The sequence below is a fragment of the Mus musculus genome, chromosome 1 (assembly GCF_000001635.26).
Source record: "Mus musculus strain C57BL/6J chromosome 1, GRCm38.p6 C57BL/6J".
Lineage (NCBI taxonomy): Eukaryota > Metazoa > Chordata > Mammalia > Rodentia > Muridae > Mus > Mus musculus.
The window spans coordinates 173,894,588-174,010,159 of record NC_000067.6 but is presented as its reverse complement, the minus strand read 5'-3'; the positions used below and the strand labels follow the sequence as shown (position 1 = coordinate 174,010,159).

Below are 115,572 nucleotides of genomic sequence, written 5' to 3'. Positions count from 1 at the left end.
AAGAAGAAGAAGAAGAACAAGAAGAAGAACAAGAACAAGAAGAAGAAGAAGAACAAGAACAAGAACAAGAACAACAAGAAGAAGAAGAACAAGAACAAGAAGAAGAACAAGAACAACAAGAAGAACAAGGAGAAGAAGAAGAACAAGAACAAGAAGAAGAACAAGAACAAGAAGAACAAGAATAAGAAGAAGAACAAGAACAAGAAGAAAAACAAGAACAAGAAGGGAAAAGAAAAAAGAAAAAAGAAAGTCCTTCTAAACAGAACATCATTAGCACAGGCACCAAGACCACCAAACAATTAATGAATGGGACCATGGGAAGTTGGAAAGCTTCTTCATGGCAAAGATGGCATCACTCAAACAAAGCAACAGTCTACACACTGCTGGGACAAGATCTTTACAAACTGCACTTCTCATAGAGGGCTACTATCCAAAATGCATAAAGAACTCAAAAAACTAGATAATCAAGAAACAAATAACTCAATTGAAAAGTAGGGTACAGATCTGAAAATAGAATTCTCAAAAGAGGAAACACAAATGACCGAGAAGCACTTAACTATTCAAAATCCTTAGCCATCAGGGAAATGCAATTCAAAACTATTGCCATATTTTATCTTTTCTCTTGATTCTATTTTTAAATTTAATCCATTGTTTTACACTCCGTATTTTATTCTCACCCCCATCAACCCTTGACTATTCCACATACCATACCTCTTCCCCATTCCCCTGTCTCCATATGGATGTCCCCCCACCCCCCACCATACCTGACCTCTAAACTCCCTGGGGCTTCAAGTCTCTTGAGGGTTAGGTGCATCATCTCTGAATGAACACAGACCTGGAATTCCTCTATTGAATGTGTGTTGGTTGCCTCATATCAGCTGGTGTATGCTGCCTGTTTGGTGGTCCAGTGTTTGAGAAATCTTGGGGGTCCATATTAATTGAGACTGCTGGTTCTCCTACAGGACTGCCCTTCTCCCCAGCTTCTTTCAGCCTTCCATAATACAACAATGGGGACCAGCTGCTTCTGTCCATTAGTTGGGTGCAAATATCTGAATCTGACTCATTCAGGTGCTTGTTGGGACTTCTGGAATGCTATTCTGCTAGGTCCATTTTTGTGAGTGCTCTATAACCTCATTAATAGTGTCAGGTTTCAGGCCTCCCCTTGAGCTGGATCCCACTTTGGACCTGTTGATGGACCTTCTTGTCATCAGGCTCCTCTCCATTTCCATCCCTGCAGTTCTTTCAAACAGGAACAATTATGGGTCAGAGTTGTGACTGTGGGATGGCAATCCCATTCCTCACTTGATGTACTGTCTCCCTGCTGGAGGTACACTCTATATGTTCCCTCCTCCTACTGTCTGGCATTTCATCTAAGGTCCCTCCCTTTGCATCCTGAGAGTGTCTCACCTCCCAGAACTCTGGTGCATTCTGGAGGGTACCCCAACCTCCTATTTCCTGAAGTTGCCTGTTTCCATTCTTTCTGCTGACCCTCGCAGCTTAAGTCCTTCTCCCTCATCCAATACCAGATCAGTTCCCCCCACACTCCCCCCACAACAATCCTCCTTCCCTGTCCACCTTCCCTCCCAGGTCCCCAATCCATATTTCATCTCATACCTGTCATAATGACTAAGTCCAATGAAACAAGTGACAGCTTATGCTATGATGGTGTAGAGGAGGGGAAACAATTATCCATTGCTGGTAGTAGCACAATTTTTTTTCCAATTTTTTATTAGGTATTTACTTCATTCACATTTCAAATGCTATCCCGAAAGTCCTCTATACCATCCCCCTACCTGTTCCCCTACCCAACCACTCCCACTTCTTGGCCCTGGTGTTTTCCCTGTACTGGGCCATATAAAGTTTGCAAGACCAAGGGGCCTCTCTTTCCAATGATGGTCAACTATATAGCTTATTTCGGGCTAATTTAAACATTTTTAGTACAATTCATATGTTTTTGCTGTTATATCTGAGAACTCAAGACCATAAAACTGGATCCTTTGCTTTCGCATCAAATCATTTAGTATGCAGCACACAAATCTCTCTCACTGGACTAGGTAGGTCAGACCTCCTAAATCCACTTTATGCAGAAGATGAAGCAAGAGAATGCTAAACAGGCATTTTTCTTGATTTTTATGGATTAGCTAAATATTTGGAAATTTGTCCTCTCATACAGATTTCTCAGGCCAAAACTAAGCAGACAAGGATAGGTTAGGAATTAAAGACTTAGTCATGGGAAACTTACATACAAGGTGATGTTGGTATTCATCATAGGATGCAGATCACAACCATTATAAGCTTGGCAAGATATGCCCAGGGGTATAGTAGTGGCATTAATATCATGGGAGAAATCAGCCATTGAATTTTTGGATTTAAGGCAAAATATGTATATATGTACATACATACACCCACACATATATGTATGCATATATTATATTATATTTTATTTAACTTGTTCTTTATTCAACTGTCTTTAGATGGTTCCAATATTAGTCTTTAAACCTTTTCATATATAGCACATATCAAGAGAACTAAGATTCCTAGGTTTATACAAGATCTAGGAGTCTTTATATTCAGACCCTGAGGAAGAGCTGTGACCTTGAATGTATACTTGATGCTGCCCCTTACTACTGGCTCCTGTCACCCACTGCTGTCATACACAAAAGAGCTCAAAACCTGCCAAGAACCAGATCTTAAAACACATCTCATATATTCTGGCTCCATGTCACATGATTGTAGTAGTTTAAAAATATTATTCCAGAAACCATCCACTAGTAAACTTGAAAAAACACAATTAGAGAAGTGCTTTTAAGCCCTGATGCTTCTAGAAGCTAAGAGATCTTACATGCTTTTCAGGGAATTGAAACCTTTATTAAATAGGCCTCAAGCTGACCTACCTATCCACAAATAATGCAGAAACACTAAGGCACTATTTTCACTTCTGCCATCCAGAAGACAGCCAATGACAGACTGCTGTATTTTTACTTGAGATTGGACTTGTATATTATAGCAACCTCATACTCTGAAATCCACAGCTTGCAGCAGTGAATAAATAAGTCCATCAGAAAGTGCTTTAAAGAAAAGCAATTCCAACTCAGACCATCCTCTTTCTAGTAGATGCATTCAAATACTAGTGGTAATAGATATCTTACTAATTGTATTTCTGTCACCTCTCAGGTTCCATGTCATAAGAGGGAGGAGGGGATGAAAATCTTACCTCTTTTAAATGAGATGTTATGCAACTTGAATGGTATGTTGACTCCTAGACATCTACCTATAAGTGTGTTCGATAAGAACCTGTCCATGTCTGAACTTGTACCTGTTATGATTTGTCAGAATAACTACTGAGTATAGATGAGTGTCCTTGTGACTGTTTTCCTGTGCAATAAGTCAAAATCTGTGAATATTAGGGGGATGTTTCTCACTGATTAGTCACTGCCAACTCAAGGAGATCACTCAGAGACACCCAGAAGAGCTCATACAGAGAAGAGTATTTAACCAGTGTCATTTCCCTTACATTTTTATAAATACTTAATTTGCTGTCCATCTGATAGCAAATTCATTTATCTTCCTACTCAAAGAAGACAAGCTCAGTTTCTTGCCTTGTTGAACAACTAGGATCAAGATAAAGAATCACGGGAGAAATTTCCAGCATGGTGAGTCCTGCCCCTGTTCTAAAGAGAGCAGGTGGCTGTGTGGAAGCCAAGATCAGTGTTGGTTCTTCCATGTATGTGTGTTGTTTGTATGTATCCATGATTAGGGATGGCCGCTAGGGATTAGATATAACCTGGCAGGAGGCTTGGCTCAACACGGAAAAGATTGATTCTACCTATCTTAATAGCCTTTAATTCCTGTAGATCTTCATCTAGAGACAAGGTATTTGAGATTTCATCAATTCAGGTTGGCATGTGTACTCCTGTTGTCATTGTGAATGTCTTATTAAGGCAGTCATATTATTAAATTTTCATGGATGCTGCTTCTGCCATATATAGAATACATTCTCTCTCTTGCAATAAACAACCTGGTCATCTAGTTTTTTTTTACCTTCTTTTATCTCTTCCCTGAGCCTTGGGCATAGAATATTATAGATGTGTCAACTAGGGATGGGATCATAGCCTGTTACTCTGTTGATTTTTATCAGTTGAGGATTCATGTGATATTTTCACTTGCTTCAAAAAGTAGCTTCTTTGAAGAATGGTGAGAGCTATTCTTATCTGTAGGTTTAAGGATGAATTTTTAGAATGAAATGCAGCTGGCAATTTTACTGGTTTAGGAAATCAAATTGGCCGTTCTCCTTTTCTCTAGGGACCATGACCTCACCAGCCAGTATCTGTCTAGGTTTTCAGGATTATGTATAAAGTCCTTGCAGTCGAGGGTTTCATAGGTCCAATTGGAGAGTCGTTGGTTACCTCCAAAATACAAGGGCCACTATGTCCCATTGGATATATCTTTCTGTGATGGCCATTGTTGTTGTTCATAGGCTTACAACTAGAAAGGAGTATTAATTGAATTTCCTGTTTGGCAGCTTGCATTCCACTTTTCAATACATTTTAAAGCAAATCCACAACCTCTTCAAATATTGTAACTCCTTGGATATAGATTCCAGAACAAAAATACAAATAAGAGCAACCAGGAGAATATGACTCTTCCTGCAAACAGCAATCTGTAACAGGCTCAGAGAAAAGAAATTTATCTGAATCATGAGGCAAAGACTTTGAAATAGCAATTTTACATACGCTTGAAGATATGACAAGGCTTTATAAAGGTTTTGAAAATACATAGAATTGAATGACATGATTATAACAATTCAAACATGAAAATAGCATTTTATGAAGATAAGGAATCACTAAGGAAACCCAAACTTAAATATAACTGGAAATGAAAAAAAAAACTTAGGAAGTCAAACATCTCAGATATAGGCTCCTCCAACAGATTATAGACGAGAGGATTTCAGATCTTGAAGACAAGTAGAAAAATTAATATCTTAATTAGAGAGAATGTGGAATGCAAAGAAAAACACAAGTAAAAGTTGTAATTGACCAATCTATCTGTGGTCAGTGTCCAATACAATTATGCCACACATTCCATCACAGAAGAGCACTTGTAATGTGAAATATTGTACTTACACATTATGTGTGTGGGGTGGGGGACACGGATGTGAAGTTGTGAGTAAGCCACAAAGGTAGAAAAGAGATCATGAGCAGGAAGGAAGAAGTCATCAGAGAGGGTAGAAATGGAAAGGGTGGGTGAATAGATGCAATTAGAAAGCAGAAGTTGGGACAATCTTGCATAGAAAAGGGGAACCCAGCAAGAACCGGCAAGCAGGCACAAAGAAGAAGTCATGGAGTGGAGGGCAGAAAAACTGAGAGCAAACTAATATTTAAAACATATTTGCACACTGTCGTTTGTAATCTTTGTTAAGGTATCTGGAATGTAAAGTTATCTAAAGATGTGCTGTCATTCCAGGGAAAAAATTAGAGAGCAAAGATATTCTGTGAACAGAACTAAAGGAAAAAAGTGCCAATAATGTCTGTGACTTTGAAAGTAACTATCAAGGTATAAAGGAGAACAACCTTTTTTTTTTCATTTTAAATAGGAGAACTCAAACAATAAGTCTACACAAACAGACATGCTGTCCCAGGCAATGTCCAACCTTGACCTTGCAGAGGATCAACCTCAGGCCTCTCCAGGATCTGTAAGTCAACTCAGACCCCTGACAGGAATTCACTACAGTCTCCCAGCCATTTCTCATCAGCTATAATAATTTTCTGTTTCCTTTATGAAATCTTCATAATATAACAACAATGGTCATAATCTTGAAAACTTCCCACTAATTTTTTTCTTTAATGTGTTCCTTCGTTCGCAAGGTGTATATTTGGAAACACTCACTGCATTGGTACCTTATGTTGCATTGTACCATGACATCAGAACTCTGCATCTAGCATATCAGAGTGGAATTTGGAACATGAGATCTTTAGGCATGTCTACTTATTCGTAGTCATAAGGAATGATAGCAATAAAATTTAAAACATGCATCAGCACAAGAAAGTGTAACGTGATTCAATCATTATTTTGCTGAGTGTTGCAAATCCCTAAGTGTGTGCTTCATCCTGTCAGTTTTGTCAGTTTTCTCTGAAGTACTTACTTAAGCTCATGAGAAAACTGACAGGATAAAGGTCTGCTTTTCAGAAGGGAAAATGAAAAGATGTTTTTGTTCTGACTCTTCTTTGTAAATATTTTATATTAGATATTTTCTTCATTTACATTTCAAATGTTATCCCCAAGCCCCCTATACCCTCCCCCGCCCTGATCCCCAACCCACCCACTCCCACTTCTTGGCCTTGCTTTCCCCTGTACTGGGACATATGATCTTCATAAGACCAAGGGCCTCTCCTCCCATTGATGGCCAACTAGGCCATCCTCTGCTACATATACAACTAGAGACACAGCTCTGGGGGATACTGGTTAGTTCATATTGTTGTTCCACCTATAGGGTTGCAGACCCCTTTAGCTCCTTGGGTACTTCTCTAGCTCCTCCATTGGGGTCCCTGTGTTCCATCCAATAGATGATTGTGAGCATCCACATCTGTATTTGCCAGGCACTGGTATAGCCTAACAAGAGAGAGCTGTATCAGGGTCCTGTCAGCAAAATCTTTCTGGTATTCTCAAAAGCCACTATGCAGGATTAATCAAAAATATCATTCTACTTTCCTTTAAAAACAGAAAAACACAATCATCCAAAAACAGTCTCATAAAGACAGAGGGTCCCAAGGAAAAGTACCAGCTTGTAGAATTTTTAATAACCAGCAACTTCCCAGCTGTAAGTGAAATGTTAACTTTTGAAGGACTTGTAGCAATTGCTTCTAGCAGCCTTCAGTCTTCTCAGAAGTGTCTAGAAGCACATTGGGATTTGAAGATATCTCTAGGATATTCAACATCTCCTTGCCAGAATTTTCCAGCATCTCTAGCCTCAGACTCCAACATTCATTTGAACTCTATTGTACCTTCCACCCTGTTCAGTGGTGCCCAGATTCCTCGTGTACCATTAGCAAGAGCATTCAGTAATGTCAAGGTCCCTCTTATGCCTTCAGACACAGTGTTCCATTCTTCCAGTGCTCCTCAGATGTCTCCAATAATGGTACCCAGAAGTATCCAGGACCTGCATCTTCCTACACCGGCGTCATTCAATAGCACAAAGACCCCTCACACTCAAGCAATAGCATTCAGAAATGTCCAAACTACTACGGTACCTTCAGCAACATTGAATAGGGAAGCCCAGCTCCTAAAGATGTCTCCTCCAGCAACAGCATCTAACTATGCTCAGGTTCTTCATACTCTAGCAGCTATGTCCAGAAGCATTACTGTCGCACAGGTACCTCAAACAACAAAATCCAGTAGCATAAAGCATCCATAACTTTCTGGACCCTCCAGTATCTTTACCAATAGTACCAAATTATTTCCAGGCTTCTCAGGCACCTTTTTCAGTAACACCCAGCAGTCTTACAACTCCTCAGTTACCTATGTCAGTAGCCACACGCAGAGCCCAGACTACTCAAATTCATCCAGGAACAGGATCCAATTGTGTCCAGGCTCTTCATGCTCCTCCAAAAACAGTGTCCAGAAGTATGTTCATCACTCAGTTGATGCAAGGATCAGTATTCGTTATCGGAAATGCCCTTCCACTGCCTAAAGTAAAAGCATTCATAAAAGTCCAAGCACCTCATGTGTCTTCAGCAACAACACCCTGCAGTCTTCTGGCTCCAAATGCATCTTCACCAACAGCCTGAATCACTTAACAGTGCTTAACAGAGATTGAGATGATCTTCCTGTGCCTGCCTACATAACCCTTTTGGAAAGGAACTCAATTTTTTTATTTTTTAGAAAACTTTTTTAATTGAAATCTTCAAAATGTTCCTAGATAGAAAACTTGACTAGAGCATTGAAGGCTTTGAATTCATTCCCCACAAGTATAATACCTTTATGTACCAGGTATAATTTCTATTAACTGGAATCACTAGATTGTGATATAGGTAAATTTTAAGTAAATATTTAAGTAAATATACATTTCTTCCTTTAGGTAGCTTTTAGTATGCCAACCATTGTTTATATGTTCTCCATTCTATTCAGTGGGATTGTTCCTTATGATCTGTCTGAACTATATTGTCTTATCCCAATGTGTGTTTTATGTAGACACCAAGGAGAGGAACTGTACCAAAGGAGCCTTCTAGGGAAGAAGGTCACCATCAAGGTCCCAAACAAGTGATGGTGCTGAAAGTAACAGAACCATTTACATATGACCTGGAAGAAAACAAAATGATGTTTCATGCTACAGTGGCTACTGAAACTGAGTTCTTCAGAGTGAAGGTTTTTGACACAGCTCTAAAGAGCAAGTTCATCCCAGAAAATATCATTGCCATATCAGATTATTTTGGGCTCAATGGGTTTCTGGAGATACACAGCGATTCCTCTGTGTCTGATGTGAACGAAAACCCACCAATGGTTGTCTCAGATACACTGAAGCAAAAAGCTAAAGCAACTCCCAAAATTTCTTATCTTTTCTCACAAACAATGGGGAGATTTGTGAATGGAATATTTTTAGTAATTGAGGTAAGCCATTGCATTATTTGTAAAATTTCTTCTGCAATCTGAGATTTTAAGGTTTATTTAGCTCAAGAGGGATTTGCTCAACTTACTTAATATAGGAAATCATTGCCTTCCAAAACAGAAAATGACCAGGCAAGGCTTCCTCACTTTTGGGATTTCTGTAGTCTCTTACCATTCTTCTCGTGGCTCCACTAGGATATTCTTTAGAAAGAGATTCATCAATAACCTTTGGCATTTTCCTGACTAGGACATTCATTAATAGCCACTCTAATCCCAGACATTGTTCAGTTTACAGCACATTCATGTTTTAGATTTTATCTCTTTGATATCTTCCTTACTTGCATTAGGGGCAACTCAGTTGTGAATAAAGAGCCAAACTCCTAGCATTGATACAGTTTGAAATGAGGAGTAGAAGATACCAAATAGATTATTCTGCCCTAGAATGAAGCCATGTCTAACAAGCCTGGATTATATCTCTAATGCGTTCTCGTTCTCATATGCTTTCTTCTTTTATCAATATCTTTTGATAAAGAGAATATTGTCTTAAATAGTGAAAGAGGAGTTTAACAGAAAAGCTTAATTTCAGAGTTTATACTTGGACACAGTGAAAGTGGGGAAATTTAAAGAATTCTATAACTTTGGAGTGTTTCTTTAAGTGCCAATACACCAATTCATTTGTTTACCTGTTCAATGTATAATTTTAGAATTTCATGTACATGGATACAGTCACGGCTTTTTACTTGTTATCTCTTCTGTCTTTGGCTGTGCTGGTGTACTAGGTTACACAACAAGTAAACTCAGTGGGATACAAACTAGCACACCAGAACTAAATGCTGTAGTGGCTTAACCTTTGTGAAATTTGGAGTAGAGTGAATCGAGGTGTGCACTGAGCCAATGTGAGCCATTTTTAAATGAGTTGTGTTTGTATGCATGTAGGTGTGCACATGTGTGTACATGGGTGTATATATGTGTGCATTATATACATGTATGTGTGCGTGCATGTGTGTGTATGTGTGTGGGCATGTGTTTATATATTTGTGCACATGTGTGTGTATTATATACATGTATGTGTGCATGTGTGTATGCATGTGTGTATATGTCTATGTACATGTGTGTGCATTTTTGTGCAGGTGTGTACACATGTGTCTATATATCTGTGTATCTATTTCTTCTGCTATTTCTTTGTTTCTTTTTTGACTGTTAGTTTATTTTGTTTTATTCTTGTTGCTTTGTCTTTTTAAATTGCCTGGTTTTTGTTTTGTTTTGTTTTGTTTTGTTTTTGTTTTTTGTTTTTTGGTTTTTTTTGATCAAGTGAAAGATGTAGAGATATCAGGGTGGGTAGGTTAGAATTATCTGAGAGGAGATAGGTGAAGATATACTTTCATCAGAATATATTGTATGAAAATAACTTTATTTTTCAATACAAGTTAAATTAAGTGAAATAGAGTGGGCTTATAATAATGTTCCCCAATGTCACAGTGAAGCACAGGTAACCTTTTGTCTCAGGCCTCTTGGATGTACCTACATAACCTGCAATGGAATTCAGACTGTTCTGTTTACTTTTGTTGTGTTTTTTTTTCCTTTTTGATACTTTGTATGAGAACCTTAAGAAATCTCAGCTATTCTGCTATCTTACTACTAGTGCTTAGGAAGATACTGATTTTTCCTAGAGATACCCTGCAGATAAAGACCACATGCAGGTAAAGATTCAGAGGGGTTTCCAAGGCTGGAGAGATGGTTCAGTCATTAAAGGCTAGGCTCACTATAAAATCCCAGGATGATTTCCAAGAAAAGACTTGTTCACTGGAACAGCCTAAACTATTTAGTTTCAGTAATTTTACTTTTTCAGTATTTATTTTATTTTGTCTGTGAGTGTCGAGAAGAATCACAAAGGTCAGGAAACTAGTACTGAGGTTGGAAGGCAAGTTTCAGGAATGAGTTCTCGTCTTCTATTATGAATCCTGATAATTAAGCCAGGTCATCAGGCTTGACCACAAGCACCCTCACCCACTGAGCCATCTCACTGACATTGTACCACCAATTCTAAAACTAAGAACCATAGATGCCTTGTCGGGGACAAGTTGATGTTGACATATTTTTTTTATCATAGATGTGACAAGCTTTCATGTATTTCGTAGAAGGTTCAATTTTAAATTATTTTTTCAGAAAACTGAGAGGAATAAAGTCATTTACTATGGAATTGAAGATGATACAGGGAAAATGGAAGTGGTGGTTTATGGACGACTCACCAATATCAAGTGTGAACCAGGCAGTAAACTTAGACTTGTCTGTTTTAAATTGACTTCCACTGAAGATGGGTGGCAGCTGAGGTCTGTAAGGCACAGTTACATGGAGGTATGTGCTCTAGAAGACACCATTCATCCTGAGAATCATCTACTTTTTAATACACTGGTAAAGCGTGGCTGTTGGCTTTACATAGAAAATCCAATAGGTGGAGGAAAATTTAAGGTCTGCTCATTTAACATATAACCTTCATTCTATCATTTTATAGGGGTTTTTATATAATAATAAGGAGAACAAATTTGGAAAGACGCAAATACTGTTATGTGCTTAGTTCGTTGATTAAAAAAATATCCCATTTATTAAAGCAGAGAGAATAGTTGACAGGACATGGGAAAATTAAGATGTTCGTTTCTAATTCTGATTATCTGATTTTTCAAATTGGCCAAAGACAAACCAAAAAGAACATCAGGGTCTTCATTTACAACATGCGAATACTTTCTGTTGCAGAGGATCATGGACAGAAATCATAAGTTCCCAAGCATGGCCCGAGCAAATCAGATGACAAGGTTTTGTAGTAAATCTCCAAACCAATGAGCCTGTGAAAAGAATGCACCACACCACTTAGTTATAATATTTATAAGCTGCACAATGAGGTTGGGCAGATGGACCATTACACTACTCTATTCCCAGTTATGAGATCCCTTGCTACTTGCTGCTTCTTCAGACCATGTGGTTCTGCTCCATCTTCCTTCAACCTGCTTTTCCTTTGTCTCTTCCTTTTCCTCATCTGCCTCTCTCCTTCTTCTCTCCTCTATCTCTAAAACCTCCAGCTCCACCTTTTCCTTCCACTGCCCAACCACAGCCTCTAGCCTTTGTTTGATCAGTTAAAATAGGGAGAAGTTTCATATGAAATCGCCCAAGTGAAACCATCCACTCCTTGTCAGGCAGTCTATTTTGAGGACGGAGAATTAAACTACATCAAACTACAAATAGCACCAGGGCAATCCACAACAAGGTGCTAAAATCCCTCTCCTTGTAGTACTTACACAGATCTGTGTGGGATTAATTTTATAATATAGAAACACATACACAAACAAACATGTACACACACACACACACCACTATTATAATGTAATCAAAAGAAACATAAGTGATGACTTCTTCAGTGACATAGAAATGCTCTTGCACTACAATTATTCTCCAAGCCATCAGCCATTAGACAAAATGCCAAACCTTCCCACATGGCAGCTGCACCAGCAAAGCCTTTTCTCCCTCTTCCCACCCTCCCTGTTCAATGAAACTCAGTCCTCACCTCAGGCCTTACAACACTTTCCTTTCCCCTGTACCTCTGTAACACACCCTCCTCTTCCATCTATGCTGAAGCTGTAGGGGTGACTTGCTAATTTTACAATCCCAAGCAAGGGAACAATGCTGACTCCAAGATCAGAGATGTATTTAAGGTCAGAGTGAGAAAAGGGCACATGGCACTCATGGTGAGTAGTCAGCAAGAAAGGTGTGGACCCCAATGCATTCCAAGTGATCTGACTTCATTGTTTTCTTCTTTAAGGTCATCAATCCTAGAAAGTGAAGGAAAGCCACTCAATCCAGACTCAGCCAGGAGATCCTCTCTGGTACCTGGGTGATACTCCTGAAAACCTGGATGCCAATGATACTGTTTCAGAAGACAAGATTCAAGTAGAGAAAATAAATGTGCATATGGCCTGTTGAAATACCATCCCTATTAAAACCAGCTCTTAATTCTAGGAAATGGTGCTTTCTTATGTTTTTAATACATTTTTCTATTATCTAAATTTCATATGTTGTCTCTATAAGTTATATAATTGTTGATTTATAAGCTTTATACTTAAAAAACAGACACATTTTCTGTAAAGCAGTGTGCTTTGGGGGAAATATTTTAACCATTTGAGGGGTGTTTTAAAATAAAAAGTTAGTGACCCTCACATAAAGCTGGAGAATACAGGCTCCAAGTGTGATGTGTAAGGACAAAGCATGTTCAAGAACAAATAAGCTGTCTTTTCTGCCCATGAAAGTGTATGTATTGATAAGATGCAGGAGAAGGTTGAACTCAGCCTTGAGCATAGTTCCAAAACTAATATGCTGAGGACAGGATTAAGTCTTCAACCCTGCTGTGCCGTGTAATGTGACTACATTACAGAATTTAGGTATTGGAAAAATTTATTTGAAAAAATCCCCCAAAATGAGGTGTTTAGGGTGGGACATACTATATTCAACACTAAGGAATCCCATCTTCAATTCCAGAATCAAATAAAGTCGTATGAAACCTTTAGAGAAAAATGCAGGTTTTTGATAAAGGAAAGGAAAGGAATTAAGAAATTGGTATTCCCAGAGAGGCCTTTCTATAGGATTGCTTACTTCTTTCACTGCTGTGAAAACTTACTTGATAAAGTAACTTAAGGAACAATGGGTTTATTTTTGCCCATGGTTGAATGGTAGAGAAGAGTGAGATGGTTGGCCATATATCTGCAGGAGGAAGCAGAGATAAGCAAGTTCTACAGTTGATCTCTCTCTCTCTCTCTCTCTCTCTCTCTCTCTCTCTCTCTCCACTTTCTTCAGTTAAGGACCTGTACCTATTCAACGATATCACCTACACTTAAGATGAGTGTTTGAAAATTCCTTAATGCAGTCTAGAAACCCCATCTTACACATAATAAAAGGATTCTCACAAGTGATTCCAGATCCTATCTTGTTTACCATCAATATTCCCAGTCTCCCAGGGTAATGGTGTGAAATGGAGGTAAGGAGGATTGATAGGGTTTCAACAGAGGAAATACAGGCAGGAAGAGGCAGGAACTAAGGATGAGTGCCTCTCTCATCTTGTAAATCCATGTCTTATTCCCCATTCTAATGATCCTAGAAATTTGAGCTTAATGGAATGTTTTTAATTCATGGTCTCTTTTCATCAAAAAATTAACACTAGAAAACATTTGTGGAATGAACTTCTCTTTGTTTGGTTTTATTTTATAATTTGTTTTGCTTTAGCTTTGCTCTTCCTGCATGCCAGGGTGGGACAGACTATTGTTTGGCACCTAGAAACTCCACTTTTCTTCTTCTATAATTACAATGCACTTTTTAGTCAGAGATCATTATCCACATCTACTGTGTACACACAACATTCTACAAGGAATACACCTGAAACCTGTTGCCAACATGGCACCCACATACATCAGATTGCAAATATACATGCTGTGAACCTTGACGATGATTACAGTCCTTAGAAATACCTTCATTAGAACTTTATTAATATTCAAATATATCACAGAACCATCTCGATACCATGAAATGTAGGACTGAGAAAGGCAGCCTGGTTCCTGCTTGAGCAAAGGTTAGAAACCCTGGTTACCCTGAAGGGACAGAAGGCTTTTTGACACACTCCTGGACACTAGGCTCCTGGCATGAGGCCACAGCCTTCCATAGATTTGTGGCCATCATTTAACTAAGGGCAGCACCACACACCCCTTCACAACTAGAGGACATGACCATAGGTCATGTTGCCTCAAGACAGATCTCCACTTTAAAGACATACCTAAAGGCCTGGAAGCTTAGACAATTAAGCTTTCCTGCCCAGACACTCCTCCCTGAAAAAGGTATTTAACCTCAGGCCCACCCTGAGAAGTGGGGTATGATTTTATTCATCCACTTTCTACCATGACAATAAATGCCTTAAAACCATGGGATGCCTATTTTCATTAGCATCTGCTGTGGGGAATCAATGGAGAAGGCCTTTGCTTAAAGACCTGCTGTCTAACTTCCCAGGAAATGGCCTTCTACACTCCCAGTCATGACCACCTACCTAAGCCTGCTGCTGCTGAGCCAAGGACTCTATCCCTGCAGGATCCAGCTGGAGCTCTCCCTACTTTTTCCCCTCAGCCCAGGGCTAGATCCAGCCTGTGGGCTACAACTCCATTCTCAGCTTTTCCACAGCTCTCAGCATTGCCTGGGTGCCCAAGAGCCTGAGAACTTGAGGACCCCAGCCGCCTTGCAGGCCCACCCCTCTCCCTACTCCCCCACTCTCATCCATCTCTGCCTTTCCCTAGGACAGCAGACTGCACTTCCCCACTCCCAGAGTGGTGTCCATTGATTCCCTGCCAAGAGATGGCATATGGTAAGCACAGTCAAAACTTCCCAAGTCTCACGCCCCTCCTCCCTCTCAGTGGCCTGAACCCTGTGAAGGACTGGACATGGGACCATTGACCGTATGTGAAAGACGGCCTGATCCATCTGAGACTAGTTTGAGTAACTACATCCAGACAAATTGTGTCTTTAAAGTGAACTTTTATGATGGATATCCTGTTTACCACCTCCTTCCTATGTACACTTGTGTGTGTGTGTAATCAACGTAAAGTGCTCTGTGGAAAGGGACATGCAGGAGGAAGAAATGCCTACCTAATCTAAGCCCATACGTTTAAATAAAGACTCATCTGTGTTATATCCCTACAACAAGACAACTTGAACTCCATGAAAGAAAATCCAATCAAAAGCTGAAGCCCGTGAATACCTTTACTTATATGACCCACAATTGTTCCTCACAATATTGCTTTCTGATCTGAACTGTCATTTTGCTTTGAATAAAATTTTACTGCTTCTATAAAAATCTACGTGAGTCTTCATTGGAAATCTTTGAATAAAAGGGCAAGATTTAGGAAACCCCTGGCTTAGCCACTGACCACCCCATATTCACAAAAAAGATACAGAAAGAAAGAATAAACATCATTGAATAACAAAGATTGGGTCTTCGATTTCTAGGCTTCCAGAACTGTGAGTAATGCATTTATTCTCCTTATATAATATTCTATCTGTAGTGTTATGATAGAACACAAAACAAAGACAGAATGAAAGTGTCTTTTCCATGGTAGTCTGACAGAGAGATTTGAATCTTTTTTTTAATTAGGTATTTTCTTCATTTACATTTTCAATGCTATCCCAAAGGTCCCCCATACCCACTCCCCCAATACCCTACCCACCCACTCCCCCTTTTTGGTCCTGACGTCCCCCTGTACTGGGGCATATAAAGTTTGCAAGTCCAATGGGCCTCTCTTTGCAGTGATGGCCGACTAGGCCATCTTTTGATACATATGCCGCTAGAGTCAAGAGCTCCGGGGTACTGGTTAGTTCATATTGTTGTTCTACCTATAGGGTTGCAGTTCCCTTTAGCTCCTTGGGTACTTTCTCTAGCTCCTCCATTGGAAGCCGTGTGACCCATCCAATAGCTGACTGTGAGCATCCACTTCTGTGTTTGCTAGACCCTGGCATAGTCTCAAAAGAGACAGCTATATCTGGGTCCTTTCAGCAAAATCTTGCTAGTGTATGCAATGGTGTCAGCGTTTGGAAGCTGATTATAGGGTAGATCCCTGCATGTGGCAATAACTAGATGGTCCATCCTTTCGACACAGCTCCAAATTTTGTCTCTGTAACTCCTTCCATGGGTGTTTTGTTCCCATTTCTAAGAAGCAAGAAAGTGTCCACACTTTGGTCTTCGTTCTTCTTGAATTTTATGCGTTTGGCAAGTTGTATCTTATATCTTAGGTATCCTAAGTTTCTGGGCTAATATCCACTTATCAGTGAGTACATATTGTGCGAGTTCCTTTGTGATTGGGTTACCTCACTCAGGATGATACCCTCCAGGTCCATCCATTTGCCTAGGAATTTCATAAATTCATTTTTTTAATAGCTGAGTAGTATTCCATTGTGTAATGTGCCACATTTTCTGTATCCATTCCTCTGTTGAGGGGCATCTGGGTTCTTTCCAGCTTCTGGCTATTATAAACAAGGCTGCTATGAACATAGTGGAGCATGTGTCCTTCTTACCAGTTGGGGCATCTTCTGGATATATGCCCAGGAGAGGTATTGCGGGATCCTCCAGTAGTACTATGTCCAAATTTCTGAGGAACCGCCAGACTGATTTCCAGAGTGGTTGTACAAGCTGGCAATCCCACCAACAATGGAGAAGTGTTTCCCTTTCTCCACATCCTCGCCAGCATCTGCAGTCACCTGAGTTTTTGATCTTAGCCATTCTGACTGGAGTGAAGTGGAATCGCAGGGTTGTTTTGATTTGCATTTCCCTGATGATTAAAGATGTTGAACATTTTTTCAGGTGTTTCTCTGCCATTCGGTATTCCTCAGGTGAGAATTCTTTGTTCAGTTCTGAGCCCCATTTTTTAATGGGGTTATTTGATTTTCTGGAGTCCACCTTCTTGAGTTCTTTATATATATTGGATATTAGTCCCCTATCTGATTTGGGATAGGTAAAGATCCTTTCCCAATCTGTTGGTGGCCTTTTTCTCTTATTGACGGTGTCTTTTGCTTTGCAGAAGCTTTGCAATTTTATTAGGTCCCATTTATCGATTCTTCATCTTACAGCACAGGCTATTGCTGTTCTATTCATGGATTTTCCCCCTTTACCCATATCTTCGAGGCTTTTACCTACTTTCTCCTCTATAAGTTTCAGTGTCACTGGTTTTATGTGGAGTTCCTTAATCCACTTAGATTTGACCTTAGTACAAGGAGATAAGAATGGATCAATTCGAAATCTTCTACATGATAACAGCCAGTTGTGCCAGCACCATTTGTTGAAAATGCTGTCTTTTTTCCACTGGATGGTTTTAGCTCCTTTGTCAAAGATCAAGTGACCATAGGTGTGTGGGTTCATCTCTGGGTCTTCAATTCTGTTCCATTGGTCTACTTGTCTGTCACTATACCAATACCATGCAGTTTTGATCACAATTGCTCTGTAGTACAGTTGTAGGTCCGGCATGGTGATTCCAACAGAGGTTCTTTTATCCTTGAGAAGAGTTTTTGCTATCCTCGGTTTTTTGTTATTCCAGATGAATCTGCCGATTGCCTTTTCTAATTTGTTGAAGAATTGAGTTGGAATTTTGATGGGGATTGCATTGAATCTGTAGATTGCTTTTGGCAAGATAGCCATTTTTACAATGTTGATCCTGCCAATCCATGAGCATGGGAGATCTTTCCATCTTCTGAGATCTTTTTAAATTTCTTTCTTTAGAGACTTGAAGTTCTTATCATACAGATCTTTCACTTTCTTAGTTAGAGTCATCCCAAGGTATTTTATATTATTTGTGACTATTGAGAAGGGTGTTGTTTCCCTAATTTCTTCCTCAGCCTGTTTATCCTTTGTGTACAAAAAGGCCATTGACTTGTTTGAGTTAATTTTATATCCAGCTACTTCATTGAAGCTGTTTATCAGGCTTAGGAGTTCTCTGGTGGAATTTTTAGGGTCACGTATATATACTATCATATCATCTGCAAAAAGTGATATTTTGACTTCTTCCTTTCCAATTTGTATCGCCTTGATCTCCTTTTGTTGTCTAATTGCTCTGGCTAGGACTTCAAGTATAATGTTGAATAGGTAGGGTGAGAGTGGACAGGCTTGTCTAGTCCCTTATTTTAGTGGGATTGCTTCCAGCTTCTCACCATTTACTTTGATGTTGGCCATTGGTTTGCTGTAGATTGCTTTTTTCATATTTAGGTATGGGCCTTGAATTCCTGATCTTTTCAAGACTTTTATCATGAATGGGTGTTGGATTTTGTCAAATGCTTTCTCAGCATCTAGCGAGATGATCATGTGGTTTTTGTCTTTGAGTTTGTTTATATCCTAGATTACATTGATGGATTTCTGTATATTGAACCATCCCTGCATCCCTGGGATGAAACCTACTTGGTCAGGATGGATGATTGTTTTGATGTGTTCTTGGATTCGGTTAGCAAGAATTTTATTGAGGATTTTTCCATCGATATTCATAAGGGAAATTGGTCTGAAGTTCTCTATCTTTGTTGGGTCTTTTTGTGGTTTAGGTATCAGAGTAATTGTGGCTTCATAAAATGAGTTAGGTAGAGTACCTTCCGTTTCTATTTTGTGGAATAGTTTGTGAAAAACTGGAATTAGGTCTTCTTTGAAAGTCTGATAGAACTCTGCACTAAACCCGTCTGGTCCTGGGCTTTTTTTGGCTGGGAGACTATTAATGACTGCTTCTATTTTTTTAGCGGATATAGGACTGTTGAGATCATTAACCTGATCTTGATTTAGCTTTGGTACCTGGTATCCGTCTAGAAACTTGTCCATTTCATCCAGGTTTTCTAGTTTTGTTGAGTATAGCCTTTTGTAGAAGGATCTGATGGTGTTTTGGATTTCTTCAGGATCTGGTCTTATGTCTCCCTTTTCATTTCTGATTTTGTTATTAGGATGCTTTCCCTGTGCCCTCTAGTGAGTCTGGCTAAGGGTTTAACAATCTTGTTGATTTTCCCAAAGAACCAGCTCCTTTATTGGTTGATTCTTTGAATAGTTCTTCTTGTTTCCACTTGGTTGATTTCACCCCTGAGTTTGATTATTTCCTGCCTTCTACTCCTCTTGGGTGAATTTGCTTCCTTTTTTTCTAGAGCTTTTAGGTGTGTTGTCAAGCTGCTTATGTGTGCTTTCTCTAGTTTCTTTTTGGAGGCACTCAGAACTATGAGTTTCCCTCTTAGGAATGCTTTTATTGTGTCCCATAAGTTTGGGTATGTTGTGGCTTCATTTTCATTAAACTCCAAAAAGTCCTTAATTTCTTTCTTTATTCCTTACTTGACCAAGGTATCATTGAGAAGAGTGTTGTTCAGTTTCCACGTGAATGTTGGCTTTCTATTATTTATTTTGTTATTGAAGATCAGCCTTAGTCCATGGTGATGTGATAGGATGCATGGGACAATTTCAATATTTTTGTATATGGTAAGGCTTGTTTTGTGACCAATTATGTGGTCAATTTTGGAGAAGGTACCATGAGGTGCTGAGAAGAAGGTATATCCTTTTGTTTTAGGATAAAATGTTCTGTAGATATTTGTTAAGTCCATTTGTTTCATCACTTCTGTTAGTTTCACTGTGTCCCTGTTTAGTTTCTGTTTCCATGATCTGTCCATTGGTGAAAGTGGTGTGTTGAAGTCTCCCACTATTATTGTGTGAGGTGCAATGTGTGCTTTGAGCTTTACTAAAGTTTCTTTAATGAATGTGGCTGCCCTTGTATTTGGAGTATAGATATTCAGAATTGAGAATTCCTCTTGGAAGATTTTACCTTTGATGAGTATGAAGTGCCCCTCCTTGTCTTTTTTGATTATTTTGGGTTGGAAGTCAATTTTGTTAGATATTAGAATTGCTACTCCAGCCTGTTTCTTCATACCATTTGCTTGGAAAATTGTTTTCCAGCCTTTCATTCTGAGGTAGTGTCTATCTTTTTCTCTGAGATGAGTTTCCTGTAAGCAGCAAAATGTTGGGTCTTGTTTGTGTAGCCAGTTTGCTAGTCTATGTCTTTTTATTGGGGAGTTGAGTCCATTGATATTAAGAAATATTAAGGAAAAGTAATTGTTGCTTCCTGTTATTTTTGTTGTTAAAGTTGGCGTTCTGTTCTTGTGGCTGTCTTCTTTTAGTTTTGTTGAGGGATTACCTTCTTGTTTTTTCTAGGGCGTGGTTCCCGTCCTTGTATTGTTTTTTTTGTTTTTGTTTTTTTTTTCTGTTATTATCCTTTGCAGGGCTGGATTCATGGAGAGATAATGGGTGAATTTGGTTTTGTCGTGGAATACTTTGGTTTCTCCATCTATGGTAATTGAGAGTTTGGCTGGGTATAGTAACCTGGGCTGGAATTTGTGATCTCTTAGTGTCTGTATAACATCTGTCCAGGATCTTCTGGCTTTCATAGTCTCTGGTGAAAAATCTGGTGTAATTCTGATAGGCTTGCCTTTATATGTTACTTGACCTTTTTCCCTTACTGCTTTTAGTATTCTATCTTTATTTAGTGCATTTTTTGTTCTGATTATTATGTGTCAGGAGGATTTCTTTTCTGGTCCAGTCTATTTGGAGTTAGGTAGGCTTCTTGTATGTTCATGGGCATCTCTTTCTTTAGATTTGGGAAGTTTTCTTCAATAATTTTGTTGAAGATGTTTGCTGGTCCTTTGAGTTGAAAATCTTCATTCTCATCCACTCCTATTATCCGTAGGTTTAATCTTCTCATTGTGTCCTGGATTTTCTGGATGTTATGAGTTAGGATATTTTTGCATTTTTTATTTTCTTTGATTGTTGTGCCGATGTTCTCTATGGAATCTTCTGCACCTGAGATTCTCTCTTCCATCTCTTGTATTCTGTTGCTGATGCTGGCATCTATGGTTCCAGATCTCTTTCCTAGGGTTTCTATCTCCAGTGTTGCCTCACTTTGGGTTTTATTTTTTGTGTTTACTTCCCTTTTTAGGTCTAGTATGGTTTTGCTCATTTCCATCATCTATTTGGATGTGTTTTCCTGTTTTTCTATAAGGACTTCTACCTGTTTGGTTGTGTTTTCCTGTTTTTCTTTAAGGACTTGTAACTCTTTAGCAGTGTTCTCCTGTATTTCTTTAAGTGAATTATTAAAGTCCTTCTTTATGCCCTCTACCATCATCATGAGATATGCTTTTAAATCCAGGTCTACCTTTTCAGGTGTGTTAGGGTGTCCTGGACTGGGCAAAGTGGGCGTTCTGGGTTCTGATGATGGTGAGTGGTCCTGGTTTCTGTTAGTAGGATTCTTACGTTTACCTTTAGCCATTTGACAATCTCTGGAGTTAGTTGTTATAGTTGTCTTTGTTTAGAGATTGTTCCTCTGGTGATTTTGTTACCCTCTATCAGCAGACGTGGGAGACTAGCTCTCTCCTCTGAGTTTCAGTGGTCAGAGCAGTCTCTGCAGGCAAGCTCTCCTCTTTCACGGAAGGTGCACAGTTATCTGGTGTTTGGACCTCCTCCTGGCTGAAGATGAAAGCCCAAAACAGAATCTTTCCCAGAAGCTGTGTTGCTTTGGCCAGGAAGGTGGCTGGTTGTCTGGAGCCGAAAATGGGGCCACCTCAGAAGCTCTGTGGCTCTCGCCTGTCCCAGAAACTGCTGGCCTCTGTATTCCACACCCTCACCCGTGCAGCCTGCCCTCCGCGGAGTCCCGGAACTAAGGTGGCTCCCACGGAGCCTGAGGCAGAAACCTCTCGGGCCGGGCGGACCCCTGTGCTCTCACCAGGAAGGTGGCCGATTGTCTCGAGACTTGAATCTTACATAATCCATATATATATTACAAATGCTATGCAATGAAGACAAGAATGGCAGTGCCAAATCTAGCTATATACATATATACATTGTGGGACAATATTCCTGGGGAGATATGAATACATGTCTACTTATCCCAGACCAAAGTTTAGATACAATCAAAGTTCAATTTGATGAAACATTGGGATGCATTTTTATTGTAGTTCTTAGAAGAATATTGATGAGGCATTAATTATGAAGCAGAAATGAGCCAAAGTCAGCAATGTCACTAGTCTACCACAAAATGAGTGACAGCTCACAACAGCTAGAAACCTGGAGTACCCTTCACAGCCTGCAGACAGTCCAAAGCATTAGAGAGTAACCTCCTTGGGAAGTGCACTGGCTCTGAGCCTTTTCCAGACAGCTTGGTTCATCTGTACATTTCCAGGTGTATTTAGCTGATTCCTATGAACACTCCTGACAGCCTATACACTATACATTTCTGTGGGAGAGAGGACACTATTACATCTTGTTTCAGGGACTCTTTGAAGTCTCTATGTATTCACTTCTTACTTTAATGATCTTCCAGGCAGTATGGGAGGTTTCACCCATTCTTAGAATACCCCGCTATTCTGCATACTTTTTAACATCCTGTGTCTTAACAAGCTTTCCTCTAAGGTGAAAGATTTTGATCTGGGCAGAAACGTATACAACAGTCCCTCTGATGTTTACATAAGGATTCAACTTCTCTACTGCCTGAAGTTTTGCCATTAAATTTACAGAGAAAGTCCAGTGACATTGTTATCAGTTTCTTCCATGACTTTTGGGCAAAAGAAAAAGTAGAATGCCCGGCACAATGATGGCATGATTGTTAGGTTGGGAACAGTGGGAACCAACTGTTTTCAGTTAGGACTCGAGGCTTGCTACACAGGAGAAGATTCATATGTAGCATTATACACCTTGTCAATACCTAAAACCTATAGGTCAGTAGGTCCTAGAGAGAAACCATATAATGTATTGTCAGGTTTCCTTTAAAATATTCATATTTCTATCCACAGATTAGTGCTACTCTCAGCATTGATCAGAGAAGCTGCTTTTTACGGTGAGATCCTTTTAATTTCAATGACTCAGAACTAGGAATAGGCTTTGTGACTACAGTTTGGCTTTTGGAATTTGGGATGATACAGGAGCAATGAAAGTGGTGGTAACTGGACACACGATCAGTGTCAACTGTGAGATTGGTAATACAATTAGACTTGTTTGCTTTGAATTGACCTCAAATGCAGATGAGAGGTTTCTGAGAGCTACGAGGTACAGTTACATGGAGGTATGTCCTTCAGGGAAACAATAGTCTTCCTAAAATTAGTTTCATTTAATACTCTACCAAACGTTGAGTGATGGAGTTGTGTAAAAAATTCAATAGGTGGCATGAAAATTCAGTTTTGCCCCATTAAAGAGAACACCCTCCAAATATTTACTATGATCTGGGACGTTAACCAGCAATAGAGAGATAGGAATTATTTCCATTTCATAGATGTAGCTACAAATGTGCAGGAATAGTCACTGACAAAGACAGTGAGCAGTGGAACTGAGATCCACCTAGGCTTCCTGTCACTGCATGCAGATTGTTAGACAAGATGAATACACAGATCAGTGATGGAGGTTATAGATCACATGATTGTGGAGCAATAAATAGAGGTAAAATATAATACAAATTAAGATAAACAAATGGAGAGGTCAAGATAAATTGGACGCGACATGAAACACAGATGTAGAACATTTAAAAGAGGAGGAGAGTCAGTGTCAACATATTTCATGACATACATAATTATCAAGGGACTCTTGTAAAATAACTATGTTAAAATATGAGATGGCTTTAGCAGGATGTATACCCCGGATACAGCAGTCCAAATACAAGTGCTGCTGCATTTTGACACAGGTACATACACATTAATTGTTCTGTTTTCAAGATCTTTCAATGCAAGAATCCCTGAGTTTCCAATCAACCTAATAACTTAGTGCAGTAGAGAACCAAGGTTTCATGTAGTTTTGCTTAGGTTTTTGTTTGTTTGTTTTGCTTTAAAGATTTATTTATTTATTTATTTATTTATTTATTTATTTATTTAATGTATATTAGTTCACTGTTACTGTCTTCAGATATACCAGAAAAGGGCATCAGATCACATTACAGATGGTTGTGACCACCATGTGGTTGCTGAGAATTGATCTTAGGACCTCTGGAAGAGCAGTCAGTGCTCATAACCACTGAGCCAACTCTCTAGCCATGTTTTGTTGTTGGTGTTCCAGTTTCTTAGTTTGTTTGCTTTTAGTTGTTTTGTGGATCTTTTTGTATTCTAAACAATGTTTCAAAGAAAATAAATCAATTCTTTTAATTTTTTTTTGTTATAATACACCTCACCATATCTGGGAATTAGTTAATCTACCCAAGTAAACTCAAGTTGATCAAGAATATCCATCTCTTCAAGGACCATATAGACAGAAAGAGGTGGCTCAAAATAAGGCAATACAATTAAGGAGATGAAGCAGAGATGATCGGCAGCCTTTGAGAAGGCAATAGGTCATATATGGCTCTTGAGTGGAATAGGCAAGGATGGGTGACTGGAGAAATGTAAGCAGTGCTTTATCTCAATTGCTTGGATCTTATTGATTCCCTCCCTGTTTCTTTCAAGGTCACCAAGGCCAAGGAAAAAAAGAACCATTGCCCATTCAAGCACAAAATATGAAGAAGAAAGTGACTACCCAAAAGATCAGTTCAATGCTTTTAATGTAGAGATGCCAAACTATCACTTCGAAATGACAGCTTTAGTAGTACATCCAATCATTTAATAGTTTTCATACCTAATTTCTGATTTTATATTCTCATTTGCAAGATTACTTATTATTCTGGTTTTCTATGAAATTAACACTTGATTTAATTTCACTGTTTTGAATTAATAAACATGTTTCTTTAATGGGACATCCTTATAAATTGCTGTGTGTCATTTATTTAATTCATGAGTGAAATGCAAATTCATCAGGGGAATGCAAATCAAAACGACCCTGAGATTCCACCTCTCACCAATTAGAATGTCTAAGTTCAAAAATTCAGATGACAACAGATGCTGCTGAGAATGTGGAGAAAGAGGAACACCCATCCGTTGCTGGTAGGATTGCAAGCTCTGGAAATCAATCAGGTGGTTCCCCAGAAAATTGGACCTGAGGAGCCAGCTATACCTCTACTGGGTATGGACCCAGAAGATGCTCCAACTTTTAATAAGGGTTGCAGAGATGGCTCAGTGTTTAAGAGCACTGACTGCTCTTCCAGAGATCTTTAGTTCAAATCTCATCTATCACATGGTGGTTCACAACCATCTGTAATGGGGATCCGATGCCTTCTTCTGGTGTGTCTGAAGACAGAGACAATGTGCCCACATATATGAAATAAATAAATAAATCTAATAAAAAACTCCTATAAAAAGCAGAAAGCTCTTTGTTTAAAAAAAAATAAGGACACATGCTCCACTATGTTCATGGCAGTCATATTTATAATAACCATAGGCTGGAAAAAACACAGTTGTCCCTCAACAGAGGAATGGATACAGAAAATGTGGTTCATTTACACAATGGAGTACTACTCAGCTATTAAAATATAAATTGTGAAATTCTTAGACAAATGGATGGAACTTGAAATTATCATCCTGAGTGAAGTAACACAAGCACAAAAGAACACACGGCATGCACTCACTGATAAGTGGATATTAGCCCCAAACCTTGGAATACCCAAGATAATATTCACAGACCACATGAAGCTCAAGAAGAAGGAAGACCAAAGTGTGGATGCTTTGGTCCCTCTTAGAATGGTGAACAAAATACTCAGGAGGAAATATGGCGACCAAGTGTGGAGCAGAGACTGAAGAGAAGGCCATCCAGAGACTGTCCCACCTCGGGATCCAACCCACATACAGTCACCAAACCTAGACACTATTGAGGATGCTGGGAAGTTCTTGCTGACAGGAGCCTGATATGGTGTATTCTGAAATGTTCTAGCAGAGCCTGACAAATACAGGGACAGATGCCCAGATGCTCTCAGCCAACCATTGGACTGAGCACAGGGCCTCCAGGGGATGAGTTGGAGAAGGGAATGAAGGAGCTGGGGGACCCACAGCCCCATGGGTGGGGGGAGCAACAGTGTCAACTATCCAGACCCCTGAAGCTCGCGGGGACTGGACCACCCACCAAAGAGTACACATAGAACGACTCATGGCTCTTGCAGTGTATGTGGCAGAGGATGTGTATGTTGGACATCAGTGGGAGGAGCAGTGCTTGATCCTGTGGGGGTTTGATGCCTCAGTGTAAGTGAATGCCAGGTAGGAGTGAGTGTGTGGGTGGGGATGCACCCTCATAGAGGTAGAGTGAGGGAACGGAATGGGGCTTTCTGGAGGGGAGGTTGAAAGAATATATCTAATAAAAGAAAAAAAAAGGAGGAAATTACAGAGGGTGGCAGCGATCAGGATGTCGTGAATAAATAAACAAATTAATGAGGAGAAAAGGAGGAAAATATTTTTGCCAACTATCATGGGAAAAAAAGTTGGCTGAAGATCTGACAAAGAATGCTAAAAAGAGGAATTTCAAAAGGCAGAGAAGCACTTAAATATTCAAAGTCCTTAGCCATCTGGAAATGAGAATCAACCCCATTTCCTTATTTTACCTTGTACCTGTCTAAATGAGTAATTTCCGTAAAACAAGAGACAGCTCATTCTAGGAGGGTGTGGAGTGAGCGAAACAGTTAACCATTGCTCGTGGGAGTGCAAACTTGTATAGCTTGTTACAGGCTTCTTTAAACATTCTCAAAGCAATTCGCTTATTTAATTGTTTGTTTATTTATTTATTTTTGCTGTTATATCTGAGAAATCTTTTCCAGACTCAAGACTATAAAACTGTATCCTTTCTCTAGAAAGTTTGTTGATTACTCCTTTTCCTTTTCCTTGTGTTATTTGGTTTTCCCTTTTTCTTGGATTTTGTTTGGTTTTCTTTGTTTTGTTTTCTTTGTTTTGGTTTTGTTTTCTTGAGACAGGATCTCACTGTGTAACTCTGTATGCACTGGAACTCACTATGTGTAACATGAGAAGGAGGTGGGGATGAGTGACTTACCTTGCTTCAATGAGATGTTATGTAACTTTAATGGAATGTAGACTTCTAGTCATCTACCTATAAGTCTGTTAGGTAATAAGATGTCCATGTCTGAACTTGTACCTGTCATGATTTCTCAGAATAACTACTGAGTATCGCTAAGCGTCCTTGTGACTATTTTTCTGGCTAATAAGACAAAACAACTGTGAATAATAGGGGGATAGTTCTCACGGATTAGTCACTGCCAACTCAAGGAGATCACTCAGAGATACTCTGAGCTCATACCGAGAAGAGTATTTAACCGGTGTCATTTTCTTACCATTTTTATAAATTCTTAATTTGCTGTACATCTGATAACACCTTCATTTATTTTCCTTCTTAAAGCTGACACACTCTGCCTTGTTGGAGATCTAGGACCCGGAACAGGAGTCACTGAAGAAGTTCCCGGCTTGGTGAGTCCTGCCCCTGTTCTATAGAGAGCAGGCTGCTCTGTGAAAGCCACAAGAATGCCAGGATCAGTGTTGGCTCTTCTATGTAGAGTAGAAGAGCAGGGATCGTTCCAGTAGTTCTCACTGCAGTGAACTCTTCACTCAAAATGATAGGCTTTTTATTGTATTACTCTATTGTTGAGTCCTGAGCAAAGAGAAATTAATTTTGACTCTCGCAGATTGTAAAAATAAACATTCTCGATATAATTCTAAACAGTTAGAAAAATAGAAGCCTGATCATTCTGTTTGAAGAGTGTATAGGAAACCTGGTGGTTGTGCCGAGTGACTGGCTGAAAGAAAAGGAAGAGACAAGAGCTCTCGTGAAATGATATTGAGAGAATAGCATGGTGGGTTTAAAACCGTGTTATCTAGTATTACTTCCATGTCAATGTGCAGTGATGAACATGTGCTGGAGATAATTTCTCAGATTCATTAGCATGTGCTGTCTAAATGATTTTATGTGGATAGTTTACGTTCCCTTTCACTCTCGTCTACATCACATAATCGATCAGTGTTTGACCCACCATGAGGCATTACAACATTTTGAAAATTTATTGCTTTGATAGTCTTTGCTTGTTTACATTTTGTGATGTTAAAATGGAAGAGACAAAAGGAAGATTTAATCAGAAATTCATTTTTTAGAGTATTTTAAAGGCTCTAGATAAAAACCCCAGTATAAGACTTCAGTATAGTTGAACTTCATAATTTAAATGTTGATTTGAGAATTCTACTCCTATTAGATCAATCTTACTAAATTTATTAGTTAGGTTTACAAAATTTCTAAATATACTTAAATGTACCATAATGTAAGGAGTCTGTGGTTTATTTTTCATAATCAGAGATATGTGTGCTCACACATGCATATGGAACGTATTCTATATTTGTACATGAGGAAGTGCATGTGAATATGAATGAAACATAGTCCGTAATATTGTTTATAGAGTCATGAGGGACAAAAGGCTCTAGGAAAATATGATGTAAAACTACTATTCAAAACATTCATTACTAATTCTGTTATGAGAACATGTTATTTTGTGTTATTTAATAATAGTTTTTACTCTTAAGTAATTGAACACACACACATTTATTTCCTTTAGGTATTGTACAAAGTAGCTTGTTTTTAATTTTTCCACAGACTAAGGAATGTTTTGTTGTAGCCACCCACAGCTACAGGAACAGGGTTCCTGAGTGGGAGGCTGGAGCTGTATGGGAGGAAACAGCAGAAAAAATAACGAGACCAAGACAATATACTGATCAAGGCCCAAAGTTTACTCGAGAGTCTGAACTTATAAAGGGGAAGGCCCATCCAAAGCCATGCAAGGCACTTCATGCTTTTTAGCCAGGCTGTCAGCACTTGGTCGGCCAGAGTGTTAGCACTTGGTCACCAGGCTGTTAGCTTATCTCAGGAATGTCTCAGGAAGACAGGTTCAGCCTCTCAGCTTATAGCCATGTCTTGGAGAAGAGTGCAGTGGCAGAACAATAGACCTATCTAGGTCAGAAGACTCCACCCTAGGTGGTCTCTTTCACAGTGGCAGAACAGGTCTGAGCCAGCCTGCTCAAGGATGGGGGAGGCTACATTTTGTTAAAACTGTCTTAAATAAAAATTGACAGTAGTTGTTACTTGACTGGCTGGGTTATTCATGAACAAGCTGATAACATTTTTCTTGCTTTTGTTCATCTCACTTCACTTTATGATATGTTTTTCTTACATATATATGTATTATATTATATATATTAGTTATTTTCATGTCCTCTTTCATTTGTCCATGAATAATGTCAAAATATTTTCTTTTTCATTCCTCTGTTATCAGGGCTTTAAATTTTGGCGTAAACAAATAATTTAATTAATACATTAAAACTTTAATGCAATGTACTTTATAGTTTTTTGAGGATGATATACATGAGTTCTGTATTTCCATTATTTCTACCCCTTAACTGCTCTTGTGTCCCCCTCATTCCCTCTATAATTCATGACTTCTTTAAATATTAATGTATATATATATATTAAATATTAATGTATGTGTGTTTTTTGTATGTATCTATGATTAGGGATAACCACTTGGGATTTGATATAACCTGGCAGGGGGCTTGGCTCAACACTTAAAGATTGATTCTACCTTTCTTAATAACTATTAATTCCTGGAGCTCTTTATCTGGAGACAAGATGTTTGAGATTTCCTCCAACCAGGTTGTCATGTGAACTCCTGTTGTCATTATGAATGTCTTATTAAGGCAGCCATATTATTCAGTTTTCATGTATACTACTGTCTGCCATATAGAAGACACTCTCTTGCAAGAAACAACCTGGCCATCTGGCTTTCACATTCTTTCCTCTACCATTTCCTTTATGTCCCGAGCCTTGGGTGCAGAATTTATATTATAGATGTATCGATTAGGAACGGGCACATAGTGAGTTGTCCTATTGAATATTATCAGTTGTGGATTTATGTGATATTTTCATCTGCTGCCAAAGTAAAAGGATGAAAGTCACTCTTATCTCTAAGCGTAAGGATGGGTATTTAGAATGAAATGGAGGTGACAATTATACTAGTTTAGCACATCAAATTAGTCGTTCTCCTTTTCTTTCAGGAGCATGACCTCATGAGGCAGTAGCTGTCTAGGTTTTCATTACTATGCATAAATTCCTTCCAATTGAAGGTTTCATAGGTCCAATAGAACAGTTGTTGGTAACCTCTAAAATACAAGGGCCACTATTGCCCCACTGGGGATATCTTTCTGTGATGGCCATTGTTGTTGCTGATAGGCTGGGAACGAATATTATTTGTCTTTCTTCTTTGGCAGCTTGCATACCACTTTTCCATACATTATAGAGATAATCCACAAACTCTTCAAATATTGTAACTCCAGGTATATGGATTGCAACATATAAATACCAATAAGAACAACAAGAAGAATTTTACTCTTCCTGCACAGCAATCTATAACAGGCCCAGAAAAAAAGAAACAACAATTTTAAATATGATTGAAGATATGAAAAATATCTTTATAAGGGTCTTGAAAATACATAGAATTGAATGACATAATGAAAACAATTCAAATAGGAAAGTAGAATTTAACAAAGATACAAAATCACTAAGAAAACCCAAACTTAAATTAAACTGGAAATGAAAAACTTAGGGAGTCAAACATCTCATATGTAGGCTCTTCCAACAGATTAAAAGACAGAAGAGAGGATTTCAGATCTTATTGACAACTTGAAAAATAATATCTTTTTTAAATTTAATTTTATTTGCAATTCATTTTTTTACACTCCATATTCCAATCCCTGCTTTTCCCCATCCACCCTCTGACTGCTCCACATCCCACACCTCCTCCTCACCACACCCTGTCTCCAGACAGATGCCTCCACCCTCCACCCCATCTGACCTCTAAACTCCCTAGGGCCTCCAGTTCCTTGAGGGTTAGGTGCATCGTCTCTGAATGAACTTAGACATGGAAGTCCTCGACTCTATGTGTGTTGGGGGCCTCATATCAGCTGGTATATGCTGTCTGTTTGGTGGTCCAGTGTTTGAAAGATATAGGGGATCCAGATTAATTAAGACTGCTGGTCCTCCTATAGGATCGCCCTTTTTCTTTCAGCCTTCCCTAATTCAACAACAGGGAACAGCTGCTTCAGTCCATTGGTTGGGTGCAAATATCTGCATCTGACTCTTTCAGCTGCTTGTTGGATCTTTTGGAGGGTAGTCATAATAGTTCCCTTTTTGTGAGCACTTCATGGCCTCAGTAATAGTGTCAGGCCTTGGGACCTACCCTTGACCTGGATCCCATTTTGGGCCTGTTGCTGGACCTTCTTTTCCTCAGGCTCCTCTCCATTTCCATCCCAGTAATTCTTTCAGAGAGAAACAATTATAGGTCAGGGGAGTGACTGAAGGATAGCAATCCCATCCCTCACTTGATGTCCTGTCTTTCTGCTGGAGCTGGGCTCTATAAGTTTCCTCTCCCTACTGTTGGGCATTTCATCAAGGGTCCCTCCCAGTGAGTCCTGAAAGTCTCTCACCTCCCTGGTCTCTGGTGTACTCTGAGTGATTCCCTCCACCCCCCTCCAACCTCCTAGTTCTTGAGGATGCCTATTTACATTCTTTCTGCAGGCCCTCAGGGCTTCAGTCCTTTTTCCTCACCCAATAACAGATCAGCCCCTCCCCCATCCACTTTCCCTCCCAAGTCCCTCCCTCCCTCCCTATTTATGATTGCTTTCTTCTCTGTCCCAAGTGGGACTGAGGTGTCCTCAGATGGGCACTTCAGCTTATTGAACCTTTGGAATTTTGTAGACTGTATCTTGTGTATTCTGTATGTTTTTTGTTTTAGTTTTGGTGTGTTTTTTGGCTAACATCCACTTATTAGTGACATACCATGTATGTCCTTTTCCATCTGAGTTACCTCACTCAGGATATTTTTAAGTTCCATCCATTTGCCCGCAAAAGTCAGGATGTCCTCGTTCTCACTAGCTCAATAGTATTACACAATGGAATGCTACTCAGCTATTAAAAATAATATCTTAATCAGAGAGAATGTTAAATGCAAAGACAAACACAACTAAAAGTTGTAATTGAAAAAGCTATCTGTAGTAAATGTCCAATACAATTATAACACACATTTCATCCCAGAAGAGCACTTACTCTCTGAACTAATGTAGTTACAGAGCAGTGTATTATATGTGTAGGGTGGAGAACATGGATTTGCAGGTGTGAGTAAGCCATGAAGGTGGAAAAGAGATCATGAATTGGATGGAAGAAGTCATAAGAGAGGGTAGAAATGGTAGGGGTGGGTGAATACATGTGATTAGAAAGCAGAAGTGGGGACAATCTTGTATAGAAAAGAGGAACCTAGCAAGTACTGGCAGTAGGGCATAAAGATGATATCAAAGAGTGAAATAATGAGAGCAAATTATTTAAAACATATATGCAAGCTGAGGTTTGGGATCTTTGTTAGGGTATACAGAATGTAGATGGTAAAGTTATCTGAAAATATGCCATCATTTCAGTGAAATATTAGAGAGCAAAGATCTGTGAAAAAAACTAAAGGAAAAACTGCCAGTAATCTCATGACTTTAAAATTAACTATCAAGGTATAAAGGAGAGCAATCTTTTTTTTTTCTTTTCTTTTCTTTTCTTTTCTTTTCTTTTCTTTTCTTTTCTTTTCTTTTCTTTTCTTTTCTTTTCTTTTCTTGTCTTTTTAAACAGAAGAACTCAATCAAAAAGTCTGTATCTACAGAAAGAGACATCTGTCCCAGGCAATGTCCAACCGTAACTTAAGGTCATCTACCAACTCAGAATTTTCTGAGGGTCAACATCAGACCCCTTCCAGTGATTCATCTGGCCATGGGGAGGATCAACCTCAAGCCTCTCCTGGACCTGTAAGTCAACTCAGATGCTTGCCAGGAATTCACTAAAGTCTCCCAGCCATTCCTCATCAACTATAATAATTTGCTGTTTCCATTATGAAGTCTTCAGAATGTAATCACAATGGTCATAATCTTGAAAGAGTGTCTCTAGCCTCCCTCTAATTTATTTCTTTAATGATTTCTTCATTCACCAGGTGTGTATTTTGAAACACTGATTGCATCGGTACCTTTTGTTGCATTATACCATGACATCAGAACTCTGCATGTAGCATATCAGAGTGGAAGTTAGAACATGAGGGCCTTAGGCACATCTACTTATTTGTAGTCATAGTAATGACAGTGATATAATTAGAAACATGTATAAGCCCATGAGAGTGTAACTTGATCTAATATTTATTTTGCTTTGGATGACGTCAGCTTTGTAAAGAAAATTTCTAAGAGGATTTGCATTTAGAAGATTGTTCCTTGATTGATCATCAATATAAAAAAACAACTAGAGATAATGAATATCACAGTTATAAGAAAGTGTTTATATACCAACATACCTTTAATTTTAAAATAAAATTTAGGATATTTTAAAGATTTATGTCTTATAAATTTATAAAAGAGTATTGAGGCAATAGATAGTATTTCAGATGTTGCAGTAGGTGGGAATGAACACAAAGACCCATAATTCAGACTTCAATAAGATGACTTCATCAAATCATTCTCCTCAAGAATCAGGGATGTGTATGGGAGACAAGGATGAAAGATTATAAGAGCCAGCGATGGTGGATGACTCCAAAGAAACATTGTCTTTCAGATAAACAAGACTAATTCACATATAAAATAAGAGACTGTGGCAACACACATAAAACAGCACAGATTCCATGCAGATGGGAACCTGGAACTATCCAAATCCCTCAATTAAAATTCATATAATGTTTAGGGGCTACATCAGTATTTGTGATTCTTTATTAAATAATTCATTATTGATTTAATGTCTAATTACAACAAACTCAGTTCCTCTTTCATTGAATATGCTTGATATGTGTGCATTAAGGTTCATTTTGTAGTCTTCACCAGAGTCCACAAATTTATTTTCTGCAAATCATAATATTATGAAATTCGAATCTAGTCATTACTACATGTTCAATTTTATATAATTGGCACTAATAACTCAGTTGCTTTTTTTCTAATGTTATACTTCTGGTGACTGATCAAAAATTAAGTTCCAGTTGAACACTACTCATTCATAGGTGATGACTTTGTATGGCAAGCTTGACCAGACCATTAACATCCACTTGGGTCTGTGGAGACAGCAACACTATCTCCATATATTCAAAATCTATGAATATCATAGGTTTTCATTGCTTTGCATACTGTCTCATAGTTAGGTAATCTTCTCTACATTAAAATTCTCCATTGAAATCTAGTGAACTCAGACCACTATACAGAAAAGTGATTAGATCCTATCAATATCTTTCTGGCTTTTACAAATCATTGCTTTTGAGGAAAACTCTCTATCCATGTGTAAGGACATGGCTCTAACCAAAGTTACTCTACTTGGACCTATTTAAAAAAAAACACCTAATGGATTTTGTCATCATTTAATTATAGAAGATTGGTAGCTTTTGTGGAGATATCTTGTGATTTGCACCTTCAGAATAATTCCCAGAGAGTACAGTGGTAACTAAAGGTCTTTAACAGTTTTATGCTATATGATAATTTTTCTTAATTTTCAACTTTTATATTCTTTGGCCATAGAGTAAAGGTTATATTTGCATTCATTTTATTTTTTTAAGTACTTCATTAAATTGTCCTCAAAAGGGTATGCTGTTTTTATGCTCAACATTTGTGTTTGTGTGTGTGTGTGTCTGTGTATGAGTGATTGAGTGTGTTTGTGTGTGTTAGAAGATAACTCAGATTTTCACTGAAAATGTTCAAATATCAGTGGGTGAAGCCCATTCCTTTAATTCATTGGCCTTTTGTCCAACTTAAAAAAAAAATCCTGTTTAGCTTATCTTTAGTTTTACAAATACATAAAAATTGTTGGAAACAATGTTGAGATTGAGATTTGTCTTATGTAAAGGTTAATTTGTATTTGCTGCTAAACTTATATGTTTATATCCCTGTATTTTTTCAATGCAGAACAAAAAGTCACACACCCCAAAAAAGAACATTAGCAAAGGTGCTGTTCTTCATGAGAAACCCATGACAGTGATGGTACTCACTGCAACAGAACCATTTAATTATAAAGAGGGAAAAGAGAACATGTTTCATGCTACAGTGGCTACAGAGAGCCAATATTACCGTGTGAAAGTTTTCAACATGGACTTGAAAGAGAAGTTCACAGAAAATAAATTTATTACCATTTCCAAATACTTCAACAGCAGTGGCATCCTAGAGATCAATGAAACTGCCACTGTGTCAGAGGCTGCTCCTAACCAAATTATTGAAGTGCCCAAAAATATTATCAGAAGTGCAAAAGAAACTCTTAAGATCTCTAAAATTAAAGAACTTGATTCTGGAACACTGATTTATGGTGTGTTTGCAGTAGAGAAGGTAATGTGTGAAAACTTTTTAAACTTTTTTTCCACTGACGTCTGAAATCAAATACGGTAAATTTCCACTTAGTGCTTAATGATAGTATTGTAACAAAACATTCTATCTTGGCTGGGGATAAAATTTGAAATAATCAAATGGATTAGGTAATAAGAGTGGGCCAGCTTTTAACAGTCTACTTCCTAAGATATCGCTGAGAGTTCTTTAAAAATGTTTTACCAAGATACACTATTTTACTCATTACAAATATCTATTGTACTTGTAATACAATACAAGCTACAGTGAACAAGAAAGTCACAGGGCACAGGTTGGTAATGCTAACAGATTCTATTTTAGCCTCTACTGCAACTATACAACACCCATTTCTTTCTCTAGACTATGTTTCAAAAGATTACCTGAAAGAGGGTGAATTTTTATTGTAACATTTTTGTTTTGGAATCATAAGTAGATTAGATGGCATCCCCCATTAACTTAAAACCATTCAATAGAATGAATCAAATATCTCTACACATAGTAGGTTTAATCATTTAGTGTTGATTCATATCTTTTTCTATTAACTAAGTATTTCTGAATAGCTTAGCAAATGATAAGTATTATAGGAAATGAAGTTTTAAAGGTAATTAAATCAGGTATTCTAGATTCCCTAGTTTTCTACATTTAATAGATATATACAGACATCTCAGTGATGTATCTATGGCTAAATGCCGAGTATTAGAATTCAGATAAAAAATTGACAATGTTGGTGAGGTCAACAAATGTTTTATAAACTTGGCAGGTTTAAGCCTCTTTAGTCTGTCTTTTTTTTTTTTAAACCCCTGTTTTACAAAATCCATTGCCTTATAGAATACCCTTTACAGACTATGCATATGAACATAGATGAAAAGTTTATGAGCAATAGCTTGAGTAATGTCCAATAAAGTATAAATCGGGGACATTGGCTTTCCTGGACATGATACTGTAGAGAGGTAGGAAGAGGGTCTAAGTGAGTAAGTTACTGTAATCTTAACCTGTTTTGAAGATTCCCTGTAACCTACTGAATGAATGAACATAAGGAACAAATGCTCATTCATCTCTTTACAAGCAGAAGATAGGAAGATAGCTGCCAAAGTTCTGATTCCAGTGATCTCAGGCAATTTACTGAGAACCCAGGCTGTTAAAGAATAGGAAGCAGTAGAAAACAGGAATAACATTTATTGTCCGAGCACTTCCAGGAAGAAATGTCCAAATCAAGGAAGCAAATCATTATAGTTGTAGAGAAATGGCAGGAGGAGACTGCTCCCAGCTTGCTAGCTGGTAGGAGAATTAGAATCATTGTCATTCTTAGCAGACTAAGACCCAGTGGCATACTTTCTCAAGCAGAGAATCCTGCTGTTCTGCCAAGTGAGCTGTAATCCTGAGGAAGTGACCTAGATGTTCCTTCTCTCATGAGAAAGTAACTTTGTTCCTGGTTTAATTAGACATCACATCTCAGAGTTGGAATGCAGACAGATTTCCCAGACTGCAGGGAGGTCTGAGTCACTTGGAACCAAGATAAGCTATTGCTAGGGAAAGTGCACCTGTTAGAAAACTGGAAATTGGGAAAATCTTTCTTCTGCTTGGCCTTTAAAAGAAGTTGAATAAACTTTGAATAAACTGTGTATTGGTTGATTTGACTGCATACCAGTTATGTCTTCATTAATGATGCTCTACCCTTGGGACCAAAACACACTAGACATGGACAACACACTAGACATGGACAACACACTAGACATGGACAACACACTAGACATGGACAACACACTAGACATGGACAACACACTAGACATGGACAACACACTAGACATGGACAACACACTAGACATGGACAACACACTAGACATGGACAACACACTAGACATGGACAACACACTAGACATGGACAACACACTAGACATGGACAACACACTAGACATGGACAACACACTAGACATGGACAACACACTAGACATGGACAACACACTAGACATGGACAACACACTAGACATGGACAACACACTAGACATGGACAACACACTAGACATGGACAACACACTAGACATGGACAACACACTAGACATGGACAACACACTAGACATGGACAACACACTAGACATGGACAACACACTAGACATGGACAACACACTAGACATGGACAACACACTAGACATGGACAACACACTAGACATGGACAACAGCGATAGAAAATCCCTTGGGAAGGTTTCACTGATTGCCTATGTCTATAACAGGCTTCATATTTTACTATGATTTTTTTCTAATAAATGATCTTTTTGAATGTATGATGTTGAATGTGGATGACATAACTTTCAGAGAATGCATGTTAATTTTACTTTTGCAGAAAAAAGTGAATGATAAAAGTATAACCTTCAAAATAAAAGATAATGAAGATAATATAAAAGTGGTGTGGGATAAAAAACAGCACAATATCAACTATGAGAAAGGAGATAAACTCCAACTCTTCTCCTTTCACCTGAGAAAAGGAAATGGGAAACCAATATTACACTCTGGAAATCACAGTTTCATCAAGGTAGGAAGTAGACAGAGAAGGGATTTGCCAAAGAGGAAATTGACTTTTGCTTTAAGACTCTGAACTTGAGGTTTTCAATATTTTTCATAGACAATTCTGTACCTGGAGGAAGGAATTCAGATGATGCCCTTAGGAAAAAGTTTTGTGATTCCAGTCTTTAAAATGCCCTGACTGGGTTAATGAAGTAGTTCATTGTAACAGTACCTGATCATAAGATATCATACAGTTATCTGTACCCACAAAAATATCAATACAAACTCGTCGTCTACTATGTGAGATTCGTACCAGCTAAATTACTGCCTACATGTCTATTTCTTCCATTGCCTAGGTGATAGCACATCAGTCACTGTTTACACTTTCTCCATTTTATTCAATATAAGTTTTCCTTACCTGACTTAACTCTGGCTGGTTTTTCTGTATATATTCTTTGTAGGGAGAAAAGCTACTAAAAGAATCTTTTGAAGGGGATGGTTACCACAAAGGTCCCAAACAAGTGGTGGCATTGAAAGCAACAAAACTATTTACTTATGATAGTATAAAAAGTAAAAAGATGTTCCATGCCACAGTGGCTACTGATACAGAATTCTTCAGAGTGATGGTCTTCGAGGAAAACCTAGAGAAAAAGTTTATCCCGGGAAACACCATTGCTTTATCAGATTATTTTGGTATGTATGGGTCTCTGGCAATACATGAATATTCCAGCGTGTCTGAGGTGAAGAGCCAAAATAAGGAAGACTCAAGTTCATCAGATGAAAGACTCATAGAACATCTTAAAATTTGTGATCTTCACTTGCAAACAAAAGAAAGGCTGGTTGATGGAGAGTTTAAAGTATACAGGGTAAGCTATTTTGTAAATTTATTTTGTACCTATTCTTCTTGAAACTCATTATACATCTAAACTTTGGCAACAGCAATATTGTTGAGTTATGAAATAAAGTAAACATAGGCCTTCTATACAAGAGAGAGATGAGTACAGTTTCCAACTCTGGGGTGTGACAGCATATCTTTTAATATTTTTCCCTCCACTTAACACCATGATAATTCTTTTTTTTAATATCTTTATTACGTATTTTCCTCAATTACATTTCCAATGCTATCCCAAAAGTCCTCCATGCCCCCTCCCACTCACCTACCCACTCATTTCCACTTTTTGGCCCTGGCATTCCCCTGTACTGGGGCATATAAAGTTTGCATGTCCAATGGGCCTCTCTTTCCAGTGATGGCCGACTAGGCCATCTTTTGATACATATGCAGCTAGAGTCAAGAGCTCCGGGGAACTGGTTAGTTCATAATGTTGTTGTACCTACAGGGTTGCAGATCTCTTTAGTTCCTTGGATACTTTCTCTAGCTCCTCTATTGGGGGCCCTGTGCTCCATCCAATAGCTGACTGTGAGCATCCACTTCTGTGTTTGCTAGGCCCCTGCCTAGTCTCACAAGAGACAGCTATATCAGGGTCCTTTCAGCCAATGCTTGCTAGTGTATGCAATGGTGACATCGTTTGGAGGCTAATTATGGAATGGATCTCTGGATATGGCAGTCACTAGATGGTCCATCCTTTTGTTTCAGCTCCAAACTTTGTCTCTATAACTCCTTCCATGGGTGATTGATTCCAATTCTAAGAAGGGGCAAAGTGTCCACATTTTGGTCTTCGTTCTTCAGTTTCATGTGTTTTGCAAATTGTATCTTATATATTGGGTACCCTAAATTTCCGGGCTAATATCCACTTATCAGTGAGTACATATCATTTGAGTTCTTTTGTGATTGTGTTACCTCACTCAGGATGATGCCCTCTAGGTCCATCCATTTGCCTAGGAATTTCATAAATTCATTCTTTTAAATAGCTGAGTAGTACTCTATTGTGTAAATGTACCACATTTTTTGTATCCATTCCTCTGTTGATGGGCATCTGGGTTCTTTCCAGCTTCTGGCTATTATTTTATTATATAAAATAAGGCTGCTATGAACACAGTGAAGCGTGTGTCCTTCTTACCGGTTGGATCTTCTGGATATATGCCAGGAGAGGTATTGCGGGGTCCTCCGGTAGTACTATGTCCAATTTTCTGAGGAACCACCAGACTGATTTCCAGAGTGGTTGTACAAGCTTGCAATCCCACCAACAATGAAGGAGTGTTCCTCTTTCTCCACATCGTCGCCAGCATCTGCTGTCACCTCAATTTTTGATCTTAGCCATTCTGACTGGTGTGAGATGGAATCTCAGATTTGTTTTCATTTGCATTTCTCTGATGATTAAGGATGCTGAACATTTTTTCAGGTGCTTCTAAGCCATTCGGTATTTCTCAGGTGAGAATTCTTTGTTTAGCTCTGAGCCCCATTTTTTAATGGGGTTATTTGATTTTCTGGAGTCCACCTTCTTGAGTTCTTTATATATATTGGAAATTAGTCCTATATCTGATTTAGGATAGGAAAAGATCCTTTCCCAATCTGTTGGTGGTCTTTTTGTCTTATTGATGATGTCTTTTGCCTTGCAGAAGCTTTGCAATTTTATGAGGTCCCATTTGTCAATCCTCAATCTTACAGCACAAGCCATTGCTGTTCTATTCAGGAATTTTTCCCCTGTACCCATATCTTTGAGGCTTTTCCCCACTTTCTCCTCTATAAGTTTCAATGTCTCTGGTTTTATGTGGAGTTGCTTGATCCACTTAGATTTGACCTTAGTACAAGGAGATAGGAATGGATCAATTCGCAGTGTTCTCCATGATAACCATCAGTTGTGCCAGCACCATTTGTTGAAAATGCTGTCTTTCTTCCACTGGATGGTTTTAGCTCCCTTGTTGAAGATCAAGTGACCATAGGTGTGTGGGTTCATTTCTGGGTCTTCAATTCTATTCCATTGGTCTACTTGTCTGTCTCTATACCATTACCATGCAGTTTTTATAACAATTGCTCTGTAGTAAAGCTTTAGGTCAGGCATGGTGATTCCACCAGAGGTTCTTTTATCCTTGAGAAGAGTTTTTGCTATCCTAGGTTTTTTGTTATTCCAGATGAATTTGCAAATTGCTCCTTCTAATTCATTGAAGAATTGAGTTGGAATTTTGATGGGGATTGAATTGAATCTGTAGATTGCTTTTGGCAAGATAGCCATTTTTACAATGTTGATCCTGCCAATCCATGAGCATGGGAGATCTTTCCATCTTCTGGGATCTTCTTTAATTTCTTTCTTCAGAGACTTGAAGTTCTTATCATACAGATCTTTCACTTCCTTAGTTAGAGTCACACCAAGATATTTTATATTATTTATGACTATTGAGAAGGGTATTGTTTCCCTAACTTCTTTCTCAGCCTGTTTATTCTTTGTGTAGAGAAAGGCCATTGACTTGTTTGAGTTAATTTTATATCCAGCTACTTCTCCGAAGCCCTTTATCAGGTTTAGGAGTTCTCTGGTGGAATTTTTAGGGTCACTTATATATACTATCATATCATCTGCAAAAAGTGATACTTTGACTTCATCTTTTCCGATTTGTATCGCCTTTATCTCCTTTTGTTTCAAATTGCTATGGCTAGGCCTTCAAGCACTATGTTGAATAGGTAGGGAGAAAGTGGGCAGCCTTTTCTAGTCCCTGATTTTAGTGTGATTGCTTCAAGCTTCTCACCATTTACTTTGATGTTGGCTACTGGTTTGCTGTAGATTACTTTTATCATGTTTAGGTATGGGCCTTGAATTCCTAATCTTTCCAAGACTTTTATCATGAATGGGTGTTGGATCTTGTCGAATGCTTTTTCTGCATCTAAAGACATGATCATGTGGTTTTTTTTGGTCTTTGAGTTTGTTTATATAATGGATTACGTTGATGGATTTCCGTATATTAAATCATCCCTGCATCCCTGGAATAAAACCTACTTGCTCAGGATGGATGATTGCTTTAATTTGTCCTTGGATTCGGTTCGTGAGAATTTTATTGAGTATTTTTGCATCGATATTCATAAGGGAAATTGGTCTGAAGTTCTCTATCTTTGTTGGATCCTTCTGTGGTTTAGGTATCATTCTGTGGCTTCATAGAATGAGTTGGGTAGAGTTCCTTCTACTTCTATTTTGTGGAATAGTTCATGCAGAACTGGAATTAGATCTTCTTTGATGGTCTTGTAGAACTCTTCACTAAAACCATCTGGTCCTGGGCTTTTTTTGGCTGGGAGACTATTAATGACTGCTTCTATTTCTTTAGGGGATATGGGACTGTTTAGATCATTAACTTGATCCTGATTTAACTTTGGTACCTGGTATCTGTCTAGAAATTTGTCCATTTCGTCCAGGTTTTCCAGTTTGTTGATTATAGCCTTTTGTAGAAGGATCTGATGGTGTTTTGGATTTCTTCAGGATCTGTTGTTATGTCTCCCTTTTCATTTCTGATTTTGTTAATTAGAATGTTGTCCCTGTGCCCTCTAGTGAGTCTAGCTAAGGGTTTATCTATCTTGTTGATTTTATAAAAGAACCAGCTCCTCGTTTGGTTAATTCTTTGAACAGTTGTTCTTGTTTCCACTTGGTTGAATTTACCCCTGAGTTTGATTATTTCCTGCCGTCTACTCCTCTTGGGTGAATTTTCTTCCTTTTTTTCTAGAGCTTGTAGATGTGTTGTCAAGCTGCTAGTGTGTGCCCTCTCCAGTTTGTTTTTGGAGGCACTCAGAGCTATGAGTTTCCCTCTTAGAAATGCTTTCATTGTGTCCCATAGGTTTGGGTATGTTGTGGCTTCATTTTCATTAAACTCTAAAAAGTCTTTAATTTCTTTCTTTATTCCTTCCTTGACCAAGGTATCATTGAGAAGAGTGTTGTTCAGTTTCCATGTGAATGTTGGCTTTCCATTATTGAAATATGTTGTTATTGAAGATCAGCCTTAGTCCATGGTGGTCTGATAGGATGCATGGGACAATTTCAATATTTTTGTATCTGTTGAGGCCTGTTTTGTGACCAATTATATGATCAGTTTTGGAGAAGGTCCCGTGAGGTGCCCAGAAGAAGGTATATCCTTTTGTTTTAGGATAAAATGTTCTGTAGATATCTGTCAGGTCCATTTGCTTCATCACTTCTGTTAGTTTCACTGTGTCCCTGTTTAGTTTCTGTTTCCACGATCTCTCCATTGATAAAAGCTGCATGTTAAAGTCTCCCACTATTATTGTGTGAGGTGCAATGTGTGCTTTGAGCTTTACTAAAGTGTCTGTAATGAATGTGGCTGCCCTTGCATTTGGGGCAGAGATATTCAGAATTGAGAGTTCGTCTTGGAGGAGTTTACCTGTGATGAGTATGAAGTGTCCCTCCTTGTCTTTTTTGATAACTTTGGGTTGGAAGTCGATTTTATCCGATATTAGAATGGCTACTCCAGCTTGTTTTTCAGACCATTTGCTTGGAAAATAGTTTTCCAGCCTTTCACTCTGAGGTAGTGTCTGTCTTTTTCCCTGAGGTGGGTTTCTTGTAAGCAGCAGAATGTTGGGTCCTGTTTGTGTAGCCAGTCTGTTAGTCTATGTCTTTTTATTGGGGAATTGAGTCCATTGATATTAAGGAAAAGTAATTGTTGCTTCCTTTTATTTTTGTTGTTAGAGTTGGCATTCTGTTCTTGTGGCTGTCTTCTTTTTGGTTTGTTGAGGGATTACTTTCTTGCTTTTTCTAGGGCGTGATTTCCGTCCTTATATTGGTTTTTTTCTGATATTATCCTTCGAAGGGCTGGATTCATGGAAAGATAATGTGTGAATTTCGTTTTGTCGTGGAATACTTTGGTTTCTCCATCTATGGTAATTGAGAGTTTGGCCAGGTATAGTAGCCTGGGCTGGCATTTGTGTTCTCTTAGTGTCTGTATAACATCTGTCCAGGCTCTTCTGGCTTTCATAGTCCCTGGTGAAAAGTCTGGTGTAATTCTGATAGGCCTGCCTTTATATGTTACTTGACCTTTCTCCCTTACTGCTTTTAATATCCTCTTTTTATTTAGTGCATTTGTTGTTCTGATTATTATGTGTCAGGAGGAATTTCTTTTCTGGTCCAGTCTATTTGGAGTTCTGTAGGCTTCTTGTATGTTCATATAGGTTTGGGAAATTTTCTTCTATAATTTTGTTGAAGATATTTGCTGGCCCTTTAAGTTGAAAATCTTCATTCTCTTCAATTCCTTTTATCCCTAGATTTGGTCTTCTCATTGTGTCCTGGATTTCCTGGATGTTTTGAGTTAGGATCTTTTTGCATTTTGTATTATCTTTGATTGTTGTGCCGTTTTTCTTCATGGAATCTTCTGCACCTGAGATTCTCTCTTCCATCTCTTGTATTCTGTTGCTGATGCTTGCATCTATGATTCCAGATTTCTTTCCTAGGGTTTCTATCTCAAGCGTTGCCTCACTTTGGGTTTTCTTTATTGTGTCTACTTCCCTTTTTAGGTCTAGTATGGTTTTGTTCATTTCTATCACCTGTTTGGATGTGTTTTCCTGTTTTTCTATAAAGACTTCTACCTGTTTGGTTGTGTTTTCCTGTTTTTCTTTAAGGACTTGTAACTCTTTAGCAGTGTTCTCCTGTATTTCTTTAAGTGAGTTATTAAATTCCTTCTTTACTTTTGTGACTTAGAATACAGCCATGTCCAATATGTTGGTATTCTGGACTCTGGGTCTTTAAAATATTCTCACTACTTTTCTCTACTTTACATCAAGATCTGTTGAGGGAGTGACTTTTGCTTTCAAGAATAACACAACAGAGTGGCTGGAGAAATACAGTCTAGTTTCTCAATGTATAACTGAGGACAATGAAAGCAAGTGCTTTGAGGAATCAAGATACAGGGAGTGTCATTCAGTTCCAACACCCCACAACAAAGCATGCTTAGTTGACAACCACATATTTATTATATTCTTTCATATTTTTTATACATGTATTCAAATGTAGCTTTTTAATCAATTTTATCTGTACTATGTAAATGACTGTGAACATACATGAGTCTACAGACCAACATGGAGCTAGATGGTATGGATTTAACCTTTGAGAGACTTAGGATAGAGTCAATGATTGATTAAATGTGATTTACTCACTCATTGATTAAATGTGATCCATTTAAATGGGAACTCCTTTCTTAGAAGTTTACTGTCTTTGTCTTTCTTAGGTTCAGAAGAAGCAACAATGGTGTTTCTTATCAGATCTCTTGAATGCACTTAGGAAACTTGAAAAGATAACTACTTCAGTTTTGTTTTTGTTATTGCTTACTTGCATGTTTTTTGTTATGGCTTTTGTTTTTGTTCTCTTCCTCTTGCTTATTAGAAAATTTTGGCTATCCTGATATGTTAGCCTTGATAATTAGGAAGGAATTCAGTATATCTAGAGAATATTTCTTTATTATTATTATTTTAATTAATCATTTCATTTATTTACATCTCAAATGACATCCCACTAACCCCTCCACAAGTCCTTCATCCCAGAACCTCCCTTCCTCCTTCCCCTTTGCCTCTACGAGGCTACTCCTCCACCCACCCACCCTACTTCTCCAGCATTCCCCTATACTGGGGCATCAAACCTCCACAGGACCAAGGGTCTCCACTCCCATTGATGTCAGGCCAGGCCATCCTTTGTTACCTATGTATGGGGAGCCATGGATCCCTCCCTGTACACTCCTTGGTTGGTGGTCTAGTCCCTGGGAGCACTGGGTAGTCCAGTCAGATGATATTGTTCTTCTTATGGTGTTGTAATCCCCCCCTCAGCTCCTCTAGTCCTTCCACCAGCTCCCCTACCTGGGTCCCTGAGCTCAGTCTCATGGTTGGCTCCAAGCATCCACAACTGCATTGGTCAGTTTTTAGAGAATGCTTCAAAGAAGGAATTTGCCATCAAGAATATCTTAAGCTATATTGTACCTGTCATTCTATTTTTTTAAAATTGTGTACTTATTTAAATCTATTTATTCATTCACCCATTAAGTTTTAAACTGTGAGGTTTGAGGAGACTCACACATATTCTGATGCTCCTGTTGTGGTCAAAGAAAAATACTGAGAGTGGGTTGTTATGAATCCTGGGATTGAACTCAGGTTATCAGGCTTGGCTAGATAACTCAGGTTATCAGACTTATCTATTGAGACATCTCATTTCCCCTTGTCCCTGTGATTTTAATGCTAATACATATATCTACATATATCTAATACATATATATAACAGAGACTGCTCCTGTTAAACCACTTTATTTCTCATCAACGTGATAAATTTTGCCACTTTTCTCAGAAGATGAATGTTAATTTCTTTTGCAGAAAAGTACCGGAAATAATTGTATATGCTATGGAATTTGGGATGATACAGGAGCAATGAAAGTGGTGGTATCTGGACAACTGACCAGTGTCAACTGTGAGATTGGTAATACAATTAGACTTGTCTGCTTTGAATTGACCTCAAATGCAGATGAGTGGTTTCTGAGATCTACGAGGTACAGTTACATGGAGGTATGTGCTTTATGGAAATAATAGTTTTCTGAAAAATAGTTTCATTTAATACTCTACCAAAACTTGGCTGATGGAGTTGTGTAAAAAATTCAACAGGTGGCATGAAAATTCAGTTTTGCCCCATTAATGCAGGTAATTTTTTCTTATCATCAGTTTGTAGTAAGGGTATCTTAGTAAAGATAGGAAATATGGAGAAACTCCCAAACTGTAATGCCCTAAGATAAATAGTAAAATAATTATATTTATTTAGAAAGAGATGTTTAGTGGAAATTTGCATTAGTTATTTCAAACCCTGGCTCAGTAGTTTTTCAAATTGACTAAAGACTTAAAAGAGAATCAGCGTTCTCACCTACAACATGGAAATAATGTCTATCAAAGAAGATCATAAGGAGGACTCACAGCACTCAGGATTTCATAAGGATAATCAGAGCACATCAGGCCACATGGCACTAGAATACTCACTCTTTGTCAAGCTGATACACATATCCATGTAGAATGCTTACTACACCAAAATAAACTCATATAAAATTCAACCTGAAAAATTCCAAGATATGACCTCTTCAGTCACATAGAAATGCTATCCAATCTCTATTGCTACAAGAATCTTCACCAAGTCTCTAAAGCTCATCTCACAGCACCTGCTCTAGGCATGCTGCTTGTGCTCTTTCCAAATTTCTGCCAAGGGAGACTTTCCACACATTTTACCTTAAATACTGGAGCTCCTTTCTCCCATTGTATCATGATACCCCCCCACCCTTCTATCTTGCTGATGACTGCTAGGAATGAATAACACATGTCATGGTCTCATGAGAGGGAGGAAAGCTGACTCCCAAGAAAGAAATCTGTTAGAGAAGGTAGTCAAGAGTGAACAAAGAAAGGTGGTTCATAGACACAAGATACTGTGCTCAAGAGAGAAGGGTGTGACCAGCTGTATAGCAACTGATCTGGCTTCATTATTTTCTTATCCTAGGTCATCATGCCTGAAAAATGAAGAACAGTGAGTGATGTAACCCCAATTCAATGGTGAAAATTTCCTTATGAAACATGTACACTGAAAATGGAAAAGAAATGTATACCTGCTCAAATATAATACATACAACATCCAGCTCTTAGTTGTGGGAACAATACTTTAGCTTATTCTTTATAAAAAAATTTTATGAACTTTCATAGTCTGCATGCTTAAGTTCCATAATATGAAAAAAATAAATGCTGTACATTAAGCAATACTTCCAGTTATTTATTTCTTTAATCTGTGAGTTACTTTAAAAGTATTTGGTGACCTGATGAAGATCATATTTAAGGAAGATTGTTGTCAAGAAATATGCAAATTTATGTTTTAGATGTGATATTTAAGGGAAAGACCTTCTGTAGGAACAAACAGGCTATGTTATCTTCAGGAAAATCAAGATTCATAAAATGGTAAGGTAGGTAGGGACTGAAATTTAGCCTAAAATGCAGTTGAGGGGAGCAATTCCTTCTATGGTTTTCCATGAGTACATTTCAGTACGCTACACATTTTAGTCTTTTGAGACAAGATCTTTACAAAATGAAGATGTTAGGCTGTAATCTTCTATTAGCCACTATAAGGAATCTCATCTCCAATTTTAGGTAAAATACTATCAAAGGAGTCTTGAAAGCACAAAGAACAAGTCTTAGAATTAAGGGACACAAAAATAAATAGAAAATGGATAAATGAAAACAAACATAAATGCATAAACAAATGAATAAACAAGTATTGAGGATCCCCAGCAAAGGTTTTCCACAGGCATTACTTTTCTCACTACTGTGATATCAGGCCTGGAAAACAATTAAAATTAAGTAAGTTTGCTTTTAATCACTGTCTAATAGTAGAAGAGTGTGAAATACCTGGTCCTGCTGTCCTCTAATCAAGAGAATGGTAAATGCTGGAACTACCCAAGACTTACCAAGTTGGGTAACAATCAGGACTTACCCTTTTCTCTTCAAAAACCACTCCTGCAAAAACACCTGCTGATGTCTTTGCTGGTCCAGAGGCAGCCCCCACCTTCATCCCTCCTCCAGGGTGATAAATCTCCTTTGTACTGACAATTTGTCTGTGTGTGTTCTGTGCTGACTCTGGGATCTTCGCTTCCCTTTTCCACACACTTGATTGTCAAAGTCTGTGCTACTTGTTCACCAAACTATGTTATTTTTTCTTTAGTCATCAGAAAAAAGTATTTTTTTTCCTTTGCATCAGCTTTAGTCATGTGGTTGCTTCTAATCAACAAAAAATGTGACATTGATGTGGCAGTCAGGGAAACAGAATGACATAATGCAAGGAACAGGTTGGTTGGAGAGCACCTACCTCATCTACACCGCAAATACAAGCAAGAAAACTTGGACTTTGTTTGGTACCAGAAGTTGGCATATACTGCTCAAGATACCTGCTCTCTCCCCCTCAGCCCAGCCCACAGTTCCTCCCAACCTCAGATCTCAGCAGACTGACTTTTTCAATTGGATTATCCCAGCCTCCTTAAGGCAGCAGATGGCCTCCTTCAATTGGGCTATCTCAGCCTCCTGTCTAGATGTAGCACCATTTTCTCACCCCCAGTTTTCCTGGTGGGAGAGGAGGAATGGAATGACAAGGCACACTTTGGGAAAATGGTAATGAGAATAGAAGTGCCTTTTTATATCACAAATGAGCATGTGCCTCAGATGCTGATGCAGGCATACCTCTCTAAGAACTACATCTCTACCCATTCTAATATCTTGGAAATCTGAGGTAGATTTGTGCCTTAGATGGTCCAGGTCACAAGCATCAGCCCTTGCCTGCCCTCTCATGGTCTCATCCTATACAGGATTTCTGATCCTCAATACAAAATAAGAATGTGAGCCTCTTGTTTAAAATGCAGGGAAAAGGTACCATTTAAAGTCTAAATTACAAAATGTTCCTTTTATTCTTCAGTTTATACTTGAGATATTTTTACATTCCCTACTTAATATAGGTATCAATAAAACATTAAATTTTAAATCTATCATAAATTTTACTGTGTATATCATAATGCTGGTTTTAAATGTAAACAGAAGAACATCTAGTTTATTCATGAAATCATTTAAATTACCTGGTTCATATTTTCTAGTTTATATATACATTTGTGTTTTACAATAAAATTGTAAATGTTAACCAAAACCAAAACAAAACGCCCCTCAAATTGCTACCTCCCAAAGCCCACTACACTTTATACATAATAATCAATAAAGGCACGTGGTTTCTAGAATGGGGTTGATTTAACCTCACTTGATCATAAATGTACTTACTCCCTTATACTGTGAACCCACTAGAATGCTGTGTACAGGGGATGGATACTGTATAATGTGAATGAGACAACACCTTTCATATATTTTTTCCTCTAAAATGCATGCTCTACTATCCTAATGAATGAATTTGTGTTAACACACACACACACACACACACACACACACACACACACACACACACACACACGTAAGTTGAAATGAAATGATTGGGAACTTACAGGGGACAGCAACAGAGCATTAACTCAAGTGCAGCATTCCTCTGAACATGAGGTCGGATCTGACATGCTCATTATAGGCTCTCATGCATATCAACAATGCAGGATATACCTCATGGACACAGGGGTATTGCCCTCATTAGCAACTGTCAAATTGACATGGGGGGGCAGCCCAGGGGTGAGGTTCTTCTTTCTTTTCAGTTGTTCTTGAGGCAGCGGAGGGGGAAGAGCATAGGAGGAGGTTAAGATGGAGGGTAAGACTGTCTTACAAGAAACTTAGGGTTGCTATGTAATAAAAGCTTTACTTTTCTAAGTCTAAGTTACTATGCTGTTGTAGCTGACCTGCCTTCTGTCTTCCTCTGAGGCCAGAGACTGCAGCCGCAGGCACTTAGCACCCCATCATAAAACAGCAGGAGATTAAGTAAAGGATTCATTGCTAGAGACTTTTCCCTATTGCCCAGATGCCTCTTATTTGTCAGGTTAGGGGGAAGTTTGGAGGAATACACTTTTTTTAAAAAATTTTTTAAAAAATTTTTTCCCATTATTTATTAGGTATTTAGCTCATTTACATTTCCAATGCTATACCAAAAGTCCCCCATATCCCTGCCCCCACTCCCCTACACACCCACTCCCCCTTTTGGCCCTGGCTTTCCCCTGTACTGGGCATATAAAGTTTGCAAGTCCAATGGATCTCTCTTTCAAGTAATGGCCTATTAGGCCATCTTTTGATACATATGCAGCTAGAGACAAGAGCTCCGGGGTACTGCTTAGTTCATATTGTTGTTCCACCTATAGGGTTGCAGTTCCCTTTAGTTCCTTGGGTGTTTTATCTAGTTCCTACATTGGGGGCCCTGTGGTCCATTCAATAGCTGACTGTGAGCATCCACTTCTGTGTTTGCTAGGCCCTGGCATAGTCTCACAAGAGACAGCTATATCTGGGTCTTTTCAGCAAAATCTTGCTAGTGTATGCAATGGTGTCAGCATTTGGAAGCTGATCATGGGATGGATCTCTGGATATGGCAATCACTAGATGGTCCATCCTTTCATCACACTTCCAAATTTTGTCTCTGTAATCCTTCCATGGGTGTTTTGTTTTCTATTTTAAGAAGGGGGAAAGTGTCCACACTTTGGTCTTCGTTCTCTTGAGTTTAATGTGTTTAGCAAATTGTATCTTATATCTTGGGTATCCTAAGTTTCTGGGCTAATATCCACTTATCAGTGAGTACATATTGTGTGAGTTCCTTTGTGATTGGATGATGCCTCCAGGTCCATCCATTTGCCAAGTAATTTCATAAATTCATTCTTTTTAATAGCTGAGTAGTACTCCATTATGTAAATGTACCACATTTTCTGTATCCATTCCTCTGTTGAGGGGCATCTGGGTTCTTTCCAGCTTCTGCCTATTATAAATAAGGCTGCTATGAACATAGTGGAGCATGTGTCCTTCTTACTGGTTGGGACATCTTCTGGATATATGCCCAGGAGAGGTATTGCTGGATCCTCTGGTAGTACTATGTCCAATTTTCAGAGGAACTGATTTCCAGAGTGGTTGTACAAGCTTGCAATCCTCTTTCACCACATCCTCGCCAGCATCTGCTGTCACCTGAATGTTTGATCTTAGCCATTCTGACTGGTGTGAGGTGGAATCTCAGGGTTGTTTTGATTTCATTTCCCTGATGATTAAGGATGTTGAACATTTTTTCAGGTGCTTCTCTGCCATTCGGTATTCCTCAAGTGAGAATTCCTTGTTCAGTTCTGAGCCCCATTTTTTAATGGGGTTGTTTGTTTTTATGGAGTCCATCTTCTTGAGTTATTTATATGTATTGGATATTAGTCCTCTATCTGATTTAGGATAGGAAAAGAACCTTTCCCAATCTGTTGGTGGCCTTTTTGTCTTATTGACGGTGTCTTTTAGCTTGCAGAAGCTTTGCAATTTTATGAGGTCCCATTTATCGATTCTCGATCTTACAGCAAAAGCCATTGCTGTTCTATTCAGGAATTTTTCCCCTGTACCCATATCTTCGAGGCTTTTCCCTACTTTCTCCTCTATAAGTTTCAGTGTCTCTGGGGTTATGTGGAGTTCCTTAATCCACTTAGATTTGACCTTAGTACAAGGAGATAGAACTGGATCAATTCGCAATCTTCTACATGATAACAGCCAGTTGTGCCAGCACCATTTGTTGAAAATGCTTTCTTTTTTCCACTGGATGGTTTTAGCTCCCTTGTCAAAGATCAAGTGACCATAGGTGTGTGGGTTCATCTCTGGGTCTTCAATTCTGTTCCATTGGTCTACTTGTCTGTCACTATACCAGTACCATGCAGTTTTTACAACAATTGCTCTGTAGTACAGTTGTAGGTCCGGCATGGTAATTCCACCAGAGGTTCTTTTATCCTTGAGAAGAGTTTTTGCTATCCTAGGTTTTTTGTTATTCCAGATGAATCTGCTGATTGCCCTTTCTAATTCGTTGAAGAATTGAGTTGGAATTTTGATGGGGATTGCATTGAATGTGTAGATTGCTTTTGGCAAGATAGCCATTTTTACTATATTGATCCTGCCGATCCATGAGCATGGGAGATCTTTCCATCTTCTGAGATCTTCTTTAATTTCTTTCTTCAGAGACATGAAGTTCTTGTCATACAGATCTTTCACTTCCTTAGTTAGAGTCACGCCTAGGTATTTTATATTATTTGTGGCTATTGAGAAGGGTGTCGTTTCCCTAATTTCTTTCTCAGTCTGTTTGTCCTTTGTGTAGAGAAAGGCCATTGACTTGTTTGAGTTAATTTTATATCCAGCTACTTCACTGAAGCTGTTTATCAGGCTTAGGAGTTCTCTGGTGGAATTTTTAGGGTCACATATATATACTATCATATCATCTGCAAAAAGTGATATTTTGACTTCTTCCTTTCCAATTTGTATCCCCTTGATCTCCTTTTGTTGTCTAATTGCTCTGGCTAGGACTTCCAGTACAATGTTGAATAGGTAGGGCGAGAGAGGACAGCCTTGTCTAGTCCCTGATTTTAGTGGGATTGCTTCAAGCTTCTCACCATTTACTTTGATGCTGGCTACTGGTTTGCTGTAGATTGCTTTTATCATGTTTAGGTATGGGCCTTGAATTCCTGATCTTTCCAAGACTTTTATCATGAATGGGTGTTGGATTTTGTCAAATGCTTTCTCAGCATCTAATGAGATGATCATGTGGTTTTTGTCTTTGAGTTTGTTTATATACTGGGTTACGTTGATGGATTTCCGTATATTGAACCATCCCTGCATCCCTGGGATGAAACCTAATACACTTCTATTGAACCAGGAGAACAGAATAACCCTCGCAGAAGGAAAAACTTTTACATAAGCAAAAATGCATAACCTCACATAAATTCATATTCAGCTTCATTCATGCTCATTTATTCATTTTCATTCAAACCCAGTTGGGCCCAGCTTGCATGCATTCTCACAATTACATACTTACACACACATCCATACTCACATATGCATATGGAGCAAAACACCAAGCTCCGGTGCAGAAAAAACTCACTCATTCTGGATGAAAAATGTTCCCCAATCTTTATTCCATAGAGAAAGAAAAGGCTTTTTCCTTTCTAATGCTAACTGAATTAAACCAATATTTGTAAGAAAAAAGCTTTGTTTCTTTTAGTAACACTAAACCTGCCTTGTCCTTACCATGGGACCTGTTCTGTCCCATGGTAAGGAGAAGCCTGCCTGCCCCTTCTGCTCTCTGTGACATCTTTTTTTCCTCTTTCCTTCTGCGTTCTGCACATTGCTCACTTAGTATTTTATGTTACCTACATTTTCTATTACTCCACTTTGCATTCTCCCTCTAATCTAAAAAGTGTTCTAAAATCTTCTCCTCAGCTCAGTTCCTCTCTCAGCTCAGTCCTTCTCACCTCCGTTTCTCTCACCCCAGTCTCTCAGTTCTGACTCTTCTCTTTGTCCTCAGCTCTTACACATCACTCAGAATGCATGATCACATGTTACAAAGTTCATCAAAAGTCCACAGAGAAAATCAAATCATAAATTGAATTTTAGAAGTTTACAGCAGAGAATGTTTCCATGCATATCCATGAGGAGTGATTAGCTAAACATCCATCACCTGTCTCAGCTCCACAGGTTCACCGAAGGTTTAAAACCATAACTAAGTTATAACTGAAGTTTGTTATAGATAACCCAGTCAATATTTTATCTTCTGTCCTAGCACCTATAATAAATCGTTATTACCCTTTTTATGACCTTTGGTTAATTGTTTTACAACCTCTTGGAATGTGCTCTGAGTAGGAGAAGGTTTGGTTATCATCTAAGAGCAATTAACTGGTGACACTTGAGAAACTGGCAGAGTTCTCATTGCAGCTTTGATTATCAGAAAAGGACCTAATATCAGTCCCATTATAAAACAGCTTGATAATCACAGATATTATTTTAGGAATTCTTATAGGATCATCATTAAGACTTAGGTCATCTATTTGTCTATATAGCATCACTACAAGGTGTTCGTGGATCTGCAAAGATCTGCTCCAAAGGGGTGTGCTACTACTTAGTGGTAGTTATATATGTTCAATAGTAACAGGAAAAGCATATTAATAGCAGGAATCTTACCCAAAAGTGAGACCCTAACAGCCTTGCCTAATGAGGGCTCACCAAAGCAGGCCACTTCAGGATGATCACCTGCTAGTTATTAGCTTGTCCCACTATGGCTCCTGACATTTAACCCTACGTAGGGTCTATCCTATTTGTCCCTATGTTGTTCTGCTGAAGAAGGAAGTATTCATGCTGGCAATTTTTTTTCTTGCCTTAGATATGTTACAGGAGACCAAAAGTGAACATTTTTACTTTTTCTTTTAATTTCCAACATGATTATTGTAAAAGGAAATGCAGTTTTTCTATATAATGACAAGAGTTGTGAAAATGATGGAAGATTTTTCAGTATTGCCCATAACATATCACTTCCAGAGTGACAGTGCATGGAGAGTAGGAGCTACTAGATGATTGTGTGACTCAGCTGCCTCTCATCAACACTGAGTGATTCATCCTTGTTGATTTTCCACATTTCTTCAATTTCCTTAACATTTCATATTATCTTACAGGTCAGTCTCTGGAGATTCTAATAGCACAGAGGGTGGGTAGCTGCCCAGCTCATGTGCTATGTAAGGCTTATTGACACAAAATTTAAGATTAATTTTGTTACTCTTAGATGCATATTGTGCCTATGCAACGCATTTAAAAATAAAAGGTTAAGCCTGGCAGTGGTGGCACATGCCTTTCATCTTAGCTCTTGGGAAGCAGAAGCAGGTGGATTTCTGAGTTCGAGGCCAGACTGGAATACAGAGTAAGTTCCAGGAAAGCCAGGGCTATACAGAGAAACCCTGTCTCTAAATAGATAAATAAATAAATAAATAAATAAATAAATAAATAAATAAATAAATAAATAAATGGTTTACAGAAATTATTGTGGATGCCAACAAGTGCTTGCTGACAAGAGCCTGATATAGCTGTCTCCTGAGAGGCATTGCCAGTGCCTGACAAATACAGAAGTGGATACTCACAGCCATTGATTAGACTGAGCACAGTGTCCCCAAGAGAGGAGCAGAGAAAGGACCCAAGGAGCTAAAGGGGCTTGCAGACCCAAGGAGGAACAACAATATTAACCAACCAGTGCCCCCAGACCTCCCAGGAACTAAGCCACCAACCAAAGAGTATACATGGAGGGACCCATGGCTCCAGCCCCATATGTATTAGAGGATGGTCTTGTGGAACATCAATGAGAGGAGAGGCCCTTGGTCTTGTGAAGGGTCAATGCTCCAGTGCAGGGGAATGCCAATACAGGGAAGCAGGAGTGGGTGGGTTAGTGAGCAGGAGGAGGGGGATGGGATATTGGGGGTTTTATAGGGGAAATGAGGAAAGGGGATAAAATTTGAAACCTAAATAAAGAAAATATCTAATAAAAATGAAAAAAGAAATGGTTTAATCCTAGTCTTTTTAAAAAACTATTAAAAAATTTTAAAATAATTAAGAAATGCAAGATAATAGTCAGATAGTCAAACTCATGGTCATATTAGAGTATAATTTAGTTAATTACAATAAAATGTTTTCAAGGTTATTCAAATAGTATATAAGTAAATTATATTTTTACCAATTCACATATGCTAAAGGTGGACAGTCTTCAAAAGTGTCAGGGATCCACAGACTGTGGCATTCAAAATTATTTTACTATTAAAAGCTCACTTGACTACAAAACAGATCTGCCCCTGATAGTATCCCTATTTCATATCAAAGAAGATGTTGGGCATCAATACCTCCATGTGTTGTTTAAGGCTTATTGTAAATATAAGTGTTTTATGTGTGTATTTTTTCTAGGAACTAAGTGGTCAAAGGAGGGATGGACACTCAGACTGAAATTAAAATTTTCTACAGTATACTATACTTTCCATCTTCCTTCTCCTCCTCAATCTCCATTATTGGTAACCCATGAACTGTATTAAGAAAGAGGAAACATAGCTTCAGCAAGAAGTTAATATCTAACCGAGCATATCTGTACATAATCAAGTTACCAAGGATGGTAGCAATAGTGCTTACAGTATAGAGAGATAATAGACTACACACCAAAGAAATTCTGATTTAATTATTATCACCTAGCATCTCCTCATATCCTAATCAGGAGATCTAAAGCCCAGGGCTTGCAGCAAATTAGTAACTTGAATCAGTTCCTCACAGATAAAGTAAAAGTAAAGACTTCCAGTAGCAAAGCCAAGAATGCAAATACAAGGCAAATCTGAACCAAGCACTCCCTTGGGGAAAGCCAGGAAATTCTGCATGAATATCCCCACAGGTCCTTGCCATTTGGTGAGCCAGCTTAGAGAGATCAGGGATACAAGGTTCATATCTAAATACAATAAAGGCAATATACAGCAAGCCAATAACCAATATCAAATTAAATGGAAACAAAGTAATTCTCTACTAAAATCAGGAACAAGACAAGGATGTCTACTCTCAGTCTGCAATATAGTACTTGATGTCCTAGCTAGAATAATAAGACAACTAAAGGAGATCAGGGAGACACACATTTGAAAGGAAGAAGTCAAAGTATCACTATTTACAGATGACATAATAATATGTGTAAGTTATACCAAAACGTCTACAAGAGAGGTTCGACAGCTGAAAAGCATTCTCAGCAAAGTGACTGGACAAAAAATTAACTAAAATATCAATTGCCCTCCTTTATCCAAATAATAAGCATGCTGAGAAAGAAATGAGAGAAACAATACCCTTCACAGAGCCACAAAAATATGAAATATCTTTTTATGACTCTAACTACGGAAGTGAAAAACCTATATGAGAAAAACTTCAAGTCTCTGATGAAAGAAATTGAAGAAGATATAGAACAATGTAAAAATCTCCCATTCTCATAGGTTGGTAGGATGAATATAGTAAAACTGGCCATCTTACAGAAAGCAATCTACAGATTCAATGCAATTCCCATCAAAATCCCAACACAATTATTTTCAGTCCCTGAAAGGACAATTTTCAACTTCAAGTGGAAAAAACAAAAATCCAGGATAGCTAAAAGAATACTGAACAATAAAAGAACTTTTGGAGGTATCACAATCCCTGACTCTAAACTGTACTACAAAGCTATAGTGACAATAACTGCATGTTATTGGTATGGAAAGAGACAGGGTGATCCATGGAGTTGTATTGAAGAGCCAGAAATAAAATCATATTCCTATTAATTTGAGACAAATTAGACAAAAACATACAATGGAGAAAGAAAGTGTCTTCAACAAATACTGGTGGTCTACCTGGATGTCTACATGTAGAAGAATGCTAATAGTTCCTTATTTATCATCCTGCACAAAACTCATGTCCAAGTGGATCTAACATCTAAAGATGAAACCAGATACCCTAAATATCATAGAAGAGGAAGTGGGGAAAAGTCTTGAATGCATTGGTCCAGGAGACAACTTTCTGAGCAGAATGCCCATATTTCAGATACTAACATCAACATTTAATTAATGGCACCTAATGAAACTGAAAATCTTCTACAAGGCTAAGGACACCATCAATTGGACAAAACAGCAGCCTCCACAATGGGAAAAGATCTTCACCAACCCTATATCCTATTTCTCAAAGTTCTGTCAAATGATCCTGGTCTAGAAGGTTGAAGACCAATGCTTCAACATTTTGAAGTATGGGACTGTCCAGGTGATCAGAAGTCTCTATAAATTTTGGGAGCTATATTTTGTGCTTCTTGTATTTTCAGGTAATATTAGTCATTCTTGGATTTCTGAAAGGGCTGCAAAAGTACAGAGTCTTCAACCAACCCAGGCTATTTACTTTGAGAGAACAGATTTGAGAGGATGGTTTTCAGATGTCATTCAATCTAAAGCCAGGACATAAGACAGGTACAGAATTATAGTGTTTTATGTTAAGATAGAGGACAGTGTTTTAATTTACTGACAAAATTTTGGACTGGGTATTAAGTCTATCTTATACTTTATTAATTACAAAATAGTGATAGTTGTGCTCAATTTATATTTTGAGAGAAATCATTTTTTTTAATTAACCAGAAAAGGTGAAATTTTGCAAGATTTTCCCTGTCTAATCACATTAGGGTAGCAAGAGGCCTGTGATTGGACAGGGAAAAGGGAGATAGAGCTAAGAGTGGCAAAGAGAGAGCACATCTCAAGGGAGAAGAAAGAAGGAGAATGGAGGTGGACATGAACCAGTGTTGCTTGACCAGCTTCAGTTATGATATCATAAAGTTGGAATAATTGGAATAAAGCTGTTATCATTAACAATGGGCTCTGAAATTATTGTATTGGCATCTTGTAAATTGTGATTTTATTGATACATAAATCTGATTGGTTAGCTATAAGCTTTACGAGTTTTAATTCTACAGGGTCATTGGGTGTTGAGATGACTGACCATGGGGTGCATGGGGAGTTATGTGATAACAAGAGGAACTCAGAGGCTCCTGCCAGAGAGTTGGTGGACTGAGAGACCTCTGAGTTGACAACACCCAGTGGGAGCTCTGAGGCCCAGCAGGGTGGGAGAGTTGGTGGGTTGAGAGAAGCAGGAGCACGGAGAGTTGGCAGGTTCTTTTTAATATTTCCCACAACAGCTAATATACAAAATACATAAAGAATTTAAGAAGTTTCACACCAACAAACCAAAATATCTCAATTAAAAATGGGATACAGAGCTAAATAGAGAATTCTCAACAGGAAAAATCTCTAAAGGCTAAGAAACACTTAAAGAAATATTCAATGTTCTTGGTCATCAAAATGTATAAGTCTAAAGGACTCTGAGATCACATGTTATACCCATCAGAGGGCCAAGATCTAAGCAAAACTAAAGGGAAAATACATGCTGCCCAGGATGTGGAACAAGGGGAATATTCTTTCATTGCTGCTGGTAGTGCAAATCTGTACAACAATTCTGGATATCAATTTGTCAGTTTCTCAAAAATTTGGAATAATACTATCCCAAGACCCAGCTATCCAAGATCCAAGACTACTCCTGGGCCTATACACAAAAGATGCTCCTCTATACCACAAGGATGCTTGTTTATCTATGTTCATAGCAGCTTTATTCCTAATAGCCAGAAACGAAACTACCCACATGTCTGTCAACTCAAGAATGGATTTGAAAAATGTTGTTTATTTACACAAGAGAATACTACTTAACTACTAAAAACAAGGACACCATGAAAGTTGCAGGCAAATGGGTAGAACTAGAAAATATCCCAAGGCCCAAGTAAGGATGCTTAAATTCCACTTAGAAGGAGGAATGAAATAATCATGGGAGGCAGCAGGAAGAAGAAACATGGGTGGGAAAAAGAGAGGGGAGAGGAAAATGGGGCCAGGATCAAGTATTGTGAGAGACAGAAGGTGGGCCTAGAGGGCTAGGAGAATGGATGGAAACATGCAGCTTCTGGAGGTTCGGGGTGGGCAGAACCTCCAGAAAGTACTATAGACCTGGTATGATGGAGGATCCCAGAGCTAAATGCCCAACAGCAGAGATATGGAACCTGAAGAGACCACCTCAGCAGTCACACCAGACTCCCAGTGGAGGACTCACCTGCAAAGCTTTTGAACCTAGTTTGTTCCTGTCTGAAAAAAATGCAGGGACAAAAATGGAGCAGAGACTGAAGAAATGACTGACCAGTGACTGGCTCAACAGGCACAACCTCTGACACTATTGCTGATTCTATGTTGTGCTTGCAGAAAGGAGGCTTGCTTGACTGTCCTCTGAAAGGCTCTACCAGCAGCTGACTGAGACAGATGCAGATACTCACAGCTAAGCACTGGAAAGAGGTTAGGGACTTTTTGAAAGAATTGGGGGAAGGAAAAAGAAACTGAAGAGAATGGCAACTTTTAGGAAGACCAACAAGGTTAATAAGCCTGGATCACTGGAACTTAGATACTTGGCCACCAACTAAAGAGCTGTAGGGAGTGTATGTGGGTGACTATAACTAGCAGTGAGAGTTATGGAACCTGAAGTGACCACCTTTTGTAGCCAGGCAGTATTCCCAGTAGAGGGATAAGGACACTAACCAACTCACAAAAACTTGGTCTCAAAATGTGTCCTGTCCACAAGAAGTGCAGGGACAAAGATGGAGCAGAGATGGAGAGAATGGCCAACAGATGACTGTCCCAAATTGAGACCCATCAAATGGAGAAGAACCAATCCCTGAAACTATTAATGGTATTTTGTTATGCTTGCAGACAGGAGCCTAGCATCACTGTCCTCTGAGAGGTTCAACCCAGAAGCCAAAATAAACAGATGCAAGATCCATAGCCAAACTTTAGACAGAGCTCAGGAGTTTTATTGAAGAGTTGGATTAGAGACTCCACAAAAGACAATACTGTCAATTAACCCGGACTCCTGGGTACTCTCAGAGACTGAACTACCAACCAAAGCATAAGCATGGGCTGGACCTAGGGCCCCCACACATATGTTGCAAATGTGCAGTTTGGTCTTCACCAACAACTGTAGAGGAAGCTGTCCCTGACACTGTTACCTGTCTATATCCTGTTCCCCTAACTGGGCTGTTTTGTTTGGCCTCATTGGAAGAGGAAGTGGTTAGTCCTGCAGTGACTTGATGTGCCATGGTGTTTTGATACCAAGGCGGTTGGTCCCCTACTTTTCAGAGAAGGGTTTGAGGAGTGGGCTGGGAAGAGATGGGAGCTGCAATCTCTGAATATAAACTGAATACATAAATTAATTAATGAAACAAAAATAAATGAAGTTTTTAGGTCAATGCCAGCTTGACTTCTCCATGTCCTATGACTGAAGGGTGTGGCATTTTGTCAATATGGGTTTCATATCTATTAAAATATCCATTCACAGGTTGTCACAATCATAAATATATATGCACAAAACACAGGGCACTAAATTTTATCAAAGAAATACTATTTATTTTAGCAAGAGGCTTTTTTATTAGATATTTTCTTCATTTACATTTTAAATGCTATTCCCCAAGCCCCCTATACCCCCCGCCCTGTTCCCCAACCCACCCACTTCTGCTTCCTGGCCCTGGCCTTCCACTGTACTGGGGCATATGATCTTCACATTACCAAGGGCCTCTGCTCCCATTGATGGCTGACTAGGCCATCCTCTGCTACTAGATACACAACTGGGGGTGGGACTGGTTAGTTCATATTGTTGTTCCTCCTATAGGGTTGCAGACCCCTTTAGCTCCTTGGGTACTTTCTCTAGCTCCTTCATTAGGGGCCCTGTGTTCAATCCAATAGAAGACTGTGAGCATCCACTTCTGTATTTGCCAGGCATTGGCGTAACCTCACAAGAGAGAGCTATGCCAGAGTCCTGACAGCAAAATGTTTCTGGCATAGGCAATAGTGTCTGGGTTTGGTGGTTGTATATGGGATGGATCCCCAGGTGGGCAGTCTCTGGATGGTCTTTTCTTCTGTCTCAGCTCCAAACTTTGTCTCTGTAACTCCTTCCATGGGTATTTTGTTCCCCATTCTAAGAAGGAGAAAAGTATCCACACTTTGGTCTTCCTTCTTCTTGAGTTTCATGTGTTTTGTAAATTGTATCTTGGATATTCTAAGTTTCTGGGCTAATATCTGCTTATCAGTGAGTGCATATCATGTGTGTTTTTTGTGATTGGGTTACCTTACTTAGGATGATACCCTCCAGATGCATCCATTTGCCTAAGAATTTCATGAATTCATTGATTTTAATTGCTGAGTAGTACTCCATTGTGTAAATGTACCACGTTTTCTGTATCCATTCCTCTGTTGAGGGACATCTGGGTTCTTTCCAACTTCTGGCTATTATAAATAAGGCTGCTATGAACATAGTGGAGCATGTGTCAACAAGAGGCTTTTTAAGACTTATGTTATTATTTTAAATTATGTATGTATGTATGTATGTATGTGAGGTGTGGTATGTACACATTAATTCAAGTCCCCACAGAGCTGATGTTATGGGTAGTTGTGAGCCACCTGACTTGGATTCTAGGAACCAAAATGGAATTCTCTATAGGAGCAGTAGGTTTCTTCATGGCCCCTTATGAATTCCCTGACCTTTATGATTATTTGAAATAAAACACAATAATCTGAAGATTCAAAGCTGATATCTAACAATAAGAAGAAACATATAATTCTAGTCTTTCTGAGTCTGGGTTATCTCACTTATAATGATTGTTTCCAGATTAATCCATTTCTATACAAATTTCATCATTTATTATTTTCTTAACAACTGAATAATACTCTATTTGTAAATGTACTATATTCAATTATCCATTCATCATTTGATAGACACCTTGAATATTCCATTCCTGGATATTGTAAATAGAGCAGTAATAAAGATGGATGAAAGGGTATTTCATGAAAGGGCAAGATAACCTTTGGAGATAAATCCATTCATCAGGAATGACTTTCTAACATGGGATGGGTCTCAAGTTGGGCCAGTCATTGGTTGGCCCTTCCCTTAATCTCTCTTTCATTTTTACCCCTACACATCTTGTAGACAAGAAAAATTGTGGTTTGAAGGTATTGTAGCTGGATTTGTGGACTTCCATTGGAAGTCTTCTCTGGTTACTGGAGATGGCTGTTCACTACAATTTGATAAGCCAAGGATGGTTGACACCCACGAGAGAAAAAAAAGGAGAAGTAGAAGAACTAGAGGTAGAGAAGTGGTAAGGGAGAGACTAGGAAGAGAGGATGGATGGGAAGAAAGAATCAGGCTGTAAGGCAATTAAATAACTTAATAAGTAATACCTCCTATTAATGGTTATTAAGTAATTTGGATCAACACATTAGTAAGTATATTTGTCTTACTAATAACTTAGTATTTAGTTAGGACATTGAAAACATTTGTAATTTTATTTTTAACAACTACCATATAAACTAGGTAAATTTCCTACTATTCCTTAATATTAAAATAAATTAAAAACAAAAATTAATAAAATATAAAATTGGACACCAAGTTCGTTCTTCTTGACACAAATATGATATTCTGCTGTTGGTTTCTGTCAAAAAAATATATGTTGTGAATCAGAAATAATATATAATAATAAAAGTTCCATAAATATATGCTTTTTAAAAAAGGAGTTGGTTCTTTGAGAAAAATCAATGATTGTTAAGTCCTTAACCAAACTTTCCAAAGGCTGTGAGAGAGGATACAAACTAACAAAATTAGAGGCAAAGGGGGACAGAACAACAGACAGTGATGAAATCCAGAGACTTAAAAGGACATACTTTAAAATCTGTACTCCACCAAATTAGAAAAATCTAAAAGGAATGAATATTTTTCTTGATATATACCACCTACCAAAGTTAAATCAAGATCAGAAAAGCAATTTAAACAGATATATTCCCTTAGTATTAGAGAGGCAGTAATTAAGTCTCCTCAAAACAACAAAGCCCAAGCCCGGGTGGCTTTAATACAAAATTCTATTAGGTTTTTCAAAGAAAAATTAACACTCTTCAGATTATTTCAGAAAATAGAAACAGAATCAATATAGCCCAGTTCATTTTAAGAGACCACAGTTACTCTAATATTTAAACCACATAAAGACCCAGCAAAGAAATAGAATTACTTTCCAAATTCTGTCACGACTAGACCTACAAAAAAAAATCTCAATAAAATACTAGCAAACGAAATCTAAGAATACATAAAAAAGATCATGCACCATGGTCAAGAAGGTTGCGTGCCACAGACTCTGATTCAGGAGGTATACATATATATATATATGTATATGCCCGTAATTTCTTTGACAGAAGCACAATTCAGAGATATTTGACTCTACCTAGAGAAGAGATTCAACATATATAAATTTATAAAAGTGATCCACATTCAAACATAATGAAAGACAAAAACTACATGAATGTCTCATTAGGCAAAGGACAGTGTCAATAGGACAAAATGGCAACTAACAGGTTGGAAAAAGATCTTTACCAATCCTACATCCAATAGAGGGCTAATATTCAATATATAAAAAGAACTCAAGAAGTTAGGCTCCAGAGGATCAAATAATCCTATCAAAAATGGAGTACAAAGCTAACAAAGAATTCTCAACTAAGGAATATCGAATAGCCAAGAAGCACCTAAAGAAATGTTCAACATCCTTAGTCATCAGGGAAATGCAAATCAAAACAACCCTGTGATTACACCTCACACCAGTAAGAATGGCTAAGATCGAAAAACTCAGGTGACAGCAGATGCTGGCAAGGATGTGGAGAAAGAGGAACACTCCTCTGTTGTTGGTGGGATTGAAAGCTGGTACAACCATTGTGAAAATCAGTCTGGCAGTTCCTCAGAAAATTGGATGTAGTACTACCTGAGGACACAGCCATACCACTCCTGGGCATATACTCAAAGATGTTGCAACATATAACAAAGACACATCCTCTACTCTGTTCATATCAGCCTTATTTATAATAGCCAGAAGCTGGAAACAACTCAGATGCCCTCAGAAAAATGGATACAGAAAGTGTGCTCCATTTACATAATGGAGTACTACTCATCTATTAAAAACAACGACTTCATGAAATTCTTAGCAAATGGATGGAACTAGAAAATATCCTGAGTGAGATAACCCAGTCACAAAAGAACACACATGGTCTGCAGTCACTGATAAATGGATATTAGCCCAGAAGCTCAGGATACCCAAGATACAATTCACAGATCATATGAAGCTCAAGAAGAAGGAGGACCAAAGTGTGGATGCCTCAGTACTTTTTAGGAGGAGGAGCAAAGTACTCATGGGATAAGAGTGTGGAAGGGACTTGAGAGGACAAGAGGAAGAGGAGAGGGGAAGGGGGACAGGATCAGGTATGGGAGGAGAGAGGGATGATATACAAAGGAAAAGGAATTTGAACAGCGGTGTTTAGCAATGGGGGACAGGAAAGGCCATCAAGAGACTGCCCTACCTGGGGATCCATCCCATGTAAGACACCAAACCCAAACACTATTGTGGATGCCAAAGTGCTTGCTGACAGGAGGCTGGTATAGCTGTCTCCTGAGAGGCTCTGCCAGAGCTGACAAATACAGAGATGGATTCTCACAGCCAACCATTGGACTGAGCACAGGCACCCCAATGAAGGAAGTTCTGAAAGAGGTGAAGTATTTTCCAACCCCATGGGAACAACAACAATATCAACCAACCAGATCCCCTCTGGCTACCAGGGACTAAACCACCAACCAAAAAAGTACACATGGGGGGACCCATGGCTCCAGCTGCATATGTAGCAGAGGATGGCCTTTGTTGGGCATCAATGGGAAGAGAGGCTCTTGGTCCTGTGAAGGGTTGATGCCCCAGTGTAGGGGAATGCCAGGGCGAGGAGGCAGGAGTGTGTGGGTGAGAGCACCCTCATAGAAGCAGAGAGAGTCAAGTTAGGGATAGATAGGGAGTTTCTCAAGGGGAAACCGGAAAAGGGGATAACATTTGAAATGTAAATAAATAAAAATCCAATTTAACTTTATATGCCTCAGTACAGGGGAATGGCAGGGCCAAGAAGTGGGAGTAGGTGGGTAAAAGAGTGGGTGGGGGAGGGTATGGGGGACTTTTGGAATAGCATTGGAAATGTAAATGAAGAAAATACCTAATAAAAAATGACAAACATGTCAAGAATAAAAATAAGTAAACAATCCTATTTTTAAAATCCTAAAAACATACAATATTTTGGAATGAAAGTAACCAAAGAAGGAAAAGATTTGCACAATGAAAACTTTAAAACAATAAAAGAACTTGAAGAAGTTAAAAGAAGACAAGAGGCTTTCCAATTTCATGGGTTTCCAAGAGCTGCCAAACACCAGCACTTGGAAAGCAAACCTCGATGATTTTCTACCCAAGTAAATCTGTGGACCCTGCCAGATGAGTGATGGTATCCCTGGAATCGCACTGTTTTTATATTGACTTTAAAGCTTCCTATAAAGCATCCAGTAGTAGTTGGTGTCCTTTTCCCCCATGTCTCACTATAACAGTAGTACAGACACCATCCACTATCCTACAAAGGAAGAAACAGTCAGTCAAACACTGCTTTAAGCTCTGAAGCTACCAGATGTTCAGCTTTTTTCCTTGAGTTTCCAAGGCTTCATCTGCTGGCACTACATAGCCCACAATCTGCTGTCTTTTCCCATTAAAAATCTCTCAGGGGTCATTTTCTTAATCACTTATAGAGGACAGTGAAGCTATAGTACAGAGGGCAGTTACTGCCCAATTACTTTTTTTTTTTTAAGCTGAGGTTGCAGTTGTATGTTTCTCATAACACTATGCTCTGGGAAAATATGGCCTAGGAACCACTAATGAATGAATGGATGCTTTGGAAAGTGCTTAAACCAAAAGTGATCCATCACAGATATTTCCCTATTCAGGAAATGTTCAAGCAAGTACTGTTGTGGTCTGCAGATCACAGCACAAAGCACCCAGAAACGGATCTCAGTTAAACAGGGCTGGTTTATTGAACACACACCCTAAGACTGATTGAACAGGGGCTCAGCTCAGATACAAGAGCTATTTTCCAGGGTCAGTTTATATAGGCAGAAAATCATAATGAGCTCATAAGCGGGTGAGGGGAGGGCTGTAGGGTGGTCAACCTTTTTCCAAGTCTTTTTTTTTTCAAGCTGTCCTCTATCTTTCTTTGCTCTGAGTGAAGGCTATGGATTGGTAATTTCTGATGATGATGACGACTATTTAAGCCTCAGAATATGGTCAACTTGACCTTTCTTTCAGTCAAACTTTTTCTTTTAATTTTAAAATGTTTTTATCTTCTTTTTTCTTTTTCTTTTTATTAGATGTTTTCTTTATTTACATTTAGGATGTTATCCCCTTTCCTGGTTTCCCCACTGAAGACTCCCTATCCCCTCCTCCCTCCATCTGCTCATCAACCAACCCACACTGGCTTCCTGGCCCTGGCATTCCCCATTACTGGCTGTGCCTACAGTCAAGCTGCTTTTGTGTCAAACAAGCTGGCAGGCATGAAACAAAAGTATTACAGCTAAGGTAGCAGGCTTCATCAATTCCAAGGAACAACAGACTCTGAGGAGCTCCCCTCTGACCACTTTCATATTGAACAAACAAAGAAGGGTGAGGTGGCTGAGTGACTCGCTTGTATCTCCTTGTGATTCATCTTCTTTCAGATGAGAGTGATTCCTAGTGACCCACTTGTAAGTCTACTAGACATAAAACATGCAGTGTTGCAATTTCTCTCTCTCCTGTGTGTGTGTGTGTGTATGCTTCTTTCTAGAAATTACATTAATAACAGGAAATAAAGTGCTCTATTTTAAGAGCTGGGGAAATCGAAAGCTATGAACAGTGCTGGGAGGAGCCCAATTTCATCTTAAGTCTCCCCAGGAAGACAGCACACTGTAAGACATCCAGCCCTGCTCAAGCTAGGAACTTACTTTAACCAGTTCTCTTGCCCCCCTCCCTGTTATTTTGTAAATACTACATTTTCTCAGCATTTAATGAGATTGCAATGCATTCTGGTGTACTTTTTTGAGTCATTTCTCTTTCTACTCAAAACAGAGAAACCCCATTTCCTGACTTGCTGAAGATTTATCATCTGAACATTGCTGAGAAATTTCACTGAGGTAAGTCTCTCCCCTTTTATATATAGAAGAGATAGCTCCATGAAACCCACAAGAACATAGGGGATCAGTGTGGTTCTTCCCAGTGGCTGGTGGGGAGAGCACAGATTGTTCAGCTGCCAGCAGGGCAGTGAACCTGCTGCAACAGGTTCTGATACCACATTCAGGAAGATGACAGCATCTTTCTTTCTCCATCCCTCGAGCTTGTGGTAAGAAAACATGAGCTTTGATTAGTGCAGGTTATAAAATTAGCTTCCTAAGTATAAAGTCAATAAATGGAAAACAAGAAGGCTTCAGTAGCCTGGGCTGGGCGGTGCACGGGAATCTGGTGGCTGGACTGAGTAAAAGACAGGTTAGTGATATAAAAATTTACTGTGATATAATATTCAGTGAAAACATGCATTTGAACAATGAGCTTCATCATCTGGTCTTATTTTAATATTAGACAGCATGAGAACTAGTGGACATGTGCAGTAAAACTTTCCTAAGAATCACAAATACAGTTATTCAAATACTTCCTGTTTCAATATGCATATGTAACTCTTTCTTTCTCTCCCCTTCAAAAAAGGGAGTAAGAATAGTATTTAGTCACTGAGAGAAACTTTTTGTCATCATGAAAGTTATTCTTTGTGATAGGCTAAATTTTATTTATTTTTGTTTTTATTTTGTTGTCATAAAATATAGGGACTATGAAGGTCAGTTAAATACAATCATTTCTGTTGTCTATTTTGTCTACTTTTAGGATATTTTAAAGGCTTTCTGTATCCTCTGGCATAGGACTCCGTGTGTACTCAAACTTTGTAATTTAAATGTCAATTTGAGATTTGTACCTGGATTAGACCTATCTTGCTAAGTTTCTCAGTTATCCTGCTCAAACTTTCCAAATTTTTCCAGATCTTTTTACCCTACTAACTTAGTAATGACTACACTGTCATATTAACTGTAAACCTGTGGGTTCTCCTTTTTATCTTTTTAAAAAATTTACAGATTTGTGTGCTCTCACAGATATTGAATGTATGTGATGTATATGTATGTGCATGGATACGTGTACTTGTGTGAAGATATATTCATGTTTCAATAGAGCTGTGAAATAATGACGAAGAACATGCACTATTATTAACTGATAAATCCATAGTTAAAACTACGTTCTTCTAAGATGGGAGAGTTTATCTTTCTGTGGTATTTAATAATAGTTTTGCCTTCGGTTCTATTAAAGCTCCACTAATGTAGATAAATAGGATGTTCTTTAGTTTCTAGAGAATTTAATTTTAGATTTCTCCACTGTTGGGGAATCTTTTATGAACAACCTATAGGTAAATTTCTTAAATAACAATTGGCAGACCTTGTCATTGGACTGGTTAGGTCCCCCCGGGTAGAGTGGCAATCAGCAGAGTTTTGTTTTGCTTCTGCTACTGTTATTTCACCTGTGATGTTCTTTATGTTCTCTTCCATCTGTCCGTCAACGTTGGTGATGTACTTCCTTTTAGGTGCACCTACTCAAGTTTGAAATTTTCATTATAGGAGAACCGTATTTTCTTTGATAAGTGCATTTTGCTTATATTCACCCTCTACCCCCTTCCATAATCCCTTCCAGGGACATACTGTCTACCCTACCCACTAAACTCGGTATTTCCTTTTGTTTTTTAAACCCATCAAGGACAGTTTCTGTTCAACCAAATAGAGGCCTCATATGCCTTTAATAAGAATGGTTCTTTTTTTCCTCAGCAGCTATCAAGTGTCAAAACTTCCTTAGCTCGTTATGGGACTTAGTGTCCAATGCCCACTCCCCTCCTAACTTCCTTCTGTGATTTTTGTCTTGCATAAACGTGCACAAGGCTCAGGATGCTTCACAACTGTTTTGAGCTCACATGTGCTACTTCCCAGTGGAGTTTGGCAAACACTGTGCCCCTGTAGTCATCTGCCACCCCTGACTACTAGAATTTTTCTTCCCCCTCTTTATAAAGTATTTCTGAGCAGAAGGGTAAGATTGCTGATTGTGTTCCTCTGCATAGTGTGCACAACAAAGTGTGCATAGTTAGAATGTAGCTTCTGGGTCAGTTAAACTGATTTTCCTGTATTCTATGACTCAAGGATGTGACATCTATATCGTTATGGAAGATTTTGGGATATATATATATATATATATATATATATATATATATATATATATATATAGTAACCTATATAGATAAAAGTATAAATTTAATTTCTATTGCTTACATATCATTTTTGTGTGAAATAGTTGTGGTCCTATTCTTGATACATTCTCAGAAGGATAGTGATTAATCCCTAACTCTTAACTCTTGGAAAAAAGTTTCTATTCTCTCTGGCAGGTTCTACATGTACTTTTACCTCCAAGGGAATGGGAGATTTAGATTCCTTTGTTGATTTTCTGGCATTGGGGGAAAGTCTGACCTTTTATGCCCTTTATTTCTTTGTTATTTGTTCTATAAATTGGTACTGTCATTTTTTAAAAGAAACTGTCTCCTAAGTTCTTGGAATATAGTTATATCTTTTGTAGAACAGTTCAGTAAGCCAGGGTCATTAACTTTATTGAATTCCTGATGCTTGCTCAGGATGACTGTAGAGGCAGCAAGAGAGAGCCAGGGGAAACAGTTTTTTGTTTTAAGAAAAAGTTCCAGGCTCATCATAAATTCAGCTGTAACCATGACTGACAAAGTGAAACTAAACCTTACCATACTGCCAAAGCCAGGAGGAACTGAAGCATAGGAGCTCCCTAGGATTGGAGCAGGAGTCCATAGTAGGTACAGTAAATCCAAAGGTCCTTGTCAATGGAACTGAATCTATCTGGGCCTTGCCATAAGAAGCTCTAGTCACAAAACAAAACCATTGCACCATTCCCAGGGTTTGCAGCATGGCTTCTGATGTGTGTGTATACATACTTATATGTGTGTATACATATATACACATATATACATATATGTATATATACATTAATGTGTATATAAATATATAAGGAATCTTCTACAGTAGTAGATTTTGGTATGAACTTTTTTGAAATGTAAATAGTGTTAGTTACCCCTCCCTCCATTCCTTCCACTACCCTGCTCTTCCATTCTCCACCTGATTTAACTCTTAGATTTTCAAAGTTTATGAATGTATCCAGAGAAAGAAATGTGAGAATGGCTTTCCAAGCAATGAAAAAGAAATCAACTACATCATAAATATTGACAGTGGAAGGAATGCTGTATATTTTGAAACATATGATCTCAGGAATAAAAATAAACATAAATAGATTATTGAAGGGCTTCCAATATATTTCAGGATGAAGGGATATTTTTAATAAATTAAGAAATTATTAAACATTTTGAGAGGATTTAAAGATAGTAGGTAGAAAATAGTGACTATGTACAAGTAAGACTCACTAAGGCAAAGCTTGAAAGGATACAATCAAGAAACTATTGACGCTGGGCAGTGGTAGAGCATGCCTTTAATCCCAGCACTTGGGAGGCAGACACAGGCAGATTTCTGAGTTAAAGGCCAGCCTAGTCTACAGAGTGAGTTTCAGGACAGCCAGGGCTACACAGAGAAACCCTGTCTCAAAAAAAAAAAAAAAGAAAGAAAGAAAGAAAGAAAGAAAGAAAGAAAGAAAGAAAGAAAGAAAGAAAGAAAGAAAGAGGAAAGAAAAAAAGAAACTGTTGACATAATTCCATCAAGTGAACTCTACAGCTAGACTCTGAAAAGTATGTAGATGGTTGGGAAATTGATAGTTTTATGAGCAGAAAGGATCCATCAAATGCAATCCAACTCCAGGTGAGACAGAATTCTAAAGAGAGGTGTTTGGGGCAAAGCCTAATAGACAAGGGTCAGTGCCTTAGCATAGCATAGGCCATGAGACTTCAGCCATTGTTCATTCAGGTGCTTCAACACCAATAAAGAATGAAAGAAGTATTTTAGCACTTATAACCTGTACTTTAAACACTACAATTACTGATTCAACCCTTTCCCCTACCACAACTGCCAGTGACCTAAATCACTTAATAGTTAAGGGGGAGATTTTTCCTAGACTTGTTTATTAATACAGAAGTTCTACATATATTTTGTACAGTGGTGCACCTTGTCTTTAACTCTCTTTATCACACACAATTATACACTACATTATTAATGGTTGTTCACTCACATGAGAATATCCTGTCTTGAATATGTCTGAATATTTTGTAATCCTGTGTCTTTAATTTTTTTTAGGTTAATCTATAATTTGAGAGATGATGGCTGAATACAAGAATATTGTTCTTCTAAAAGGATTAGAGAACATGGAGGACTATCAGTTTAGGACAGTCAAGTCCTTACTAAGAAAAGAACTAAAACTTACTAAAAAAATGCAAGAAGATTATGATAGGATTCAGCTGGCGGACTGGATTGAGGACAAGTTCCCCAAAGATGCTGGACTAGACAAACTGATAAAAGTGTGTGAGCACATAAAAGATCTTAAAGACCTTGCTAAAAAACTTAAAACAGAGAAGGCAAAAGGTAATAGGGGAAACCCTGAGTGAGCACTCACCCTTTCTCCAGGCTTCCCAAACTTGCTAACTCCCTGTATGATCACAGCTGATATGCCCCATATCCATTGTGTACCTTGGGAAATATAGGGGTTGAAACGTTTGGAATATATACAAATTTGATATAAAATTTGCTGATTTTAAGAAATCCTTTCTTACAAATAAGTTTGACATATTTCAGAATAGACATCCTTTGTATTGGAGGTAAATAAAATAATAATCAGTTTTGAGATAGATTAGAACATGGTAGAAAAACTAGAAAATAAGGTAAAATTTGAAAAAAGTTATTTAAATAAAATAAATGTAATACCCAATTAACAATCTAACACTTTCACTAATATCTTTTCTGATAAGAAATATGATCTAATATTTATGTAGAAGCCTGCATCTTAGAGATGTTAGGTTAGATCTTAGTCAAGAAGTTTCTCACTAGAAAGTCACTGGGTTTAAAATATAATAAATATACTGATATATAACTCTGGACCATAGCAGTTAGCATAAAGATGATCAAGCAGGGATACCCGCATTTTGAGAACACCTCAAGTTACACAGAAAAATGTATACCCAACATATAAGAAATCCAAATCCAATGTTACCACTTTGATACATCAAATATCAAGTCATTATTTCTTTCTCTTTGTATATGGTTTTGAATGATTTTCCTCAGGAGGCTACCTACTGTTATTATCATAAAAATTTCAGGTTCTTAAAATCAGTCTGTGGTATAAGAGGGTACAGTTGATATAAAAAGAAGTTCCCAGGATGGAGAGACTATGTCTGCTATATCTGGGAAGAGCAAAGACTCCCCTAGGGCAAAGTGCATGCCTGACTTGGTACTCTGAGCTGCCTTATGGCCAGGAAGAGCCCAGGCAGCAGAATAAAATAAACACACAGACATATGAAGAGACCAAATGATTCTTGAAATCCTTCTTTCTATAAAAGCTTTAATGAACATGGAATGGAATATCAATTTCCTTTTATTTTAGGAAAAGAAAGAAAATAAGTAATTCTGAATGAGCTGCAGCTATCATCCCCATTTCCCTGAGTTTGGTGTGTTTTCTTTACCCCTACAGTTCAAAAGAAAAAGGAAGGAAAATGCAAAACGGCTGGGAAAAAAAAAGGGCAAGATGAACTCAGTTCTTCTGAATCTCTTTTCAACAATAAAGAATCAAACAAGAGTGTACCGTCTTCAAAGGTAAAGTGGCTACTCTCCCACCAATAGTTTTCTACTCATGTTCTTCTCCTTGTTAATTCTTTAAGAAGATTTAATACTCTATCTAGTCTGAGACCCTAGTGAGAACAGGGTTCAAGTCAATACATATATAGTAACCTGTCACTCATTTGGTTTCAGATTTACTATGTGGTATAATTTGTGCAGTATAAGCCTCAGTGATGGAGACATCAAATCATTACACAGCTTTTCAAAGACAATTACTGTAAAGTGTCTGTTTGGGTTGTGGTTTCTAAAATGACAAAACCTAAATATGGAAGTTGTCATTCTACACCTGACGCTGTTCTGCCCCCATGGGGATAAGTTGAGTGACATTAATGCATTGTTTCTACTACTCTATAAGGCAATTCTCTATCTCTTGATTAGGGTTTTTATTGCCGTGAAGAAACACCATGACTAGGCCCACACTTATAAAAGAACACATTTCATTGGGACTGGCTTACATACAGAGGTTTAGTCCATTATTGTCATGGTGGGGAGCATGGCAGAGTGCAGGCATAATGCTGGAGAGGAGATGAGAGTTCTATATATCCACAAGCAGCAGGAAGAACGAAGTAACCCTGAGCTTGACTTGAACATGTGAAACCTTTAAGATAACCCCCAGTGACCCACTTCATAAAAGCACAACAATCCAACCAGGCCACACTTCCTAAGCGTGTCACTCTGTGGTGGGCAACCATTCAAATCTATGAGTTTGTAGGAGCCATTAAAAAAATCAGATTTACTAATTTTATCTATGTGTACAACATTGCTGTCTTCAGAAGAGGGCGTTAGGTTCCATTACAGATGGCTGTGAGCCACCATGTGGTTGCTGGGAACTGAACTCAGGTCCTCTGGAAGAGCAGTCAGTGCTCTTAACCACTGAGCCATCTCTACAGCCCATAGGAGTCATTCTTATTCTAACTACTAGACAATACAATTCATCTGTAAAGAATGAGGTATGTGGCAAGCAGTGGTTGCTCATAACTTTAATCTCAGCAATTGGGAGGCAGAGGCAAGGTGATTTCTGAGTTCAAGGCCAGGCTAGTCTACAGAGTGAGTTCTAGGACAGCCAGGATTATACAGAGAAACCCTGACTTGAGAAAATGCTGTGTGTGCATAATGACAGAAATATAATTAGAATTTAGTAATAAAAGCAAAGATTTTTATGGTCTTGAAAATATTGTGCTTCACTTAATTTTAAAGACATTCCCAAGGGCTGATGACAAAACTATAGAAAAACACAACTTAGTATGTACAAGGTTCAGGGTTCAATTTCCAACACATGAGAGAATCTAGAGAGAAAGACAATGTTGCTTTTTCAGAAAAAGAGAAAACAGATCACAAAAACTGAAGGTGGAAAGAAAAAGAAGCTCACCCAGGAGCAGGCTCAGCTTCCAGAAACTTCAGGAACCAACATAAAAAAAGAGGAAGATTGCCTCCAGAATCCTCATAAGTCTCCACCAACACCATCCAGCAGTTCCTCAAACAAGGTAACACTTTCCTATCCCCAATGATTGCCCCTTCCCAAAGCACATCACTGGGCTCCCCACAATCTTGGAAAACCTTCTCACTAATCCCCTACTGCAAAGACTTTACTCATTTTATTAAATAACACATTAAGTTATCTTATCACGTAACACAGTCTCAGTTGGTACTGAAAAGGTAAATATGAAAAGCTTTCTGGTGTTGTTAACCAGCTCTCTGCTTTGGGTTCAGAAGAAAGTATAGGGGATACCAGAGTATTTCAACCTGCCATTGCCTAGTTTCTTCTCAGCCTGTTTCCCTTTGCTGGTGACCCATCTTCTGAGGCTATGTTCCTCATTCTGTGTTCTACTCAGGAGGTATTTTGACATGTGATATTTCCCTGTTTGGGAAATCTTGATCACTGTCCACTACTGACCAAATGTTCTAGAACTGTAATAGTCACTTTTGCTGAGAGTCAGCCTCAAGCCTGTTCCACGTATATCCCAAACTCTCCCTGCCATTCATCATTAAAGGGAACAGCTCCCTCTTAACCTCCCGAAGAATTCTTAATATAATTACAATGATTATAACAGTGACAGTACTTCCCTTAATAATGTACTATTTAATGTTATCATCATTTACCAGGTATTTATTTTGAGACCCTGGTTGCAATTTATACAAACCTCATTTTGATACATGTTACAATTGTATTTAACAGTCTATGTGATCAATGTTCAATTCCTTTATATGATAGAGTCCTGTGATTTACCATGGAATAAAGTCCTTGGGCACATCTAATTATCTGTGCTCATAAATAGTGACAGAAATACAATTGGAGATGTATACTGTGGGAAGCCAATAAATGCCATTACAAGATGGCGCTGGTTTCAATAAGCCGACGCCCATGAATATGGGTAAACAACCAATGTGAGCATGTGCAGTAGAGTTTTTTGCCAAGTCACTGCCTGGCCTGAGGCATGTAAATGAGGTACTGAAAACATAACCAATCAGGTATAGACACACCACTCCTAGGCCTATATAAGCAGTGCCAGTGCTGGGGCTCGGGGTCTTTCGTTTCATTATCAAGCTCTCCCAATAAACGTGTACAGAAGAATCCTGTTGTGGCGTCCTTCTTGCTGGCAAGTCGGGCGTCTACAAGTGGTGCCAAAACCCGGGAACAAGATATCTTAAGGCACAAACAAAGACCCTCAAGAAAGGGAGGATTCAAAACTACATTTTGTGAGAGAATTAAGGTAAGTCTCTAAGAGATATGTTTTCTTTCAAAATAGATCCTGTAATTGTTGCTGGGGTTGTGTTGCTTGTTTTCTTTCTTGTCCTGATATTATGTTATTGTCTTAATTTTCATCGCCCTAGACAATGAGTGTATCTGCTGAAAATAATTTCATGTAGATAATGCTTTAGTCCAAGACGATTATGGGTACTGGCCAGTCTACACCATTAGTAGGGCCAGTACAAACCTTGCTCAAAGAACGAGGTTTAAAGATTTCTGAAAGTACAGTGAGAGGGTTCTTAAAAAATAGACAGACTTGCTCCTTGGTTTGCCCCCACTAGGTCGCTAACGCTACCTAGTTTAAAAAAGTTAGAGAGAAATATAAAGAGAGGAAAAACTGAAGGGAAAGGGAAAGCAAAAACAAAACCGTTATGGAAGTTGATTAAGGCTTGTATCCAGGACAAAAAAATATGAACCAGCTGTTAAGGAAGGGCAACAACTTACAAAAACACCAAAAAAAGTCAAAAAAAATAAAATAAAATAAAAAAGAAGGAGCACACAAAAAAATAAGTAAAGGAAGAAATATAAAAAGAGAAAAGGAAAAAAAAAACCAAAATATAGAGATTCAAAAGATAATATAAAGAATAAAGATCAAAAAAATTAAGTCAAACCTTAGTGGTACATCTACCAACCTTTGTCCCTGTGCCTATTGAGGCAAATCCAAAAAAGTTCCCAATCATGAGTCTTGTTCAACAAAAGAGAGATTTTAAAATCACAGCTGCCATTGTTACTGCCATTGTGCTGTCCACGACTTCAGCGGTTACCGCAAATTCGCTATGGCCAATCAAGTTAATACTGCTGACACCATAAATCAGGTAACAAAAAAAAGTCTGAGACATTGCTTACCCTACAAAGGGCAGATTCTCATATCTCCTCAAAGTTATTGTTAGTAAATCAAAAAGTAAATGTTTTACAACATAACATAGAACAAATGATAGATGTCATACAAATGAGTTGTGTGACATCAACCCTGCATGTGTACATTACTCCCATTAGATATACTAATGATTCTTTTATTAAAAGTACAGATTTATCAAATTATCTAAAAGAGAACTGGTCACAATAGCTAGAAAGGTTACAGAGAAAGCTGCAAATACAGATCCTAAACCTTAATAGAACCAGAGTGAAACCAGTGACCCTTAGAGACTTTACCTCTTGGCTTACTTCTACATTTTCTTACTTTAAAAAATGGGTGGGAGTAATTTTGTTTAGTGCTGCCATATGCTGTGGACTGGTATTTATGCTTTGGTTGGTTTACAAATTCAAAACCCAACAAAAACGTGACAAGGTGATTATAACTCAAACACTTTTAGCCATTGAGAACAGTGCCTCCCCTGAGGTTTGGTTATCTATGCTCAAAAATTAGTCGACATCTGAGTCCTCTATTCTTACACCCCACAGATCTATGGATCCATTACACTAAAATGAGAGACTCAACGATCATTGATCAGTCCTTACACACCGCTGAGGTTTCCTCATCGCACTCAGTAGGGTGATCATGATTTGCCCTTCTAAATCCTTCCTGATCGTTTTGTGCTGAGAAAGTGAGAGACTAGATCATCAGATTAGGCCTTTTCTATTATATAAAAAAGAGAGAGATGTGGGAAACCAATAAATGCCATTACAAGATGGCGCTGGTTTCAATAAGCCGATGCCCATGAATATGGTTAAACAACCATGAATATGGGTAAACAACCAATGTGCGCATGTGCAGTAGAGTTTTTGCCGAGTCACTGCCTGGCCCGAGGCATGTAAATGAGGTACTGAAAGTATAACCAATCAGGTATAGACACACCACTCCTAGGTCTATATAAGTAGTGCTAGTTCTGCAGCTCGGGGTCTTTTGCTTTCACTATCAAGCTCTCCCAATAAACGTGTACAGAAGAATCCTGTTCTGTTGTCCTTCTTGCTGGCAAGTCGGGCGTCTACAGTATACAGTCCAGGAAAATAGGCTACAGTTAAAGGCAGTTATGGTTTTAGTGGCATCAGTATCATAGCAATGGTTGCATTTTAGAAAACTTGCACCTTGAAGTAGCAAAACCACACAAGGAAACGGTAAAAGGTGCGATTACATTTGTATGTACCTATTTGCCTACTAACTAAATTTCCTGTTTTATAAATGGTGGGAAAACATCCAAATCTATGAGTCTATGGGAGACATTCTTATTCAATCCACTGCACAATACACTTCACCTGTTAAGAATAAGGTGTGTGCACAATGAAACAAATATGATTAGAATTAAGTAATAAGTACAAAGCTTCTTGCAGTTTGAAAATATTGTGCATCATTTAATTTTAAAAACATCCCCAAGGGCTGATGATAAAACAATCACACCTTAGTGTGTGCAAGGCTCAGGGTTCAACTTCCAATACATGAGAGCATCTAGAGAGAAAGACAAGGTTGCTCTTTCAGAAAAAGAGAAAACAAATCACAAAAACTGAAAGTGGAAAGAAAATGCTCACCCAGGGGCAGGCTCAGCTTCCAGAAACTTCAGGAACCAATATAAAAAAGGATGAAAATTGCCTCCAGAATCCTCATAAGCCTCCACCAACACCATCCAGCAGTTCCTCAAACAAGGTACCACTTTCCTATTCCCAATGATTGCCCCTTCCCAAAGCACATCACTGGGCTCCCCACAATCTTGGAAAACCTTCTCACTAATCCCCTACTGCAAAGATTTTACTCATTTTATTAAATAACACATTAAGTTATCTTATCATGTAACACAGTCTCAGTTGGTACTGAAAAGGTGAGTATTTATGAAAAGCTTTCTGGTGTTGTTAACCAGCTCTCTGCTTTGGGTTCAGAAGAAAGTATAGGGGATACCAGAGTGTTTCAACCTGCCATTGCCTAGTTTCTTCTCATCCTGTTTCCCTTTGCTGGTGACCATCTTCTAAGGCTATGTTCCTCATTCTGTATTGTACTCAGGAGGTATTTTGACATGAGATATTATCCTGTTTTGGAAATCTTGATGGCTGTCCACTATTGTCCAATGCCCTATAATTTTAATAGTCACTTTTGCTGAGAGTCAGTTTCAGACCCTTCACAGGTATATCCCAAACTCTCCCTGCCATTCATCATAAAGGGAACTAACTGCTTCCTCTTACCATCCCTAAGACTTCTTAATAAAATTACAATGATGTAACAGAGAAGGTACTTCTACTAATATTGTACGTATTTAATGATATCATCATTTATTAGGTGTGTATTTTGACACCATGTCTACAATTTACACAAACCTCATTTTGTTACATGGTACAATTGTATTTAATAATCTATGTGATCAATGTTCAATTCTTTACCTGGTAGAGTCCTGTGATATATTGTGGATTGAAATCTTTGGGCATGTCTAACTCTCTGTGCTCATAAATTGTGACAGAAATATAACAGGAAATGTATACAGACCAGGAAAATAGGCTACAGTTAAACACTGTTTTGATTTGTTTGGCAACAGCTTCATAACAATGGTTGTATTTTAGAAAAGTTGTACTTTAAAGGATCAAAAATATACAAAGAAGCCACTAAAGGTGGCTACTACTCTAAGACTAGAAAAGTGTTATAAAGACCCAAACTCTGTTGTCTGAAGTAAAAGTGTTCCCACATACATAGTTTTACTTAACTGGAAATATGGTCATTTTAACGATCTAAAAAGTAAATGTTTAAATGAGTCTGGATGGGATTCAGGCATACTACAGCACTCCAACAACTGAGCTATATCCATATCTACCAGAATTCATCTATGTAGTCCATTATTTTTTGGTACCTGTCACACCATTTCATTTACATCAGCAAAAAGTATGGGAACTGTGCTCTCTGTGTGCTATAGAGAACATATATAAGACAGAATTAATGGATTAGAAATTCTACATGAAGGAAAGCCCAGAACTATGAACTAATTTTACTACAAGCCTAGCTTCTCTCAAAATGACATGTAGTTGAACCAGATCAAGTAAGATCTGGCGAGTTTTGTAAGATACTTTGAACAAACCTTCTATCCCAGACCAATGACAATTCACTGGCTTTCAAATGAAGTTATAATATTGATTATGAAGGGAGGAGGCTAAGTGGTAGCCTAAGTGTGGGCTAAAATAATTTATTCAGACGAGGAGAAAACTGACAGGATAAAAGTCCTCTTTTCAGAAGGGAAAATGAAAAGGTGTACTTGCTCTGATTTTAAAAACAATTAAGCAGGATTTAAAAAAAATTCTCAATCCTATTTTCGTTTAGAAACAGAAAAACAGAACCATCCGAAAACATAGTATCTCAAAGACAGAGGGTCCTCAGGAAAAGCAACAACGTGTAGAATTGTCATCAATCAGCAACTTCCAAGCTGTAAGCGAACTCCTGACCTTTGAAGGACTTTCAGCAATTCCTTCGAGCAGACTTCAGTCTTCTCAGAAGCCTCTAGAAGCTCACTTGGATTTAAAGATGTCTCCAATCTCTCCAACATCACCTTGCCACAATCTTCCAGTGTCTCTATCCTCAGACTCAAATGTTCATCTGAACTCTAATGCACATTCCATCCTGTTCAGTGGTGCCCAGGTTCCTCATGTACCATCAGCAACAGGATTCAGTAATGTCGGGGTCCCTCTTATGCCTTCAGAAACAGTGTTCAGTTCTTCCAGTGCTCCTCAGATATCTCAAATAACAGTACCTAGCAGCATCCGGGACCTTTACCTTCCTAAACCAGCAGCATTCAATAGCACAGAGGCTCCTCACAAACAGGCAATAGCATCCAGAAATGGCCAAACTACTAGAGCGCCATCAGCAAAACTGACAAGCAAATCCCAGTTCCTAAAGTTGCATCCTCCAGCAACAGCATCCAGCAATTCTCAGGTTCCTCATATTCTAGCAACCATGCCCAGAAACATCTCTGTCACACAGGTACCTCAAACAAGAACATCCAGTAGCATTCAGACTCTTAACTCTGCTACAGTAAAAGCATCCAAGAATGTCCAGGCCCCTCAAGTATCTTTACCAATACGACCCAATTATTTTCTGGCTTCTGTGGCACCTCCATCAGCAACACCCAACCGTCTTACATCTCATGGGCCACTTTTGTCAATAGCCACAAGCAGAGCCCAGACTACTCAAATTGAACCAGGAACAGAATCCATTTGTGTCCAGGCTCTTCATGCTCCTCCATCAACAGTGTCCAGAAATAAGTGCACCACTCCATTGACACAAGGGGCAGAATCCAGTACTGGGGAAGCCCTTCCCCTTCCTAAAGTAAAAGCATGCACGATATTCCAAGCACCTCGGGTGTCTTCACCAACTGCATCCAGCAGTATCATGAAGCCACATGCAACTTCATCAAAAACATCCAGCAGTCTCCTGGATCAACATGCAACTTCATCAACAGCATCCAGCAGCCGTCTTCTGGCTCTAAAGTTGTCTCCAGTAACAGCATCTAGGGCTCTCAGTGCTATTCCAGGGCTTTCAGAAACAATACACAGAAGTCCATCCAGCGTAATGACCTTTTCTTCTAATAATATTATGACAGAGGTTAGCACAAACTAGGAAGGCTTCTTTGTTAATCTTTATGTGCACATGGTCTTCTAGTCAAGTAATCACTAATTTTTATTGTGGCTAGTTACTGATCCTTCCCTAAATTCAATTGTAATATATTGTATGTGCTTCTCCAATCAGAAAATGTCTGTCAGTGATCACTCAGTCATTCCTAATCTGTAAGGAATATTATGAGACACTTGATTTAGTTTTGCACTTTGCACTTTTTGTCAAGATGCTGTTTTCATACTGTGAACCACTGCTCATTATACCAGAAATATATTTCCCTATGATGAAACAAACTGATGATAGTGAAACCGTGCCACTCAGAGAGTGAAGTCTATACATCTCCATGTCAGACCACTGAGAGTGCTGCTAGTTTGTAGCTGCCTTCCTGTCCTAGTTCCCAGGTTGCCCATTCCTGCCAACATGCCATTCCTGCCAACATGCCTTCTCTTTCTGTCCTTCAGTGTCACCCCATCTCAACATTCTTTCCTGATGCACGAAAATGAAGTAGGATACTGAGGAAGAAATCAAAGGGAACTACCTTCATGCTTTTTTCTGGTTCCATGATTTTCCTCAATGCTTGTTATTAGGCTAAAAGAAGAGCTTCTAGCCAGAACCCTTACTTCTTAACAGTGTTTGAGATGCTATTCCTGTGACTGCCTACATAACCCTTTTGTGAAAAACTTCTAATGTTTTTTAGAAAATGTTTGGAATTAAAATCTTAAAAATGTTCCTTGATAGAAAACTTGACTAGAGCATTGAGGCTTTCCATTCATCCCCCAGGAATATAATACCTTTATCTCTCAGGTATAATTTGTATTAACTGGAATCAATAGGTTGTGATTTAGGTAAATTTCAAGTAAATATTTAGGTGAATATACGTTTCTTCCTTTAGCTACGTTGTAATATAGCAACCGTTGTTTATATGTTCTCCATTCTATTCAGTGGGATTGTTCCTTATGAGCTGTCTGAACTATATTGACTCATCTCATGTGTGTTTTGTGTAGGCACCAAGGAGAGGAACTGTACCAAAGGAGCCTTCTAGAGAAGAAGGTCACCATCAAGGTCCCAAACAAGTGATGGTGTTGAAAGTAACAGAACCATTTACATATGACTTTGAAGAAACGAAAAGGATGTTTCATGCTACAGTGGCTACTGAAACTGAGTTCTTCAGAGTGAAGGTTTTTGACACAGCTCTAATGAGCAAGTTCATCCCAGGAAAGATCATTGCCATATCACATTATATTGGGTGCAATGGGTTTCTGGAGATATACAGAGCTTCCTGTGTGTCCGATGTGAACATTAACCCAACAATGATTATCTCAAATACACTGAGTGAAAGTGCTATTGCAACTCCAAAAATTTCTTATCTTCTCTCACAAGCAAAGGGGACATTTGTAAATGGAGAATTTGTAGTATTTAAGGTAAGCCATTGCATTATTTGTAAAATATCTTCTGCAATCTGAGATTTTAAGTTTTCATTTGATCAACTGGAATTTGTTCAACTTACTTAACACAGGAAATCATTGCCTTCCATAGAAGAAAGAGACCAGTCAAGGTTTCCACACTTTTGAGATTTCCATGATCACTTACTATTCTTCTACTCAATATACCACTAGGAAAACTCTTTAGAAAGAGATTTAACCTTTGGCATTTTCCTGGCTAGGACAATTCATTAATAACCACCCTAATCACAGACACTGTTCAGTTCATAGCACACTTTCTTTTTAGACTTTCTTGGATAATTTCATTATCTGTATTAGGAGCAACTCAATTGTGAATAAAGAACCAAACTCCTAGCCTTGATACAAGAATAAGAAATCAAAGATTATTCTGCCCTAGAATATTGCCATGTCCACAAGTCAGGATTATATCTCTACTGTGTTCTCATTCTCATATGCTTTTTTCTTTTATCAAGATATTTTGATAAAGAGAATATTGTCTTAAATAATGAAAGAGGACTTTAACAGAAAAGCTTAATTTCAGAGTTTCTAACTTGACACAATGAAAGTGGGGAATTTTTCCCCCTTTTTTTCTATTACATATTTTCTTTATTTACATTTCAAATGTTATCCCGTTTCCTAGTTTCCCCTCTGAAAATCCCTTATTTCTCCCCCCCCTCCACCACTCCCCAACTCATCCACTCTCATTCCAGGTCCTGGCATTCCCTATATTGAAGCATAGAGTCTTCTCAGGACCAAGGGCCTCTCCTCCCATTGATGAATGACTAGGCCATCCTCTGCTAGAAATATAGCTAGAGCCACAAGTTCCACCATGTGTTTTCTTTGATTGGTGGTATAGTTCCAAGGAACTCTGAGGGTACTGGTTAGTTCATATTGATGTTCCTTCTATGGGGCTTCAGTCCCCTTCAGCTCCCTGGGTATATCTCTGGCTCCTTCACTGGGGACCTTGTGCTTTGTCCAATGGATGACTGTGAGCATCCACATCTGTACTTGCTAGGAACTGGCAGAGCCTCGCAGGAGACAACTATATCTGACTCTTGCCAGCAGGCTCTTGTTGGCATCTGCCTAGTGTCTGGGTTTGGTGGGTGTTTATGGAGTGGATCCCCAAGTGGAGCAGTCTCTGGATGGTCATTCATTCCTTCAGGCTCTCCTCCGAACTTTGCCTCTGCAATTCTATTTCTGTAACTTTGGAATGTTTCTTTAAGTGCCAATACACCAATTCATTTGTGTGCCTGTTCAATGTATAATTGTAGAATTCCATGTACATGGATACAGTCATGGCTTTTTACTTGTTATCTCTTCTGTCTTTGGCTGTGCTGGTACATTAGGTTACACAAGTAAACTCAGTGGGATACAAACTAACACACCAGAACTAAATGCTGTAGTGACTTAACCTTTTTGAGATTTGGAGTAGAGTGAATCGAGGTGTGGACTGAGCCAATGTGAGCCATTTTTAAAGAAGTTGTGTTTGTTTGTATGTGGGTGTGCACATGTGTGTGCATGTGTGTACATGTGTGTGCATTATATGCATGTATGTGTGCATGTGTGTGTGCATGTGTGTGTGTACATGTGTGTGTGTGCATGTGTGTGTATGTCTGTCTACATGTGTGTGCATCTTTGTGCATCTGTGTGCATATGTGTCTATATATCTGTGTATGTGTCTGTGTGTCTATTTCTTGTGCTATTTCTTTGTTTCTTTTTTGACAGTTAGTTTTGTTTTATTCTTGTTGCTTTGTCTTTCTTAATTGCCAGTTTGTTTTTTTAATTGAGAGAAAGATGTATAGCTATCAGTGTGAGTAGGGGAGATCTATCTGAGAGGAGGTACGTGAAGGGAAACTATCATCAGAATATATTGTATGAAAATAACTTCATTTTCAATAAAAGTTAAAATAAGTAGAAAAAAAGTGGGCTTACAGTAATGCTCCCCAACTTCATAATGAACCACATGTAACCTTTATTCTCAGGCCTCTTGGATGCCCCTACATAACCTGCAAAGCAATCAGATGGTTTTGTTGTTTACTTCTGTTGGTTTGTTTCTTTTCATTTTTGATCCTTTTCATGGGATCTTTAAGAAAGCTCAGATATTCTGATATGTTACTACAAGTGCTTAGAAAGATACTGATTTTTCCTAAAGATACCCAGCAGATAAAGTCCACATGCAGGTAAAGATTAAGAGTGGTTTCCAAGGGCTGGAGAGATGGTTCAGTCAACTAAAGGCTAGGCTCACAAATAGAATATCAGGAGTGATTTCCAAGACAAGATGTGTTCACTGGAACATCATATACAATATAGTTCCTGTAGTTGTACTTTTTCAGTATTTTTTTTCTTTTTCTGTGAGGGTTGAGAAGAAACACAAAGGTCAGGAAACTAATAGGAAGGCATGGTTCAGGAATGAGTTCTCTCCTTCTACCATGAGTCCTGCTCATTGAACCTACTGAGGTCATCAGGTTTGACCACAAACACCCTTGCCCACTGAGCCATCTCATTGGCACTTGCATCTCCAATTCTAAACAAAAGAACCATAGTTGCCTTGTGGGGGACAGGTTTATGTTGATACATTTTAGTTCTCATAGATGTGACAACCTTTGGCATATTTCCTAGAAGATTCAATGTTAATTTGCTTTTTCAGAAAAGTGAGAGGCATGAGTGCATTTGCTATGGAATTGGAGATGATACAGGAAAAATGGCAGTGGTGGTTTATGGACGACTCACCAATGTCAGGTGTGAACCAGGCAGTAAACTTAGACTTGTCTGCTTTGAATTGACTTCCACTAAAGATGTGTGCCTCCTGAGGTCTGTAAGGCACAGTTACATGCAGGTATGTGCTCAAGGAAACAGCAATCTTCCAAAGAATCACATACTTTTTAATACTTTACTAAATCATGAGTGTTGGCAATACATAGAAAATCCAATAGGTGGAGGAAAAAGTAAGGTTTGCTCATTTAACATATAAGCTTCATTCCATTATTTTTAATAAGGGATTTTAAATCATAATAAAGAAAACCAATACAGAAAGACTCAAACATTATTATATGTTTAGCTAATTGTTTTAAAAGAAAACTTTCCCATTTACGAAAGCAGAAAGAATATATGACAGGAAAATTAAGGTTTTTCTTTCAAATTCTGACTCAAAATTTTCAAATCAACCAAAGACGAAAACACAAAGAACCTCAGGGTCTCCATTTTTAATATGCAAATACTTTCTGTTGTAAGGATCATGGACCGAAATCATAAGTTCCCAAGGATGCCCTGAGCAAATCAGATGACAAGGTTTTATAGTAAATCTCCAATCCCTATAATCCTATGCAAGAATACACCACACCACTCAGGTATAATATATATAAGACACACAGTTAGATTAGGCAGATATACAACTACAGAACTGTATTCCTAAACTATGAGATCCCTTACTACTTGTGGCTTCTCCAGGTCATGTGGTTCATCTCAATCTTCCTTCTACCTCCTCTTCCTACATCTTCATCTGTCTCCACCTTCTCCATATCTGCCCCTCTCTTTCTTCTCATCACCGCTCTAAAACCTCCAGCCACACCTTTCCCTTCTACTACCAAATCGCACGTTCACATGAAGTCACCTAAGTATATAATCCACTTCTTGTTGGGGCAAGGCCTCTTGAGGAAACAGAATTAACATCAAAAGACAAAGAGGACCAGGGCAATCTACAACAATAAGTTGCTAAAATCCACCCTCCTTTTCTTACACACATCTGTCTGGGATCCATTTTACACACACCCACACCCACCCACACACACACACACACACACACACACACACACACACACACACACACACACATACACACACACACACACATACCACTATTATAATGTAAACAAGAGAACCATAACTGATGACTTCTTCATTCACATCGATATGCTCTTACTCGACCATTGTTCTCCAAACCATCAGCCATTTGCCAAAATTCCAATCCTTTTTCCATGACAACAAAGTCTCTCTTTTCTTACTCCCAACCTCCCTGTTCAATGAAACTCTGTAACTCAGTCCTTACCTCAGGCCTTGCAACACTTGTATTTAAGGTCAGAGTGAGAAAAGGGCACATGGCACTTGTGGTGAGTAGTCAGCAAGAAATGTGTGCAACCAACTGCATTCCAACTGATCTGACTTCATTGTTTTCTTCTTTAAGGTCATCAATGAAGGAAAGCCACTCAACCCAGACTCAGTCAGGAGAAACTCTCTGGAACCATACTTCTGATAACCTGGATGCCAATGACACTGTTTGTGGAGATAAGATTCAAGTACAGAAAATAAATGTGCACAGGCCTGTTGAAATACCAGTCTTATAAAGACCAGCTCTTAATTCTAAGAAATGGTGCTTTCTCATATTCTTTATACATTCTATTATCTAAATTTCATAGGTTGTCTCTATAACTCCTTTAACTGTTGGTTTGTAATTTTTATACCTAAAACTTAAAAAATAAAATCCACACAATTTCTGTTAAGCAGTGTGCCTTTGGCACTATCCTTTAACCATTTGAGATGTGCTTTAAAATAAAAACTTAGTGACCCTTACATAAAGCTGGAGAATACAGGCTTCAAATGTGATGTGTCAGGACAAAGCATGTTCAGAAACAAATAGACTGTGTTTTCTGCCCATGAAGTCAAGGTATTAATAAGATGTGGGGAAATGTTGAACTCAGCCTTGAGTGTAGTTTCCAAAACTAATATGCTGAGAACAGGATCAAGTTTTCACCTCCACTATGCTTAGTAATGTGACTGCATTACAGAGTTTAGGTATTGGAAAAAAACTTCCCCAGAATGAGGTGTTTAGGGCGGGGCGTACTATTTTCAACTATAAGGAATCCCATCTTCAATTCCAGAATCAAATAAAATCACTGCAAACTTTTAAAGCAAGATGAAGAAGGCTTATGATAAAGGAAATCAAAGAAATTAAGAAATTAGTATTCTCACAGAGGCCTTTCTAGATTATTTCTCACTTCTCTCACTGATGGTAAGACTTACTTGATAAAGCAACTGAAGGAACAATGGGTTCATTTTGCCCATATTTGAATGGTAGAGAAGGGTGAGGTGACTGACCATGTACCTGCAGGAGGAAGCAGAGAGAAGTGAGTTCTAGAGTCGATCTCTCTCTCTCTCTCTTTCTGTCTCTGTTTCTCTGTCTCTGTCTCTCTGTCTCTCTGTCTCTCTGTCTCTCTGTCTCTCTCTCTGTCTCTCTCTCTCTCTCTCTCTCTCTCTCCCTCCCTCCCTCCCTCCCTCCCTCTCTCCCTCTTTTATTAAAGACATGAACCTATTCAATGATACTCTCCACATTTATGATGAGTGTTTGCAAATTCCTTAACACAGTCTAGAAACTTCCTCTTGCACAGCATAAAAGGATTCTCACAAGTAATTCCAGATCCTGTCAGGTTTACAATCAGTATTTACAGTCACATGAGGCAATGATGTGAAATAGAGGTAAGGAGCATACATAGGGATTTGGACAGCTGAAATGTAGGCAAGAAGAGGCAAGAGCTAAGGATGGGTAACTCTCTCATCTTCTAAATCCATGTGTTATCCCCCATTCTAATGATACTGGAATTTTGAGCTTAATGGGATTTGTTTAATTCTAAATCACTTCTCACCAATAGATTAATGTCCCTAAAAACATTTGTGGAAGGAAATTCTATTTGTTTTTAGTATTTGTTTTGCTTTAACATGATCATCCAGTATGTGAGAGTGGGACAGAATATTGTTTAGCACCTTGAAACTCCACTTTTCTTTTCCTATAATCACAGTGCACCTTCCAGAGAGAGATCATTATCCACATCTACTGTGTACACACAACATTCTTCAAACAATACACCTGAAACCTATTATCAAAGTAGGCACCCATATACAACAGATTGCAAATATATATGCTATGAACCTTGAAAATGATTACTGTCTCTAGAAATACCTTCATTAAAACCTTATTTATAGTCAAATATGTCAACTTTTCAATACCATGAACAATGGACTGATCCAGCCTAGACTAGTTTGAGTAAATGTACATCCAGACAAACTATTTCTTTAAAGTGAACTTTTATGATGGATATTCTGTTTACCACCTCCTTCCTATGTATACTTGTGTGTGTATAATCAAAGTAAAGTGCTCTATGGAAAGGGACATGCAGGAGGAAGAAATGCCTACCTAATCTATGCTGATCCACCGAAATAAAGACTCACTTGTATTACATCCCTTCAGCAAAACAACAACTCCTCTTGAACTCCATGAAAGAAACTTCAAGGAAAACCTGGAGCCTGTAAATACATTTACTTATAAGGCCCACAATTGCTTTCTGATCTGTACTGACAGTTTGCATCTAATAAAGTTTCACTGGTTCTATAAAAATCTGTGTGAGTCTTTACCTCAAGTCTTTGAAAAAAAGGGCAAGATTGTGGAAACATGGGGCTTAATCTCTGACCATCACCATATCCAGTAACAAAGGTACAGAAGGAAACGGAAAATAATCACCAAATACCAAAGTTTAGGTCTTGGATTTCTAATGTTCCAGAAATGTCAGTATTGCATTTATTTTCCTTATTTAACACTTTATCTGAAGTAATGTGATACATCACAAAACAGACTAAGACACAATGTAAGAATATTTTCTATAAGAGTCTGACATAAAGAATTATATCTTACATAAACCTAATATTTCGACAGACAGATAGACAGACAGACAGACAGACAGACAGACGGACGGATGGACAGACGGACAGACAGACAGACAGACAGACAGACAGACAGACAGACAGATAGACAGATAGATAGATAGATAGATAGATAGATAGATAGATAGATAGATAGATAGATAGATAGATAGATAGATAGATAGATAGATAGATAGAGGTATAGATAAGTATAGATAGACATAGAGATATATGCAGATACATAGAGTTAGATATATGATATAAAGTACATATAGTATGCAATGAAGACAAGAGTGACAGTGTCAAATCTACCTATATACAGTAGGCTGAAACTACCCTATATCTACATTGTGAGACAATATACCTGGGGAAATGTTATTAAATGTCTACTCACTCCAGGCCTAAGTTCTGATATGACCAAAGTCCAATTTGGTGAAACATTGGGATTTATTTTTATTGTTGTTCTTATAAGAATATCAATGAGGCATTACTTACAGGAGCAGCAATAACCCAAAGATAGCAATGTTGCCACTCAATCCTACCGTGAGTAACAACTCACAACAGCTAGAAACCTGGAGTACCAGTCTGCAGGCAGTCCAATGCATTGGAGAGCGCCCCCTTCAGGAAGCTCAGTGGCTCTGAGCCTTTTCAGGACAGCTTGGTTCATCTCTACTTTATCCAGGTGTATTTAACTGATTCCTATGAACATGCCTGACAGCCTGTGCATTTTGGAGAGAGAGGACACGATTATATCTGGTTTCAGGGACTTCCTGAAGTCTTTAAGTTGTTCACTTCTTAATCTTAATGATCCTTCAGGCAGTATCACAGGCTACACACATTCTTAAAATATTCTGCAATGCTGCATCCTTTTTAGCACCCGATGTCTTAACAAGATTTCCTCTAAGGTGAAAGATTTTGATCTGGGACAAAATTCTTAGATAACAGTCCCTCGGATGTTTACATAAAGACTCAATTTCTCTCATGCCTGAAGTTTTGCCACTCAAATTGCAGAGATAGACAAGTGACATTGTTATCAGTTTCTTCTATGACTTTTGGGTAAAAGGAAAAGTGGAATGCCTGGCACAATGATGGCATGATTCTTAGAATGGGAACAGTGGGAACCAACTGTTTTCAGTTTGGACTTGAGGCTTACTACACAAGGGAAGATTCATACCTAGCATTAACACCTTGTCAATACCTCTCATCTGTGTGTCAGTAGGTCCTAGAGAGGAATCGTATGATGTATTGTCAGTTTTCCTTGAAAATATTCTTTGTTCTATCCACAGATTAGTGCTACTCTCAGTCAGTCTATGCCAGGAAAGCTGCTTTTTCCAGTGAGTTCCTATTATTTCCCATGACTCAAAACTAGGAACAGGCTTTGTGACCACACTTTGGCTCCTTCATTTGCAGGTATTTGCCTTTCCTCTGTAATCAGGACTTCCTTGACCAAAAATACTACGAGTGACTTACCCAGCCAAAGACCCTTATATCAACTCTGGCGGTTTAGAACATTGTACACATAAGGTGAGAAGACAGCATAATTTTAGCTCATGTCTTCAGTTCTCTGATGTGCAGCTTCAATGTTTTTTTTTCCCAAATTCTTTGTATCAGGATTTTGTTTTTCTCTTGTAAAATTTGAAGGTTCTACCTGAACTGGGAGTCATTTCCATGTAAGCCAGAGAAAGAACACTTTTTCAACACCTAGTGGAAACACTCCTATGATTTGTGCAAACAAGAAGTTTCACATGTATGTGATGCACACTATAACAACTTTACACAAATCCTCCTCTAGCTGTTATTAGTAAGTAACTTAGGATCACTATGTGGTCGACTTGTAGAGAAACTTCTCAGGAGAAACTTTTATAGAAGTATGAGATTAATCCCAGTGAAGGGATTCACTAAGTTATCTTCTTTCTTCTCTTCTTTTCTTTTCTCTTCTTTTCTTTTCTCTTCTTTTCTTTTCTCTTCTTTTCTCTCCTCTTCTCTACTCTTCTCCTCTCTTCTCTTCTTTACTTTACTTTTCTCTCCTTTCTTCCCGTCTCTCTGTCGGTCTTTCTGTCTTTCTTTCTGTCTTTCTTTTTGTCTTTCATTCATTTCATTTCATTTTTCAGTTTAGTTTGGCAGTGAAGGACATGCTGGTAACATGAAAAGAGAATCAACCCCATTCAGTCATCCCTTCTATCCCATCTCCCAGTGTGGTTCTCTGATGACTCAAAAAATTCTCTTTATCAGGCATTGCACAGCTACCATACTTGACTGAAATACACATTGGCTACCTGTGCCTTCCTTTGCCTCCTCCATTCTTGTCTCATCAGAGGAAAATTAAAGCACTTCCTGCCTTTCCCCTTCAGCTCTTCCACAAAGCCCACTTTCTTCCATATAGGACTTACTGTGATCCACAGCCATAGTCAAAGAAACCCTATTTTTGTATCTGCTCATCTTGTTGGAGCTGGACCCTAAGTCCTATATAATAGAACTATGGAGCTACCCCCTTTACCTTCCCATCTCTTTTGAATCAACAGTTTGGAACTCCTTGTGGGTCCCATAACCTGTTCCCAGGGATTTCCTAAAACTATCTGCATAACAGATCTTTGCATTATAATTGATAACAATAGCAAAATTGTAGTTTTGAAGTAGAAACAAAATCTATGGTTAGGAGTTATCACCACATGAGAAACAGTATTAAAGGGTCTTGGCTTTAGGGAGGTTGAGATACACTGTGCTAGCCCAACAGCCACACTGCCCACTGCACCAATTCTGGACTGGTTAGAGTCTGAATATTAGCATCCTGAGTGACCACAAAACTGAAAACTAAACTTATTTTCCTGGTCTAATCTTTCTGATATGAGCAACAGCAACCACAAATCTGAATACCTACCTAATAAATGTAGTACCCGATATCTATACCAAAACCAGCTCACATTTCATAATTAGAGATACTTGGTGCCAAAGGCAATACCAAAATACAAAAATAATAAATACAGAATACCTCCTCCATAAGCCGCCAACTCTATTGTTATAAACCCTCAGAAGAGAAGTTTATCAGAAAGACATGACAAGGACTTTGCAATAGCCATTGTGAGTATGCTCAAGGACCTTAAAATGAATATGAATGAATATCTCATGGAAGACCATGAAACTACAAACAGTTGGATTAAATAAGAAAAACAATTAAAGATATAAAAGGAGAATGAAACAAAGATATAGACTCACTAAAGAAAGGCAAAGCTAAAGTAAAACTCAAAATAAAAAATGTACGAGTTAAACAGAAAGCCTCACCAACAGAATAAATGACATGGAAGAGAGAATTTCAGGTCTTGAAGGCCAGGTAGAAGCAGTTAATATCTCCATCAAGAAAATGTTAAATCTAAAAGACTCTAAACACAGAACCTCTAGGAAATCTGGGATGTCATGGCAAAGAAAAAATCATATAAACAATAGACATAGGAGAAGAAGAAGAAGAAACCCAGGTGAAAGGCATAGACAATATTTAACAAAAGCATAGACAAACTGCTGCAATAAAGAAGGAGATGATTATCAAGGTGTGAACAGCATACCGAACATGAAAGAGACAGGACCAGAAGAGAAACTCTCCTTGTTATATAATAATTCAAACATTAACTGTACAGAAGAAAGAAAAGATATTTAAAGCTTCAAGGGAAAAAAGACTAAGCCACTTATAAAGGCAGACCTATTAGAACAATTTCTAACTTTCAACGGAGATTCTGAGAAGAAAGGACTGGGCAAATATTCTACAAACTCTGAAAAAACACAGAAGTCATCCTAGACTGCTGTATTCAGCAAAATATTCATATATTGCTACATCTAATCTGACCCCTATTGATTGAAACTGCAAGTCAACAATAGAAACAAATAGTATATATGCATATATGCACATACATATATATGCATATATATAAAACACAATCTACAGAGAAAGAAAACATCTCATGATAAAAACAATTTTTTAGCAATTTCCCTTTACTAATCCAGATCTATAGAAGACACTACAAAACTTCAAAAGTGTTAATATGAAAGGTTAAGATACCCAAGAGTACACAAAAAATAAATATCCAAGAACAGTTCATCAAAAGAGGGACAATCTACTATAACAAAATATTTAATAAATAATTAATTAAGGAATTAATAAATACTGTTCAGTAATTACATTCAATACTAATTTTCTCAATTCTTCCAATAAAAAGGTATTTACTAACTGATTAGTTTAGAAATCAGGATCTATCTGCTGTATTAAATAACAACATACTCTACCATCCAAGACTGTACTATAAATTTAGGGTGGAAAATGGAAAATGGTGTTCTACATAAATGGAACCAAGATGCAATCAGGGTATAAAAGCTATTTTAATACTTAATAAAACAGACTTTGTGTCAAAACTAAACAAAAGTGAAAAAGAAGAACACTGTATAAGCATTAAAGGAAATCATACCAAGAAAATTTTGTCTTAACATTTATGCACCAGATATAATGGTATTAAATTTTACAAAAGAAACATTACTATAGCTAAAATTATATATTGAGCCTAGCATAGTGGGTGACTTCAATATACAACTCTCACCAATAAACAAGTCATCCAGACAAAAATGAAGAGAAAATTTTGGAGTAAAGTAAGATCATCAATCAAATAGACCTAACAGGTATCTACAGAAAATGTTATCTAAACATTAAATATACTTCTTTCTTAGAAATCCATGAAACTTCCTTCAAAATTTACCACATCTTAGGGCATAAAGCAAGTATTACCAGATGTTGAAAACTTGAAATAACACCCTGCATTTAATGAGGCCCCCAGCGATTAAAACTGCAAGTCAACAATAGAAACAACAGCAAGTATACAAATCCATGTTTGGGGGTAAGTCTTGGACAGTATGTATTCAGATGCTGATTTCTATGCCTAGACATCTGTCTACAGTCCAGTTGATGGCAAGGTCTGACACTATTACTGAGGCTGTGGAGCTCTCACAAGTAGGGACCGATTATGACTGCCCTCCGAAGGACCCAACCAGCAGCTGAAAAAGTCAGCTGCAGGTACTTCCACCCACCCAATGGACAGAAGCTGCTGACCCATGGGGTTGTATCAGGGAAAAGATGAAAGAAGCTGGGGAGGAGGGCCACCCTGTAGGTGGACCAGCAGTCTCATTTAACCTGGACCCATGAGATCTCTCAGACACTGGAACGCCAACCAAGTAACATACACCAGCTGATATGAGGCTCCCAACACATATCCAGTAAAAGACTGACAGATCTGTATTCAGTCTGAGAAGATCCACCTAACTATCAAGAAACTGAAGGCCACAGGGAATGGGGAGGTCTAGGAGAGGTGAGGGATAGGGTTGGGGACATACTTGTGGAGACAGGGTGGCAGGAAGTAGGTATGGAGTGGGGAACAATCAGAGGGTGAACCAGGGGCCGGGTGGGGGATAAAATATGGAGTGTAAAAAGAGAAGATTAAATAAAATTTTAAAAAGAGAGAAAATAGAGTGTTAGAAGTGGGGTAGTCATACAGTGGTCAGTGTGATGAAAAGGCAGCTGAAGAAATCCAGACAGTATCTCCAGCTGACATAGAGCTGTCAGAGATAAAGACAAGTATGGCTATGAAGAGCTGAAAACTGAGGTACTATTGACTGACAACCAGGAGCATTGCAGACAGCTGCAAATCCTTAAGGGCCAAGAACTATAACACCTCAGCTGTGACACCAGCCACTCTCGAGGTCCCAGGGTCACAAAGGCACTGTCTGTTTGAAACTGTCTTTCATCTGCTGCTTTCAGAAGTTCATTATGAAAACTTCCAAGTACCTTGTTGGCAGTTGGTGGTTAAATCCCAGAACCACAAGCTGTTGGGAACTAAAAAGGGGGCCCAGGGGAAGAGAAAACCCACACCCCACCAGAATTTTACCTATTCTCTGGTCTGTCAGGTGTGGGAGAGCTGCCATACACTTTCCACTCAGCCCTGGGTGGGCATTCAAGCCTCTGACCCACTCTTCAGGGGGTGGCCAAGGGTCAGCCCTACCTGGGATCCCTTGAGCTACTTTGCTAAAGCCACCATGGTTATAGGAGAGAAGGATGGCAGAAGAGAGGTTCCCAAAACTTGCGAGAGTGAGGGTAGCAGATTTTGATGAGCAGAGACTCTATGGTTTTAGAGCTTTATTATAGAAATGCAGGGGTATAAGAGAGAAGCTAGAAAAAGAGAGAGAGAGGAGGGAGAGAGAGAAAAGGGAGGGAGGGAGAGGGAGAGAGAGAGAGAAGGCTAGAGAGAAAGAGTAAGAGAGAGAGAAGAGAGGAGAAGACAAAGAGAAAGGAAAGAGGAGAGAAGAGTGAGAGTTAAGAGAACAAAGGAGTAAGAGAAGAGACAAGTAAGATAGCAAACAGAAGCTGAACAGCCCTTTTTATGGTCTTTACTGTTGCTAGGTAACTGGGGAGGAGTTTAGCCTGAAGGTCAGAAGCTTGGGCCATTGCCTACATGACTTCTACCCATGCTTCTCTTGTGGGGTCTGTGGGGGGAGGTAACTTAGGCAGGAGCCAGAGTTCCAGCAGCATAAGGGAATGCCTACTGTGTCATGTAGCTGAATTATCACCCTTTGGAGTTCAGACCTCAGCTCAACTGGAGACCAGCCTGTCTGTGCAAGACCTCAAAACCACAATTCTCTGGCTTCCAAAGGGCTTGATACTTGTAAACCCTGAGTGTATTAGACTCTTCCCTGGGCCTTGAGTACTTTACTACAATAAAAACTCCACCTTAGCTGTCCAGGACTCCTATCTAAGTAGAGCAGAACCCTGGTCAGCTAGTTTTAACACCTTGATCTGGTTGTACCATGTATGTGAATTTTGTGTCTAGTGGCTAGTGTACATCCGTTTGCTACAAAAGTTGTAAGGTTAGGACTTTCTTATTTAGTGAGATTCATCAGAAAAGAATGTGAGCCTGACTAAGCTGTGATTTTTTTTTCATAGTGACCACAGTATTTACAGGAAGTTAAGATGTTTCCAAAGCCAGGGAAATTGAAAGCTATGAACGAAACTGGGAGTAGGCCTGGCTATTTCAGCACTCCTCACCCGAGGGAGACAGCACAGGGAGAGACAGCCAGTGCTGCTCAAGAAATGAAACAACTCTGAGAGTTTTGTAATCACTACCCTCTTCCTTTACACCCAACTGTTCAGTTTCTCATTTACTGACTTATCTGCCTACCTACTCAAGCCAAGCAGGCCACTTCTTGACCCGGTGAAGGTCTCAGGATCTGTACATCACTGCAGAAATATCCAGGAAGGTGAGTTCTGTTTGTTTCTTAAACATGTGATCAGATCTATCTGTGAAATATAAAGGACCATAGAAAAAAATCAGTGTTGAATGGTGGAGGACCAAGGCTGGTGCCAGCTTCACTCACAGCATTAAACCTGCTGTAGCTGGTTTCCGATGCTTCACTAGGAAGACAGCCGATGACAGAATAAAGATGCCTCCTCTATTCCTATGAGTTTTCATGAGTTAGTGTTTATCACTGTTCTTCATTTATCTTCACTAGAGAAGACATGGGAGTAAGGTGTTTGTGGTGAAGGACTGTGTAAAAGACAAGACAGAAACAAAAAATATTGATAACTAAAATCATGTTAAATGAAAACCACACTTTCCAGTTTTGTGAATATACAAAACTGAGATTCATATACAACTTGATAACTCACATTAGCCTGTAGAGAAAAATGTCCCACTTTTGTTAATACAGTTATTTAAATAGATTGTGGACATTTTTATGTTTAGCTCTCCTCTTAGCTCCCTTCTGTATCAGATGTTAGAGACAATATTTGTCATACTCTCCTCTTCATGCCATGCTGGAGGTGAATACTCATGAGGAAAGTTAAACTTGTTCACTGTTACTAATTTCTTCTGTAATTTTTCTAATTTTTTATCCTGTTTTGCCTAAATTTTAGTAGTTGAGATATGCATAAAATTTAAACCATAGTCATAGACAATATCATACCTGTTTAAATATATATTATTGCTTGTTAATGGTTCTGTTTAAAGAATAATTTCATTATCCAAGCCTGGTTTCCGATAACTTGGCACATAGCTGAGGCCAGCCTCAAACTTACAGTCCTCTGGCCTCTGCCTCAGCTTCTGTCTTTCCCTCAGACTCTGGCGCCTTGAATCATAGACACCCACTGCCATGACCCTCTTAAATGTCTACAATTAATTTTGTATTTTACTACATAGTACTATTTAATGTCCTGGGAGTAATGTTGTAAAACTAAAATTTGTTATTATTTGGTAATTATATAATTAAAATTGTTTCACTTTTCTTGGGTTGAAATCTTTCATTGTTAAGTAGTGAGCCTCCAGGCTTTATGATGTTTCTTGGATGGTCCTTACCTATATTAGCAGAGAATTTTGGTGTCTTTAAATTGCTCTTTCAGCATCAAATTTTTCTACTATGTTTAAATCCATCAAATAGTATTTTGTCAGCAATTCGAAGGTATTGTATTTTTCTAAACCACTTTAAAAATTGTATCATTTTGTGCTTTTGTTTTGTTTTGATCTATTTTGTTTTTGTTCTTTAGACAAGGTCCCACTATGTAGCATTGATTGGCTTAGAAATGACTATGTAGTCCAGGATGGCCTCAAATTCAGAGATTTCTGCCAATCCCTGCCTTCTAAATGCTGTATACTTTTACATTTTTAGTTTAAATGACTTAATAATTTTTCTAGCTTAAAGATTTTATATGGCACATTATAAAGCCAATTTGTACTTATAATGTGTAGTAGTCTAGTCCAAGTAACAAACATTTCCTTGTCTTCAACAATCAATAGTTGTATGTGTTAGGATTTCCTATTTTGGGATGAGACGTGTGCTGAGTTTTGATGTCCTTTACTGAACATCTTCATTTTTCCAGTGCTGCTGCCTCTTGTCATCCCTACTGACCACTATCCCGTTTCATTCTTCTACAAAGTTTATTTTTGTAAATAAATGAAACGTGAGATGTTTCTCTTCCTGTACATGCCGTGTTTTACTTAACATACTTATGGCCAGTTTCAGTCAAATTCAATCAAACTTCAAATGACAGAAATTCATTCCTTTGAATGGCTAATGAATACTTGATGTGTGTTTTGGGGGAGGATGTGAGAAATTATATACAAATCGCAATATGTATGTGGAAACCACAGGACAACATTGGGGAGTTGTTTCTTTATAAAAGTTCCAGGTAGCTGGGTGTGGTGGCGCACGCCTTTAATCTCAGCACTTGGGAAGCAGAGGCAGGCGAATTTCTGAGTTCTAGGCCAGCCTGGTCTACAGAGTGAGTTCCAAGACAGCTGGGACTACACAGAGAAACCATGCTCAAAAAAACAAAACAAGAACAAAAACAAAAGTTCCAGGGATCTAATCTCAGGCCATAAGGCTTGCACAGCAGACTCTACTTTATGACCTTTTAATGTATACTTAGCATGCATGGTGTGTGTGTGTGTGTGTGTGTGTGTGTGTGTGTGTGTGTGTGTGTGTGTGTGTGTGTGTGTGTGTTTCATTTATGTTTGGAGTAGACTCTCACAATTGAGAACAGTCATGTGCTCCTGATCCTGCTATTTCTACTTCTACAGGACTGGACTTTCATGCATGTACCATGGTACCCGAGTTCTCATTTTCTTTGTAACTCATCCACTAAAAGATATTTACCTTACTCTGTATTTCAACTATCGTGAATAGTGATGAAATAAATATACAAGTGTAATTGTCTCTGTGTATACCTGTTTCATTTCCTTTGAAGAAGTAGAATACACTAGTTGTGCTTTTTATATTTAAGGGATTTCTATATTTTTTCTATAATAGGTGTGCTACGTTATATTTTTTTCAAACAATGTGCTATATTTTCTGTTTCTGTGAATCCTTTACAGAATTTATTTATCTGTGTAACAATAAACATTATAAGTGTATATAACATTATACATCAGTATAGCTATTATTTAACATTTTATATAATTTTTATTTAACTTTCTCTGATGGTTAGAAAAAATTAACCATTTTCATGAGTTTATATTTAGTAATTTTAAAGTTTTTTATTTATTCCTTTATTTAATACAGATTTAAAGTGAAGTATCAATTCACTTCATAACATACATCATCTCATTGCTTTATCTTCCCCCAATACATCCCCCACCCAACCACCAATCTGCTTTTCTGTATGTATGTATGTATGTATGTATGTATGTATGTATGTATGTGTAAGATAGCCCACATCCAATTGCTACTGATCCCATGTGTGTAGAGATGGGATCATTCATTGGAGCTTGAGATTTCTACCTTGGGCTCACCTTTCAGAAACAATGATTTTTTTTCCTTCTCCCAACAATTACCATCTGCTAATAGCTCCTCAGTAAATGCTAGGAACAAAAGACTGCCACCTGAATCTGTACTAGAATTATGAACGACTTGATTTGTTATGGAAGGATATATGAAAAGCTACACGGAAATATGCGATTTAACAAAAGAACTAAGAAAAGAGTTACAGGTATAACTTGATACATGTGAAATGAAGGAAGGCTCAAATAGGAATGCAAACAGGGGAAAGAAGTAACATGTGGGGTAATCACAACTAAGGATTTATGAGAAAGCATATAGAAACCCACAAGTTAGTAAGATAATTTAAAAAATATACCATAAAAATATTTGAACAGAATTGCCTTGTGTGGGTGGACAATGTCACTGTTAGAGAAAATGGATTATTAAATGAGAACCGCAGTTACAAAGTGAGATTCCCTCCCTATAAGATATTGGCCAATGAGGCCCCAGAAGTCTCAAAAAAAACCAAAACCAAACAAACAAAAACCACAGGCTATTGCCAAAGCACTTGGTGAGCCAACATAACTACATACTAAGACTGTATTGCTAAGGATGCCTCTCACTTGGTTGTTTAGTTCTTTGGCCCCCTTTTGCATTGCATTGTTTGTGGAGTTTTGAGTAGCCATCTTTATTCATTATCCTTTCTTCCTTCTTTCCATCCTTTCATCTTTTGTGTTTCATGTATTTACAATGTTATTTGTCATATTTACAATGCCAATGGTCATTAATATTTGCAATATCAGTATGAATTTACCTCTTACAAATATTCTCCTCTATTCTGTAAAGATCCCTCTACTTCTGGGCTTCATTATATACCCCAGAACTGCCACAAATGTGTGGCTCTCTAAAGGTACCAATATAAAGATACTGAGCACAGAAGGATAAAGATGGAACAAGTGTTGAAATATTCCCCGTCAATAAACATTTGATTCTGCAGGATAGAGTCAGAAAAAGTTCTATAAAGTAACAGTTTAATGGGGCAATGAGGACTGAAAATATACTAACCAATCCTAGGGAAAAGATGAGACTACTTACAGATTTTATGGAAGACATAATGGGAAAGGGGATACAGTGCTGTGGCTGGAGGTTCCCATATATAATGTGAGAGAGAGACTGAACCCATTTCCTCATTTGTCACATTAGTCATTACCATGATTTGAATATAAAATTCTCTCCATAGCTCAAGCATTTCAACACTTAGGAAACAGCTGTCAATGCTGTTTTGGGAGATTGTGAAGCCATAGAGCCTAGAACCTACATGGCAGATGTAGGAACATAGACCCAGAACTAGAGGATTATAGTCTCCTGGGTTCTAACTTAAACACTCTTATTCAACTGTATTTGTAGAAATTTAACAGGCTTTATGGTCAAAGACTGGGTCCCAGGCACTAAAAATTACCCACTGAGAGACTGTAAGGCAAAATAAACATTCTTCCCATATGTTAATTCTGGCAGATGTTCTTATCTTAGTGACAAGAAAAGAAACCAATAGAGCCATAGTAGGTACAAGGGTTAGGATCTGAAAGACAGACAAAAAGCGAAAGGTGCAGGAAACTTTAGGGAAAAGAAGAGAGGCCACAAGCCCATGCTTCAACGTTCTGGCACACAGGCGATTTCCAGACAACTATTCATCACAGCTACCCTTGACCCAACTCAACAATCATTACTAATAATGAAGATTATTTCAAAAGTTTTCCTAATAATGCAGTTCTTTCCCAATATTCCTCGTGACATAAATAGCTATTATACTTCACTCTATCTGTGAACATATCTATATCCAGTATTTCCACATACCTCATTCATTCCCATAGTCATGTCTTTCTTCAGAAATTTCTGAATACATGCACAACATACATATGCCAATTTTTTTTCTTCCAGGCTCAGCAACAACTTCAAAGATGGTGAATGAATACAAGAGAATTGTTCTGCTGAGAGGACTTGAATGTATCAATAAGCATTATTTTAGCTTATTTAAGTCATTGCTGGCCAGAGATTTAAATCTGGAAAGAGACAACCAAGAGCAATACACCACGATTCAGATTGCTAACATGATGGAAGAGAAATTTCCAGCTGATTCTGGATTGGGCAAACTGATTGAGTTTTGTGAAGAAGTACCAGCTCTTAGAAAACGAGCTGAAATTCTTAAAAAAGAGAGATCAGAAGGTAACACAGAAGACCCTGTCCCTGCCTGTGTCTTATTATCTCCACTCCCTTCTTAACCTTGAAGTCCACACATAGCTGTCATATTTCCAGTTTGCATCTCAAAGGCCATCGGCATATTGGTTCTTTGGATTAGCTACTGAGGACGTTTGTCTTCCAAAGGATTCTTATAATTTATTCTTTTTTTTTCTTTTTTTTTAAAGACAGGGTTTTTCTGTGTATCCCTGGCCGTCCTGGAACTCGCTCTGTAGACCAGGCTGGCCTTGAACTCAGAAATCCACCTGCCTTTGCCTCTGCCTCTGCCTCTGCCTCTGCTTCTGCCTCTGCCTCCCAAGTGCTGGGACTAAAGGTGTGCACCACCAGTGCCCGGCTAGTATACTTGCAATTTAAGGAGTATATTTGGTGTGTATATTTCAGACAAAAAGAGAAGGTGATCAAAGATTGGTGTTCCAGATGTAACTTAGAAGTTGAAAAGTAATAAATCTAAAGAACAAAGTTAAGATTTATATTTAAGTATATAAATTAACAAATTATGTCACCTATTTTAAGAATACCAATCTATCCTCTGTATTAACAAACATAAGGATAAACTTTGATTAAATATATCCTTAAGAAGGTGTGAGTTGCCAGACTTGGTGGCACATACCTTTAATCCCATCACTTGGGAGGCAGAGGCAGGCAGATTTCTGAATTCAAAGCCAGCCTGGTCTACAAAGTGAGTTCCATGACAGCTAGGGCTATACAGAGAAACCCTGTCTCGAAAAACAAAACAAAACAAAACAAAACAAACAAACAAACAAACAAACAAAACACCAGTGTTCATAAAATTATCGAGTTGGGTAAAAAGACTTTAGAAAGTTAAAATCTTATTTCACAAGTTTATGTCAGATTTCCTTTTACTTGTATCTATTATTTGAGTGTATTATGCACAAAACATGACCAAATCAATGTGATAAATTGTGTATTTTAAGATAATGTAGGACAATGGGAATGAGAAAAGCTTGACTGAGATACATGGGCTTCAAGAGCAGGAAGGGATTTCTCATTTTATATGGGACGTGTAAAGAAAACATTGATTAACAGAAGATGGTATCAAAAGTTGTGCCTTTAGAGTTGTGTTGCTAGAGTAAACTTTGGAATAAGCATCGATATAAATGCACCAGAGAGGAAATGGCAGAAAGACTTGATGGTCCCTAGACCATCTATTTTGGTTTATGTGGGCTTTCCTGTTCACGCATTTGTTCTGATAAAAAAAAGTCTCCACATCCTAGTAACAGGAGAAACATCACTGGAAAAAAATGGTCAAGAAGCAGGTCCTGCAACACCTACATCAACTACAAGCCACATGTTAGCATCTGAAAGAGGCGAGACTTCTGCAACCCAGGAAGAGACTTCCACAGCTCAGGCGGGGACTTCCACAGCTCAGGCGGGGACTTCCACAGCTCAGGCGGGGACTTCCACAGCCCAGGTGAGCCTGAGGAACAGTGGTGGCCTGGCAGTGCAGACAGGCAGAGGTGATTTCTTCCCCCTGCCCAGTCTATCATGTACTCACTGTTGTATCAGTTTCTCTTCAAGCTTTCACTGAAGCACAGGATAAATGATCATGTGGCATTAATATGTGTTCATTCCTACTAAGATCTCATGAACTTGAAAATCAGGTTGAGACATGGTTGTTGCATATTTACACACACCTAGTTTTCTAATTCAAATTAAATTTTGTCCTACCATAGAAGTAAAAATAGAAAAAAAATGATTCATATAACTTTTCTTCTCCATTTTTTTGACAAACCCACTTATACACAACTTTTTATCACTATTAATGATCATAGTTTAGACCTGGCCAGAGGGTGGGTGCTACTCCTTCAAGTTCCCAACATATTCAGTCATAATAAATCTACTACCTAATAAGGAAGACACACTCTGCTCAATTGATTAGATCCATTAACAGGGCAGTGGATATACTTTCAGAAAAGAAAAAGTATGAGAGAAGAAGAGACTGGAGTGAAAAAGAGCAAGGCGGCTAAGGAACCAGATCAGCCTCCCTGTTGTGAAGAACCCACAGCCATGTGCCAGTCACCAATACTCCACAGCTCATCTTCGGCTTCATCTAACATTCTTTCGGCTAAGGTACAAGCTTTTTGTTCCCCTTTCATTTCTTCAGTCCACGTACCAAGAGCAAGTCTTGAAATTCTGACCATGTCCCCCACTTCTCCCTGAGGTTTAATTAATCAAACATACACAGATACTGGATATGATAAAGATCATCATACAAGGACAGAAACAGATGCAAAAAATATGTAATACAAATATAGAATTAGCTGACTCATACACAACCTTTCATTTAGATAGACTGTTTAATGAACTTGTTACCTCTGTCAATGAGGAGTTTGTCTGCTTGTTTTGATCCCAGGTAGGAAGAGGCAAGCAAAGAGTCAGAAGCAATGGACTCCATTCTCCTCTCTGTACTCTCACATATCTTTCTTTTATACAACTAACCTGTTAACTTTTTAAAATGCATATTAGGGTACTCACTTCTTCAGAACTGTTGACACATTGTATAGCCATTCCATCTTAAAGGACTGTAAGTGTCTAAACCTATCTATCCACTGAATTCAAGTGTTGGTATCTTGCTCTAGCTTTAATATGTCCCCGCAGAAGTCCTATCCATGCCGGGTTGGAAATGGATTGTGCTTAACTGGATAATATACTCTTGTATTATTACCAGTTATGATACAGAACTAATATTTGTGTTTCAATTTTGCTGTTTACTTTTAAGATTATGGTTTCCCTATTTTTCCTATAGATACTTAAAAACCTGAGATATTATTAGTGCAAGAAAAACAAAAGGATTAGCATAGCTAAGAAGGATAGATGAGGGCTGTCTTGTCCAGGTAAGGCTCTGATAGATACCTCGTGAGGCTTAGAGGTCACAAAACAAAGAAATAATAGAGCTGAAATGGGAGTATCTAACCACTTTTTGATTGGAATTAAAGCCCACTCCAAGAGATGGAACCCATACCAGACACTGCTAAAGGAGTCAGGAATCTGAGACTAAATAGGTCATTTGCCTAGGAGAGAACCTACAACTATTATTCTACTAAAGGAACATAGCAATAAAATGAATCCTAATGATATGTTGCCATACCTATAGAGCTGTGCCTCATTCAGCTCGCATCAAAGATGCTTCTTGCCATAGGTGGGAATTGACACAGAGACCCATGACTAGCCAATTTACACACAGTGAGAGATTTTAGAACAGTCATTCTTCAATGGGATATCTTTATTAACTGTCTCCTCAAGACTCGGGACTCTACCTGAAAGGGAAAGATGACGCCAAGGCAATATTTTCTTTCACATAAACAGGAGAGTTCCAAATATGAATTCAGAGACTGTAGTGGCACACATTAAAACAGCAAATATTCAAGCCAGATGGGGTCCCACAACTGAGAAGAAGAAGTGGAGGAAAAGCAGAGGAGGAAACAGAATCCTATGCCTAACAACAAAGCTATTTTCAGTTGATATATACTAGGAAATGGAAAAATGTGTTTTCTCCAACAGATGATATCAACCACAGTCTAGAGCATGTCCCACAAAGCAAACTCCGTGTGTTATTTTTAGGGCTATTTATTTTGTTTTGCTTGGGATTTTTCTTTTCTGTTTTCTTTTGTTTTTCAGTTTTTATTTTACATTTTTAGAATGAGAAAAAGAACATGAAGTGGAATGGTAGTGGGGGAAAATCTGGGGAAGTTGGGGGAAGGGAATCATGATAAGTACATGTTGTATTAAAGAAAAGGTATTAAATGAAATTAACAGGGAAAAGGCCAGTTATTGGAGAGGAAAATGATCATAGCGAGGGAAGTTAAAGAATGTGTGAAGTCCAGGACAAGAGGCCATTCACCAGAAACTGTGAGTGAAAGGAGTGAGCTACAAATTACTACCTCCTGGTTATTCTTCCAGGTCAAGCTACCTTCAATTTAGACTTGTCAAATATTTCATCAGATTCAATGTTAGCTTGATAACATATGGGAAAGAAGATGATTGGTGCCACTTATTTTTTCTGAGTATGCATAGGAGGAAATAAATTATTTGTCACAGAAGGAAAACCACAACAGTGTCGCCATCTATTCTCTCTAAGTTCACTTTCGTCTCTTTGTCTCTCCACCTTCCCTCCCTCTTTGTTTTTTAACTAACTTGAGGAAATATAATCAAGTAGTCAAGCAAAACCAGAAGCCATTTATACTCACCCCAGAACTTACCGTTCTGATCTTATAACTGTTTTTCTCTGCATTGTTTTTTTTTTTTTAGATTTTTTTATAATTGTTTAGGAAAAGCTTCTAGTGTAACATGTTACAATAGTTATTAGTCTCTTACTTGCTTTTACAGTTTTACATATCAGGACTGTCTTTCCAAGTCCCTAAAATAAAAAAGAATATTATATTCAAGGATGACATCAGTATTTGTGTTTCTTTATTAAATAATTCATTATAGACTGATTTTCTACTACCACAAACTCTTTTTCTTCTTCAAAGAATATCCGTTAAATGTGTGTATTTAAGGCTCATTTTGTAGTTTTCATGATAGCCCGCTAATTTATTTTATACATATCCAATAAATCTATTTTAATTTAAATCTAGTCATTGCTATTTATTTACTTATATATAATTACCACCACTAAATGTATTACTTTACTTTTTTGTGTCATACTAATTGGTTGCACTGATCAAAAAATTAGATCCAATTGGGTCTGTGGAGACAGAAACACTATCTCCATATACTCAAAATCTATGAAGTTCATAGCTTTTTGACACTTTGCAGACTGTCTCATAGTTAGAGAATCTTCTCTCCATTCAAATACTCCATTGAAATTCAGGGAGCTCAGACCACTATACAGAAAAGAGATCAGATCCTACCAATATCTCTCAGGTTCCACAAATCATTGCTGATCAGGAAAACTCTCTATCCATGTTTAAGGACATGTCTCTAACAAAATAACTCTACTGGAGCCTATTTAAATGAAGGGGCTGTGAGCCAGCTAGTATTTTTGATCATTTAATGATAGAATGTTACACCTTGTGGAGATACACTGTGATTTCTATCCTCAAAATAACCCACAGTGAGTCCGATGGTAGCTAAAGACCTTTGACACCTTTATGATATTTTATAATTATTGTCTATTTTCAAAAACATCTAATTTTCCATTTTTATCTGCTTTGGACATAGTGTAAAGATTTTATTTGAATTAATCATATTTCGACTTAAGTACTCCATAAAATTATTCTCAAAGAATGTGCTGTATTTATATCCAACACTTTTCTTCATGTTAGAAAGTAACTCTTTTTTTTCAGTGAAAGTGTTTAAATGTCAGTGGATGGAGCCCCTTGCTTTAATTCATTGGCCTTTTGGTCAACTAAAGAATTCCTGTTTAGCTTATCTTCAGTTTTACAAATTCATAAAAATTGTTAGGAACAATGTTGAGATTGAGATTTGTCTCATGTAAAGGTTAATTTGTATTTCTGCTAAACTCATATGTTTATATCCCTGCATTTGTTCAACACAGAACCAAAAATCACAACCCCAGAACCAGAACATTCCCAGAGGTGCTGTTCTCCACTCAGAGCCCCTGACAGTGATGGTGCTCACTGCAACAGACCCGTTTGAATATGAATCACCAGAACATGAAGTAAAGAACATGTTTCATGCTACAGTGGCTACAGTGAGCCAGTATTTCCATGTGAAAGTTTTCAACATCGATTTGAAAGAGAAGTTCACAAAAAATAATTTTATCACCATATCCAATTACTTTGAGAGCAAAGGCATCCTGGAGATCAATGAGACTTCCTCTGTGTTAGAGGCTGCTCCTAAACAAATGATTGAAGTGCCCAACTGTATTACCAGAAATGCAAATGCCAGTCCTAAGATCTGTGATATTCAAAAGGGTACTTCTGGAACAGTGTTCTATGGAGTGTTTACATTACACAAGGTAAGGTGTGAAAACTTGTCTTTTAACCTTCTACATCAACACCTGGAAACAAATATTGTCCATAATAATTTTTCATTTAGTGCTTAATGACAGTATTGCAACACAAGACTCTACCTTGGCTAGGGATAAAAAGAGAAATCATCAAATAGATTAGGAAATAAGATTGGGTGATCTCTTAACACTCAATTCCCTAAGATAGATCTGAGAGAACTCTCTGGAAATGGTGTACAAGATACTTCCTTTTACTACTTACAAATACCTACCCTCAGCCACAGTGAGCAGGAATGTGAGAGGGCACAGGTTGGTGTCATGCTAACAGTTTGTATTTGAAGCTCTATGCAAATATACAACACTTATTAATTTCTTCATTTTGTCAGCTTTATGGTTCTTTAGTCTGTCTTTTTTTAAAGCTCCTTGTGGGGAACTTTTTGGATAGCATTGGAAATGTAAATGAAATAAATACCTAATAAAATAAAAAATAAAAAATAATAAAATTTTTAAAAATGGGAAAAAATCCATTGTTTTATAGCACACTCTCCAGAGACTATGAATATGAACATAGTTGAAGAGTTTATGGGTTATAGCTTGAGTAATGTTCAATACAGTATAAATTGGAGACTGTTTCAAAAATTACCTGGACAAGTGTGGATATTGTGACAACTTTGTAGTCATAAGTACATTAGATGGATAAGTGCATCCTCTTAAACTCATAACCATTCAATAAAACAAATTGACTATCTCTACATGTAGCAGGTTTAATCATTTAAACCTGATCAATTAATGTATTATTTCTGATTAGCTTGGCAACTGACAACTATTAAAGGAAATGACATTTTGAAGGCAAATCAATATACTTTTCTACATTCACTAGATTTAGAAATTTACTAGATATATACAAACATCTCATTTGTGCATCAATGGCAAAATTCAGGCTTTCAGAATTCAGATAAAAACTGATAACTTTGGTGAACTCAACAAATGTCCTAAAAACTTTATAGGTTTATTTCTTTTTACTCTGTCATTTTTTAAATTCCGTTTTAAAACCTCCATTGCTTTATAGCATACTATTTACATATTATGCAAATAAACACAGTTGAAAGATTATGAGTAATAGCTTGAGTAATTGGGGACATTGGCTTAATTGGACATGATATTGTAGAAAGGTAGGAAGAGAATCTAAGTGACTAAGTTATTGGAATCTTAACCCGTTTTGAAGATTCCCTGTAACCTATTGAATGAACGAACATAAGGAACAAATGTCAATTCATCCCCTTACATGCAGAAGATAGAAAGAAGGCTGCTCAAAGTTCTGATTCCCGTGACCTCAGGTAATTTACTGGGAATCCAGGCTGTTGAGGAATAAGAAGCGGTGGAAACAGGCAGAACATTTATTGTCCTAGCACTTCCAGTAAGAAATCCCCAAATCTAGAAAGCAAGTCATTACAGTTGTAGAGAACTGGCATGAGGAGACTGCTCCCAGCTTGCTAGCTGTGAGGAAACCTGGGATCTTTGTCACTCTCAGAAGAATGAGTGAGGAGATATACTTTCTCAAGGAGGGAATCCTGCTGTTCTGCCAAGTAACTGCAATCCTGAGGAAATGGCCTTGTTTTTCCTTCTCTCATGAGAAAGTAACTGTGTTTATAGATTAACTGAACATCACACCTCAGAGGTGGACTTCAGGCAGATGTCTCAGGCTGCAAGGAGGTTTGGGTCACTTTAAACCAAGATAAGCTATTGCTAAGAAAACAGCATCTGGTGGGAAACTGGAAACTGTGGGAAAATCTTTCTTCTGCTTTGCCTTTAAAAGAAGTTGGAACTTTGAGTAACTGTGCATTGGCTGACTTGATTGTATACCAGCTATGTCCTCATTAATGATGCTCTACCCTTGGGATACAAACACACTAGATGATGCCAATAGTAATAAAACTTCCTGGGTAAGACTTCACTGAATATACATGTTTCCTATGTCTATAACAGGCTTCATATTTTCCTATTATTTTTTCTAGTAAATGATCTTTTTGAATGTATAATAGTGAATGTAGATAAGATAACTTTTCAGAAAATGAATGCTAATTTTACTTTTCCAGAAAAAAGTGAAAACACAGAACACAAGCTATGAAATAAAAGATGGTTCAGGAAGCATAGAAGTTGTGGGGAGTGGACAATGGCACAACATCAACTGTAAGGAAGGAGATAAGCTCCACCTCTTCTGCTTTCACCTGAAAAGAGAAAGAGGACAACCAAAGTTAGTGTGTGGAGACCACAGTTTCGTCAAGGTAGGATGTAGACAGCAAATGGATTTTCCAAAAAGGAACTTGACTTTTGCTTTAAGATTCTGAACATGAAGTGTTTAATATGTTACATAGACAGTTCTGTGTCTGGAGAAACAAATTCAGATGATGCCCTTATACTCATTTCTAAGGGTAAGAGTTTTATAAACAGATATTGGAGAAATAATCCAAAACTTTTATATATTTGCTAAATAACACGAAGTATGAAGAAGTTAGAATGACATGGAAATAGATTTCCATGTGATTAAGAACAAGGATGTTGATAAATCAAATATGCTTTGAACATCAGCTTTAATCATTAGGAGTTGGCTGATCCCGGGGAAAGTTGAACATTAAATCAACATTAAGAGAGGAAATGACTGTCTATTCGTAAGTTATCATGGTCTCTAGCACATCATGAGAAATTTGTAGTTCTATTTTCTTAACTCTGTGAAGAAATGAGAGAGAGAGAGAGAGAGAGAGAGAGAGAGAGGGAGAGGGAGAGGGAGAGGGAGAGGGAGAGAGAGAGAGAGAGAGAGAGAGAGAGAGAGAGAGAGAGAGAGAGAGAGAGAGAGAGAGAGAGTTAGTTTGAAAATATACCAAAGTTTGGATTACCACTATTAATTCAACTACATATGGAAGAGAAAGACTTTGAGAACATGAGGCCAAAGAATTGCTTAAAAGGTTGGAGAAATGTTGCATTGTCAGAAATAAGGAAATGGATTATTCATTGTCCAATAGGTAAATGTTGAAAGGTTTTATAGGGATAAAAGCTTAAACATTTTGACACAATAGTAAAAAGAATTTTGTACCTGTCTTGAAAATTTGTCTTACAGAGAAACATTTGGAGGGAGAAATATTAGTTAGACACAACTACCAGTTATTCTATGTAATGTATTATATATTAATATTATATGTTGAGGAACTTTGTAAACTGCTTATGAAATATTAGGCAGTATGAAAATCACCATAGATGTACACCATTAAAACTTGCAAAGACTATCACTTTAAAAACCAGGCAGCTACTTTACCAACACATTAAAGAAGTTATTTAATAATTGTATTAAGCAGAGGAAAAATAAATGGGCCTTTGATCAATGGAGGTATCCACTGCTTAAGAATAAAAGGACCCTGTGGTTTTATTACAGCTTGGGAATGGTAGTGAAAAATAAAATACATTCAAAGAACATCGAAAACAATTGAGAGATAACATTATGAAACTGGATAAATGATACTGATACTAAAATTGGGAAAGAAGAAAATGACCTATGGCGGGCAGAAATATGTTCAGATATTGTTCATTCCCAGCTGCCTATAAGAAATTTAGTAAATATCTCTAAATCTTTATAGAGACTTAGAAATCTATAGAAATAGATCTGAAATAGAAACAAACTTCATGTGTATTTTTAAATTTAGGGATACTTGACAAATCTTGTACTTGTACTATATTTAAAAAGTGTATGATAAATGTTACATTTATACTAAGAGAGAACACCCACCAAATATTTACTATTATTTGGGACTTTAAACAGCAATAGAGATAGCATTTCCATTTCATAGATGTAACTTCAAATACTCAGAAATAGTTACTGACAAAGACAATGAGTAGTGGAACTGAGATCCACCTAGGCTACTGTGTGGAGATACCTAGACAAGATGAATATGCAGATGAGTGAAGGCAGTTATAGATCCCAAGATTGGGGAACAATAGCTAGAGATAAAGTGCACTCCAAAGTAAGATAAACAAAGGAAGCACCTAAGATACATTGAAAGCTGCATGAAACCCAGTTATAGAACATTTAAAAGAAGAAGGGGGTCAGAGTCAACATAGTTCATGACAGACATAATTATCAAGGGGCTCTTGTGAAATAAATACGTTGAAACATAAGAATTGGCTTTAACACAATACATACCCTATATACAGCAGTCCAAATACTGCTGCAGCATTTTGACACAGGAACATATGCATTAGTTGTTCTATTTTCAAGATTCATCAATGCAAGAATACATCAGTTCCCACTGAACCTAATAACTCAGCCCAATAGAAAACCAAAGCTTCATGTAGTTTTGCTTTGGTATTTTGTTTTCCTTGTTTGTTGTTGTATTTTGTTTTTCTTTAAAGATTTATTTATTTGTTTATTTTACATATTAACTAGTACACTGTCACTGTCTTCAGACACTGCAGAAGAGGGTATCAGATCTTATTACAGATGGTTGTGAGCCAACATGTGGTTGCGGGGAATTGAAATCAGGACCTCTAGAGGAGCAGACAGTGTTCATAACTACTGAGCCATTTCTCCAGCCCTGTTTTGTTGTCTTTGTTTTTGTTTGTTTGTTTTTGTTTTGTGGGTTTTTTTGTAGTCTAATTAATGCTTCAAACAAGATAAATCAATCCTTTTTCTTTTTGTTATAATTCCTCTCACCATATCTGGGAACAAGTTAAACTACCCAAATAAATTCAAGTTAACTCAAGTTAAATGAAAAGATCTATCTCTTCAAGGGCCACATAATCAGAAATGGGTGGCTCAAAATAAGGCAATACAATGAAGGAGATAAAGCAAAGAGGATCAGCAGCCTTTCAGAAGGCAAAAGGTTTTATATGGCCCTTGAGTGGAATAGGCACGGATGGGTGACTGGAGAAAAATAAGCAGTGCTTTATCTCAATTGCTTGGATCTTATTGAATCTCTCTCCCTATCTATTTTAAGGTCACCAAGGCTGGGAAAAAAAAAGAAGCATCAACTGTCCAGTGAAGCACAAAAAATGAAGAAGAAAATGATTACCCAAAAGTTGGAATTAAGGTAGAGATGCCAAAATAGAAATGTCACCTCTAAATGACAGCTTTAGTAGTATATCCAACCATTGATTAATCTTCATACCTGATTTCTGATTTTGTGTTTTCATTTGAAAAAATTCTTATTGTTCTGTTTTTCTATGAAAATAAAATTTGATTTCATTTCTCTACTGTAAAAATAATAAACATGTCTTTTTAAAGGGACATCATTACAAAGTGCAGTGTGTCATTTGTTTAATTCATAAGTGATCTGTTTGAAAGTGGTAGATGCTCTGTGGACAAATCTGTCAGAATGCATCAGATTTCATCATTTTTGCATTCCAGTTGGACTTCCAGAGTATAGTCTATTAAGATACTCTCCCACTCTGTGGTCTGTTTTATCTCTCCATGAATTGTACTCTTTGCTATCCACAATTTCTATACCTTATGGGGTCCCATTAATCAATTGTTGATCTTAGTTCTTAGATGAACAAAGTCCTATTCTAAAGTTGTCTATTGTGAGAAACATTCTTGTTGTCTTTTCTTTATTGAATATTTTCTTTATTTACATTTTCAATGTTATTCCCTTTCCAGGTCCCCACCTCCAAACCCCCTATCCCATCCCCTCCCCTGCTGGTTCTATGAGGGTGTTCCCCCAGCTATCCACCCATTCTTGCCTCCTCATCCTCATATTCCCTACTCTGAGGCATCAATACTTCAGAGGATGAAGGGCCTCTTCTTCCATTGATACCTGACAAGCCATCCTCTGCTACATATGTGGCTAGAGAAATGGGTTCCTCCATTTTTACTATTTGATTGGTGGTTTAAGTACCTGGGAGCTCTTGTGGGTCTGGTTGCTTGATATTTTTGCTCTTCCTATGAGGTTGCTAACCCCTTCTGCTCCTTTGGTTCTTTCTCTAACTCCTCCATTGGGGACCTTGTACTCAGTCCAATGGTTGGCTTTGAGCATCCACCTCTGCATTTGTCAGGCTCTGGCATAACCTCTCAGGAGACAGCTAAATCAGGCTCCTGTCAGCATGCATTTCTTTGTATCCACAATAGTGTCTGCAATTGTTCACTATATATGGGAAGAAACCCTAGGTGGGGTAGTCTCTGGATGGCCTTTCCTTCAGTCTCTGCTACACACTTTGTCTCCATATTTGCTCCTGTGAGTATTTTGTTCCCCCTTCTAAGAAGGACTGAAGCATCCACACTTTGGTCTTCCTTCTTCTTGAGCTTCATGTGGTCTTTGGATTTTATCTTGAGTATTCTGAGCGTTTGGGCTAATATCCACTTATTGTTGTCTTCTTAAAAACACGCGTTTACCACATAAGATATTTAAAGCTAACTCTATATGGAAACACTAAATGAAACAGTCTTTTGGCTATTCACACAGAGAGTAACACACAGGCATGTACTATGTTTTGTGTAGCATGTTGCACTTTTAGCTATAATGAATTGTACTGTGTTCTGTGAAATGAGTATATGAAAATACAAAAAGTAATGATGAAATGTGTTCCCATACCAAAATAAAGCAATTGAAAAGCAGTGTGTCCTAAATTCAGTGTGAAGATGTAGTCACAGCAGCTTTATTTTGAGAAACATTCTTGTTGCATGCTAAAGAACACACATTAACCACATAAGGTTTTTAAAGCTAAAGAGAAGAAGAAGAAGAAGAAGAAGAAGAAGACGAAGAAGAAGAAGAAGAAGAAGAAGAAGAAGAAGAAGAAGAAGAAGAAGAAGAAGAAGAAGAAGAAGGAGAAGGAGAAGGAGAAGGAGAAGGAGAAGGAGAAGGAGAAGGAGAAGGAGAAGGAGAAGGAGAAGGAGAAGGAGAAGGAGAAGGAGAAGGAGAAGGAGAAGGAGAAGGAGAAGGAGAAGGAGAAGGAGAAGGAGAAGGAGAAGGAGAAGGAGAAGGAGAAGGAGAAGGAGAAGGAGAAGGAGAAGGAGAAGGAGAAGAACAAGAAGAAGAACAAGAAGAAGAACAACAAGAA

The 115,572-nt window shown here is 38.1% G+C and overlaps 3 protein-coding genes and 1 pseudogene across 19 annotated transcripts; all 4 read left to right on the top strand.

Annotated features, from left to right (window-relative positions):
* Nucleotides 8,177–12,736, top strand: Gm18445 (predicted gene, 18445; annotated as a pseudogene).
* On the top strand, nucleotides 27,316–47,591 carry Ifi202b (interferon activated gene 202B). Of its 2 annotated transcripts, none has more exons than NM_011940.2 (7): nucleotides 27,316–27,486; nucleotides 32,726–32,895; nucleotides 35,014–35,427; nucleotides 37,781–37,969; nucleotides 38,403–38,807; nucleotides 46,178–46,366; nucleotides 47,337–47,591. In NM_011940.2, exons 2-7 carry the CDS (start codon nucleotides 32,776–32,778, stop codon nucleotides 47,355–47,357), a joined length of 1,338 nt encoding a protein of 445 aa, NP_036070.2. In that variant the 5' UTR covers nucleotides 27,316–27,486; nucleotides 32,726–32,775; the 3' UTR covers nucleotides 47,358–47,591. The 2 variants fall into 2 exon arrangements, with proteins under 2 accessions (NP_036070.2, NP_032353.2); NM_008327.2 differs by having other exon boundaries at nucleotides 32,723–32,895.
* Nucleotides 47,592–67,293: 19,702 nt separating this feature from the next.
* Ifi203 (interferon activated gene 203) lies at nucleotides 67,294–89,760 on the top strand. 14 transcript variants are annotated; one of them, XM_011238761.3, is made up of 10 exons: nucleotides 67,318–67,504; nucleotides 67,866–67,930; nucleotides 72,134–72,418; nucleotides 73,521–73,642; nucleotides 74,983–75,150; nucleotides 76,234–76,377; nucleotides 80,644–81,921; nucleotides 82,938–83,354; nucleotides 86,023–86,211; nucleotides 87,556–89,760. In XM_011238761.3, exons 3-10 carry the CDS (start codon nucleotides 72,154–72,156, stop codon nucleotides 87,622–87,624), a joined length of 2,652 nt encoding a protein of 883 aa, XP_011237063.1. In that variant the 5' UTR covers nucleotides 67,318–67,504; nucleotides 67,866–67,930; nucleotides 72,134–72,153; the 3' UTR covers nucleotides 87,625–89,760. The 14 variants fall into 14 exon arrangements, with proteins under 14 accessions (XP_030106086.1, XP_030106120.1, XP_011237063.1 ...); XM_011238760.2 differs by lacking the exon at nucleotides 67,318–67,504 and adding an exon at nucleotides 67,602–67,705; XM_030250201.1 differs by lacking the exon at nucleotides 67,318–67,504 and adding exons at nucleotides 67,604–67,705; nucleotides 77,817–78,993 and having other exon boundaries at nucleotides 74,983–76,377.
* A 7,312-nt stretch (nucleotides 89,761–97,072) lies between these two features.
* Nucleotides 97,073–113,821, top strand: Ifi211 (interferon activated gene 211). 3 transcript variants are annotated; one of them, XM_017321420.2, is made up of 8 exons: nucleotides 97,073–97,346; nucleotides 102,279–102,563; nucleotides 103,832–104,028; nucleotides 104,529–104,687; nucleotides 106,374–106,466; nucleotides 108,118–108,540; nucleotides 110,628–110,816; nucleotides 113,517–113,821. In XM_017321420.2, the coding sequence occupies exons 2-8, from the start codon at nucleotides 102,299–102,301 to the stop codon at nucleotides 113,559–113,561; spliced, it is 1,371 nt and encodes a 456-aa protein (XP_017176909.1). In that variant the 5' UTR covers nucleotides 97,073–97,346; nucleotides 102,279–102,298; the 3' UTR covers nucleotides 113,562–113,821. The 3 variants fall into 3 exon arrangements, with proteins under 3 accessions (XP_017176909.1, NP_001288674.1, NP_001028622.1); NM_001301745.1 differs by lacking the exon at nucleotides 106,374–106,466 and having other exon boundaries at nucleotides 97,114–97,346; nucleotides 103,838–104,028; nucleotides 113,517–113,819; NM_001033450.4 differs by lacking the exon at nucleotides 106,374–106,466 and having other exon boundaries at nucleotides 97,114–97,346; nucleotides 113,517–113,819.
* Nucleotides 113,822–115,572: the final 1,751 nt, after the last annotated feature.

Bases quoted from the DNA above. Each gene is read 5' to 3' on its own strand.
- Ifi202b (NM_011940.2), top strand. From the start codon at position 32,776: ATGTCCAACCGTAACTTAAGGTCATCTACCAACTCAGAATTTTCTGAG. The intron at 37,970-38,402 runs GTAGGAAGTAGA...TATTCTTTGTAG, and splicing joins GAAATCACAGTTTCATCAAG to GGAGAAAAGCTACTAAAAGA. The intron at 46,367-47,336 runs GTATGTGCTTTA...TTCTTATCCTAG, and splicing joins CGAGGTACAGTTACATGGAG to GTCATCATGCCTGAAAAATG.
- Ifi203 (XM_011238761.3), top strand. From the start codon at position 72,154: ATGATGGCTGAATACAAGAATATTGTTCTTCTAAAAGGATTAGAGAAC. The intron at 73,643-74,982 runs GTAAAGTGGCTA...TTGCTTTTTCAG, and splicing joins AGAGTGTACCGTCTTCAAAG to AAAAAGAGAAAACAGATCAC. The intron at 86,212-87,555 runs GTATGTGCTCAA...TTCTTCTTTAAG, and splicing joins TAAGGCACAGTTACATGCAG to GTCATCAATGAAGGAAAGCC.
- Ifi211 (XM_017321420.2), top strand. From the start codon at position 102,299: ATGGTGAATGAATACAAGAGAATTGTTCTGCTGAGAGGACTTGAATGT. The intron at 104,029-104,528 runs GTGAGCCTGAGG...ATATACTTTCAG, and splicing joins CGGGGACTTCCACAGCCCAG to AAAAGAAAAAGTATGAGAGA. The intron at 106,467-108,117 runs GTGAGTGAAAGG...TGTTCAACACAG, and splicing joins GAGGCCATTCACCAGAAACT to AACCAAAAATCACAACCCCA.